We start from the raw sequence: 144,179 nt of genomic DNA on the forward strand, positions 1-144,179 counted from the left end.
TTGATCAGCCGCAGGATGTCACTGCAGTCGGCAGCGGTGGCCGGGCGGATCACGAATTTAGCCATTTTCGTCTTTTGCTTTTCTTCCCTTTGCGGACCAGGCCCCTGTACTTGAACAGTAGGAGGAGGTGGTTCCTCATTCGTCTCCCGGGAGCGTCCTCTTCCCAGTCAGGATGGCACCATGACCTGGCGAACCTCGGCGAACAACGTAAGACAAGCAGCTCACTGCAACTGGAGCCGCGCGCGTTCCTGCTGCCGGGCTCTCTGCTTTTTAGCCTGAAGAAGCCCCTCCCTGGGACGTGAGGCGGAGGCGCCTCGTCCAATGAGGTCGCGACCGCCCCCTCTTCCGGGCGCCTCCCTCTTTTCCGGGCCCCTGTGTGAACCTGGCCGGCGCGGGCGGGGTGCGGGCGGCGAGGCGCTAGGCTGAGCTCTCTAACGGCGCCCTCTCGTGGCACGTGGTGGAGGCTTCCCGAAAGTCCGACCGCCCAGCCTAGGCGTCCCCTAAGTGACCTTTGCAAAAGGAAGAGAGGTTCCCCTTTGGGCCCTGGACCAATAACTTGACAATTTCTTCTCTGGAGACACCTGGCTTTGAGCGGCGAGGGGATGAGAGGTTTAGAGTAGCGGCTCGCATAGGGTGGTCTGGGGGGCCCTGTGGGTTCCAAGATCATTTCAGAACTAGCTAGCTTCATAGTAATAATAGGGTTTCATTTGCCTTTCTTAGTTTCGCTGGAATTTTCCAGAGAACTGATGTATGATGACGTCATTGCTCTCATGACTAAAGGAATGTGTGCTTGCATGTTCTTGTGTTTTCTAGAATTTCCCAAGGTAAGCTATTTGGCTTCCTCAATAATTGTTTCCCCCTCTGCTGGCAATTTTTCGAGTTAACAGAATATTTTCTTTCTTACTTTTTTCGTTTTCATTTTTTTCTTAAAATCTCTGGCTTTCCTATGAAAACACTTTCCTTTTGCCTGAGGTACACTCCTTCTGACTTGCATTTAGTGAGGGTTCCCTCTTATAACATTTTGTTTTGCTTGTCTAAATATGTCTTTCAGTTATCCTAAAGTTCTTGGAGGATTTATTTCACTGTGAACGAATTTGAGGTTGGAAGTTCTTTTCTCTCAGCATATTGATGACATCTATCTTCTGGCTTCCATTGCTGTTTAAAGTTGTTATATTCCCTCCTTGTTCATTCCCTTCGCTTCTTCTCCCCTCCTTTAAAACTTTTTATTTTGAAGTAATTACAGATTTACAGGATGTATGATGACATCCTTGCTTTGGTGACTAAAGGAAGGTGTGTTTGTATGTTCTCATGTTTTCTAGAATTTTCAAAGGTTAGCTTTTAGAATTTTTCAATAATTTTTAAATGTCTTGAGAGGAGAATGTCTGAGAACAGTTGGATTAGATTATAGCTCTTCCTGGGTTATACCCAATGGAGCAAGTACTCCATCCTTTTGCAGATACAGGTTTTTATTTACAAACCACCTTCCCAGACAGGCCTTCTGAGGGCCCTGCTTTGACTAACCAGCCTGGGTTCCTGACTGAGTCAGAGTGAAAGCATAAAAGGAGCCTGCAGTGTTTTCAGTCTGTAGGTTGGATTATCACCAAGTGACCCCTCCCCCAACATTCAACATAACTCTCTGCCTCTGCTCGCTATCCCCGTAGGTAGAAAAGAAAGCAAAAGTAGCTCCCCTTCCCACCCTCTGGGGCTATCATGCCTAGTGAGTCATTGTGAGAGTTTATGGAATGTTTCTCAAACATCTTTAAAAATAGCATTGATTCTCATCTGCCTAAGCCACTTTAGGTAGTGTTTCCTGACACTATTGCACTTGGGATGACCATACATAAACCCTTCCTTCCTCTGCTTTGTTTTGTGTTGTGGGAAGACCCAGGAGAGCTTGTTACGGAATTAGTACTAACAGTAAGTTAGAACTCTGTGACTAAGCATTAATAATAACTGCCTCTTTGAAGCAAAAACAAGGCTGTTTTCAGTGTGGTCTGCTTAGTCTTTTAGAATAATGGTTGTTTGTCATTAAAACACACAATATATGTTTTTCTATTTATTCTGCTTTTCTGGTTTCAGTTTCGTGTTTTTATGCTTCACTTTGCCATTATGACAATAAGAGCCCATTCAGAAAAACAGGTGGCTAGAAAAAGCTCATTTATTGTGTTTTTTGCACGAGCTTAGAACCCTAAAAAATGTGGATTTTCTTTATGAATCAAGTTAGGTTTTGAAGAATCTAAGCTACTCCATTTTGTTAACAGAAAAACTCCATTTTGTAAGGTTCCGGGAAAAGAGCCTTTGGAAATCCAAGAGCCTTTGGAAATCCCCTGACCTCACCCCACCGCCCACAAGCCAATCGGACCCCAGACCAAAATCTCCTGACTTAACGCTCAGGAACTTGTGGTCAACCTAGACAATAGGGATCAATCAAGAACCAACACACAACCCTTCGAAAGAAAGTGACCAATCAGATGTTCCCCTACCTAGAAATCCTTTTTTCCATGTATCCTCCCTATATAAGCAACGTAATCCAAGACCCGGGGCTCCTCCCTATAGTCGCTGCGTCGGTATCGGTGGGAGCCCCAGCTCGAGCTTGGTAATAAAAACTCTCTTGCTTTTGCATCGGATATCGGCTCCCTGGTGGTCATTGGGAGATTTCACGACTTGGGCATAACAGTTTCTCCATTGTCAGGAATAGATAGATGCCATGAGTGACCAACACTACCTGCTCCTGATAGTGGAATTTAAATTTAAAACTGCATAGAAAGAGGTTAACTTCCTAGCATTTGGAAAACTTTTATTTGGTTAGTCAACAAATCAACAACTATTTATTGACTCTTATGCTAGGTACTTGGGGGTTTATAATAAAGTAGGTCTAAGTTTTGAAAGAACCCCTCAGGACATACAGTTTACTTTAGAGATATATTTGTAGTTTACTACAATCAGACTCCCTGATGGCTCAGAGGTTAAACTGTCTGCCTCCAATGCGGGAGACCTGGGTCGGGAAGGTCCCCTGGAGAAGGAAATGGCAACCCACTCCAGTATTCTTGCCTGGAGAATCCCATGGACGGAGGAGCCTGGTGGGCTACAGTCCACAGGGTTGCAAAAAGTCAGGCAAGACTGAGAGACTTCACTTTCACTTTAGGCTCAGAGGGTAAAGCGTCTGCCTACAATGTGGGAGACCCAGGTTCAATCTCTGGGTCGGGAAGATACCCTGGAGAAGGAAATGGCAACCCACTCCAGTACTCTTGCCTGGAAAATCCCATGGACTGAGAAGCCTGGTAGGCTACAGTCCACGGGGTTGCAAAGAGTTGGACACGACTGAGGGACTTCACTTACTTACTTACTTACAACCAGATTTAATCTTTATCAGAAATATAATTCCTATAACTGAAGAGGTCTGAGCAGGAGAAGAGTTGCAGGAAAGGAAATGGCCAGGGACATCATGGATGTTTTACAGTCATTGTCTCATTTGATATCAGCTGTCTTGTGAAATAGCTAATGTTAGCTCCATCTTTGCAACAAAGGAAACCAGAAGCTCAGAGGGCTACAAAACTGCCACAGCTAGGAAATGGTAGAACTAGGAAAGAAGGAATTCTGTTGATTTCCATGCCAAAGTGAAGCTGTCCAATTTGCTCTATTAAACTATTATGGAAGGTGTCATAGTTTTTTTTCTGTTTATAAAAATAATGCATATTGATTAGGAAAATTGGAGAAGTGCAGAAATAGAAAAAGTTAATAACAATTCCAATTAGTAGGCTGACTTCCTTCTAGTCTTTTCTATGTACATACACAGGTAGGGCTGATACTAAGTTGGTATGTACAGTGTAATGAATTAAAATGGCCACAAACTCATCGAAGCTCTTCCCATCAAGAAGTGGAGTCTGTTTCCCCACTCCTTGAATTTGGACTGGCTTTGTGACTTGCCTTGACCAATAAAATACAGTAAAAGTGGTAGTGTACAACTTCTAAGCAAGACCTCAAGAAATCATAAAGCTTCTGCTCATGCTCTCTTGGATTGCTGCTGCTGCCATATGAGGAAGCTTGAGCTAGCCTCCTTGGGGATGAAAGATCTCATGCATATGTAAGGCCAGATACATAAGTGACACCATCTTGGACCATTTAGTCCCAGTCGAGCTGTCAAATGATTGTAGCTACACAAGTGACCCTAGGTAAGATCAGTAGAAAAACCTCCTCGCTGCTCCCAGCCCATGTTATCAACCCACAGAATCATGAGTCAATAGAATGCTTGTTTTAAGCCACTACGCTTCAGGGTTTTTTGTTACACAGCAAAAGCTTACTGAACTCAGATGGCCATTTGGATTGTTTACTTCTGACTTCCATTCTGATTGGTTGCAGCGTCCATTCTGACAGGTCTGTGCTTGCTTGTATTCACTTAAAAATATTTAAAAAATAACCTGTGTGGGTTATGCCTATGTAATAGAAAGTTGGAATCATGTATCTATAATGCCTCTCCTGCCGAATAGTGTAGTAGCTTCTTATCTACTGGGCTTCCCTGGTGGCTCAGACAGTAAAAGTGTCTGCCTGCAATGTGGGAGACCTGGGTTCAATCCCTGGGTCGGGAAGATCCCTTGGAGAAGGAAATGGCAACCCACTTCAGTACTCTTGCCTGGAAAATTCCATGGATTGAGAAACCTGGTTGGCTGCAGTCCATGGGGTTGCAAAGAGTCAGACACGACTGAGCGACTTCACTTTCACTTTCTTATCTACTACAGGTTTGTCCTTACACACTCCCCATCTGTGTGATTACGTCACTACATAACCTTGTTAAGTCACTGTTTCTTCATCTGTAATGAGAAAATATTAATAGTATCCTTCGTATGGTAATTGTTGTAAGGATTAAGCAAAGTAATACATATAAAGTACCCAGTGGGAATTCCCTGGTGGTCCAGTGGTTAGGACTCTGCACTCTCACTGCCAAGGACCTGGTGTTCAGTCCTTGGTTGGGGGACTAAGATGCCACAAATAGTGTGGTGTGCGTGCCCCCCCACACGAAAAAGAAGTACCCAGCATCGCACCTGGTATAATTGTTAGCATTATTACTATTAATAGTATAAAGTATTTTTCTGTGTCAGTGAGTGTATTTAAATTAAATATATACAATGACTGCCTAGAGTTGCATTGTGTGCAATTTATTATACCATTCTATTTTTGAAGACTCAGGTGTTTTTCCAGTGATAAATAATATTTTGATAAACATCTTTTATCCAAGTTTTAGCCCAGCTTTCTGATTGTTTTCTTACGTAGGTTCCCAAAAGTGAAATTACTAGGTAAGCAGAGATGTAATTTTGTTGGTCTGGAGCCAGAGAAACACTCTAAAACTTCAGGTCCTCAGTACCTGAAAGTGTAATTTGAGATGACTCTCCAGATGTGCTCATTCTAGATTGAATTATCTAAATTTTGGTAACTTGTCTGTGTTCCACAGGTTGTAATAGATGTTTCTCAGAGGATGTTTTTCTTGCTACATAACACAGGTGGGTGATAATCTGAGAATGATCAATGAATAAATACAACCACCTGTAAGAAAGCATCTTGTTTGGGGCCAGAATTTTCTTTTTTTTTTTTTCAGATTTATTTTTTATTGATATGTAGTTGAATTACTGGCCAAGATACCTTCCTTTCTTTTCTTTACCTTGCCTTTCATTTTGAGAAATTACAATTTAGGACATGGAAAGCTCTTCCATCTTTGGGAGTAAACCATGAAAAGTGTAAGACTTCTCTTTGTAAACATAAAGTATTATATGACTTTAGGCCGCAGTTGAAAGAGCCTGGTCAGTAATAAGCGAGGTATTAACCAGGCCTCTTGTTTGCAAGTGAACTTACCCCATTCTAACTGGCTTAGGCAAAAGGAGAATTCACTGCTCATTGCAAGAAGCACAGATATGACAGGAACCAGGACCTTGTGATACCACCTGAAATGTATATTGAGTGAGAGAGAAGATCACAGCTTGTGATGGGCAGATATTTATTTCCCAGAACAGCATTTCCTGCTTTTGAAAAATTATTTCCCCCTACTCCCAGGTAGCATTAGTGGTAAACAACCCTCCTGCCAGTGCAGGAGATGTAAGAGACACAGATTTGATCCCTGGGTCTGGAAGATCCCCTGGAGAAGAAAATGGCGACCATTCTCCAATATTCTTGCCTGGAGAATTCCATGGGCAGAGGAGCATGGTGGGCTACAGTCTATGGGGTCACAAAGAGTTGGACACAACTGAAGCAACTTAGTGCACACATACACACACACACACACACACACACACACAGAGCTAGATGCTTTTTCTTGGTTATGCGTGTGTGCTCTTTTTGACCCTATGGACTGTAGCCCCCAGGCTCCTCCATCCATGGGATTCTTCAGGCAAGAATACTGGAGTGAGGTAGCTATTTCCTTCTCCAGAGGATCTTCCCAACCCAGGGAATGAACCCCTGTCTTTTCTGTCTCCTGCAGGCAGATTCTTTACCACTAGCGCCACCTGGGAAGCCCTTTTCTTGGTCAGGGAGCTGCTAATCAGAACATGCCACGCCCTTGGTCAATATTGTGATCCAAGCCATACCAATCAGAGTCTTTTCTCATTGGCACCAAGAAAGTGCTTTCCTTTCTGCTGGCACACCTGGGAAGATATGGAGGTATGAGACAATGACTTTGACTTGCGGGAAAGACTGACCACCTTAGGGTTTTTGGCTCTCCATAGCCACAGCTCAGATGGCCTATATCCTCTCAATCACTGCTGTTGCCTACCTCTGATGATGTCATCTCTCCTGCCACTACTACACACACATGGAAGGAGGAGAGAGCCAGATGGTCACAAAGTGTCCATTGCTTTCACTGCAGAAAGAAGTGGGGTTAAGATGTTCCTTGACCAGAGATGGAGATTGGAGGTGGTAAATGCTGTTTGGGAATATGCAGAAATAGGGGTGATTATATTTTAATTCCCAGGAACATGCCCAGCTGTGCTCATTTCTGACCTTCACCACAAGGAATATCTATAGCAAGGCTGGGAATGGAAAGCTGTATCAGAAGACTGGAGCAGAGATACTGTCCTACTGCAAGAAGCCATCCCAAGCTACCCCTGTCCGTTTATAAGATGGAATGTGTTTGCCATCCTAGCCTAAATCCATCCCAGGCTGTCACTCTTGCCCGCCATGGGGCTCTTGCTGAGGATCATAAAAAATTGTGTTGGAGAGAGACCATTGAGACCCTTTGGTTGAAGTTCAAGGGAGATGATCATGCCTCCTTTCTTCCTTTCTAATTAATGCTCCTTGTCAGGAGGCTGGAACATTGGCAATTGTGGTAAATCCACAGGGATTGCCCCCTGGAAACCAGGCATAGAGGCTGAGAGACTTTTAGGCAAAGACATGGACATATTCCAAAGCTAAGACTGGTCTTGCTGTCCCAATGGCTTTTGCTCTCTATCCTGGACACTTTGTTTCATGGTTCCACAACAGAAAGGTAGTTATTTGAAAGCAAGTTGTGTTATACCATTGCTTTTGTGGTAGTTAGCTATTGCCACATAACACATTACCACAAACTTGGTGGCTTAAATTACATGCATTTATCATCACGGTTTCTGTCGTTTGGAAGTTGAGGCATGGCTTAGCTAGGTCCTTTGCTCAGGGTGTCAGCCAGACTGTATTTTCATGTGGCAGCATGGCCGAGGAAGAATCCACTTGCAAGTTCAAGTTATTAGCATCAGCAGAATTTATTCATTTCTTTGACCGAGGGTCTTAGCTTCTTAATGCCTGTCAGTTGATGCCACTCATGATTTCTAGAAGTTGCCTGCAGTTCCTTGTAATGAGGGCTTACCCAATATGGCTATTTACTTCATCAGGCCAGCATGGAGAGTGTCTAGAGCAGTCTGCTAGCAAAACAGAGTCATTTTTTTATTGTGAAAAAAACCACAAAGCAAAATTTACTGCCTTAGCCATTTTTGTGTGTATGATGCAGTAATGTTAACTACTGATGCATAATATTGTGTAATAGATCTCTAGGACTTCTTTGTCTTGCAAAACTGAAACTCTGTACCTATTGAACAGCTCCCTTTCCCCTTCCTCTGTGCTTTGTGCTGTGCTTAGTCTCTCAGTTGTGTCCGATTCTTTGCAACCCCGTGGACTGTAGCCCACCTGGCTCCTCTGTCCATGGGATTCTCCAGGCAAGAATACTGGAGTGGGTTGCCATGCCCTCCTCCAGGAGATCTTCCCAGCTCAGGTCTCCTGCACTGTAGGTAGATTCTTTACTGTCTGAGCTCCCAGGGAAGCCCCCCTTCCTCTGCCGCTGCTGCTGCTAAATCGCTTCAGTCGTCTCCGACTCTGTGCGACTCCATAGATGGCAGCCCACTAGGCTCCCCCGTCCCTGAGATTCTCCAGGCAAGAATACTGGAGTGGGTTGCCATTTCCTTCTCCAATACATGAAAGTGAAAAGTGAAAGTGAAGTCGCTCAGTCGTGTCCGACCCTCAGCGACCCCATGGACTGCAGCCTACAAGGCTCCTCTGTCCATGGGATTTTCCAGGCAAGAGTACTGGAGTGGGGTGCCATTGCCTTCTCTGCCCCTTCCTCTAGCCTGCTGGTAACCACCATTCTACTTACTGTCTCTGAGTTTGACTACTCTAGGTTCCTCTTATAAGTGGAATCATACTGTATCATTTTGTGACTTGTCTCATTTAATATAATGTCCTCAAGGTTTATCCATGTTGTAGCCTATGACAAAATGTCCTTCTTTTCAAAGACTGAACAATATTCCATTTTATGTATATACCACATTTCTTTATCCATTCATCCATCAGTGGACATTTAGGTTGCGTCCACCTTTTTGCTATTATGAGTAATGGTGTAGTGAACACAGGTGTGCAAATATTTCTTCAAGATACTCTTTTAAATGATTTTGGATATGTGCCCTGAAGTAGGATTGCTGGGTTATATGGTAGTTCTGTGTTTAATTTTTTGATTCCCATCAACAGTACACAAGGATTCCCTTTCCTCCACATCTGTACCAGCATTTGTTATTTTCTGTTTTTTAAAAATTTATAGTGGTCATCCTAACAGGTGTGAGGTGATACTTCATTGTGATTTTGATTTTCGATTCTCCTGTTATTAGTAATGTTGAGTGTCTTTTCATATGCTTATTGGCCACTTGTATATCTTCTTTGGAAAAATGTCTATTCAAGTCCTTTGCCCATTTAAAAATCAGGTTATTTGTTGTTGTTATTGTTGAGCTGTGGGAATTCTTTCTATATTCTGGATGTTAACCTCTCAACAGATATGTGGTTCGCAAATGTTTTCTCCCTTTTAGTAGGTTGCTTTTTTACTCTGTTGTTTTGTTTGATATGCAGAAGTTTATAAACATTTTTTTGGTTGTTTTTAAGTTTGATATAGTCCCATTTGTTATTTTTGCTTTTGTTGCCTGGCAAGAGAGAGGTTTTTGTTTGACTGATTGTTTAATTTTGGCTGCACCAGGTCTTAGTTGTGGCACGTGGGATCTTTAGTTGCAGCAAAGACCCTGATGCTGGGAAGGATTGAGGGCAGGAGAAGAAGGGGACCACAGAGGATGAGATGGTTGGATGGCATCACCGACTCAATGGACATGGGTTTGGGTAGACTCCAGGAGTTGGTGATGGACAGGGAGGCCTGGCGTGCTGCGGTTCATGGGGTCACAAAGAGTCGGGGATCTAGTTCCCTGAGCTGGGATGGAACTCTGCCCCCTGCATTGGGAGCATGGAATCTTAGCTATTGGACCACTAGGGAAGGCCCAAGAGAGTTTTACATAATGTAGCATAATCCTAGGAATGACACCCTATCACCCTTACCATATTCTGTTGGTTAAAAGCAAGAAACAGATCCTGAATGCACTCAACCAGAGGATCACAAGAGGTGTAAACACCAGGAGGCAGATTCCTGAGGGTCACCCTGGAGTTTGTCTGCATTTAAAGGGCAGTAATTGCCTGCTTCTTGTTCAGCATTTACCAAGCATTTATTAAGGTCTGTTTCCTGCCAAACATTTTGCTTGGGAAATGCTGAAACCAATACGGTGTGGTCCATGCCCTCCAGGGACTTACAGTTCAGCATCCCAGGCCCTTACAGTTCTAGTTATGGTTGGAGGGATCCAGCCTTCTGGAGAAAAAGGACAGGAACAGTCAGAACCTGTGTGACCTACCTCCTCCAGGCAGGCCTCCCTCTCTCCCCTTGTGAAATCAAATCCAAAGGGAAGACTACTGCCCAACATTCAGCTCAGGGATCAAGGCTCTAACTCTTCATAAATGACTAGGCGATCTGAAAGTGTGATTAGTCATTCCTAGGCCTCCTAAAGTATCAGCTCAGCTCTTTGAATCTGGGTGTGGCAGTTACTTAGTAAGAAGATCATAGGAAATAATTGCCTGTTAGGGCACAAAGTATAAGACACCCCCTCTTTTCCCTATGCCCCCTGGGTACACGCAATAGATTTTAAAGGTCAGAATCTAGTTTACCAATTTCTGTACCATTCATAAATGGGCAATTAAATGTTAACAGTGAATTCAGGAAAATAGAGGATACTTCAAAGAAGGAAATGCAAGGGAGTGAACTCCAGGCAAGCAGTATGTGTCCTGTGCAGCAAGGAATAGACCCATGTTCTGGCCCTGGTATGAGTGGATGTTGGGCATATTCTGCTGGAGACCACAGAAATTATTACCTGAGAATCATTCAGGAGGTGGAGGATATGGAGATGAGTCATTTCTTTTAGGGGGATAATGGAGGTAGGAGAAGGGTGCAAGAAGATCAAAAGAGGACCTAGACCATAGAATTGGGAAAACTGTGATACATTTTAAGTTCTCTTTAAAAGATTAGTTATAAGAGGGTACTATAGGAGAGGAAGAACCAAGAAAGATATGCAACTAGCATCTCCTAGCATCTACTATGAGCGATATGCCTTGTTTGGCATTTTACAGATATGATTTCATTTAGTCTTAATTACCTTGTATTATTACTATTTTTATATATGTTCCACTTTGTCATCTAAATTCTGATGAATTAAAAAGATATTTGGTGCCAGGACCTATTGTACAGCACATGGAACTCTGCTCAGTTTTATGTGACAACCTGGATGGGAGGGGAGTTTGGGGGAATGTATACATGTACATGTATGGCTGAGTCCCTTTGCTGTTCATCTAAAATTATCACAACATTGTTAACCGGCTATACCCCAGTACAAAATAAAGAGTTTTAAAAAATAATAAAATAATTAAAAAAAAAAACTAAAATAAAAATTTCAGAAACCACCCCTCACCCCAAAATGGGCAAAGGATTTGAATAGACATTTCTCCAAAGGCGGGAAAAAAGATATCTGTTGCTCTTTTATTTTAAGGTGATTTATACATTTCCATTCCAGAGCTTCAGGGAAAACAGGGAATGAAACCAAACAATTTTTTAAAAATAATTTAATTAATTTCTTTATTTTTGGCTGTGCTGGGTTTTTATTGCTGCATGTGGGCTTTGTCTAGTTGCAGTGAGTGGGGGCTACTCTTAGTTGCTGGCGCGGGCTTCTCCTTGCACTGGCTTCTCTTGCTGCAGGGCACAGGCTCTAGGGCATGTGGGCTTCAGTAGGTGTGGTGCACGGGCTTTGTTGCCCCGAGACATGTGGGATCTTCCTGGACCAGGGATCAAACCTGTGTCCCATACATTGGAAGGCAGTCTCTTAATCACTGGACTACAGGGAAGTCCCTAAAATAATTTAAATAAAGCTGGCTTGGATGAATATAATCTGGGAGAATAGGTTTTTTCCCCCCTGAAGCCCTCCAACCTGTGTTGTTGAGATTTCTGTTATCATAGAAGCATAGAATGTTAGCGATTCTCTAGTCCAAATTCCTTACCTAATAGCTAAGAAACTGAAGCCCAGAGAGGGTTAAGTGCTTGTCCAAGGTACTTTCCACACAGCTAGAAAGTGGCAAAGTCAGAAATATAACAGGAGTCTCTTAACCCTTGGTCAAGAGATCTTTTACTACACCACTGTGGAATTATAGTCCTCATAGATTTTCTGGGGAAAATGGAAAATTTAAAAACAAACATTGTCTTAAGGCTGGAGCTCAGGTGAAAAATTGTAAACATTCAACACATTTGATCCACTTCTTACAAATTAAGTTTTACTAGCACATGCCTTGTTTTATTTATTTACTTTTTCCCAAACTTTAAACTTTTTATTTTGTATCGGTGTATAGCCAATAAGCAATGTTGTGGTAGTTTCAGGTGAATGCTGAAGGGACTTAGCCATACATATACATGTATCCATTCTCCCCCAAACTCCCCTCCCATCCAGGCTGGCACATATACAATAGGTCCGTGTTGGGTATCCATTTTGAATATAGCAGTGGGTATAAGATATGACCTTCCCAATCTCCCTTACTATCCCTTCTCCCTGGCAACCATAAGCTCATTTTCTGAGTTTGTGAGTTTCTTTCTGTTTTGTAGGTAAGTTCATTTGCATCATTTCTTTTTAGATTACACATATAAGTGATGTCATACGATATTTCTCCTCTGTCTGACTTCCTTCACTCAGTATGACAAAGTCTAGGTCCATCCATGTTGCTGCAGATGGCACATGCCTTGTTTTAATTACAAGAAGGAATGTACACTCTTGACAGTTCTAGTCTCCCCAGTGTCTTCCTCTTTGTAAACCTTCTTTCTCTGCCTTGTACCCATGTCCCCATCCCAAGAATGGGACTGACAAGTAAGACCCTGCAGTATGGATCAGGAGTCCCTACTGAGACAACTAGAAACAATTAATTAGCTGGGGAGATCCCTGCCATCATAAGAGGCTGTAGAAAGCTTCCTCTAGCCAGGCTCATTCACAGAAGAATTCCAGAGGCCATAGGACCTTCTCTCATAGAAGAATACTCTGTGAACATCTAGTCATTGAATCTGGGGCACCACAATAGCATTCTTCTTTCTGAGATGAGTGCTGTCCCAGTACTTTTGAAAATGGTCCACAGCTCTTCATTTATGTTCTCCTTTCATAGGTAGAATACATGCTCAATCACCTGACAGGAAGAGTGGTTTTTCTCATCCAAGCAAGTGACTTTGAGAATGCCAACCTGTTGGTGTGAAGCCAAAAGGTAGTTGACTCAGTAAGTACTTATTGGAAGGTGGAGCTGAGTGCACTTGTGTGGCAGAAGAAGCCAGGATCTTTGAGGCCCAGCAGATATGGATGCAAATCCCAGCACTGCCAGTTACCAGCTGTATGATTTTGGACAAGATTGTTATATCTCAGTGTGCTTGTATGTCAAATGGAGTTAATAATAATAGTTCCCTCCTCCTAAGGTTGTGAATATTAAATGCTGCTATAAAGCCCTTTGTGAAGTACTTAGAATACTGTGAAAAGAGCAGCTTCCTTGCATGTGTGGTGTGTGTAGGGTAGGGAGGGATCGGAAGAACTGACCTCTAAATGTTTATTCCTTTCTGTCTATTTAGTAAATAAAGACTGTAACAATTTTTGGATGAGGAAGAATGATTGTGAATGGTCCAATGGGGAGAGAGAAAGATTTGTCCCAAGACAATTTTTATCCTGCCTTACACAGGGATTATTCTCTTATTCATTGACCTTCGTCATGAAGCTTCACCTTCCTCATGAATAATAAATGTGCAATGATTCTGTTAATGTTTGCCAACCAGTGAGGTCTCCTCCAATGGAATCATCACAGAGGCTGGGTAATCAGTAATCAGTATTGTAATGCCTATTGTATTCTGCCTGGAGTTTTTTTTAATCTGCCTAGCCAGACATCATGTGGACAAGGTCCAATCCGGAGCACAGCATCCGGGATAAATTATTTACAATCCTGTCTCTAGAAGTGGACCTCTCTCTGACCTAATTAATATTCCAACTGTAAACCACATGCAGAGGTTTTCTAAAAGAGACAAACTTAGTGGAAATAGGAGAAAAGGTTGAAAAGGCATTATGCAGAACATGTTAATTCACACAACTTTTTTTCCTTCTCCTTTTTACAGATATTTTAATGTTATACCAAATAGAAGGAAATTATGCAGTTATAGTGCTAAGAATATGGGCAGGACAGCAGATAGAACATTGTCCCATTCTTTCTTTCAGTACCTAGTCTGTGAATCCATGGTTAAAAACAAAAAGCTGTTAAAGAGCTGTGAATGGCAGTTAAGTATTCTTCATTTATCTTCAGCAATCTATAACAATGAAACACAATTTACACTGGATATAAAATTCTGGGTTGATGGTGTTTTTCTTCCAGTGGTTTAAGGATGTTGTTCCACTGTCTTTTGGTTTGCACGGTTTTTGATGAAAAACTAGAGATTAGTCTTAACTTAAGATTTTATCTGTATCACTAGTTTTGAGAAATTTGATTCTGCAGTGCCATGATGTGGTTTTCTTTGTGTTTATGCTGCTTGGTATTCACTGGGATTCTTGGATATGTTTGTTTGTAGTTTTCAACAAATTTGGAACAGTCTGGAAATTGAGTAAGTCAATAGAGGGGATAAAATAGATTCATACAAAATAATACAAGGGAAGACAGAAAAAGAGGAAAAAAAGGAATAAAGAACAGATGGGACAAACAGAAGTGTAGAACTACTCTTGTTTCTGATATCTTATACCTATCAGGTAACAAATCACCAAAGCAAATACCCAAAGCATCTTTTATTTACCTCCATATCCAGACTCCCACAAATGGAATTCAGAAGCTTTTCTTGAGGATAACATCAGCTACATTCTGATTCATTCAGTATTGAAATCAGTTATGTTTATCATTATGAAAGAGATTATTTTGGTTCAGAAGTGCCAGTGACCTGGCACAACTTAGAAGGATTTGAAGGAAAGAGCATATCAGGCAGAAGAGTGTGGGAAAGGAGACGTGAGGTGCTTAGCGCTGTCACAGTTGGTGGTTGCATGATTTGTGTAGTGGTATTAGAAATCAGTGAAATTAGCATAGCTTCTAAAAGTGAAATTAAAAATCAAGCAGAGATATTCAAACTGTATCCCAGGCCAGTTAATATTTGACTATAAACTGACTGAATGAATTAACATACCTAAAGTGAAAAAGTATATCTTTTAACAAACTTGATCACTTTATCAGTTAGGAATGCTTTTGACTACAGCTAACAGTTAATTAGAGTAACTTAAGTAAGTCATAAAAACTTAAAAAACAATTCAAAAGACTTGAGGTAGCTAGTTCCAGGGCTAGTTCAGCAATTAACCGTGTTATAGAGAACCTAGGCTTTTAAAATCCTTCCGGTCTGCCAATTATCCTCAATTTATCTCATGAACATAAAAGGGCTGCAATAGCTCCAAGCATCATGTCCTCACATCAGCATCCTAAGCAGGGAGGATAGGTCAGGAGCAAAAATCTTTCTCCAACTGAGGCTCTGTTTTATCTAGAAAGCAGCATCTTTCCTAGAATACTCTAGAAGCCTTCCTTTAATATCTTATTGGACAGTTGTTTTGCCCAAAGTTTTTAATTTGTTAACAAAAGAAACCACTTAATCTCAATATTCAATTATTAAAAGAAAAGAAACAATAGAGAGAAATAACAGCATATATATCAAGAAATTGGGCCAACAACCTACATCCAAACTTGAACAGTGCTGAGAAATTCCTTATTAACAGCAATCTGGAGTCCCCGTTGGGAAAGGGTTCTGGGTGGTACATATACCCCATGAGTGAGACTTCAAATTGCAGTTTCGGAGGCTCTCATTTATAATCCCAGGCCACAAACTGATATTATCATCAGTTTGTATGCAGACATGCAGCTCTGATTTTGCTTTAACTTATACAATGTTGTTTGTTTCACCTTGTGAGTTACAGGATTTCATTAGACCCTTGGGGGCTGGCCAAGCTCTCAGGGGCTTAAGAGATTCCAAGACCCACTCCTATCTTATCTAACTTGCTGGTAACAATTGGTGTGCTTACAGGCAGGCATATAGTCCATACAAGGTCAGAAGTTGGTCAGAGTCTGGCTCCTCTGCTTCTGAAGCCTGAACAAGACTGCTGCTGCTGCTAAGTCACTTCAGTCATGTCCAACTCTGTGTGACCCCATAGACGGCAGCCCACCAGGCTCCCCCATCCCTGGGATTCTCCAGGCAAGAGCACTGGAGTGGGGTGCCATTTCCTTCTCCAATGCATGAAAGTGAAAAGTGAAAGTGAAGTCGCTTCAATCGTGTCCGACTCTGTGCGACCCCATAGATGGCAGCCCACCAGGGTCCTCCGTCCATGGGATTTTCCAGGCAAGAGTACTGGAGTGGGGTGCCATTTCCTTCTCCAATGCATGAAAGTTAAAAGTGAAAGTGAAGTCGCTCAGTCGTGTCCGACTCTTAGCGACCCCATGGACTGCAGCCTTCCAGGCCCCTCCGTCCATGGGATTTTCCAGGCAAGAGTACTGGAGTGGGGTGCCATTGCCTTCATTTAATTTCCCTAATGACAATACTGAATAATGGCTAACCATGGCTACAAAGGAGGCTGGGACAGTGAGTATTTGGCAAAGGAAACAGATGATATGTTTGGGCAAGATGAATGGTGATCTGTTCTTTGAGGATGGGCACATTGCTGCTGAGAACAGAATTGTAATGTTCCTAGCAAGAAATTAGAATGAAATGGCTGTAATGTAGGTAACTAAAGGTGTTTACTGGGATCAGTCCTAGAAGCACAGGTAAAAAATCTCAGACGCCAGAATCGAAATCTCCTACTCTGGCACTCTTAATGTGAGAACTCCAGTAGCTGAATCTTTAGATTGGTTTTTGCATATTGTGGAGATGGATACTTAAGATTCTCCTTATTCATTCATTTATTTAACACATTTTTATTGAATCAGGTGTTGTTATTGTCTCTGGAATTTTAGCATTGGAAAGATCAGACAAAAATGTTTGCCTTCATGGTGCTTACAGTCTAGTGACTGTTTTAGCTTAGTGCAACTGATTCCATAGTCATCAGTAAATTTTCTGTTTATAACTGGGTTTCTCATGTGTCCCAGGCAGTCTTACATCTCATTATAAATTACAAAGTTAATATTGTTATTTCATGGTTATTTCTTGGTTAATATGAGTCCACATAAGGACGTGGATTTACCTTTAGTGAAGTGACAAGTCAGGTTTCTGACTTGCACATCTGAGGGCCAGGACCCAAACTATGGTAAATTCAAGAAGGCATTTCAACCTTCTTGTGAGCCATTGTGGGAGACAGCCAGTTAATACCCCAGCAGTGCATGTTTTCCCCATTTTAATGTTTAGACTTATTCATATGTATGAAAGGGATACAGGAAGGAAATATTAAATTATAAACATTGAAATCTATCAAAAAAAGAAGTCCTCACCTTGAAACTGTGATTCATGCCATAAATTATGAACTAATTGGATTCAAATTCATCTTCAGAGGATTCAAAGTTAAAAAAATTTCCTACTGATGAACATTTAGATTGTGTCCTCCCCGCTTCCACTGCCCTTTCCAGCAATGCTCTTATGAGCATCTTGTATATGTCCTTGAGTATAGGAGCAGTAATTTATAGGGTATTTGCCTAGGACTGGAATGCTGAGTCAAAGGGTAAAATATTTGGGTTCAGCTTTATGAAATAGAGCCAAATTGTTCTCCAAAGTGATTTGGCCAATTTATAGCTTCTCCTAGCAGTGAGTGAGAATTCTTAGCAGTCTCTGTCCTTGCCAACAGTTGGTAATTTCACTTCATGGTTTTTCCTTATATAATGGGTATGAAATGGTATCTTATTGTGGTTTCAATTAGATTAATATGATATTGATCTTTTCATGTGTTTATTGGTCATATTTTTTTCTTCTATTGAATCGCCAATCCCTGACCTTTATCCATTTAAACATTTTATTTATTTTTGGCTGTGCTGGGTCTTCATTGCTGTGTGTGGGCTTTCTCTAGTTGCACTGTGTGGGGGCCACTCTTTGTTGCAGTGCATAAATAGGCTTCTTATTGCAGCAGCTTCTCTTGTTGTGAAGCGCAGGCTCTAGGTGAGTGTGCTTCAGTCATTGTGGCACGTGGGCTCAGTAGTTGTGGTGCATAGGCTTAGTTGCTCTGTGCAATGAGGGATCTTCCCAGACCAGGGGTTGAACCTGTGTCCCCTGCATTAGCAGGCGGATTCTTTACTACTGAGCCACCAGGGAAGCCCCCATTTTTGGTTGGCTTCTTTTTTTCTTATTCATTTGTAGTAACCCTTTTATAGAATTTATTATTCTCTCCACTCTTCTTTTTGGTTACTTTTTCTTGCAGACATGTGCTAGGGTTTTTGTTGTTGTTAATAGTGTCTTTAGTCATATGGGAGTTTTTCAATTTAAAGCAGTCAAATTTAGCAATCCATTTTGAACTAACACTATTATTAGGTGCAAGCAAGTTTGGAATTTTTGTATTCTCATGGTGACTTTTTCCTGTTCACATGTTTGTGCCTTTTTATTTTCATACTGGTTTTTTATTTCAGTACATTTTAATGAAATAAATACAGCTAATACAGGAGGAGAAGGGGATGACAGAAGATGAGATGGTTGGATGGCATCACTGACTCAATAGGCATGAGTTTGAGCAAACTCTGGGAGATGGTGAAGGACAGGGAAGCCTGGTGTGCTGCAGTCCACGGGGTCGCAAAGAGTTGAACATGACTGAGCAACTGAACAATAGCAATACAGCTTTGTTTTCATATGTATTTACCTGATATGTTCTTTCTCCCAATCTTGACTGTTTGTAGACATTTATTTGTCTCTTTATCTTTGGCTGCGCTGGGTCTTCCCTGCTGCTTGAGCCCTCTCTAACTGTGGAGAGCAGGAGCTGCTCTCCAGCTGCAGCATGTGGGCCCCTTGCGGTGGTGGCTTCTCTTGTTGCAGAGCATGGGCTCTAGGCATGTGGGCTTCAGCAGTTGTGTTCCCAGGCTTCAGAGCACAGGCTCAATAGTTGCGACTCATGGACTTAGTTTCTCTGTGGCGTGTGGGATCTTCCCAGACCAGGGATTGAACTTGTATCTCCTGCATTGGCAGGCAGACTCTTTACCACTGAGCCACCAAGGAAGCCTCCAATCTTGACTTTTGACCTTATTGTATCATACCAAGAACAGGCCAGTAGGAATGGTCCATGTCAGTTATAGAAAATAAGGACCTTGCACCCTCAGAACTGGGCTTCCCTGGTGGCTCAGTGGTAAAGAATCCGCCTGTAATGCAGGAGATGCAGGTTTGATCCCTGAGTCGGGAAGATCCCCTGGAGAAGGAAATGGCAGCCCACTCCAGTATTCTTGCCTGGAGAATCCCATGGACAGAGGAGCCTGGAGGGCTGAAGTCCATGGGGTTGAAAAAGAGTTGGACATGACTTAGCTACTAAATAGCAGCAACAAAGGCCCAGCTTGCATCTGGTTTTGAATTTCATGCTTGTTTTTGTCCCCTTATCACTTGCTGCTTCCATGGTGGATAGGACCAAGTGATAGATGAGGTTGATATGTATGTAAGGATCTAGCCAATAAATGAGACAGACTCAGATCCACCTGAAAGGATCAAATTAAATAGTAATAAGTTCTGAATCTATTTTTGCCAAAACATAGTGGAAAGAAGTGGAAATAAAGTTCCCTTATTTACTGGCCTGAGATAGAAAAAGAGTTCTAGATTAGGAAAGTTAACATTCAGATATAGAATTCCGAAAGGACAAATTTCAAAAAGTTTTGTTTGCAGTATGTTGGGCAGCCATTTGATGATAACACATCAAGTTAGAACCATGTGTCCTTACTTTATAATTTATGAACGTAAAAATTAAATGTAGAATACATTTGTCCACATGGGGAAACAAACCAGAAAGAGAGAGATAATTGGCTGAAGGCTTAGAACATGCTGAATATGAACATGAGAGGGGAAACTTGAGGAATATGATTTGAGGCCTTATGGTCATCTAGTTTTCTAGATGCCTTCTCATTTCCTGGTTTGGTTCCTCTGTGAAGGATCCCCCAATTCTAGCAGCGATTGCTATTATATGTGACTGAGGTCATGAGTCTACTTACCCAGATCTACTCATACCATCAGTTTTTCAGGGCAAGTCTGGGGTATAAAACTGTGCCCTCTGGTGGAGAAGGACACTACGCACTGTGCACCTAAACCCTGATTTTCCTTATCTGTAGAATGGGAATAATGGGAATACCGATCTCCTGTGATTGTTGTGAGGGCTTCTCTGGTAGCTCATTGGTAAAGAATCTGCCTGCCAATGCAGGAGACAGAAGAGACATGGGTATGATCCCTGGGTCGGGAGGATCCCCTGGAGAAGGAAATGGCAACCCACTCCAGTATTCTTGCCTGGGAAATCCCATGGACAGAGGAGCTTGAAGGGCTACAGTCCATGGGGGTCACAAAGAGTTGGACACGACTTAGCAACTAATCAGCAACAACATGGTTTTTGTGAGGATTAAATAAGATAATTGACCAATTCATTCTCAATAAATAACACTATCCTTCTTGATATTCCCTCTTCATTCAACAAATATTTTTTATACATTTTCAACATGTTAGGCACTGAGATAAGTACTCAACACATGGTAGTACTCAACACTGCTGTTTTGTCATTTCATCAATCTATTTTATTATATAATTACAGGGTATCAGGCACTGTGCCAAATTTAGGAGCCAGTAAATAAGACTCAGCCATGCCTGACTCTTTGCTACCCTGTGGAGTATAGCTCACCAGGCTCCTCTGTCCATGGGATTTTCCAGGCAAGAATACTGGAGTGGGCTGCCATTTCCTTCTCCAGGGTATCTTCCCAACCCAGGGATCGAACCCAGGTCTCCCACATTGCAGGCAGGTGCTTTAACCTCTGAGCCACCAGGGAAGCCCGACAAATAAGACTTAACCTTCAAGACTCTAGATAAGCTTTTCTGGTTCTACTAATGGGAATACATTTCTCTTTTGTGAGTTCTTTGGAATTCTTCAGTGATATCTTCTCTTCAGTAAAAGAGATCACTGTCAGATGTCTTCCTACAATGTGCCAGGTTCTGGCTGACTATAGGACAGAAGAAGGGTATGAAGGTTGTGCAGACTTTTGCCCCACATAGGCTCATGACAGGACTTTTGCTCCTCCTTTCCTTTCCTTTTCATCTCCTTTCCCTTTCCCAGAACCTAGTTTACTAGGGGAAATGTTCTGCAAAGTACCAGGGGGAAAACACTAGTGTAACAAGAGAAAAGAATATAGACATGAAGCAACCCAGACCCAATGTCCACTCCAGCCTCTCCACAAGAGACCAGAAGGAAGTGCTGGACTTGCCTTTTTTCCAGCCTGTGGGCAAAACCCAGCCCTTCATTCGTCTTCCATTTCATAGCCTTCAGCAAGATGTTCCTCATCTAGTTCCTGGATGAGATAGGCCAGGGATCAGAAAAGGATTAAATTTCCTTGGGCTTGAATCCTACAAGAAGGTAGAAAAGGAGAGAAAACAAAGAGTCCATTAACCATGGTTATGAAAAGTCAGACCTTTCCCATTGCCAACCTTCATGTCCTTTCAGGCATTGTAATGCTACAAAGAGTTGCTGTCTCTTTCCCTACTAAATGCCTACTTCTGTTAATCAGGCTTTCCTAGGTGGTGCCAGACCCTAGGAATAGGTTGGGAGAGGGAGGAAAAAACAGTCCTTTATGGCAATAATAAAAAAGTTATTTTTAACTTAAAAGTGTCTCAAAGTGGGGAATTCCCTGGTGGTCCAATGGCTAGGATCCTCGCTCTCATTGAAAAGGGCCCAATTCAGTCCCTGATTGGGGAACTAAAATCCTAGAAGGCTGTTGGCCTCAAAAAAAAATGTCTCAAACGGTTTAGGTTAATGCATGGATAATAAGTTGGTTAAATTAAATCTAGGATGCTGGGGAGGCTAACTTTTGAGGCTGACATTTACATTGTTGGCTTCCCTGATAGCTCAGTTGGTAAAGAATCTGCCTGCAATGCAGGAGACCCTGGTTCGATTCCTGTGTTGGGAAGATCATCTGGAGAAGGGAAAGGCTACCCACTCCAGCATTCTTGGACTTCCCTTGTGGCTCAGCTGGTAAAGAATACACCTGCAATGCGGGAGACCTGGGTTTGATCCCTGGGTTGGGAAGATCCCCTGGAGAAGGGAAAGGCTACCCACTCCAGTGTTCTGGCCTAGAGAATTCCATGGACTGTTTAGTCTATGGGGTTGCAAAGAGTTGGATATGACTGAGTCACTTTCACTTTCACTTTCCCAGGTGGCCCTGGTGGGAAGGAACCCACCTGCCAGTACAGGAGACAGAAGAGACATGGGTTTGATCCCTGGGTTGGGAAGATCCCCTAGAGTATAACATGGCAACCCATTCCAGTATCCTTGCCTGGAGAATCCCATGTACAGAGGAGCCTGGTGGGCTACAGTCCATGGGGTCGCACAGAGTTGTACACGACTAAAGTGACTTAGCATGTGTGTGCATGGCTATAATAAATCATCTTTTTTTTTTTTCTACTGCAGTGGACCAAATCTTTAATTGGGTAAATTGTGAATATGGTCTATATTGTGGGCCCTTTCATTTTTATGTTATGCTCTTGTGGAAGGTTCTTTAAGCCCAGTGCAGCTGGTTTTTGAAAGCAGTATTAGGACCAAACCAGCCTTTAAAAGGTGGGAGCATTGCTTACCATTCCTCTCCTCCTATTACTGCTCAAGAGCTGGTTTCCATCATCCAATCAGTTAAATCTTGACTAGATGTTGAGAGTTAACTATCTGCCCAGGTTTGAAATTTTAAAGATGACTCCTGCCTTCTAGAAGCTTACAGTATCATTGGAGTACCACGATGGACACTTTACATAATTAAAGAAATAATACAGAGAAAAGTATAATAAGTTGTCAGATACAGACTTAGTGAAATAGAAATGTAGAGAAAGTAAATGATTACAGAGTCAGGAAATCCTCTTAGAAGAAGTAGAACTCCAGCTGGGCTCTGTGAATACAGGGAAGGAGGAAGGTACTCAGAAAAGGGAATACAGCATGAGCAGAGCAGAGAAAGAAACCAGAAAGTTCAGTTTCAGTTTCCTCATCTGTGAGATGAGTCAGGAAGCCAGATATGAGCCCCTCTGCAGCACGGACTGTTGTCTTCAGTCCTGTGGCTCTATCATCAAGCAGGATTTCTCTCATAGAGTAGGCACTTGATAGATGCATCTTGACTTGAGCAAACGTGACATATGGAGGAGATGGCTTGTAAATTTGTCCACCCAGGGACAAAGTTTATGTTAGCAAGCCATAAATCTCCCTCAGCAATCTGGGGCTCAGCTGAGAACCATCCTGACTGAGACAGGCACATTACTTCTCCCTGGGTGTGGGACTAAGTCCTCTGAGAATGTAGCAAAAGGGTTATCTTGCTTGTGCAACTCACTTCCACTGGGGACACAGAGCCCTGGTTGCCTCCAACATAAGTTTTAACTAGGTCGATCGTGATAGTGACACTACTAGGTCACTCAGGGAACTTGCTTGTTGGGAAATGAGCAGGTGGGCTGTGGGTACATTGATAACATTGATACCTGGCCACCCTCCATGGGTACCTTTAATTAAAATGACATATTTTAATTAGCCAGGTATGTGCAATAATGTGAGACAGAAAAACAACAAACATTCCCATTTAACTCCTTGGAAAACATTCTTAACCTCTTTATAAAGTTTACTTATGAAACTGGAAAATTCAATTTGGATAGTTTAGTCTCTTTTTGCCTAAGGGAAGAACTCTCAAATGTCACCTCTTCCTGTGATTCTACGGGCCACTAGTCTATGTCCTCACCAAGACTCCTCCAACTCTCCCTCCCAGCAGAATGCATTATTTATATTGCTTCCTCTGAGATCTTATGGCACAGTATTCATTGGAGCAGTTGTCACAGTGCATTTGATAACGTTTCTACTTTTTCTCTTTGGGTGGTGGATTCCTGGAGGTCAGGAACTCTCTCTGTTTGATTGTTGTAGCCTTAGCACCCAGCAAAGCACCTGGCATATAGTAGGTGCTTAATAAATGGATTAAATTAATATATTGGCTCTATTGATTACTTTTAAGGAACTTAAGATAGAATTTGCTTCCTTGGTGGTTCAGCAGTAAAGAACCCACCTGCAATGCAGGAAATGCGGGTTCGATTCCTGGGTCAGGAAGATCCCCTGGAGGAGGGCATGGAGACCATTCTAGTATTCTTGCCTGGAGAATCCTATGGATGGAGGCGCCTGGTGGGCTACAGTCCATGGGGTTGCAAAGAGTTGGACATGATTGAAGTGACTTATTAGCAGCAGCAGCAAGATAGAATTCATCAGAAAAATTCCTCCTGTTCATTATCTTTGCTTTTTCTGACTGAGACTATAAGAGCCTCTTGGCCAACTAAAAACCATCCACAGAATTGGATTGTAGGGGATTCTGAAATGAATTCTCTCCTAGAACCTCCAGGAAGGAAAACAACCCTGCCAAAACCTTGTCCACTGAGTCCTGTGTCAGATATCTGACATCCAGAACTGTAAGATAATCAATTCGTGTTATTTTAACTCACATAGTTTGTGGTAATTTGTTACAGCAGCAACAGGGAACAAATATAGTAGGTGAGGAAAATACTGTCTACATCACATTGCCCAGGAACAATTCACTCTTTCTGTACCAGGAGTATTTTGCATATTCCTCCATTAGAGTTAATGTCATATTATATTGATTTGTTTCCTGTTTTCTCTCTTTTAGCCTGTTTGCATTTCCTTGTGCAGGACTGTGCTTTTTTCATCTCTGTATTCTTAGTCCCTTAAATGTCACTGACTTTCTATATGTGTCTCTGGTGACGAAGGAGGAAGAGGGGAGGCACGTGGGGAGGAGACGTGATCATGGTGGCGTCAGCACGAGGGAGGGGAAGCTCAGGAACTGGTGAAGACTGGATCTGGCTGACGTTAGTTCTCTGTGGTGTGGGCTGGCGGTGCTGGAATGCAGAGTATCTGCAGGTTCACTGCAGGCAGGAGGAGGCAGCGCCAAAAGCAGCTTGGTTTCTGTGGGTTTCTTGGTCCAGGAATGATTGATGAGCATGTCTCATCAACAGTGAACTCCTCTCTGATTCCCTGTCACCCACGCCCTCACTCAGAGTGTTTCTCAACCCTTGTAGTCCCAGACTGGAAGCCACAGACTTCAGTTAGAATTGGAGCAGCTCCAGTCACTGAAGTATTCAATTTGGGCTTCCTGTGAGTGACACTGTTTCTCTAGTTTCCCAACACTAGACTGCAGTACCTTCAGGGGCCCTGAATGTGCCCTTTATGAGCAAACCCATATTCTGGCAGACTTGGTCCAAGACTTTTATTTCAGTCCATTAACGCAGATTGCTCTTAGTACGTGTGTGTGTGCATGTGCACGTGCATGTGGTTAAAATTATATACAAGATGGAGGCGGGATTTGAGAATTCCCTGAGCAGACAAACCATTTAACCAGTAAGCTCAACTTGCTGCTGCTGCTGCTAAGTCGCTTCAGTCGTGTCCGACTCTGTGCAACCCCAGATTTGGCAGCCCACCAGGCTCCCCCATCCCGGGGATTCTCCAGGCAAGAACACTGGATTGGGTTGCCATTTCCTTCTCCAGTGCATGAAAGTGAAAAGTGAAAGTGAAGTCGCTCAGTCGTGTCCGACTCCTAGTGACCCCATGGACTGCAGCCTACCAGGCTCCTCCGCCTGTGAGATTTTCCAGGCAAGAGTACTGGAGTGGGTTGCCATTAAATCTAGCTTATTTTATGAAAGTAAGTGAAACTTAACCTAGGTCATTTCTTATAAATGCCTGTGACAATCATAAAAGAAACTTGAGTTATCGTCTTTAACCAATCCCCTGCCACCTTGACCTGCCCACCTTGTAATAACCAGTCATTGTAAGCGTTAATAACTTTCTCATTTTCACTTTATAAGCCCTGCTGTAATTTAATGCCCCCAAGCTTCATATCCATCTTTGAATTTAGAAGTCTCCAGTCCCAAACTGTTTTTATTTTATTTAAAAAAATGATTTATTTTTGGCTGTGCTGGGTCTTTGTTGCTGTGCAGGCTTTTCTCTAGTTGCGGGAAGCGGGGGCTACTCTCTAGTTGTGATGCGTGGGCTTCTCATTCTCTATTGTTGCAGAGCACGGGCTCTAAGGCACACAAGCTTCAGTATTTGCAGCACGTGGGCTCTAGAGCGCAGGCTCAATAGTTGTCGAGCATCGGCTTAGTTGCTCCACAGCATGTGGAATCTGTCTGGATCAGGGGTTGAACCTGTGTCCCCTATATTGGCAGGTGGATTTTTTTTTTTTTACAACTGAGCCACCAGGGAAGCCCCCAAACTGTTTTTATGTGCACAACAAACTCTTATTAAATACTATTTGTTGATTTGGTGGTTTTAATTATGTTATGTGTGTACATGTATGCTCAGTCATGTCTGACTCTTTGTGATCCCATGGACTGTAGCCCTCCAGGCTCCTCTCTCCATAGAATTTTCCAGGCAAGAATACTGGAGTGGGTAGCCATTTTCTCCTCCAGGGGATCTTTCTGACCCAGGGATCAAACCCACACCTCCTGCATTGGCAGGTGGATTCTTTACCACTGAGCCACCAGAGAATCTTAATTGTGTTATTTCTGGATTTTTGACAGTTTTCTGGCATCAGAAGTGGGATCCAAATAAGACCTTCAACAACTCTGAAGCCAGCGAGCAACTGCGTGCTGGTACCCACAGGACCCAAGGAGCTCAGTGCTTTCTCACCGACCTTGTAGTCAGCCTGAGTGCTGCTCTCTTTGCGTGTTGAACTCTACAACTTTATCATGCATACCTGTATTCTGTTTGTTCTAGCTTCTTGGTAAGTCACCCTTCTGTCTGTAAGGGGAGAACCTGTGATTCCCTGGAATTTAGGCAGCAGTAGAACTACTGAGCTCCTCATGGATTGTTTCAGGGAATCTAAAGGCAGAGATAGATTCCACTTGGTCTAAATCTCATTCTCCTCCCCGCTTAAAGACTCCCGCTTCTTGTATGTATAACCACTATGGGCCAAAATCTTGTGCATTTCTGGCAAAATGAGTGAACTTTACAAAGAATGATTTGGAATTATCATGGCCACTTTGGGGAAATTTAACTTAGATAACATAGTCTACTTTAAGAGGTGCCCTTGAAAAGAGGATTACAAACTTCTCAGAGTCAATGGAAAATACTCTTTGATCGGTAAAAGTTTCTAAGAGACCAACTGACTCCAAAAATAGCTTTTCTTAAAGAATTTTTATAATGCACATGCACGCACGTGCGTACACACACACACACACACACACACACACACACACAGTCTATAGTTAAAAAAAATTTTTGGCTATCTGAACAGGTAACCTTAACCTTAACTTAGTCTGTTGGCCAGAAACAGTTTGGATTCAGATTCTTTTGCATTTTGTATTATCATACTTGAGACATAGTTAAAATTTAAAAATGAAAACTATAATATCTCTGTATCTGTACCTGTATCTGTATGTGTATAATATCTCTGTACCTACTTGTTTAGGTATATCCATATATGTACGTGTATTATGTATTTATGATTTTTTTTGGCTGTACCATGTGACTAATGGGATCTTAGTTCCCTGACCAGGGATTGAACCTGGGCCCTCAGCAGTGAAAGTGCCAAGTTCTAATCACTGAACCACCAGGGAATTCCCATGTATATATGATATTTTTAAAAGAATTCTATTTAGTTGGCTTAAAGAGAAATAAGTGCTTATATAAATTAAGTATTCCTAAAACTTTTCTGAAATAGTAACTCTAACCCAATTGTTTTCAAGTCCACATGATCAGAAAAATCCTTGATGAAAAAAAGCTAGTTTAAGTTTGTTGGTTTAATAAAAACAAGCATTTTTTGGAATTGTCATTATTAAATGTAACGCAAGCATATAATTTTTTCTACCTTTAGAAAAAAACTTATCAGATAAGCTCATGCTATCTTTATGTTACAAAATAACTTTAGATGATGGCTAGCTGTTTGATGTCTAATCTAAGCATAATTGTTAAAAACAAGTAATTTAAATAAATGTAAATAAGATAAAAGTTTATACTAGGTTAAATAATTAATATTTATATCTAGTTCATTTCCAAATAAGATAGTATACTGAGACATTGATCACTGAACATAAATTTAAATTTATTTACTTTTCTTAATTTTTACAGAGATAAATGATATTTGAGTCTATTAATAAATATGTCTTTTGTCACATTAAAACCACATTAAAATTTTACTATGAAAAACATATTTCTAAAAATAGAAATTTACATAATTATGTTTTTATAAATTTGCTATTTTACTATGAGATGCTAAATATGTGATAAATAGCTTACTACTGCCTGCTTCCTAATTTTTCCCAGGAAGTTAAAGATTCAGTTCAGTTGCTCAGTCGTGTCCTACTCTTTGCGACCCTATGAACCGCAGCACGCCAGGCCTCCCTGTCCATCACCGACTCCCAGAGTTCACTCAGACTTATAGTTAAAATTTATAAACAATGTATAAAATTAGAGCTACTACAAACAACGAAGAATGAAAGAAAACAACTTTGTATACAAAGTAAGGGAAGAAAATCAGATTTTAAAAATCAGTACAGGTTTATTCCATTTCCTCATAGAAAACAACTCCATAAAATATTTGAATAAAAAAAAAGAGCAAACAGTTTTCAGTAAGTGTTTGCATATTTTTTCTACATACTTTTCTTCTCCCTTCAAATTCCAAAACACAGTAGAATTGAGATATTCTTAATTTTGTCACAGTCACATAGCCTTTAATTCTGTCAACACACATTCTATCCATTGTCCATAAAGCCCCTGAATATCTGGCATGAGGAAATTAAACTCATTGTCTAAACTCGAGTATATAAATTCCTTCCAAGTGTCAAATTGCTCATTCATTATGAGACTGGCTCTTCCATTTCCTTGCTAAGGATGTAGAGGTGTGTGTTACATCCTGAAAATAATAAACTATGTTTACATGGCATGGATACAAGCAGTAGTTACTGCACAAGTGGATAGGACACAAAACTACCTGAGCTGGTGGATTAGTGTGTTGCAAGGAAGAAGAGCTGGTGGCTGGTTTTATCTTTCCCTCTAACTCTTTGACAGCCAACAGCACATGAACATTATTTGTTAAACTATTCTGCCTGTGCATTTTTTCACTTTGATTCAAAGAAAGGAAAACTGACATTGCTCTCTCTCACATTGATTGGAAGAAATCAATATGATAGTGAAGATTTTGTTGATTCTAGGAGTAGGAAACATCAAAGTAATCTTTATTATGAGGCATGAACTTGGAATTTTTAAAAACTGAACTATAGTTGATCTATAGTGGGATGTATTTTTATTTGAGGAGTATGTGAGGAATATAGGACGTAGTTTTGTTAATGAGAAAGAATAATGTCTAAAATAAACTTTTTTCAGAATAAAAAAGGAAAAAGAAGACAAAACCTAAATGGATATAGAAAGATGCAAAAGGTTTGTGGAAAAGAAATTTTATGTTGTGAGGTTATAGCTAGCTAAATTGAATAGATTTATACAGGGATTTTTAAAATAAAAAACTAGAGTTTAATTTTCTCTCTGTTAAAATCACAAAATTTCTTAGATTATTGGTCTATTTTTAATAAAATATTATAAAGGTTTTTCTTTACCTTTAATGTAACCTGCCTAGGAAACAGGGATTCTTTGTCATGGGAAATATTTCCCTTATTCCAAACTGTCTTTGTCAGATCTTTGATTAATTAGGAAAACAGAGTCTTTTCAGTTTTAAAAGCTAAGGTTTTTTTTTTGTTGTTGTTGTTTATTTTGGTTTTGTTTTTTACAGCTACTTAACTTTGTATATTTGCCTTTGAAATCTTTCAGTTGTCACTTTGGTGAATGGATAACTAAGTATTATTTCATAGTGACTTATGCTCCTATTTGATGAACTATTTCTAATCTTTTGACTTTTTTTTTTCTTTTGACATTTTTAACAAACTTCCCCAAATCAAATTCTGAATGAAGTCTTTTTGACCGCAAACTAACTTTGGGATTTTCTGGAGGGCCCTTAGAAGATCACAAAAGATTTGCTCTTTCTCCTTATGAAAGAGAAATCTCAGTTTATTTAGGCTTACTTGATATTAACTTCTGTAGGAAACATTGTCAAATAAAAAGTAATGTTCTTCTTAGATTATATTTACATAGTATATAATATTAATATGTGTTCTAGAAATTATATAAATTTCCAAAAAATCTGATATGTCCTGGTATAATATGATCAGTCAAAATTCTAGTCATTATTTTATAACAATGTATGCATAAAATAATAGTTTGCTTCTCAATTGCATCACTTTTTGGTAGCCTCTCACTAGATCGTTAACCATGCTGGTTTTTAAGTCTTCTGTCACTCATAGTTATTGTTTTTCTCTTGATTCCTCTCTGAAAACATTTATAATTAGCTACCAGCAACCCCACTTCCAAGGAGTGGCAGCTGCACAGGCACAGGAGGGGCGAGAGGAGCTACTCCATGTTCAAGGTCAGGAGACGCAACCTCGTCCAAGGTAAGGAGCAGTGGCTGCGCTTTGCTGGTGCAGCGTGAAGAGATACCCCACGTCCAAGGTAAGAGAAACCCAAGTAAGATGGTAGGTGTTGTGAGAGGCATCAGAGGGCAGACACACAAACAATAATCACAGAAAACTAGCCAATCTGATTACACGGATCACAGCCTTGTCTAACTCAATGAAACTAACCCATGCATGTGGGGCCACCCAAGACAGATGGGTCGTGGTGATAGAGGTCTGATGGAATGTGGTCCACTGGAGAAGGAAATGACAAACCACTTCAGTATTCTTGCTTTGAGAACCCCATGAACAGTATGAACAGGCAAAATGATAGGATACCGAGAGAGGAACTCCCCAGGTCGATAAGTGCCCAATATGCTACTGGAGAATAGTGGAGAAATAACTCCAGAAAGAATGAAGGGATGGAGCCAAAGCAAAAACAATACCCAGTTGTGGATGTGACTGGTGATAGAAGCAAGGTCCGATGCTGTAAAGAGCAATACTGCATAGGAACCTGGAATGTTAGGTCCATGAATCAAGGCAAATTGGAAGTGGCCAAACAGGAGATGGCAAGAGTGAACATCGACATTCTAGGAATCAGCAAACTAAAGTGGACTGGAATGGGTGAATTTAACTCAGATGGCCATTATATCTACTACTCCGGGCAGGAATCCCTTAGAAGAAATGGAGTAGCCATCATGGTCAACAAAAGAGTCTGAAATGCAGTACTTGGATGCAATCTCAAAAACGACAGAATGATCTCTGTTCGTTTCCAAGGCAAACCATTCAGTATCATGGTAATCCAAGTCTATGCCCCAACCAGTAATGCTGAAGAAGCTGAAGTTGAACAGTTCTATGAGGACCTACAAGACCTTTTAGAACTAACACCCAAAAAAGATGTCCTTTTCATTATAGGGGACTGGAATGCAAAAGTAGGAAGTCAAGAAACACCTGGAGTAACAGGCAAATTTGGCCTTGGAGTATGGAATGAAGCAGGGCAAAGGCTAATAGACTTTTGCCAAGAGAACGCACTGGTCATAGCAAACACCCTCTTCCAACAACACAAGAGATGACTCTACACATGGACATCACCAGATGGTCAACACCAAAATCAGATTGATTATATTCTTTGCAGCCAAAGATGGAGAAGCTCTATACAGTCAGCAAAAGCAAGACTGGGAGCTGACTGTGGCTCAGATCATGAACTCCTTATTGCCAAATTCAGACTTAAGTTGAAGAAAGTAGGGAAAACCACTAGACCATTCAGGTATGACCTTAATCAAATCCCTTATGATTATACAGTGGAAGTGAGAAATAGATTTAAAGGACTAGATCTGATAGACAGAGTGCCTGATGAACTATGGACGGAAGTTCACAACATTGTACAGGAGACAGGGATCAAGACCATCCCCAAGAAAAAGAAATGCAAATAAAGCAAAATGGCTGTCTGGGGAGGCCTTACAAATAGCTGTGAAAAGAAGAGAAGTGCAAAGCAAAGGAGAAAAGGAAAGATATAAGCATCTGAATGCAAAGATCCAAAGAATAGCAAGAAGAGATAAGAAAGCCTTCCTCTGCGATCAATGGAAAGAAATAGAGGAAAACAACAGAATGGGAAAGACTAGAGATCTCTTCAAGAAAATTAGAGATATCAAGGGAACATTTCATGCAAAGATGGGCTCAATAAAGGACAGAAATGGTATAGACCTAACAGAAGCAGAAGATATTAAGAAGAGGTGGCAAGAATATACAGAAGAACTGTACCAAAAAGATCTTCACAACCCAGATAATCACGATGGTGTGATCACTCACCTAGAGCCAGACATCCTGGAATGTGAAGTCAAGTGGGCCTTAGAAAGCATCACTATGAACAAAGATAGTGGAGGTGATGGAATTCCAGTTGAGCTATTTCAAATCCTGAAAGATGATGCTGTGAAAGGGCTGCACCCAATATGTCAGCAAATTTGGAAAACTCAGCAGTGGCCACAGGGCTGGTAAAGGTCAGTTTTCATTCCAATCCCTAAGAAAGGCAATGCCAAAGAATGCTCAAACTACTGCACAATTGCACTCATCTCACACACTAGTAAAGTAATGCTCAAAATTCTCCAAGCCAGGCTTCAGCAATACGTGAACTGTGAACTCCCTGATGTTCAAGCTGGTTTTAGAAAAGGCAGAGGAACCAGAGATCAAATTGCCAACATCTGCTGGATCATGGAAAAAGCAAGAGAGTTCCAGAAAAACATCTATTTCTGCTTTATTGACTATGCCAAAGCCTTTGACTGTGTGAATCACCAGAAACTGTGGAAAATTCTGAAAGAGATGGGAATACCAGACCACCTGACCTGCCTCTTGAGAAATGTGTATGCAGGTCAGGAAGCAACAGTTAGAACTGGACATGGAACAACAGACTGGTTCCAAATAGGAAAAGGAATACGTCAAGGCTGTATATTGTCACCCTGCTTATCGAACTTATATTCAGAGTACATCATGAGAAACGCTGAGCTGGATGAAGCACAAGCTGGAATCAAGATTGCCAGGAGAAATATCAATAACCTCAGATATGCAGATGACACCACCCTTATGGCAGAAAGTGAAGAGGAACTAAAGAGCCTCTTGATGAAAGTGAAAGAGGAGAGTGAAAAAGTTGGCTTAAAGCTCAACATTCAGAAAACTAAGCTCATGGCATCTGGTCCCATCACTTCATGGCAAATAGATGGGGAAGCAGTGGAAAGAGTGTCAGACTTTATTTTTTTCGGCTCCAAAATCACTGCGGATGGTGATTACAGCCATGAAATTAAAAGACATTTACTCCTTGGAAGGAAAGTTATGACCAACCTAGATGGCATATTAAAAAGCAGAGACATTACTTTGCCAACAAAGATCCGTCTAGTCAAGGTTATGGTTTTTCCTGTGGTCATGTATGGATGTGAGAGTTGGACTGTGGAGAAAGCTGAGCGCCGAAGAATTGATGCTTTTGAACTGTGGTGTTGGAGAAGACTCCTGAAAGTCCCTTGGACTGCAAGGAGATCCAACCAGTCCATCCTAAAGGAGACCAGTCCTGGGTGTTCACTGGAAGGACTGATGCTAAAGCTGAAACTCCAATACTTTGGCCACCTCATACGAAGAGTTGACTCATTAGAAAAGACCCTGATGCTGGGAGGGATTGGGGGCAGGAGGAGAAGGGGACGACAGAGGATGAGATGGCTGGATGGCATCACCGACTCGATGGACGTGAGTCTGAGTAAACTCCAGGAGTTGGTGATGGACAGGGAGGCCTGGCGTGCTGCGATTCATGGGGTCGCAAAGAGTCGGACACGACTGAGCGACTGAACTGGAACTGGAACCTGCAGAAATGCTTCATCTTCAAAGAGAATCTTGGAAAAGACATTAACAAGTACTTAGAATACAGGTTTCTGATAACTTTAAGATAATATCACTGCACTGGATAGGAATTTCTAAGACTCTCCTGGAAAACTGATTGATTCATAAAGCTACTAACCTAAGATGAAGCAAAATAAAAATTAAAAATAGGAGACTGAATGAACTGATTAAGATGATTATAATTTTTATGACTTCATTTGAAATATTGCTGGTTGTTTAATGTTTTGTTTTCCAGATTTAAAAGACCCCTTTTGCTCCTCTCTTTTAAGCTATTCATAACATGACAGCAATTTGATAAACAGTACTTTTGTAAACAAAAATTGAAACATTTTTGTCTTTTTCTTTTTACCTAATTGCTCAGCAATTCAGAAACTCTTATTAAAATACTCATAGTTTGGGGACTTCCCTGGTGGTCTAGTGGTTAAAGAATCTGCCTTGCAATGCAAGGGATGTGGGTTCGATCACTGGTCAGGGAACTACGATCCACATGCTGCAAAGCTACTGAGCCCGGGCACTCTGGAGCAGTGTACCACAACAAGAGAGCAAGTCTGCCCCAATGAAGATCCCACATGCTGCAACTAAGACTGACACAGCCAAATAAATCAATTTAAAAAAAAACACCTCTGATTTTTCTGACAGTATATGTCTTTATATAAAGCCAATAAGAACTTGTTCTTGCCATACATCAACATGAATCTGCCACAGGTATACACGTGTTCCCAATCCTGAACCCCCCTCAAAACCAACACAATATTGTAAAGTAAAAAAAAAAATAAAATAAAATCTGAAAAAAAAAAAAGAACTTGTTCTTGTTGCAGGATGTAATTAGACAAGTCCTTATCTTGGCTTCTTAGCCTAAAGAGACTTTAAAGGCCTAATCTGAAATTCCTTATTATCAGACAATTTTAAAGAAGCAAAGGTGGCTCAGTAGTAAAGAATCTGCCTGCCACACAGGAGACGCAGGTTCAGTCCCTGGGTCAGGAAGGTCCCCTGGAGAAGGAAATGGCACCTCACTCTAGTGTTTTTGCCTGGGAAATTCCAGGGACAGAGGAGCCTGGCGGGCTGAAGTCCATGGGGTTACAAAAGAGTTGAACACAGCCTCTTGGATATTACCAAGGCTTTGACTGAAATGTCATATTTGAGAATCTGCATAGAATTACTATTCTTACTACATTTATGTAAATAATCAATCCAAGTTTAATGAGATGACTTTATTTAAAGTTTTTTCCTGCCCTTGCAGCATGTGGGATCTTAGTTCCCCAACCAGGGATCAAACCTGTGCCCCCTGGAAGCACAGAAGTACTGAGTCTGAATCACTGGACAGCCAGAGAAGTCCCAAGATGACTTATTTTATAAATAAATTAGTTTCACTATAAATATCTTTGATAAAAATGGAATGACTATGGAAAAAATTGTTTCAGTAGAAAACTATGGTTATCATGGTATCTCTATCAGGTAAGTATAGAAAAGTATGTTGTGTTCATGATCAGATTCTAGTCCTGTTAATTGTCTTTGAGGTTTTGTTATTTACTTGTAAGCTTCAGGGAAATCATTACTATAGATCACATATGGACAGCCTTCATGCTTCATGCTGTATGGACCACTCAAGAAAGTTCAATGGAATACCTGATGATATCAAGCACAGTCTGCAAACCAGGAAAACCGACCAAATTGAAAGTACCATCCTTATTTCACCCCCTAATGATGCTTCAGATTCAAATCTAGAAATGTTCTGAACTGACTGCTCCCCAAACAAACTGAATTTATAATTTGCTTGAACTAGTAACCCTTCTTTTTCTCTTATTTCCATAGAAATGCCTCTTATTAAACTACCTTATTGCTCATATCATATAGAGGCCTAATTTAGGTGGAAGTGTACCTACAGCACCACCTCCTGAGGTAAAATACAAAGTACCCTCATGTTCATCCTGTCCTAAGTAATCATGAGGATATATGATTGCTGATACATCATGTTGTGCCTATGTAAAAAAATTTTAGATAGATAGATTGACTCAGAAAGCTAAAGGTTGAAGTTGGTTACAACCCATTTGAATTTAGTTGGTTAAATCTTAGCTTCTGGGAATCTCTGCCCTGGAGAATTTGAAAAATTCTTGGCTGTTATGGGTTTTAAATGCCTTTGGCAGCCTATACCAAATAGGAGAAGTCAGTGGCACCCCACTCCAGTACTCTTGCCTGGAAAATCCCATCGGTGGAGGAGCCTGGTAGGCTGCAGTCCATAGGGTCGCTAAGAGTAGGATATGACTGAGCAACTTCACTTTCATTTTTCACTTTCATGCATTGGAGAAGGAAACGGCAACCCACTCCAGTGTTCTTGCCTGGAGAATCCCAGGGACTTGGGAGCCTGGTGGGCTGCCATCTATGGGGTCGCACAGAGTCGGACACAACTGAAGTGACTTAGCAGCAGCAGCAGCATATACCAAATGATATCCATCAGTATTAGACAACTTGAAGAACTCAGTGATATGACTTCCCTGGTCTGTGATGATGCAGCTGTTGGTAACAGCAACTACATGACTCTCTGTCCTGATGACTCAAATACTGCAGACAATGAATGTGTGATGCTTCAGCCTCGCTGCATCAACAGTGGTCACTAAGAGCAGTGCTAAACTAGTTGGTCACACTCTGCACTTGCTGAGATAAGGACCTAAAAGCGGGGAGCTGCTACACGTAAGTACAGAATGGAGACTAGACTTGTGGACTCCCCGAACAGACAAAACCACAGAAGCCATGGAAGCCAAACTGAGTCTAGCTTTTTTCATGAACATAAGCACAACTTAACTCAGGTTATTTCTTATAAATGCCTCTGACCATTGTAACAAAACTAGTCATCTCCCTAAAAGTGGTATGAAATAAAAACTTCTAAGTAGTCACTACCATCTGTAACCCCAGTGTAATAACCAGTGACTGTAAATGTTAATAACTTTCTCTTTTTCACTTTCCCATGAGCTTCATATCAGTCTTTGAATTTGGAAGCTTCAGTCTTTGAAGTTTGAAAACTGTTTCAAACAGTTTTATTTATATGCTGTGCATATAAATGCACAGCAAAGTCTTACTAAATACTGTTTATCGATTTGGTGGTTTTAGTTGTGCTATTTTTTTTTTAACATTTATTTATTTGGCTGCACCAGGTCTTAGTTGCAGCATGCAGGATCTTCAATCTTCCTTATGGCATGTGAACTCTTAATTGGGGCTTGCAGGATCTAGTTCCCTGACTGGGGTTGGAACCTCGTCCCCCTGCATTGCGAGCATGGAGTCTTAGCCACAGGACCACTAGGGAAGTCCCTGCTGCTGCTGCTGCTAAGTCACTTCGGTCGTGTCCGACTCTGTGTGACCCATAGACGGCAGCCCACCAGGCTCACCCATCCATGGGATTCTCCAGGCAAGAACACTGGAGTGGGTTGCCATTTCCTTCTCCAATGCATGAAGGTGAAAAGTGAAAGGGAAGTCGCTCAGTCGTGTCCGACTCTTTGTGACCCCATGGACCGCAGCCTACCAGGCTCCTCTGTCCATGGGTTTTTCCAGGCAAGAGTACTGGAGTGGGGTGCCATCGCCTTCTCTGAGGAAGTCCCTACATGTACTATATTTGACAGTATCTGTATCTATGTCTTGATCTATAGCTATCTCCTTAGGGAATTTTTAAGGGAACTGCTAGGGACAGGGTGAGGGAGATGGAGGAGCCTGAACAATATACAAGGAGTGAGTAATTGTGGTTTATGGTAGGAACTGGAGTCAAGGAAGAAATGGCCCCATTGAAGAGCCTTTTTAGGAGTAAAATAGGGATATTTCCTCTCTCCAGGCATGGTTTTTGCATCTCCACAGATGAAGCCAAACGCAAGCCATATGTGGTGACCTGTGCAATGTGCTAATGAGTTACTTATATAAACAGACCAAAGCAGGCTAACAATCCCATAAAGATCACACATAAAGATAAACTGCTAGAATAACGTCACTGTTTCTGAAGATAAAGTCAGCTAATACTAATGGCACCATCCTGTGTTTGTGTGGCCCCATCTCCAAATAGCACAAGATACACATTTATACTGGAAAAAATGTTGTGTAAATTCAAACAGCATGATTTTTAGTATCTCTAAAATATACAAATCCTCATTGTAAAGGCAGTTTTGAAAGCTTGCCGGGACTCTGAAGCATGAACTTTTGCAGTGATACTGCAGTATGTTTACAGCTTTGTTCCCTCTATGTTATGCATCTGGTGCAGCTGTAATTGTATCGGAGGTACTTGTTGATTTTCCTTGGGCTGAGGAATGGAAGTGTTGGTACCTCCACTGGCCCAGTTGAATGGACTGCCTTGGGGTCTGAAGGGAGGCTCTATTTCCCAGCTGGAATGGTAGCAGTTGAGGTGATGTGAAAAAATGATGGAAAGTTGGTACACAAGAGAATGGAGATAAATAGGATGCAGAGGGAGAAATGAATGGAAGAGAACTGACTTTGTTGGAGAAAGTGGGTGAAGTGGGTGGGAGGGTGGGCATGACAAGGTGAAAATGATAGAAGATTAGGTATGGGTAAGAGAGATGCCCATTGTAATTTTACCTTTGAAGTTCTATTTTATTGAAAGACATCTTTATTGAAGATGACACTCAGAAATGGAGATGTCCTAGCCTAATGAGACCCTCTGATCCCATGTCACTAATAGTATGCCATGTTTTACATGTTTGCCATTTTTAAGCAAGAGGATACTGTTAGAGGGAAAGAGCATTGTTGAAGACATAAACCTTTCAACACTTGGATTTGATGAACAGTAGTAAAAGTGGAGCTCGGGAAAGGTAAGAAAAGTGATAAAAACTACCACCGCTTTGAAATTGCCTAGCCTGGGTTTTACTTCTGTTGGAGCTGCTGCTGCTGCTGTTCAGTTGCTCAGTTGTGTGCGACTCTTCGTGACCCCATGGACTGTAGCCCGCCAGACTCCTCTGTCCATGGGATTTCCCAGGCAAGAATACTGGAGTGGGTGGTCATTTCCTCCTTCAAGGGATCTTCCCAACCCAGGGATTTAACCCACATCTCCTGCTTGGCAGATGGGTTTTTTACTACTGCGCTACTTGGGAAGCCCAGGTGGAGAATAACAGGAAACAAAAATGTGGGGTAGAACATCTGTTACTTAGGTGATTCTCACCACTACACAACTGTTGCCCATTTCCTGGCCTGGTTTTGTGACCACTTTGCCTTCTATCCCTGCTACCCCAAATCTGGTATGGCATATACCAAATGTACACCCCCCCCCCCCCCGCCACACACACACACAGATATCAGGGTTGCTGAGCTGTTTTAAGAATTTTATGCAGGCTGCCAATTGAGAGAATTGTAGACATGTGGATGAATGCTGGACTGGCTGGGTTTTAACAGGGGTTCCCTGAGGTTAGAACTAAGGTAAGTGGGCTAAGCGATGATGAGATGATTTTTTTGTTCTTTAAATAATATCTGCAGTGAGACATCTATGGGGTTGATTGCTCTGTACTCTTTTTCCAAGGAGAGCTCCATATCCCCATTTGAATGGCTACTTATGAAGATAGCCGTATGAGTAGATTGTGACGTGTCCACGGGCCTGGGTGAGGAGGTTCCTGTTAAGTCAAATGGGCTAGTCATGTGACCTTGCCCTGCTGCCACAGTTGACCAGCTCAGGGGTGTGTACCTGATCCCACCTGGATCTACCTCTTTCAGGACTTTTTGTATTTGGGCTACAGATTTTTGGGATCAGTCTCCAAGCATGTGGATGTGGCTGTGATTGTAAAATGTAAAATTCAGGAGCTGCTTTGACCATGTGGAAGATGCCATTATATAGGGAAAAAAGAAAGAAGCCTGTGCACAAAGTAAAGCAAAGATAAGTGATGGAGAAAAAGCATCTTCATGGCATCAAGTCAGTGAGTCTTGCTGTTCCAGCCCAAAATTACACTATTTATACACTAAATCACTGATGGCTCAGTGGTAAAAAATCCATTTGCTAATGAAGGAGACTTGGGTTTGATCCCTGGTTCAGGAAGATCCCATGGAGAAGGAAATGGCAACCCACTCTAGTATTCTTGCCTGGGAAATCTCATGAACAGAGAAGTCTGGTGGGCTGCAGTCCATGGGGTTGCAAAGACTCAGACACGACTGAACGACTAAACAACAATACACTGATTACAGGCTGATGAGAATGTGTCTGGCTGGAAAGTGACTTGATTGCACAAAATTATAAGCTATGCCTACCTATCATTATACCATCTATGTAACCTAAAAGATTCTCTTGCACTTAATTTTTCTCCCTGAACCTACTGTTGCCTCAACCAAAAGTTCAAGTAAAAACCAACAAGAAAGTGTAATTTGATAAAATATTTATTGCACCATGTTAGGTATGGTAGAGTCCAAAAAATATTGTTACCAAACCAAACCTGAGTCTGCTCACCTGACTGCTGGTAAAGCCAATCTACTGATATCAGGTTGTGGTGAAGGAAAGTATAGTGTTTATTGCAAGGTGCCCAAAGTGGTCTTTAAAGGCCATATTATAGGTGACATTGTAGGTGCCTGATCAGTGTGTGGACATTCTTCTGATTGGTTGGCAGTGAGGTAACAGTGGTATTTTGGGAGTTAACCATCATCAGCCTTCTGGTTCCAACTGATCTGGGGTCTAAGTGCTTGTAATCAACATTCAGGTGGGGGTTTTAGTATCTGCCAAAAAAAAAAAAATCAAGGATATGGCTCAGGATTTTATCTATCACTCTTGTGCTATGTGCTAAGTTGTTTTCAGTTGTGTCTGACTCTCTGTCAGGAGCCCGGCAGGCTCCTCTCTCCATGGGATTCTCTAGGTAAGGATACTGGAGTGGGTTGCCATGCCCTCCTCCAGGGGATCTTCCCAACCAAGGGATCAAGCCCGCATCTCTTACGTCTCCCGCATTGGCGGGCAGGTTCTTTATCACTAGTGCCACCAGGGAAGCCCCAGTAGCTCTTGAGGAGTAACTAAAAGTCCTTGACTTTGCTTTGTGGCTAAATTAATATTATTTTGTCTTGCTTGACTGTTTTCCTTTGCTTCTGTATTTTCTCACTTCTCCAGTTAAATTTGCTCCATGGAACTTGGGGCAGAGCTATGAGGCTAAAGCTTTTCTACAAATGAGAGGCAGGGGACATGGTGAGGGTGGGGGTAATCGGTTCCTGGGAAGGCCCTATAGGGTCCTGCTCTGTTTCAGTTGAACTGTCATAAAGCAAAAAAATACCAAACAAACAAAAAAAAACAAACAAAACCCAACACTGGAAAGGTATGGACAATATGAACAAAAAGAAAGGTGAGATCCCTGCAGGCCAAAAGGAGAGTGGTATTTCAGGAGTTAACCATCATCTGGATGTGGGACTGATAAAAGCAGGGAAAGTTAGGTGGAGAGGAAAGAGGAAGCCAAAGACCATGGTCCATCTGTAATTCTTAAATTGATTTTTTTTTAAAAAGCCACCTTAATTAAAACTGACAATTTTTTAGTAAGCATGGGGTATCAGAAAAAGCATACAATATCGACCTTGCCTTATAGGAAATTATCATCTTCAAGGACAAAGCAAGACGTGCGTATATTTTGGAAAGATCCCTCTCATTTCCTTCTTTTCTTTCCTCCTTTGACCGCTTTATCACGTTTGAAACGATGCAGTTTGCTAACTTGCTTGATGATTATAAGGTAAGCCTCCTAAGGGCAGGGAGTTTTGTCTATTTTGCTGCATCTTCAGAATCTACAGAGTCCTGCACACTGCAAACAGCTGTATAAGAATTCGTTGAATGAACTGGAGAATCACAGCCTAGGGTAACATCGTCTTAACTTTCTGGCCTTGAATCTCTTGGGCGGGCCAAGATCTTCCACTGCCATACGCTAGGGGGCAGATCGAGATTAGAAAAGGAACAATTTTTTCCCCCGGAGGGCAGAGTTCTCAACCTTTGCTAACGTTAGCATCACCTGGGCTGCCTTTAGACATACTGCACCAGGATGCAGTATGATGCAGGATGATGATGTTCAGTCGCCAAGTCGTGTCAACTCTACCTCTGACTAAATCAGCATCTCCAGAGGGTGGGGCCCTGAGTGGGATAACGGAGACAAGCTCCAAGGACGCGGCTGAACCTATCCTCTGCGTCACACTCCGGTGCCGCCCGGTGCATTTTATCCACAGTATTTGTGATAGGCCAGTGTCGTAGTTAGCAACACTTCCGCCGCTGCTGATTGAGCGGGAACCTGAGGGGAGACGGATTCCAGCTTCTCGCCAATGAGGGGGCCTGCAGGCGCAGCGTGGCCCCGCCCCCAGGCAACGAGGCCCCGCCCTTGGACAGCGAGACTCCGCTCCCCGACTGCGTAGCCCCGCCCCCAGCCCCCTTCCGCGGCCGTGGTGCAAGGGTGCGGTTCGGGTGAGGTCGGGTCTGGCGCCCGAGCGCTCTCCGTCTTCGCGCTTTACATTGCTTCGACTTCTCTCCACCGACCGGTGCGTGGGGCCCGGCTCTGTGGTCAGGCGTGCAGCGGCTGCCAAGCGCGATGAGGCGAGCGGCGCTGCGGTAGGTAGCCGGGCGCCTGGCGGGGCGCGGACCGGGGGCGCCCACTCCCTCCCTCGGCGCTGCTAGTGGGCCCGGGCGGAAGGAGCGGGCCGCAGCAGGCGGAACTAATGCCGGGGGCTTATGGGCAGAAAACAGGGTCGGGTAGGGAAGGGCACTAACGTACCGTGACCCCGCCGGCCTCAGGTGGGGCACCGCACCCCCGACTTGCGCGTCTTCTGGCCGGAGTTTGATGATAAAAGTGAAGCGACACTTGAAGGGAGGAAGTTGGGCGTTCCCTGACGTTCCTTTTTCTTTGCTCATCTGGGGTGTAGTGTGGAGTTAGCCTTTTGTCGGAAGGCTGGAGTTTAGGACTGCATATTACTTTTATCGCCCTCTACGCTTCTTTGCAGAGCATGTTTAAGGTGAAGTGCTTGACAGACTTGGACTCTGACTTGAGTGTGTTGTAATGTGGGTAGAGATTGCAGGGTACCTTCTGGCCTCTCAGGACCTCAGAACTGTGTGACTAGGTCCCCTGGTGCTGATTGAACTTTACTTTTACTGAGCAGCAAGACCCGTAAGGCCAGGTGGGGGAGTGGGTTTGATTGGGCCACTTGGACAAGGAGGATGCCTTTTTGTGTAAGTCATCATCCCAGCGTGTCCAGTGACGGTTTAAGGCTTTAGACTCCAGAGCATGTCTGGCTCTCCCCCAACCCGCTGCACCGGAGCCCTCCAGCTGTTCCAAGATCTTTCTGCTTGGTTGTGTCCCAGGGGGCCGACCCTTGTTGCAGCTTCTGAATTCATCCTGCCGCAGGTGTACCAGCCCCCCTGGTATGGCCCGCAGTGGTTCTGAGTGACGGTGATCCCCAGCCGTTCACTTGGGGGCCCTGAATCTCTCTCATTGTTCCTGTGGACCCTGCTGGCAGTTGAAAAAGGTTCTCTGCGTCTGTCTGTCTCTCATTTTCTCATTAACTTTGTTTTACTGCTTGAAGACAGGTTGAAGGTCATTAGGAGAAGAACCACAGTTGCCTTTAGCTTGTATTGACATGATGTGGCAGGCCTTGTACAATCTCCAGGGTTCTGTCCATGTGCCTTTTCCCAGGAAGCCTTCCTTGATCTCCCCTCTCCCCCATTCAGAAGTCCTCTTTTTTTTTGCCGTGAGCTCCTTGTATACCTGCCATTCCTTTCTTCTGATTCTTATAGACCCTCAAGCAGGTACTCTGTTAGTGTCTAGTGAGAGTACATAAATGAATACAGACTGTCTGGCATATTTAGGTTATTTGACTGGTAGGTTGTTTTTGTACTTTCTTTTTTTCCCCTTACTAGTGGAAGAGTCACTTATATTTGTTTAGTCTCTAAACTGAGGCATTTTTCCTAAGTGGAGGGCCTGTGAGTGTCATTGCCTGGTTTTGTACTGAAAACTCTTCCCAGACACCCATCCTAAGCTTGGAACCCAGAACAGCTAAGACTTCTGTTCACACCTGTATGTGACTTTGGTGACTCCCTTCAGTAGCCATGGACAGGTTGGGTTCGTTCGTTTCCTTTCATTGGGAAGGTTCAATAATGGAGTCCTAGGGCCTGACTCTCCTAGAGGCCTCTTGACAGTTTCTTCTAAAGGCCTAGAGGTTTTGCTGTAATTAAGACTCCAGAGGGCTTATTGGGGAATAAACCAATAACTGAGGTACTGAGGTGTTAGGCAGCGGTTGAAGCATTCCACCGCGCCCCTCCTCCCCCCGAATCTCAGTGTCTCGTAGATAAAGAGAAATAGTCTGGAGTTATGAAAAGAGCAGCTTCCCAAATGTCTGGTGTATGTGGGGGGTGAGGAGGGATCAGAAGAACTTGGCTGTATACAGTGTGCTAGTTGACTGGCAGGGGAAAAGTCATCTAATTTCTTTGGGCCTTAGTTTTTCCAGGAGGTTGATCTGAATCACAATATTTTAAGTCTAGGGGCCTGTGGGGGTGTCAAAAGGGAGTGGTCTGTGAACCATCTGAAATAATATATATCATTGTGTGTATCAATAAAATATATCCCCCCACCCCAGCTACTAGGCATGAGGGGCCACAGGTTTCATCAGATTATCAGTAGGGACAACATGAAATTGTAGTGAAAAGTTACAATACACTGAATATTCACAGGATAATAGAAATTTGTTATACTGATACATGATCAGTATAATCAATGATTTTTAAAAAGAGCATTCACATTAGGCCTTCATTGTGCTACAGAGATGTATTTCCACATTTTTTATGGCAGTGTGCAAAGAGCAGGGTTGCAGGACCAGGACCACAGTTTTCCAAATAATTTGACCCAAGTGTTTCTCTGTATTTATCAACTTTTTTTACTATCTCCATTTGATACTCTATTCAGAGATGGTCCATTACAGTGCCTGGCTTATTCCCAAACTTCTGGTCACTTTTGACTTTTAGGGGAGACTCCGAAGAAGCATGCCTTTCTGGAATAGCTCATGTTTTTTTTGAGGACTTGTCAATGTACTAGGCATGCCCCTCACAGGTTAATGTATGTTAACTTCTCTATTTTACATATGAGGAGACTGAAGCTCAGAGAGGTTAGGTAACTTGCTCAGGGTCACTCAGCTAACAAGCAGCATGGTCAGGCTCTTAACCTGTGTATGCTACACCGCTCTTCACTCAGGCAGAATGAGATAGTTTTCCTCAGTCTGCAGAAAATGCTGCTTCTTAAGGAACAAGACAGAATGCTTGTATAAATGTGTATTTACCCAAATATGTGAGATGAGTTGTATAGCTCCTGTTAGTCCGTGATTAGTATTTAACGTTTTTACCCACTCAGAGTCAGATCTCATTTCTTATATTGCGATCATCTACCGCGTCTATTATTATTCCCAGTTAATGTATTGAGGGCATGATTTTTTGCTCTTCCAGCTAATAGTGGCAATGGGAGATTTTTAGCTTTTTCCAGTGTGCTTTTTAAAACCCAATATATTCAGTTGCAGAATAGTAGTTTCTGAGATGGGAGAACTAAGGACCACATGCTCTATTTCCTTCAGTGAGGGATTTGAACCTACAGAGTATACAGAAAGTGAAATAGTGAAAAAGTTCAGCTCATGTTCTCAGAAAATGCAAATTAGAAGGTCAGGAATAAGAAGATTGAAATATTAATCCACATATAAAAATACAGAAAGGGAAAATTTATTGGGAAAAGATAAACCAAAACTGTGTAAGGTAGAGTCTTGTTAGCTGTGTGATTGGAGAATAAACACAAAACCAAAACCTGAACCCTTTAGGAAGCATTCTGGTCTTAGTGGATGAGCAGGGAGCATTTCAGAGACAGTGTGATGTCTGGCTGGCTAAGGAGTTAATTTAGCCATTGAGCATGTGCTCCTTTCTGTATTCTGTGCAGTTAGAGTAGTTGACTTGGTGAAAGGACCAGGATTTGTTCTAGTAGCACATGACTGAAAACTACATGGAGATTTTACCACATATTTTTAGTCAGAGACCCTTTGTGAATGCTGTAATTCAGAAGAGAAATCTATGGTAAATTTGGACTCTAAAGAAAATAAGTTAGTTATTACTGAACCTGGCATTGCTGCTGCTAAGTTGCTTCAGTCGTGTCCGACTGTGCGACCCCATAGACGGCAGCCCACCAGGCTCCCCCGTCCCTGGGATTCTCCAGGCAAGAACACTGGAGTGGGTTGCCATTTCCTTCTCCAATGCATGAAAGTGAAAAGTGAAAGGGAAGTCGCTCAGTCGTGTCCAACTCTTAGCGACCCCATGGATGGCAGCCTCCCAGGCTCCTCTGTCCATGGGATTTTCCAGGCAAGCGTACTGGAGTGGGGTGCCGTTAGGTAGTAAGAATTTACTAGTCACTTGAGCTGGAATGAATAACAATATCTGGGGTTCTTGACGTTTTCAATGCCTTGCCTTAGTCCACTGGGCTCTCAACAGATCACTCTGTCAGTCCCTGATACTATATGTGTGTTATCCCTGATAGCAGAGTGTGTGGTTAGGAATCAAAACTTATGTACTAGCCAAAATCAAGTTAAACAGTTTGTTTTGGGGAACAGGTTAAGAATATTTGGGTGAATACCTTGGATTTTATTCCACTGGGGAGTAGGAAATTTCTGCCTAAGTACAATAAATATTCTCCTTGAGTAACCCTGGAAAGGGTTAATTCTGTTTTCAAAGCTGATTGACTTTTAATTGGGTTTAGTTTATTTATTGAGGAAGTATGGTATGACAATAACAAAATACTTTTTGTTTACTCAGCTGTTTACCAAATAGATTCTGGGCTTCTGAAGGTAATAAGTTAGAACCATGAAACCTGGTTGATATCTTTTATTTATTTATTTTGTAGATTGTTAACCTAATTTACTCTCATTGGAGAGATGGTTTATGCTGTAGCCTCATAAGCAAATATACATACACTTGAAAAACAACTGCAGACACTGTAAAGACAGTATTTACTAAGAGTGTGCAATGGCAAAGTGCTCCAGAGGAGGCACAGGTCTTTGGAATTGCGAGGAAAGAAGCCGTGGAACCTTCTCTAAGTGTGTTTCTTCTTGTTTTATAGGCTTTGTACCCTGAGCAAGGGCCTGCTTGCTCCCAGCAGAGGACTGACTCAAGAACCTCAGAACCCGGAAAATGTCTTCCACATCCGTGAAGGCAAGCATGAGTACTTACCTTTTAGGCCCATATAGGGAAAAAAAAAAACCCTGTTTTATTTGAGAGGCATGTAGATAGACAGTTAGGGCAAATGACGCATAGTAAAGGTTGCTTTTTCATAAGATTCTCATTTAGAAAATGACCAGGATAGCTTTGGATAGAAATCACATTCAGAATTTGACCTTTGGTTCCTTAGGGACCAAGCTTTTAGTTAAGTGATTTTTACATCCTCTGTGTAGGTACTGTGAAGGCATGGAAAAAACATATAATTCATGAGCAAGAGACAGGCCCTTCAGTTGTACCAACTAAAGACTCCTAGTCTGTAGTTTTGTTAGAGGTATCCTATTAATCTATGGTTAATCGAAGTTAGTTTCAGTTACTAACACGATATGCAAACTATGGATGTCTCTGTCAGTGTAGGAATATTCATTATAATGAAAATTATGGCTTCTTTAAAGGATCCAAATATATATATATATGTGTGTATACATATATATATACAAAATTTAAAATTTGCTTTGTTTTCTTGGCCCTCAGCACCTGCCTCTCTTCTTAAACTCATTATAAACTAATAATAATCATTTTTTATCACTGAGCATCAGTAATCTGTGTACTATTTGGGATACTTTCTATCCATTCTTTTATTTAAAGGACTTGGGAGGGAAAAAAAGTCAGAAATAAGACTAATTTACTAATGGATATTTTTGGCACAGTACTCTATGGTTTAATTGTAATTAGAGTTTGGACCTAATTTATGGTATATAATAGTTGGGTTTTTTTTGCCACACTGTGTGGCTTGCGGGATCTTAGTCCCCTGACCAGAGATTGAACTCAGGCCCCAGCAATGAAAGTACAAAGTTCTAACCACTGGACCACCAAGGAATTTGCTATAACAGTTGTTTGATAGAAAAATCAACCACTTTTTAATGAAAAGTAAAATGCATGTTCATCTAACCATATTTGGTTTTGATCACTTAGTTTTTGAAGGAACAAGGATTGCTGTAGGTAATTTTCTGTAACCGGAATGTATATTTTAAAATGCTAGATAACAATGCATGAACTCAAAACATTATTTAAAATCCTATAGATTTATTTTCTAATGTTGACTAACTACTGTTTAATCTTAATTTATTTCCCCTTTATCCATATAGCATGTTCACCTATACATGTGAATCATGGTGTGTGTGTGGTAATTGGTATCAACTCTTTTTTTAAGTGCTTAAATTTTTTTTGCAATAATTTATTCTTGCAATTTGGGGCAGTGGGCATTAACTAAACTTAAATTGCTTTCTTTGCCTTTCCTTTTTTGCTTCATTTTCCTTGCCTCAACTTTTCTAACATTTAGGGTAATATAAATGTATGAGAAATCAATTAGAGTGAGACTCAAATTTTGATATTACTCCCACTGCCTATAAGAGGATAGACTGGGATTCTGTTCATAATGTCTTCATCATAAAGGGACTCCTACTGATGCTGATACACAGCCTCATCTGATGAATAATTGGAGTTACCCTTTTCTGCTTATTTATAAGGAAAAAAGTTTGGGTTTTTCTGTATCATCTTATGGAAAACCTGAACTTTTTGGCCAGCCCAATAAATCCCAGTGATTGACACAGGATATTCTTTTCTGCACTAAGGAAGGAGAAGGAAATGGCAACCCACTCCAGTGTTCTTGCCTAGAGAATCCCGTGGACGGAGGAGCCTGGTGGGCTGCTGTCCATAGGGTCGCACAGAGTCAGACGTGACTGAAGCGACTTAGCAGCGGCAGCAGCACTAAGGAAACAGTAATTGTTTTAAGTTTTGGGGACCCAGAGGCCTGATCCCTTCCCTGAGCTGTTTGTTTATGGCATTAAATGGAAATTCATAGCTCTTTGAATATTTTGAATGCATGACTCACTTTTTGGAGTTCTGGAGCTCATTGCCGTAATCCAGTTCTCACATTCTTAGTTTCATGGAATGACCTCTATTCTCGTTTCAGTTCGAGATAAGTTGCGGGAGATAGTAGGAGCATCCACAAACTGGAGGTATGCACTCTGTTCATTCGTTCTTCTATCCCTGGAGTGGTATGCCAGGCTTATTTAGGCTCAGTTGATGCTCCCATTATAGGAATGGGGGAAACCCATTGTTAAGAAATGGATTGAGAGGTTTTTTCACTTGGGGGAGAAGATCAACATTCCAACATACTCATCAGTTGATGCTTTGTTGTCGTAATATCATGTAATTTACATGTACTCTACATTTTTCAAAGTGCATTCAGGTATATTACCTCACTGATAGTCAGTGAAACTTAGGACACGCTTATGACATATGTTTCTGTTCCTTTTTTGCATATGATGAGACTGAAACTCAGACATTGAACAATCGAGTGCTGGGGTTTGGAACTTCAACCCAAGTTTCCTGGTTTATCTGTTTCATGAAGCATGACTCCTTTATTGCTTCTTATGAGTTCATAATTAACCAGGTCTCCCATATAATCTTTGTCTCTCAGTATTTCCTTATTGTAAAATAGGGTAGAATCCCTCTTGGTGTACAGAATTTTGAGGCTAAAATGAGATAAACAGAAAGCAAAGTAATAATCTATTATTGGTATAAAAATTACCTAGTGACTTCTTTTTATCTCATTTTATGAAAAATTTCAATTTACTGAAAAGTGGAAAAAATGAATACCTTTTGTTCCCACCATCTGAATTGTGTACTTAGGAACATTTTTCCAAATTTGCCAGTTTACATATACTGGCTATATAGGTTCATGACACTTCAGCTCCAGTTATGTTCCAGTACATCTCTAATAAATAAATATATTTTCTTATGTAACAAAATAAGCAGTTGTAAATCTCCAATAAGTAAGATGTTCTCTCCTGTGGTGAAATTAACAGTAATTCCCTAATAATATATTATTCATCTGTATTCAGCATTTCTCCATTGTTCCCCACATTTTTTATAACTTTTAATAAAAATCAAGATCCAGTAAACAATTGCATGCTTATGACTCTCTTGTCTCCCCTAATGTAGAATGATAATTACCCCTGCCTCCTTTTTAATCCCTATGAGTTTAAAGAGGCCAAGCCATTTGTCTTATTGAATGTTCCATATTCTGGATTTATCTGGTTCCATTTGTAGGCTTCACCTTTCTGGCAGTTATACTTCGTAAGTAAGCTTAGAAAGACAACTTAATGAATGATACTGTGAACATTTTAGTTCCCTATCCCCTTGTGTCTCTCTTCTCTTCCACCTTAATTGTCTCTTCTTTTTCTTCCCTGTCTCCTTTTCATATTATTTTCCTCTTTACCTTTTGGTCTGCCTTCCAAACTTCTTTTGGATATACTCCATTTTTCCTCCTCTGTCTCTCTTTCCTGAAATTGAAGGCAGAGAGAGAGAGAGAGAGAGCTGGGGCACAGAAAAAACGAGACTTGTCCAGGTGAGAAATGGGAATGTGGAGTTCAGTGGCCATGTTGTTCTTTAGTGCATTTACATATATTTTAATATATATGTATATATTTATTATGTCCATTTCTGTGTTTTTAGTTTGATTTTTAAGATTCTATTCTTTCAATACACTTTTTGATGAGGGTGAATGTATCATTCATTTGGATATATCCGTATCACTTATATTTTTCTTATCTACTAGGCTGAGAAATTTTAAAAGAAATTTTTAATTTCACCAAGTGGCAGGTGGGAAGGGAGGGAAGGAAGGGAAGGAAAAGGAGATGAGGTAGGTCCAGACCTGCTCTGTCCTCCTTTCATGGTGTCTGACGGGCCCGTAAAGCACTGAAATTGTGGGAGAGCAGGTTCCTGTGTTTTATGAAGCTTGTATCCTTTCTTCTCAGAGACCATGTGAAAGCAATGGAGGAAAGAAAATTACTTCATAGTTTCCTGGCTAAGTCACAAAAAGGACTGCCTCCTAGGACCATGAAAGACAGTTACATTGAAGTTTTCTTGCCTTTGGGCAGTCAGCCTGAATTACGAGAGAAATATTTGACTGTTCAAAACACTGTAAGGTAACACAGCACTATTTTTGCTTGTGCCATTTGTTTTTATTTTATTTCCTTTCTTTGTTATAACTTTGAGATCCGTTCACTTAAATGTGTGATTCTCTGATTTTTAATATATTCAGAGAATTGTACAATTTTAGTAGATATTTATCAGCCCATGATGTGTTATTTTTTTTAAAGGGTGATCATCATGATTTTCATTTCATCACAGTTTTCTTTATTTTACAGGTTTGGCAGGATTCTTGAGGATCTTGACAGCCTAGGAGGTACTGATATTTTCATATTTTTGAATAGGGACTTACATCAATGCATTGATGCCTCTGGCTGGAAAAGGTCTTTTTTTTTTTTTTAACTTGCACAGATGAAGATATTCTAAAAGAGCAGAAAAAGAATGGCATCTGTACTAATTCTGAATTGTCATAATTATTTAAATTTACCGAAAAGTGGCAGAGTACAAGGAGTTGTTCTTCCCTGAATCATGTGAGAGTATGTTGATGACATGATGCACATCCGCCCCAAATATTTTCACATGTGGTTCCTACAAACAAGGACATTCTTCTTCATTAACTACAAGATAACCCTCAAAATCAAGAAATTAACACTGACATTTAGACAGTCTAATCCTCAGACCCCATTCAACTTTGGCCAGAGGTCCTTTATAGCAGGAGGATCCATTTCTGAATCATGTATTGTGTTTAGTTGTTGTATCATAGATAGTTCGTTAGTCTTTCCCTGACTTTCATGACCTTGATACTCCTGAAGGTTATGCGCCAGTTCTTTTGTGGAATTTCTTTTTATTTGGTTTTGTTTGATGCTTCCCCAAGATTAGGTATGGGACATGCATGTTCGACTGGAGTGACATAGAAGGGGTGCTGTGTTTCTGTTGCATCTTAGCAGGTAGTGCATAATTCTAATTTGTCCTATTCCTGTGATGTTATCTTTGATTCCTTGGTGAAGGTGGTGTCTGCCAGGTTTCTTTGCTGTAAAGTTAGTCTTTTCCCCTTTTTAATTAGTAAGTACCTTGTTGGGACTTGTGAAAATCACATTCCTCATCAGACTTTTATCAATTATTTTGAACTCAGTAGGGACTCAGGGATTCCTGTGTTACTGAATGGATTAGAATGTATTTCTGTCGTCTGTTTTGATGTTCAAATTGTCCCAGGACTGTTTCAGTCCCTTTATGCTGACTTCTGTGGTTTTTTCTGTTTTTTTTTTTTTTTCTTTCTTTCTTGGATGTGTCCCCATCATTCCCTGAGCACTTCCTCACTTTTTGGCACAAGATCTTCTAGGCTCATTTCTACTTTTTGTGTTCCAGTCCTGGAATCAGCCAAATCTCTGAGGAGCCCTGGATCTTTTTAATGGAGAAACCAAGATCTGGGTGCTGGAGTGGTAATCGTTGCTGGGGTATCACTATTCCAATGTCCTTTTAGTATGTGAGCTGGGGAATATATGCACATACATGTTCATTTCCGTTTATACCTGCCTGCCAATCTATCTCTTCTCTTCTTCCCATCTGTCTATATCTCTGTCTGTTGGAACCCTGGGTTCATACTGATAGTCCCAATTCTAATCCAGCCACAGGTCCATTCTTTATTCCTCCTTTTTCACATTTGTAATTCTCTTCTCCAGCTGGCTCCATTATCCAGAATATAATTACTTATTTGATCAGTTCCCCTGTATATAGCCAGTTTCACGTGACTGCCACCTCAAAATCCTCCTGGATGCTCCCCTCACCTCGCTGGGGTGCTGCTCTGTACCAGGTCACCCTCTGCAGGTCACCGTCCTCATTGTGTTTGGGCTGCAGCTTGCTGGGCCATGGCTCTCATTGCCTCACAGTGTGTCCTCCTGACCCCACGTGGGCTTCAGCACTCGATTTGGGGCTGTGCTGCTTGCTCCTACTGAATGGCCTTTGGACTGAACTGTTGGGAAAGCATTTAAAGAAAGGCTCTGTTAATCTTTAAAATAGAGACGTAAATCCATTGTTGGGCTTACACCTAGTTACGTTTTTCTTGAAATTAATAAACTTGCTTAAAAATTCATAAGTTAGTTAATGTTAGTCACTCAGTTGTGTCTGACTGTATGTGACACTGTGGACAGTAGCCCGCCAGGCTCCTCTGTCCATGGAATTCTCCAGGCAAGAATACTGGAGTGGATTGCCATTTCCTTCTCTGGGGGATCTTCCCAACCCAGGGATCGAACCCAGGTCTTTCGCATTGCAAGCAGACGCTTTAACCTCTGAGCCAAATAAATGGGCTTCCCTGGTGGCTCAGACGATGAAGAATCTGCCTGCAATGTCTGCCAGTGAAGGAGACACTGGTTTGATACCTGGGTTGGTGAATTCCATGGACAGAGGAATCTGGCAGGCTACAGTCCAGGGGGTCACAAAGAGTTGGACATGACTGAGTGACTAACACTTAGCTTAAATACACAAACACCCCTGCCACTATGCTGTTTTTCTTCATCACCTCATGTAGATGGCTAGTCCCTTTTCCTTGTTCATTTGATACTGTTCCATCCCTTTCTTCAAGAAACTCGCCTTTTATCACATACACTTTCTCCCTCGTATCTCAAGCCTTTGGTCAACTTCACTTTTCCCTCAGTTTCTAAAGATATTCAAGGCTTTTAATGAAAAATAGGTAAAATCCCCTTGCCTTATAGCGCTCTCCAGTTTTCTTTCCCTCTCACTTGAGAGCTAACTTTGTGTTCTGGCTTCTGCTCCTCTGTGTCATTGAGCTGATCATGCCAAGCAGTCTGTTGCTGCCTTACTGCGTGATCTCACAGGTGCTTCTTGGCATACCTGACCCCTTTGCAGCTCCTGACAATGTTGAACTCACCTGTGGGCGTTGGCGATATTTTCTCCCACCTCTCAGGCTGCTGCTTCCCAGTCTCCTTTGTAGCTTCCTCTTTCTCTGTTGATCCTTTAAATGTTGCTGATCCCCAGGGTGTTGTCTTCTGCCCCTTTTTGTTGTTGATAGATGCACTGTCTCTATAAATCTCGAATCCCAGTGCTTCAACTGTTCTCAGTATTGTTGAGTTGTTCAGTCGTGTTCTATCCCGTGGATACCAGGCTTCCCTGTCCTTCACCATCTCGCGGAATTTGCTCAAACTCATGTCCATTGAGTCGGTGATGCCATCCAACCATCTCATCCTCTGTCGTCCCCTTCTCCTCCTATATTAGCTGTATTTATTTCATTAAAATGTACTTAAATAAAAACCAGTATAAAGAGGCACAAATATGAGAACAGGAAAAATTCACCATGAAAATATAAAAAGTCCAAATCTGCTTGCATGTAGTAATAGTCTTAGTTCAAAATGAATTGCTGAATTTGACTGCTTTAAATTGAAAAACTCCCATATGACCAAAGATACTGTTAACAACAACAAAAACCCTAGCACATGTCTGCAAGAAAGAGTAGCCAAAAAGAAGAATGAAGAAAATAATAAACTATATAAAAGGGTTACTACAAATGAATAAGAAAAAGATAAAGAAGCTAACGCAAAATGGGGGCTTCCCTGGTGGCTCAGTGATAAGGAATCCGCCTGCTAATGCAGGGGACACAGGTTTAATCCCGAGTCCAGGATGATCCCACATCCCACAGAGCAACTAAGCACTTGGACCACAACTACTGAGCCCATGTGCCACAGTGACTGAGGCCCACTCGCCTGGAGCCTGTGCTCCACGAGAGAATCTCTGTCGTCCTCTTCTCCTTCGGCCTTCAATCTTTCCCAGCCTCGGGGTCTCTGTATCAGGTGGCCAAGTACTGGAGCTTCAGTATCAGTCCTCCCAATGAATATTCAGGGTTGATTTCCTTTAGGATTGACTGGTTTGATCTTCTTGCTGTCCACGGGACTCTCAAGAGTCTTCTCCAAAACCATGGTTCAAAAGCATCAATTTTAGTATGGGAGCTATATAAGGTACATTTCCTGGCCTGCTCTTGTGAGTTGCAGACCAGTTTGTCCTGCCTTTTGGCCATCTTCATTTGGATCTGCCATGGACTTCCTGAATTCAGTGTGTTGAAAATAGTCCACTCTGCTCTTCCTGTGTATATCCTTTTTCTTAGTGAATGGTACATCATCTTCACTCATGCAAGTTAGATACCTGAGTTAATTTAAGTCTTGTCAAACCTGCTTTCTTCTTAGCTCTTGGATCTTTTCTCTTGTCTTCATTTCCACTAATGTGCCGTAGGTCAGACACTTACAGTTTCCTTTCTGGGTACCATAAAGGTTTGTAAATGGAGTTTCTTGCCTTTTGCTCCTCATCCCCCTCCTAGTACATCCTTTAGCAGGTGCATGGATGGAAGAGTTTATTGTTACTCAACAGATACTGAGCACAGACCCAGTCCTGAGGGTTGATGATACAAATTTGAATGTAGGGTAGGCAGGAATGCTATTGAAGAAGTACAGTACAATTTTAAATGAGTTGATATTTGTAAGGTACATAGAGTCATGCTTAGCACCTGTACATACTTGTTAAAATATGGGAAGTACACAGATCACCATGGGGTAGTGTAGGAGCCGAGGGTATTATGGGGAAGGAGGGAGAGCTCTAAGCCAAATTATAGTTTCATGATTCAGGAAGAGTCAAGAGAGAAAAGGTAGGTGAGTCCTTGTCTTTTATTTCTCTTTTTGAAGAAGTTTGATGTTTTCAGACTCATGTGTTTGGGTCTTTTGCTGCCTTAGGCACCATACCTTGGTTGAGTGATAATAAGCCACCTGGTAGACCTGGGCTTTGGGCTTCAGTTTCCTCATCAGAGCTAAAATTCAACAGTCAGATTAGAGGATTTCTAGATCTCATTAATGTGTCAAAATCTTTGGTTCTAGGATATGATCACTAGTGGGATATGGGGAATTGGGTCTTCAAAACCAGATAAGGCTGTTTATGAATTTCAAGGAGTAAATTGTGAACATTAAAAAATAATTTTGCTTTTTCCTTTATTTGGTTCTCTTCTGTTTTCCTACAGTTCTTATTTGCTACATGCACAACAAAATTCATTCAGCTAAGATGTCTCCTTTATCGATAGTTACAGCCCTGGTGGACAAGATTGGTAAGTGATATTATTTTCTTGGCATACTTAGAATTTTTAGTAATTATAAAATATTGATATTAGAGGAAATATTTTCCTTTTATTGAGGAATTTTTATGTATATATATGTATATGCATATGAAAATGTCAACTATGTATCAACATGTTTTTTATAATTATCTTCGAGTGGAAGGGTTTTGCATGATTCTGGTTTCACTTTTTATATTCTTTGCATTGCCTTATTTTTCAGAAAGACATACATATGTCTTCAGTATGTCAAAAAGGAATCATATTTTTAGTTTTCAAGACAAAAAAGAAATATAGTGGAATTTATGAAAATTTCCAATGAAATACGTCGATTTACAGTACAGAAAAGTTGGAGTATGATTTGTGCTCAGGTTGATTTTCTGTTTTGTAGATATGTGTAAGAAGAATTTGAGCCCAGAACAGGACATCAAGTTCAGTGGCCATGTTAGTTGGGTTGGGAAGACATCCATGGAAGTGAAGATGGATATGTTCCAGGTGTGTCTGTGCCCAAAATCTGCCCCCTTTTTCTAATACAGCCAACTAGCCTGAGTGAAAGAAAAGCTTACTTACCTATCTATCCATAGACAGGTGTATAGTTTTATAAGTTTTCCACTTACAGAAGAGCAATTCAGGTTCACATCTTACAGATGGTGTATTAGTATCCTCCTGGACAAAGACTGACAGATTATTTGGTGTTTATGCTTAGTGTTTATTATTTTCAAATCATATATAGCTCCATGTTAAGGTACTTATTTCTGGTTTTACCCTAGAGAATTTCACAACAGTCTGAGTTCTGTTAAACATAAATGGAATTGATCACTGTTAGTTTCTTAGGGCTGCTGTAGCAAAGTACCACAAACCAGATGGCTTAAAGCAACAGAAATTAATTGTTTTACAATTGGAAGGCTATAAGGTCTCAGCAGGACCATGCTCCCTCTAAAACCTGTATAGGAGAAGCCTTCTTTGCTTCTTCATAGCTTCTAGTGGTTCGCTGGCTTTTTGGTATTCCTTGGCTTGTAGTTGTAATACTCATTGTCTTCCTTCTTTATTACATAGCACTTTCCTCTTGTGTTTCTATGTCTCTTCGATTCTTACAAGGGCATCAATAATACTGGATTAAGGGCCCACCTACTCCAGTGTGACCTCATCTTACCTGATTATATCTGCAACAACCCTATGTCTAAATACAGTCATCTTCACCTGTACTGAGGGTTAGGACATCAACATATCTTGTTGGGGGACACAGTTGAACCCATAACAGTCACTTAGATTACTATAGCATCTAGGAACAGCCTCTCTGATGAGCACAAGTCAGAACAGCTATTTTAAGGTAATGAAGAAGGACTTCCCTGGTGGCCTAGTGGCCAAGACTCTGTGCTCCTCATGCAGGGGGCCCAGGTTTAGTCCCTTCTCAGGGACCTAGATCCTACATGCTGCAACTAAGAGTTTGAATGCTGCTAAGACTCGGCACAGCCAAATAAATTAAAAAATATATTTTTAAAAAGAGATAAAGAAATTTGTCAAGAAAAAGTACCTTGAAGATAATAGTACAGAAATCAAATAATTCAGAGTATGTTCAAGATTTCATTGTGAAAACTTACCTAAGAACAACTTAGTTATATCAGGGTATTAGATCTATCATTCAGATACATTTTTCTTTTCTGTTATGAAATCATGAAGCATTTCACCTTTTGGAAAAAGTCTGAAGGTTGCTCTGCAGTAATTAAAATTATTTTGTCAAAATCAATTCAGTTCAGTTGCTCAGTTGTGTCTGACTCTTTGCAACCCCATGGATTGCAGCCCTGCAGGCTTCCCTGTCCATCACCAACTCCCAAAGCTTACTCAAACTCATGTCCATTGAGTCGGTGATGCCATCCAGCCATCTCATCCTCTTTCGTCTCCTTCTCCTCCCACCTTCAATCTTTCCCAGCATCAGGGTTTTTTCCAATCTCAGTTCTTTGCATCAGGTGGTCAAAGTATTGGAGTTTCAGCTTCAGCATCAGTCCTTCCAATGAATATTCAGGACTGATTTCCTTTAGAATTGACTGGTTGGATCTCCTCGCAATCCAAGAGACTCAAGAGTCTTCTCCAACACCACAGTTCAAAAGCATCAATTCTTTGGTGCTCAGCTTTCTTTATAGTCCAACTCTCACATCCGTATATGACTACTGGAAAAACATAGCTTTGACTAGATGGACCTTTGTTGGTAAAGTAATGTCTCTGCTTTTTAATATGCTGTCTAGGTTGGTCATAGCTTTTCTTCCAAGGAGAAAGCGTCTTTTAATTTCATGGCTGCAATCACCATCTGCAGTGATTTTGAAGCCCAAGAAAATAAAGTCTGTCACTGTTTCCATTGTCTCCCCATCTATTTGCTGTGAAGTGATGAGACTGGATGCCATGATCTTAGTTTTCTGAATGTTGAGTTTTAAGCCAACTTTTTCACTTTCCTCTTTCACTTTCATCAAGAGGCTCTTTTGTTCTTCTTCACTTTCTACCATAAGGGTGGTGTCATGTGCGTATCTGAGGTTATTGATATTTCTCCCGGCAATCTTGATTCCAGCTTGTGCTTCATCCAGCCCAGCATTTCATATGATGTACTCTGCATTTAAGTTAAATAAACAAAATAGGTACTTTTTAAATTTGATACTGTATGTAAACATTGAATTTTTTAAACTCCCTTGTTGCTGCTTTTAAATAATGATAATCATACTGCTTTTAAAACCAAACATGAAGTTTTTGGGGATGGTGCTATGATTTGTTCACTTCCTTTGTTAGTCCTAATGGTTGATTCACAGTGGATCCCTGCCATAAGACCTGCTTTCTAAGAATCTTTTACAAATAGATTGAAAAAGAGATAAAGGAATTATTTGGAAGAGAGCCAGTGAAAAATCAGTGTCAGAAATACACTTTTGTTTTAAATTTGCATTTCTCATTGGCCATTTTGATGAATAACTCATGGCTTAAGTGATCTTTTATTCCAGAGAGGGAGCTTGGCAATAGATACCCTGCCTCTGGTTTGGCTAAAATGTAGGTTCAGATTCCAGCTCTTGGACTTCCCTTGCAGTTCAGTGGCTAAGACTTCACACTTCCACTGCAAGGGGCACGGGTTCGATCCCTGGTCAGAGGACTAGGATCCCACATGCCACATGGTGTGAGCAAAAAAAAAAAATCCTAACTCTGCTGTTTGTTAGCCATGTGACTGTGGGCAGATTTCTTGCCCTCTCTGAGATGCTGTTTTGTTAGCCACAGTAGCCACTAATCAAATGTTGCCAATTATGTTAATTTATCATCATTGCTATGGAGATGGTTCTAGATCTCTTCTAGGCTTGACCTTCAGACCTGCTTTTTGGGGTTCCCATAGATCTCTCTCCCATGTGTACTCTTGCTGTCTCCCAAGTCCAGTGTGTTCCAGACTGTGTCAGCTTCTTTTCCAATCTTGATTCTCCTTCGCTTTCCCCTTTCCCACCCTCTTGTTTCTCCCAGTTCCAAACCTTTGTGAAAGCTTTAATTTTTCCCTGTCCTGTGCAGCCTTTTGCCAAGTCTTGCAGATTCATCACCCACTATTGCTCACCAGAGTCCTTGCTTCCTCTTCCCCCTGGCCTCTGAGTTTCATTCAAGCCCTCACTGCCTCTTGTGTGAGCATCTTAGTTGTCTTTTAATTATTCTGCCTGCTTTTAGTCTGTTCTGTGTTAATTTTACACATATCTACCAGATAGATCTTCCACAACCGATCATCTTCAGTCATATCATTTCCCTTCTCAGAACCCTTCAACGGCCATTATCTGTGGTTCAAAGTCTAAATTCCTTTGACTAGTTAGGATCTAAAGTGTTAGTCGCTCAGTTGTGTCTGACTCTTTGCGACCCCCACAGACTGCAGCCCACCAGGCTCCTCTGTCCATGGAATTCTGCAGGCAAGAATACTGAAGTGGGCTGCCATTTCCTTTTCCAGGGGATCTTCCTGACCCAGGGATCGAACCCGGGTCTCCTGTAGACTGATTCTTTACCATATGAGACACCAGTTAGGATCTAAGATGCTCCATAAATAGCACCAATCTACCTAGTGGCTGGTTCACACACCTTCTTAGAGCACACCACTGGAGACCTTGAGCATCCTAAGAGTAGAGTTGTTTGTTTTGCATCCACGATGCTTAGCACTAGTGCATGTTAATTATAATAAACTGGAACATTACACAGTAGGTGAGTGGATGAGTATCCTGTTGTACATCTTCCTTTTGCCGGGATTTCTTGGGCAGTGGCTCCCCATATCCTCATTCCACCTGTGCTTCCGGGTCACATCATACTCCAATCTGTCCCTGATCCTTTCAGCTCATAGTACCTGTTCCTTCCCCACGTCCCTCTCTTCTGGTTCCTGCTATCCTCTTCTCTACAAGCTCTATACGCACATGTTTTTTCTGTTTGACTATGTGCGCATCCCCAGGGAGATGTGGGAGTGAGTCATCTATCCCACTTCCTGATGGCCAACATTTAACACTGACTTTGCAGTGATTTATGGGGTGTTCCATCTGTGCTCAGTATACAGCAGTGAGCAAAACAGAGAAAGTTCCATTCTCTTGGAGTTCACACTCTAGTAGTGCTCAACAGTCAGTTCATTCATTGAGAATCATTGATTGGGTATCTGCTGTCTGCCAGTCTTTGTGCCAGTTGCTGGGATAAACATGTGAATAAAAATGGTCTTTGTCCTCAAGGAGCTCTCGGTGCAGTAGGAAGACAGACACATAAGTAAATCATTATGGTATAGTCAATTAAGTGGGCTTCCCTGATGGCTCAGTGGTAAAGAATCCACCTGCAATGCGGGAGACGTGGGTTCGATCCCTGGGTCAGGAAGATCCCCCGGAGGAGGAAACAGCAAATGCACTCCAGTGTTCTTGCCTGAAAAATCCCACGGATAGAGGAGCCTGGTAAGCTATAGTCCAAAGGGTCACAAAGATTGGACTGAGCGACTAAGCACAAATTAAGTACTGTGCACTATTTCTCAACAGGGACACTATTAGCATTGTACGTGGGAGAATTCTTTGTTCTGCAGGACCTTCCCCTGTGTTGTGAAGTGTTACCTGCACTGCACTAGTAATGTCCCTCAGCTCATGGCAACCATCACCAGCCCTGCATGTTTCCAGATGCCCCTAGGGGGTGATATCTTCCTAGCTTATGTTGAGAACCACTGTCAGAAGAGGCCTTTGTTTCCACTTAGGTGGCAAAAAAAGAGGGAATGATCAACTCTGCCTGGGGAGTAGGGCTGGGAAGGGGATGGGGAGGAGTATCCTGAGGAATGCCACCCTGAGGAAGGCATCAGGCAAAGATGTGGAGAGGAGGTGCTCAGGTGACAAAATGGGACATTCCAGGACCTCCAAGTTGTTAGGTGTGGCTAGAGAAAAAGGTGCAGGCACGAGGGGTATGTTCGGTGAACAACTGGAGATAAATCTGGGCTCCATGGCAGAGGCTTTCCAGCAGGCTTAGAACAGGTGCTGGGAGAAAGGAGGAACTCTTGAAAGGTTTGAACAGGACAGGGACATAATAAGGTGGGGGAGACTCTTCCCAAAGTTGAAGGGGAGAACTCATAAGGGGTTGAACGGATATTGGTCATGAGGACTAATGATAAGGTTTATTGAGGATGGGATCAACTGTAACCCCAGGTTACGATAGGACTTGAGGATATAACTTTCCTGGAAGTACAGACTCCTAGGGGGTAAAAAAAATACCTTAAAATCTTGATGGACTCTGCATTGTACGTATTTAGCTTAATCCATAGAGTTGTCACCTATCTTATCCATTCTTGGAAGCCCCTGTGCTGGGCTAAGGAAACAGGCACATCCTAGTAGTTGGCACACTCAAGTTTCCAGAAAATTTGAATGTCTAGGTGAGCGATGGGAGGTCTGCCTGGTTGTGTGTGCCTTTGGGAGGACAGCTAGGCCTGAAGAAAGCCAGCCTTCTGCAAGATGGTTACACTTAAGTGATGGTGATGCATAAGGTCCCTCTGTGACCCTTGCCCTGGGTCCCAGTCATGGAGCTCCAAGGCATAGTTTGTGCCCATCCCAGCCCTTCTCACTCTGTGCACTGTTTGGGTTTTGGAGGTGTCTCCATTGTCTGCTAGACCACAGATTGCTTGATCTTGCTGCCACTCCCCGCCAGCTGCCAGAGCCTAGTCATGTTTCTGGCATCTCAGCAGATGGCAATTAATGAATGCACTCGTCCTCTTTTGCTAATTTCAGCCTTTCCTGAAGGCTCTGGTATCTGTTAAGATTGTACTAGGTCTTCCCACTAAACGCATTTCTTACAGCTGCATTTTCTTTTCTTTGTTCTCTAGTTACATGGCAATGACTTTTCTCCTGTTTTGGATGCGACATTTGTAATGGTGGCTCGTGATTCTGAAAATAAAGGGTAATTGCTGTTTTTTTTTTTTTCCTATTTCTTCTTTTTTCCTGTTCTTTGAAAAATATAAAATATATATATTTCAGATATCTGGAGATATCTGAAAACTGGAGAGAAAACTTTAGTAAATCTCTAGATTTATTAGATTTAATTAATTAAATTTCTAGATTTATTCTAGATCTAATAAATTTCACTCAGTTTTGTCCGACTCTTTGCAACCCCATGGACTGTAGCCTGCGAGGCTACTCTGTCCATGGGATCCTCCAGGCAAGAATACTGGAGTGGATTGCCATTCCCTTCTCCAGAGGATCTTCTGAACCCAGGGATTGAGGGGCTCCTGCATTGCAGGAAGAGTCTTTACCATCTGAGCTACAGGGAAGTCCTTAAATATATTTTTCAAATATCTGGAGATATGTGAAAACTGGAGAGAAGACTTTGATAAATTTCTAGATACCATCACCTAAACTTAAGAGTTTTGACCTTTTGCCATATTTGCTTCTTTTTTAAAGGTATATTATTTTCTGTGTCATATTTTAAAGCAATTCCAGATATAATGACATTTCACCTCTAAATACCTTAGTGTAGACATTGCTTTAAAAATGAGGATATTTTCTTAAATAACTACATTACCACTAGCACACCTAACAAATAATAGTAAGTACTTAATGTATTCTAATAGTTCATATTCACTTTTTAATGATTTATTTAAATCAGAATCCGAACAAGGTCCACTTACTGCATTTGATTTTTATGTCTCTTAAGTCTGTTTTTTTTCTTTGCAACTTTATTGAGATACAATTCACATATCATGCAATTCACTGATTGAAAGTGTAGTTTAATGGCTTTTAGCATATTCATAAAATTGTGCAGTCTCTTCAGTCTGTGTTAATCTGGAATGGTTGTGTGCACCCACCTGTCCTTTACCCCTTCTCATGAAGGGGGCAAAAGCCCAGATTCATTGTTGTATACAGCGTCTCACTTTCTGGATTTGTCTCATTGCTTCTTCATGGTATTTTTTTTTTTAACTTGTTTCACTATCTCTCGTATTTTCTGTAAATTGCAGTTAGATCTAAAAGCTTAGTTAGATTTGAATTCAGTGTATTTGGTGAGAGCACTTCCTAGGTGATGCTGTCTCTACTGTATCATGTCAGATTTTCCCACTCATAGTAAAGGTAAGATCAGTGTGTGGGTTCAAGTAGCAACAGACTGATCTTTCCATTATGCACTTCAGTTTATCCTCTTACGATCAACAATAATCCGCAGGTGTAGTACAGTACAAGATGTATCCCATGTACATCTTACAAATAGCTAGTTTCCCATCAGTCTTCCTTCAGCGCTTTTAATCTCCTTTGCTGATTAGCAGTTTAATCATTTTCATTAGAGGATATAAAATGATTCTCAAATTCTGACATTCTTTCTGTATTTGTTAGCCAGAGATCTGTAAAGAAGACTTTTTCTTTACCAGCTAGGGTAGTTTGGTTTGTCAAGGAAGATCAGGATCAATGTTTCATTCTTTGCTTTATTTACACATTTACTAGCTAGTGATGACAGTTTTTCTGCCTTTTAGGAAAGTATCACTGTGAGTTCATGGATTTTAATATAGTAAATATGTTTCAGTAAATTGCAGCCATTGTTCTTCCTGTTCCTTGGAATGAACATCTTTGGTCAGTGGGAATTCCTTTAAGCTGCCTCCTGTGATGAGCTATTTTTACATTTCCTAGTCTTTGATAACTTTCTGTTCTCTGGTACAATGAGATACCTTGAACTTATCCTATAAATTTCCTGCCCTAGGCCTGGTATCAGCTATTTCTCCAAGGAGTCCTCAGGTTCCTGTTAATGGGAAACTGGTAGTTAGACACTGAAATCTGGGCACTAGAATTATATGTTTTTATTAGTTTGTCATTGTTTCTAGGCTTTTTCAGTGGACAGAGCTTGAATGTATGTTAAAAAGAAAACAAAAAACCTCATAAATTTATACTGTCATTTCCAAGTCAAGTTTAGCTATACATACTTTAAAGCTTTCAGTTCAGTTCAGTTCAGTCGCTCAGTCATGTCCTATTCTTTGCGACCTCATGAATCACAGCACGCCAGGCCTCCCTGTCCATCACCAACTCCTGGAGTTCACTCAGACTCACGTCCATCGAGTCAGTGATGCCATCCAGCCATCTCATCCTCGGTCGTCCCCTTCTCCTCCTGCCCCCAATCCCTCCCAGCATCACAGTCTTTTCCAATGAGTCAACTCTTCGCATGAGGTGGCCAAAGTACTGGAGTTTCAGCTTTAGCATCATTCCTTCCAAAGAACGCCCAGGGCTGATCTCCTTCAGAATGGACTGATTGGATCTCCTTGCAGTCCAAGGGACTCTCAAGAGTCTTCTCCAACACCACAGTTCAAAAGCATCAATTCTTCGGCACTCAGCCTTCTTCACAGTCCAACTCTCACATCCATACATGACCACAGGAGAAACCATAGCCTTGACTAGATGGACCTTAGTCGGCAAAGTAATGTCTCTGCTTTTTAATATACTATCTAGGTTGGTCATAACTTTTCTTCCAAGGAGTAAGCATCTTTTAATTTCATGGCTGCAATCACCATCTGCAGTGATTTTGGAGCCCCCCAAAATAAAGTCTGCCACTGTTTCCACTGTTTCCTCATCTGTTTGCCATGAAGTGATGGGACTGGATGCCATGATCTTCGTTTTCTGAATGTTGAGCTTTAAGCCAACTTTTTCACTCTCCTCTTTCACTTTCATCAAGAGGCTTTTTACTTCCTCTTCACTTTCTGTCATAAGGGTTGTGTCATCTGCATATCTGAGGTTATTGATATTTCTCCCAGCAATCTTGATTCCAGCTTGTGTTTCTTCCAGTCCAGCTTTTCTCATGATGTACTTTGCATAAAAGTTAAATAAGCAGGGGGACAATATACAGCCTTGACGTACTCCTTTTCCTATTTGGAACCAGTCTGTTGTTCCATGTCCAGTTCTAACTGTTGCTTCCTGACCTGCATACAGATTTCTCAAGAGGCAGGTCAGGTGCTTATCTTTTCTTTCTTACATTGAATTCTTGGTTCCTAATGCCGGTTATACCCAAGATATTCAAACTGGGAAAAACTGTTTAATTATGTGTGTGGGAGTGGGGTAGCAGGGAATGTTACAGGATTGCTGTTGTACAGCATGGAGTCTGGAGGCCTATGAGAAATCTGATTTGTTTCAAAAATTTGAGTTAGGAGTCTTCAATGAGAAATCTCTTTTGCTGCATGGAAAACTGACTTGGAAACCCAAGTTAAGAGCAAAAAATCCCTTGGTGACTCTTATCTGAGTGAAGTATCCACCTGTCTTCTCTCTCTCCTCCAGCCACTTCCAGCTGACCTGCTGCTCCTAGTGGCCGACCTGGGGCTCCTTTTCCAGCACTGAAGGCATTACTTAAAATTTCTCACCCAGCTGATGCATTCTAATTTTCCAAGCTGCTATTTCAGTACTTTTGTTTCCATTTTTGTTTCATCCAACCTTTGGATTCTACCATAGTGAAGGATTATCCCTTTTCTCCGTGTTTTAGTTTGAAAAATTTGACACCTACAGGAATGTAGAAAGAATAATGCAATGATCACCCATATACCCTTCACCTAAGTTCTCAAATTAACATTTTACCACTTTTACCTTACTCTTGCCCTTTTTCAGTAAATACAAATATATACACTTCTCCTCATGTAATTGTTTCAGAGTAAGGTTGAGACTACTTTACCCATAAATAATTCAACATGTATCTCCTAAGAATAAGACGATTCTCCTGTATAACATTAGCAACTTTATTATACCCAAGAAATTTAAGTTATACAATTATTGTTTCTAATATTTGATCCATATTCAAACGATGCCAGTTGTCCCTAAAATATTCTTTATAACCTTTTCTCTTGAGTCAGGGTATGATTAAGGAGCGTGTATTGTATGCTCTTGGGGCTTCCCTGACGGTTCAGATGGTAAAGAATCTGTCTGCAATGAGGGAGACCTGGGTTTGATCCCTGGGTTGTAAAGATCCCCTGGAGGAGTGTATGGCAACCCAAGCCAGTATTTGTGCCTGGAGAATCCCCATGGACAGAGAGGCCTGATGGGCTACAGTCCATGGGGTCACAAAGAGTCAGACACAACTGAGCGACTAAGCACACATTATATGTTATTATCATGTTTCTTTAAATAATTCCCCTTAAAACAATCCCCCTGGCACTTTCTGTCTTTTAAGACATTGACTTTTTAAACTTTTTACTGAAGTATAGTTGGTGTACAATACTGTGTTAGTTTCAGGTATACAGCAAAGTGATTCAGTTATGTAGCTCTCTGTCTATATATATAGATAGACTTTTTCAGATTCTTTCCCTATATAATTATTATAAAATATTGACTATAATTCTTTGTATTATACAGTAGGTCCTTGCTGTTTATCTATTTTACATATAGTGATGTGTATATGTAAATCCCAAACTCCCAATTTATCTCCCCACTTTCCCCTTTGGTAACCATAAGTTTGTGTTCTGTTTGTGAGTCTGTTTCTGTTTGGTAAATAAGTTTATTTGTATCTTTTTTTTAGATTCCACATATAAGGGATATCATATGATACTTGTCTTTGGCTTATTTCACTTAGTATGATAATCTCTGGGTCTCTCCATGTTGCTTCAGATGGCATTATTTCATTCTTTTTTATGGCTAAGTAATATTTCATTCTGTTGTTTTCCTCTGTTTCTTTGCACATCATCTTTATCCATTCCTCTGTTGATGGATACTTAGGTTGCTTTCATGTCTTGGTTATTGTAAATAGTGCTGCAGTGAACATTGCAGTGAATGTATCTTTTTGGATTATGACTTTCTTTAGGTATATGCCCAGGAGTGGGATCATTGGATCATATGGTAGCTCTGTTTTTAGTTTTTTAAGGAACTTTCATACTGTTTTCCATAGTGGTTGCACCAATTTACCTTCCTCCCAACAGTGTAGGAGGGTTCCTTTTTCTCCATACCCTTTCCAGTATTTACTATTTGTAGACTTTTTGATGATGTCCATTCTGACCTGTGTGAGGTGATGACCTCATTGTAGTTTTGATTTGCATTTCTCTAATAATTAGCAATGTTGAGCATCTTTTCATGTGCCTTTTGGCCATCTGTGTGTCTTCTTTGGAGAAATGTTTATTTATATCTTCTGTCCATGTTTTGTTGGATTGTTTGTTTTGATATTGAGCTGTATGAGCTGTTTGTATATTTGGAGATTAATCCTTTGTCAGTTGTATCATTTGCAAATATCTTCTCCCAGAATGTAGATTGTCTTTTCATTTTGTTCATGGTTTCCTTTGCTGTGAGAAAGCTTTTAAATTTGATTCAGTTCAGTTCAGTTCAGTTGCTCAGTTGTGTCTGACTCCTTGCAACCCCATGAACTGCAGCACACCAGGCCTCTCTGTCCATCACCAACTCCTGGGGTTTACCCAAATGCGTGTCCATTGAGTTGGTGATGCCATCTAACCATATCATCCTCTGTCATCCCCTTCTTCTGCCTTCAATTTTTTCCAACGTCAGGGTCTTTTAAAATAAGTCAGCTCTTCACATCAGGTGGCCAAAATATTGGCGTTTCAGCTTCAACATTAGTCCTTCCAATGAACACCCAGGACTGATCTCCGTTAGGATGGACTGGTTGGAGCTCTTTGTAGTCCAAGGGACTCTCAGGAGTCTTCTCCAACACCACAGTTCAAAAGCATCCATTCTTCAGCACTCAGCTTTCTTTATAGTCCAACTCTCACATCCATACATGACTACTGGAAAAACCATAGCCTTGACTAGATGGACCTTTGTTGACAAAGTAAAGTCTCTGCTTTTTAATATGCTGTCTAGGTTGGTCATAACTTTCCCAAGGAGTAAGCATTTTTTAATTTCATGGCTGCAATCACCATCTGGAGTGATTTTGGAGCCCAAAAAAAATAAAGCCTGACACTGCTTCCACTGTTTCCCCATCTATTGGCCATGAAGTGATGGGACCAGATGCCATGATCTTAGTTTTCTGAATGTTGAGCTTTAAGCCAACTTTTTCACTCTCCTCTTTCACTTTCATCAAGAGGCTATTCAGTCCCTCTTCACTTTGTGCCTTAAGGGTGCTTAGGTCCCATTTGTGTCTTTTTGTTGTTTTTATTTCCGTTACTCTAGGAGACAGATCCAAAAAGATATTGCTTCTGTTTATGTCAAAGAGTATCTTGCCTATATTTTCCTCTAGGAATTCTGTAGTACTTCACCTTACATTTAGGTCTTTAATCCATTTTGAATTTATTTTTATGTATGGTATTAGAGAATGTTCTAATTTCATTTTTTTACATGTAGCTGTCCAGTTTTCCCAGCACCACTTATTGAAGAGACTGTCTTTTCTCCATGGATGATATATTCTTGCCTCCTTTGTGGTAGATTAATTAACCATAAGTGCATGGGTTTATTTCTGGGCTTTGTATACTGATCCATTGATCTATATGTCTGTTTTTGTGCCTGTACCATATGGTTTTGATTACTGTAGCTTTGTAGTATGGTCTGAAGTTGAGGAGCCTGATTCCTCCAGCTCTGTTTTTCTTTCTCAGAATTGCTATGGTTAGTCAGAGTCTTTTGTGTTTGCATACAAGTTTAAAATATTTTTGTTCTGATCCTGTGAAAAATGCCATGGTAATTTGATAGGGATTGAATTTAATATGTTGATTGCCTTGAAAAGACATTAACATTTTTGAAGAGTCCAGGCCAGTTGTCTTACAGAATTTTTACAACCTGTTTTTGGTTATTTCCTCATAATTAGAGTCAGGTGAAACATTTTGACAAGTGGCCATATCCTTTTTTACAATGTGAACTTTCTAGTGTGCAGATCAGTCTGTCCAGAAGGCTCCCCTGATTGTTCCAGAGCTCTTATGTGAAGCTGTCAGTAGCATTACCTAAAATGAAAATCTTCAGTTTTTTTTTTTGGGGGGGTAATGGCATGTCTTAAAATTTTTTTCTTTTTTCTCTTTAGTCCGGCCTTTGTAAATCCACTCATTCTTGAAAGCCCAGAGGAAGAAGAGCTCTTTCAACAGGGAGAATGTATGTTAATTTGTTCATAATAAGATAGAATTTAAAAAACATATTAACTCTGTTGCAGAGGAAATTAAGAGTATGTATGGACTCCTCATACCAGTCAAGTGTCCAAAGAGTCCATTCTTTGAACAATTTATTGATCATACAATATTAAGTAATTTGTTTTTTCACTTTTGATGAAATGCGAGTTGTCTCTTAATGAAACAACTGCTGGTTGGGGCTGTAGGTCAAGGTGATTATAAGTGATCTCACACTGAGTTGATATGATTTCCATCTGAAAGCAAAAAAATCACTGGAAGTTTTATGTAGCTTCAGGAGCCTTCTCTGGGATAAATATACAATTTCCAGTGGGCTTTTCAAAATCTGGAAATACTGTGTTTTTAGGGTCCTAGGCAGCCCTAGACAGGAACCTTGTGCTGTAGTGTGGCCCTTCTGATCATAGCTCTTATTGTCCCCTGTTGCAGTGAACAAGGGGAGAAGGGTTGCCTTCAGCTCCACGTCATTACTGAAAATGGCCCCCACTGCCGAGGAGAGGACAACCATACATGAGATGTTTCTTAACACGCTGGATCCAAAGTAAGTTAGGATGGTGAGATTTTGGGTTGGGAAAGTAGGCCTTCTCCAGAGCTACACTTGCTCGAACATATTGGGTGGTGGTTGGAAATATTTTACTTTTCCGCAGCAGAGCCATGGCATTGACAGGGTTTCCTCCACCTCCATTTGCACAGGACTATAAGTTTTCGAAGTCGGGTTTTGCCTGCTAATGCAGTGTGGATGGAGAATTCAAAACTCAAGAGCTTGGATATTTGCCACCCTCAGGTATTGGAACTTAGTGAAGAATCTTCTGAACAGGATAACTAGGACTCATGACACTCATCTCAGATTTGGCCTGCTTTTCAAGACTGTCCTCTGTTCTGTGGTATTGTTAATTCCTTATTCTGTAGATTTGGATAGTCACAAGCTTGTATTTATTAATATTTATCTTATGTCCTGTAGGAGCGGAACATTTTCAATCGAATCTTTGGTGGTTTCCTTATGAGGAAAGCATATGAACTTGGATGGGCTACTGCTTGTAACTTTGGGTGAGTTAGATTTAAGGTAGTCTTAACTCCTGAGAAGCTGTTTATACTACCACACTCAGGGAAACATTTTGGACCAGTCTAAATGGGTTTGGTAATATATGGTGTTTTTAAATAAATGCTACACTGGTTTCAGATGGGTTTGTTTTTTATTTAAAATATTTTATTGGAATGTAATTGCTTTACAATGTTGCATTGGTTTCTGCTGTACAATGACATCAATTAGCTATAAGTATACATATATTCCCTCCCTCTTAAGCCTCCCACTCCACTCCCCTTCTCCCCCTCTAGGTCATCAAGAGCAGAAAGCTGAGCTCCTTGTGTTATAAGCAGTTTCTTACTAGCTATTATTTTACATGTGGTAGTATATATATTGGAGAAGGAAGTGGCAACCCACTCCAGTGTTCTTGCCTGGAGAATCCCAGGGACAGGGGAGCCTGGTGGCTGCAGTCCATGGGGTCTCACAGAGTCGGGCACGACTGAAGTGACTTAGCAGCAGCAGTATATATATGTCAGTGCTACTCTTCCAGTTTGTCCCAAACTCTCCTTCCCCCGATCTTCATTTTAGAAGGTTCTTGCTCTGATGCTGTCAGTTAGTACATTAAAGACCCTCTGAGAAAAAGGGGTGATGACGTGCAGCAGGGAAACGATGATTTTGGCACTGATCTGATCACAGTGTCATCTCTTACCATTCCTTACTGGTGTGATTATTTCTTCCTCCTCTAGGTTTATTCTTTGATCTTTCAAAGTTTGCTTTAGAGGATTATTAGGGAAAAACTAGAGATCAGCTGAATTTTGCAGTTGACCCCATGTATTATCTTTCCCCGATAGTGGTTCCCGACCGTTTATAGTTGCCGTGGATGATATCATGTTTCAGAAACCTGTTGAGGTGGGATCATTGCTGTTTCTTTCCGCACAGGTAGGTGTGTGATGAGACAGGGAAATATAATCTTTTATTATTTGGGCATAAAAGAGAGGCTTTTGTATTCTAAAGCCACCATTTGTCTTATGACTGCTTTCTTCCCTCTTCCTGATGCAACTAACTATCATGTCCCTAATCACTTAGGTCTGCTTTACTCAAGGGAATTACATTCAAGTCAGAGTTCACAGTGAGGTGGCCTCTCTTCAGGATAAAGAGCATATGACCACCAATGTCTTTCATTTCACGTTCATGTCGGAAAAGGAAGTGCCCTTAGTTTTCCCTAGAACATATGGAGGTAAGTGACGATGACTGCTTGTCCCTAACAAGGGGAACTTTCAAAGATAGTTTTCTCCTTTTAGGTTGTTGTAAGAAGTACTCTGACGCCCATCCGCCCGAGTGCATGTCTTTAAAGGATTGTGCTTTTGAGATTCTGCAGCCCTGAATGTCAGGGTGCCTCATGGCCCTCGGGTGGCCATTGCTGTTCTGCCTGCCTGGCCATTGTCTGAAGGGCCGGTGCCAGTGCAAGCAGCCACTGGTGGTTAGGACTGGTCCTGCCAGGGCTGGAGTTGAGGCCCACTCCCTGGGGTATGCGACCCATTCTCTGGCCTAGCATTGCATGCCTGGTGTCAAGTTTGCATTCCCATTGCTATCCCAGGGTTCCCAGGTGGTCTTGTGTTTGTACAATAATTTTCTTAGGTTTCTCCAGGGCTCGCTCTCTCTTGTGTTCCAGAGTCCATGTTGTATTTAGATGGGCAGCGGCATTTCAAATCTATGAGTGCACCAGTGACCCTGAAAAGGCACTACGTGGTCGAGCCCTAGGAAGACTGCACTTGTTGAAGACCAGCACCCCGCAGTGACACAGTGCCAGATGAAGGCCTAAGCGAGTGTATCGGTTTTAGTGTTTATTCTCATCTTCCATGGAGATGAAGGATATATTCGGCTTTTAGGATGGTCAGAAAAGAGGAACGAGAAATGGCTGGGTGGGGCAGAGGGAGAAAGAATTATTGAATAATAAATACTTTTAAGAATTTAAATTGTGAAGCTACTATGTTGCCTCCTGTCTGTTCAGGAAATGAGGGCAGAATGCCTTTTTATGTGGCTGGACACACTCTTTTTTTTACACATATTGCAACTGTCAGTCTACATGGTTTCCTGCCCAGGCATTTGGAGGGCATTTGTTAAACCTGACCTGAAGTGCAGTTCCCCTATGTTGTTTAAATCCTATGTACCCTATGTGATTCCTTTGTAATTTTACCTCTTTCTATTTCCCAGCTTTTGTTGTTAGCAGAGGACAGATGAAAAGTTGAAGTGAAGGGATTCAACAAAAGACACAGCATTTGTAAGAATCTGTGGGACACTTTAGATCGGAAACCATACCAAGAGGAGGAGTTCACAGATGGTCTAGGTCAGGAGATGCAGGACCAAATGTTCCTTCTTCCACTCACCTGACAGCTCTTCAGTACACTCTGCTAGGGGCTAGGAATCTTCTATCTGATGACAAAATATGAACAGTAATGGTAGCAGCTGCTTGTGCTTCTGGAGCTTGCTCTCTGCTAGATAGGCATTCTGTGAAGTGCGTGATGTGTATCAGCCCATTTGCTGCTTTCACTGACACTGAGGTAGGCTGTGTAACCCGCTCATTGGGTTCGGGCACTCAGGAATCTGAAGCACAGAGAGGTTAATAACCTACTCAGGCTCCTTCAGCTGGTCGATGGTGCTGCTGGGATTCATAACCAGGTAGTGTCGGGCAGGGTACTGGTTTCTGGGAATGTAGCAAGGGAGGTTATGCCCAGTATCACAGAGCCACCTCGGAACCCAAAGGGACGTATTCCTGTGAGTCTGTGGCCAAGACCCAGTTTCTTCTTTGATGTGAAGTTGATCAAGTACAGAAGAGAGAAAACCATGCTGCACAGAGGGGGAAAAAGTCACCTCTGAAAAGATGTTCCCAGGAAATGAAAAGTGTGGGTTCCAGAATGGCTGTCACAAACTTGGCTCTCTGCCTCTGAATCGGCTGTAGTACTTTTTTTTTTTTTTAAATTCTATTAATGTTTATTGAAACCACAGTTACATGAATGAGTACTTCTGGCATAAATAGTCATGGGAACAAACAACTGCTCTGGAGGTGGGCAGTTGGACTCATGGCACCCAGTGTGTGCCACATTGTGAGCTTGCTTGCATCTGCCTTCCTTCCCCTGCCCCTGGCCCCCTGAGCTGTATTATCAGTACTACCATCCTGAGTTTCACCTGGCCCTTCAGTCCTGCATTTTGCAGATCTGCCTATAACCTGGTGGGGTCCCTGAGCTGCCTGGTGGGAAGAAGGGACAGCCCTGCGAAGTTGTCTGAATGTGTTAATAAGCAGAGTTCAGTTGAGAGACCCACTGCATGCTGATATATAGATTGTACATTATGCATTTAACCGCTTATTGCTGTACACGGAAGCTTTTGCAAGAAGTTTTCTTCCTGTTGTGAGAAATGTTGCAGTTAATATCCTAAAGCTAAAACATTTAATTCTTAAGTTGTTTTCTTTGGAAAATTGTTGATAAGTGATCTGTATGTCAAAATAGCATGCACAAGACTTTTAATATGTATTTCAAGTAATTCTCGAGCAGTTGTACACATTCATTTAACTTATTAGCAATTTTCCTGAATTTGGCTGAATTTTAACCTTTACTTTTATTTTTTTTAAAGATTTTTTTTTGATGGGGACCATTTTTAAAGTCTTTATTAAATTTGTTACAATATTGCTTCTGTTGTTTTTTATGTTTTGTTTTTTTGGCTACTTGGCATGTGGGAATCTTAGCTCCCCAACTAGGGATCAAACATGCACGCCTGTTTTGGAAGGTGAAGTTTCAACCACTAGACCACCAGGGAAGTCCCTATCCTTTAGTTTTAAAAACATCTTTCCATTTCTATAGGTGAAAAATGACATTTGTTAATTGCTTTCTTTGAATTCTACTGAGATTGAACTTTTAAGTATCGTTTTTTTTTTCAGTTAAATAACTTGAGTAATTTTGGATATCAGATTTTAAGTCAAATTATGTTGTCTACCAATAACAGTTTTAATATAAGAGCTAGAGATTTTTATTTTTAATACAGGACTTTAAGAAGATGAGATGAAGCAAACTCTGAAGGATACACCATAGGTTCTTGGTGTTCAGTGTTTTGTCCCTCTTCTGTAAGGAATGGCGGACTTTCAGCCAGGACCAGCCCTGCTGCTGGTCTAGCGCAGAACTTCCTAAAATGGGTGGGGCATAGTTTTATATCGACTAGTCCATGTGCCCCATTTTACATCAGGCATTATTACCATGTTCTTACTTTTTGCTCAGGTAGTTCTTCACTGGGAAGTCGTCAAGGATGATGTCTTTATTTTTAGTTTTCTTAAGAGTTCACTTTACATTAGTGTGCTCTGCACTGGGTTGTGTGTGTCCACATGAGGCTGTGGCTCCATTTCTCGTGGTAACCAGACTGTTCTATGTGGCTATGTGTTCCCTTTGCTACCTGCATTCTCTGTATCTTCTGCTCTTTCTCCTCTCTGGGAATAGAGTCAGTAACTTGATTCCTGAAGAACTGAAGGTTGCCCTCCACCCAGGAAATTCACCATTTTATTTTTCGTTTCTGAGTTTGGGCAGAGAAAAAGATTTGTCATCTTTCAAAAGACACATTTGATTTTGTGGCATGGCTGGACTCATCTGGGAGGTTCTTTTGCTCTTTGTGGTGTTGGCTGGCATCACTTAGGCAGCTGTGTTCAATCAGGAGCTCATCTGAGGCTAGAACAGCTGGCCCATCAGCTGGGGCTGTTGGAATGGGTGGGGGCCAGTCAGGCCTCTCTGAACAGACTAGTTGAATTTCTTATATGGTGTCTTATGGGCTCCATGAGCAACCAACCAGATTGCTAGCTCCTAACTGTGTCATCATCCTGCCTCTCAAAGTTATTTCTGTGAAGAGTGATCATGGTGTTACGGAAGTTCCGAAAGTGAGCACTGGAAAGAAGCCACCAGTTGAATGATTGAGAGGTCGCTGGTAAGAAGAAAAATGGTTTCAAAAAGCAGTGGTGTCTAGGGCTGGGTGGAATGAGGCTGAGTAATTCCAAGCATCCAACTCTCTTTTCTGGGTGAAGTCCTTGAACTCTGGTGAGATGCTCTTTGATAAACATTTTATGTGTTTATATTATAGACAGTTTAGTACAATTTATGAGATTTTATAAAATTTCCTAGAAATATTTTATTTACAAGAAACATTGGGAGGCACTGCATCAGATACCCCTCCTCTGGTAGTTTATAATGCGTATTAACTTGAATAAGACTTTGAAAAATAGGGCCATTAGAACAGCTCTTTAACTTTTTAAATCAGCTTTTGTGAAACTTATTTGATTGAAGACTTTGTTGTCATTGTTAATACCTATGACTAAATGGAACATACTAGGTGTTTTAATAGCTTTTACAAAGCCATGATTATACTCTGTATTTTGTAACCTGAAAAGGCGTATGTATATTGTCCAAGGGGGAAAATATGCCCTATTTTGCTATGGAGAATCAAGTATTAGTATTATGTTTCTTAACAAATTTATTTATTTTTATAATTTTTGTTTTTTTTTTAACACCAAAAACATTTTGTATTGGGATATAGCCAATTAACAGTGTTTTGGTACTTTCAGGTGAACAGCAAAGGGACTCAGCCATACATACACATGTATCTTAAAAACAAATTTAGAGCAGCATTTTAGATCTGACTGACTTTATCACTTTCCAGTGTTGGCAGTATTGCTTTTTTTTTTTATGTTTACTTATTTAGTCTGTTTTGATTTTTGGCCTCGCCACATGACTAGCAGGATCTTAGTTCCCTAACCAGGGATTGAATCCATGCCCTCGGCAATGAAAACAGGGAGTCCTAACCATTGGACCCACAGGGAATTCCCAGTCTTGGTTATAAGTTTTTTATCTTGAAAGTGAAAGTCAGTCATGTCTGACTCTTTGTGACCCCATGGACTAAACAGTCCATGGAATTCTCTAGGCCAGAATACTGGAGTGGATAGGCTTTCCCTTCTCCAGGGGATCTTCCCAACCCAGGGGTTGAACCTAGGTCTCCCTCATTGCAGGCAGATTCTTTACCAGCTGAGCAGGAGTGTAATTTCTTGCTGTCACTGCTGATATTTTATAAAACATTAACACATAACTGCATTTAACTTAAAATTCTGAGTAGCTCAGCTGGTAAAGAACCCTGGTTCGATTCCTGGGTTGGGATGATCTTTCGGAGAAGGGATAGGCTACCCACTCCAGTATTCTTGGACTTCCCTGGTGGCTCAGACAGTGAAGAATCCATCTGCAATGCGGGAGACCTGGGTTCGATCCCTGGGTTGGGAAGATCCTGTGGAGGAGGGCATGACCACCCACTCCAGTATTCTTGCCTGAAGAATTCCCATGGACAGAGGAGCCTGGTGGACTACTGTCCATGGGGTCACAGAGTCAGACATTACTGAGAGACTAAGCATGCATACACACAATCTTCTAGCATTATGCCCCATTTATAGATGTGAAGAGGAAGGCAGAAGGAAATACATTAGGAAGCTGGTGAAGGTTAGTTTATAAGATATTTGCGTCCATTCTGATACAGAGAATACAAGTTTGTTATTCAATTTCTGTACAAGAGCCTCAGGCTCAAATTTAATGATGTATGCTTTAATGTGAAAACATTTGGAAATAGTTGCCAGTTGTTTACGGGCCTCTGCAGTGGCTGAGTGGAGAAGGCAATGGCACCCCACTCCAGTACTCTTGCATGGAAAATCACATGGACGGAGGAGCCTGGTAGGCTGCAGTCCATGGGGTCGCGAAGAGTTGGACATGACTTAAGCATCTTCACTTTTCACTTTTCATTTTCATGCATTGGAGAAGGAAATGGCAACCCACTCCAGTGTTCTTGCCTGGAGAATCCAAGGGACGGGGGAGCCTGGTGGGCTGCCGTCTTATGGGGTCACACAGAGTCGGACATGACTGAAGTGACTTAGCAGCAGCATCAGCAGCAGTGGCTGAGTGGTGAAGAAGCTGCCTGCTAAGCTGGAGACATGGGTTTGATCCCTGGGGCAGGAACATGCCCTGGAGGAGGAACTAACAACCCACTCCAGTATTCTTGCCTGGGAAATCCCATGGACAGAGGAGCCTGGTGGGCTACTGTCCATGGGGTCACAATGAGTCAGACACGACTAAGCATGCATGCATGGATTCTTTATTTGGTTATATAGAATCCCATGGCAACTTGTATTAACATATTAATACTAATATGCAGTGTGGCAAAATATCAGTCACAAGATGTAATCATCATAAAATTTTTATATACGGCTAACACATATTGGATTCTTAGCACTGTGCTGCTGCTGCTACTGCTGCTAAGTCACTTCAGTCATGTCCGACTCTTTGTGACCCCATGGACTGCAGCCTACCAGGCTCCTCTGTCTGTGGGATTTTCCAGGCAAGAGTACTGGAGTGGGTTGCCATCGCCTTCTCCATAGCACTGTGCTAATGACATCAAAATGTATTTTCTCACTTAATTCTTACAATCAGCTTTTGAGGCCAACACCATTATTACCCACTTTTTCAGATGAGGAAAGCGAGACATAGAGAGGAAACTAACTTGCCACAGCTTATCTTCTAACTGTATAGAGGTAGGAGTAGGTGCTGTAGACCCACACTACGTCTAGAAGCTTTACCACATAACATTTCTCAGCTAGTGTGATAAGAGTTAACTTGTGATTTATATATATGTAAATATGCATTGGAATATAATTGGGCCTCAACCATAAGTACTCTTGCCTAGAAAATCCCAAGGGCAGAGGAGCCTGGTAGGTTGCAGTCCATGGGATCGCGAAGAGTCGGACACGACTGAGTGACTTCCCTTTCACTTTTCACTTTCATGCATTGGAGAAGGAAATGGCAACCCACTCTACTGTTCCCAGGGACGGGGTAGCCTGGTGGGCTGCCTGTCTATGGGGTCGCACAGAGTCGGACACGACTGAAGCGACTTAGCAGCAGCAGCAGCAACCATAAGAGACGAGGATGGTTGACTTATTTGGGACATTTTTGACTTATTTGGGACATTTACAAGAAGTATTTAATTTTGGCTGTGCTGGGTCTTCATTGCTGAGCAGGCTTTTCTCTAGTTGCAGCAAGCCGAGGCTACTCTCTAGTTGGAGTGCACGGGCTTCTCTTGTTGAGGAGAATGGGCTCTAGGATGTGTGGGCTTCAGTAGTTGTGGTTCCTGTTCTCTAGAGTACAGGCTGAGTAGTTGTGGTGCATGGAATTAGTTGCTTTGTGGCATGAGAGATCTTGGATCAGCGATCAGACCCATGTCCTCTGCATTGGCAGGTGGATTCTTTATAACCGAGCCCCCGGGCATTTAACTTGCTCTTAGAGAGAAACTTCTGGTACAGTTGTGATTGACTCTCCAAAGTGACTTGTGAATGTTTTCTCTCCCTCCCTTGGCAATAAATAATGAACTATTTTAAAATGAAGTGAAGTTGCTCAGTCATGTCCAACTCTTTGCGACCCCATGGACTGTAGCCTAGCAGGCTCCTCAATCCATCTCCAGGCAAGAATACTGGAGTGGGTTGCCATTTCCTTCTCCAGGGAATAGTAAAGAGAGATTAAAAATAGGGATTTGGCAAGTTCAAAAATGGATTTAAGGACCCTTGAAGAGTCACTGCTTCTAGATAAAACTGTTGTATCATGGGATTATTTTGGTCTAAGGGGATCAATCTGAGGTGGATTTTGCGTCCTTTGGTCCAGTGGGGGGTTTCAGGCAGGCAGTGTGATGTGGGAGGAGAGGTTCTGGCCCAAGTGTCCATACCTATGCATTCTTGCCTGTGTCTGCAACCAGTCTGTTCAGAGGATAGGGTGGGGGCTGGTTCATCTTTTTGGGTTCTGTTTCCTTCTCCATAAAAGGAGAGGCAGTTTTCTCATCCACAGTTTCCTGATTTAGGCCTATTTTTCCCCACTTGGTTAATGCCTGTACTGCACATAATGTAAAAATTCAAGTTCCATTTAAGATGTGTAAGCTAAAAAAAATGGAGCTTCAGAATAAACCAAGACCTTCTCAAAACCATTCAGTAAGCCAGAGGCATTGATAAAGTAATACCTCAGAGAAAGGATTATAGTAAATGAAAGAAAGGATAGGATATTTTTATTTCTGTGTCACGGAAATTATGTACCTTTAATAGAGGGAATAGTATGACTAAAACAAATGAACAAAACCATAATGGAAGGAAAATTACATAAGACAAAGTATTGCTATGCCAGGCCTTTATTGTATCCTGATTTTATTTGTATATACACACATATTTCAGTTCAGTTCAGTCACTCAGTTGTGTCCAACTCTTTGCAACCCCATGGACTGCAGCACACCAGGTTTCCCTGTCCATCACCAACTTCTGGAACTTGCTCAAACTCACATCCATCAAGTCGGTGATGCCATCCAAACATCTTATCTTCTGTCGTCCCCTTCTCCTGCTTTCAGTCTTTCCCAGCATCAGGGTCTTTTCCAATGAGTCAATTCTTTGCATCAGGTGGCCAAAGTATTGGAGTTTCAGCTTCAGCATCAGCCCTTCCAATGAATATCCAGGACTGATTTCCTTTAGGATTGACTGGTTTGATCTATATTATATATATATATGCATTTGTTAAAAAAGTGACCCATTAATAGGTCATGTAATTTAGTGGGTTGTAGCCAACATTACAAAAGTAAAAGGCTGCGTCACACATAGTAACAGTTCATATGAAACTTGCTATATATGTGCATGGTGCACACACACACATGGTTGTGCTGTCATGGTGTAAAATGTACTTCTAACTGGGTCATGGTCATTGATGGGAGGGATACTCAGTACAGATTAAGATGCTTCCTTGAGTTGTCCTTAGTTTGGAATTGGTCTGAATTTTAAGGTTTTTTTTTTCCTTTTTTTTTTCTTGTGTGTGCTAGTCACTTAGTCATGTCCAACTGTTTGCGATCCCATGGACTGTAGCCCGCTAGGCTCCTCTGTCCATGGAATTCTCCAGGCAAGAATACTGGCTGCTGCTGCTGGTGCTAAGTTGCTTCAGTCGTGTCCGACTGTGTGAGACCCCATAGATGGCAGCCCACCAGGCTCCCCCGTCCTGGGGATTCTCCAGGCAAGAACACTGGAGTGGGTTGCCATTTCCTTCTCCAATGCATGAAAGAGAAAAGTGAAAGTGAAGTCGCTCAGTCATGTCTGACTCTTAGTGACCCCATGGACTGCAGCCTACCAGGCTCCTCCATCCATGGGATTTTCCAGGCAAGAGTACTGGAGTAGGGTGCCATTCCGTTCTCCAGGGGATCTTCCTGACCCAGGGATCAAACCTCTGTCTCCTGCATTGGAGGCGGATTCTTTACTGTCTGAGCCACAGGGATACTCTTTTTTTCCTTAGACTGGTGAAAAAACAAAAATCGAGGACTTCCCTGGTGGTCCAGTGGTTCAGACTTCACACTTTCAGTGTAGGGGGTGCTTTGATCCCTGTTAGGAAACGATCCCACATGCTGTGCTGCGGGCCAAGTAAGACAAAAGTCTTCCGAAAACCGAAAATCGTTCGGGTTAGTTGTTGCTCTGAATAGTTTATCCCGAAAGGGGGTGGGGTGGGGAGCTTGGGCGGAAACCTCGGGACAGGGGGGCTTTTGGTGTGCTGGGCGCCATCTCGTGGCCTTTGGGTTACAGTGCAACGTAACTCCCTTTGATAGAGAACTTGCGAATCGTTTTTCTGATGTCCTGGCTGAGCTGTACAAATGGCCAGAGCTTGAAGTTAAACCCAAGTCTGAAGATTCAGTTCTTACCTTCGTTTATCCTTGTCCACACACTCGACCCGTAATTCTAGCCAGTCATGAGAGGATGATCATGAGACCAGCCACTGCTTAGTCTCCCGAGGTTGGGTCACATGTACTGCCTTTTAAAATAAGGACAGTATACTGGCAGTGGATTCCGCTTTCAGTGGAGGAAGAGGAAACGGGCTTACACTTCCCCTCCTCTGTGATGCCTTCTCTCATCCCTATCTTCCCTTGTTGTTGTTCATGTTGGCCTTGGAGCCAACACAAGTGTCAGCATTTTTAGCATTTATTCTGCTTTTTCACTGATTTATTCACTGATTGATTTTTTACATGCTTATTTGGGAAACGGCTTCTTGAGGGAAGGAATTGTGCCATATCTTTTTATTCATATTACGTAGCAAAGTACCTTGTGCGTATGCAGGTCATAAATAATTTCCATGTGAATGGATGCATGATTTAGGTGAATTTGGATATTTGACTTGGCTTTTTAACTTGTTAATTTAAAAAATTATAGGCTTAAGCCTCAGTATGGTGAATCTTTAAAAGAGTTTTTTAAGGAATTTACCTAAGTGTACAATATTATGCACAAATTATGTTAACAGTGGAACTCTTAAAAGTTGGTTTGCAGCACTTTTAAAGACAATATTCAAAAGCAAGTTAGAAAATATCTGATCTTTCTATAGAAAGTTGGGTACAGTATGTAACTGCAGGAAACCCACTGCCCCTTTGTAAGTTGTAGAACCCAAAATGTATAGAAATATTTGATGTTTTCAGCAAAAGAAAATATGGTCCAAATTAAAATTTCCAGAGATACGTTAAAAAAAAAGGTTGCTTTGCTATCTTGGACTAAATACATAGTATTTTACTATACTACTATGATAAAATTTTTATTTCTTTTTAAAGGCTAAGTAAAAAATTTAATGATTTTATAGAAGTGTGTATGTATATATATGCATATGTGTATGCATATGTATGTATATGTATATGTATGTATACATACAAACATATTAGTATTTATACACCCCCACCACGACTGGCATGGAGACCTTTATGGAGCTATTTGTGTGCAGTATATGTTTTTACATTCACGTTGATACCTGTATTCAGAGATATTTTAGTGACATAATTCATAGGTAACAAAGTACAAGAATGCATTCCATAACATCACATGGGGAGGGTAAGGTACAAAAATATCATTAATAAAAGTGGTTAATATATTTAAGAACAAAATATAGAACCTGGAAGTCTACTGACAGATGCCACGTTTTATTATGTTGGATTAGATGTATCCTTGGATATGGAAGAAATGATGGGAATGAGGAATGATTCCTTGCATGAGCTTCTGGGGACTAAGAAACTGCTGAAAGGGCAGGCCACCATGAGCACTTCAGAGGTCAGAACACTGGCTAGGCTCAACTGGGGAATAGCCAACAGAAGATCAGAGATTTGAGGGAGAAGCAGGGAATTACAGATGTTATTCATAAATATATATATATGTTGTTCATATAAGTGGTGTATGAAAAAAGTGAAAGTGTTAATTGCTCAGTTGTGTCTGACTCTTTTGAGACCTCCATGGACTGTAGCCTGCCAGGTTCCTCGGTCCATGGAATCCTCCAGGCAAGAATACTGGAGTGGGTAGCCATTTCCTTCTTCAGGGGATCTTTCCAACCCAGGGATCAAACCTGGGTCTCCCGCATTACAGGTGGATTCTTGACCACTGTGCCACCTGGGAAGCCCTAGATGACGTATGTGCTTGCATGTGTGCTAAGTTGCTTCAGTCATATCTGACTTTGTGACTCCATGGACTGTGAACCACCAGGTTCCTTGGTCTGTGGGATTCTACAGGCAAGAATACTGGAGTGGGTTGCCATGCCCTTTCCCAGGGGATCTTTCTGACTCAGGGATTGAACCTGCATCTCCTGCATTGGCAGGTGGGTTCTTTACCACTAGCGCAACCTGGGAAGCCCATATGGTGTATGTATGTGTGTGTGTCTATACACACACATACACAGAAAAGACTTTGCCTAGTGTTTCATAGAAACTTTGGGCTACCTCTTGACCTATTATTTTGGATAATCTTCTACTGTCGTGGCATGGTCTATTCTCCTGCTGCATAGGTAGCTAAACTTACTGGTCTCCTTTCCTTAATCTGTTGGCAACCGTCCCTAGAGAATGGTTTCTCGGCTACTATTGACATCTTGGACCAGATAATGTCGTGTGCATTGTGGGATGTGTAGCAGCATCCTTGAATCTACCCACTAGATGCCAGTAGCACTCTCATAGTTGACAACTAAATACATCTCCAGACATCAATCTGTGCTCTGGGAAGACTGTGCCCAGTTGAGAACCACTGGCTGTAGATTATGAAGTTGCATGTTTGGGAATAGGTCTCCTGTGCTTCCCTTATTGTAATAGTAAATTGTCCATCCAAGAGAAATGATGGATTGCCCTGCCTTTTCCATCTCTACACAAACCGCAGGCCCAATGACACATCTGGGCTTTGTGAATGGTGTTTAACATGTATTAGGGGTTATGTTTTCTAAAAAGTTGTGACACTTGTAAATCAACCATAGTTCAAATTACATACTTAACATGTAGATCAATTCCTTATGATAGGCTAAATATAGAAAATAATTTCCAGTTTCTATTAAAAAAAAACAAATAGTCAGTGTACACATATATCCTTTAGGTATAGAAACAGCTTCATTCTTGTTTAATTTTGATTTGAAGACCCAGATACAATATTCTTTAAATGACAATGGCCCCTAAAACTTAAACTTACTATAAAAAAGTAAACAAGTGAAGAAATATAATTTTAAACTCTGCTCCTTGCTTGAGAGCCTGGAGGAACCCCCCCCAAAAAGCTACAAAAAAAGTCATTGCTATATTCAGGGGATGAAGTAGCACTGGCGGAGTTCAGCTTTATATATTTCTTACTTATAATTTTGGTACAAGCTGAAAATGTAAATTTAGATAAAAGAGAGAACCAAAGGGCATTATGCTGGGTACAGAGTAGAGTCTGGAGTCCACTGTTTCTACCAGATGCAGTGGAAGGTGACTGTGTTCACAACCTATTCTTTCCTGCTGCCCCCAGAGGTGAGCCACAGAGGAACGTAAAGAGCCCAGAAACTAGAATTAGCCTATCTGGGTTCAAAGACTGATTCTGCAAGCTGCTTCCTCATCTGTGAAATAAAGAACTCAAAGAGTTACTATGAGAGTTGAGTGAAAAAAAATGCACCTATACTCCTAACAATGCCTGGCACATGGCGTGTACTCCATAAATGTCAGTTAGTATTCCTGTTACTAGTTTGAGTCAATCTGACATTTCATGTTTTGGAAAGATAGAGAATTTGGCATCAGTGTCTAATGACACTAAGTATCTTTGGCTCCTGACATGGATTTTTCTATTATTCGAGAAACGACTACTGTAACACAATGTGGTAACACACAGTTGAGTTTTATTGAGAAGTTTCAAGCACTGTGACCTGAGGAAGTATTTTCAGTTCAGTTTATCGAAATACTTCAGTTTTCCGGCTGGATCTGGGATTATCTGTTGAAGAAGACAACATGCATCATCAGTAGTCTGATAATAGTTGTCCATCTCTTGACTAAAGAAGGTAAAGATTATTTTCCTGTACCAAATTATATATATTTAGGAAAAACTGGATTTGTCCTACCTGCTAATTTTAATCTCAGCTATTTTAGAAGGCAAGTGATCTGCTACTGAATTAACATCTGTACTCAAGCACTCCCAAACTTACTTATAACTCTTCTCTTGGCCACCAAACTTTCACGGCATCTTCAGGTTTGATCTAATTAAATCAAACACATTAAGGGAGCATGGCTACAGATGTTAATGCATTAGTAAAACAATCTGCTGATGAAGTGATGATATGCTACAACCTGAAAAGGGGGCAGAGAACTCAAATGCATTTTTTGGCAGTCTAGGGTGTAACCTTTTAATTTCAAACTGCAAAGTAAAACAAACACTCTATATAGCCTCCTAAATGAAAGAATGTGTTTCAGTCTTGTCTTCCTTCATATGACAAGGAGAGAATCATTAGCTTCATTGTCAGTTAAGCCAGATTTTCTCTAAAGCTTTTAATATATACACTGAAAAAATTTTCTTGTGACCATTCTCTTTGCCCTGAATTTAACAAGTCTCCACTGCTTCCTTCCTTCCTTCTGCTTTTTAAATGATATAATTCTCTGAATACTTGGATTTAAAATCCAGAGCATCAAGTCCCATATTCTGCTTTCCCAGTTTCAGGTACTCTCCCTACAGTCCAAAGAATGCCTGTAATTCTTTTAGGAGTTCTGCCTAGCAATGTTTACTTCATTTACAAAATCAAGGCAGGTCTGTTACAAACAGAGATTATCCCAGGGTTGGCTTCTTCTTTTCAGCCCCAGCCATCCCCTTAACAGAAAAATGAACTTGACTTACTGTTTCACTACCAGGTTTCCAACCAGCAGGGCAGACTGAAAGGAACAAAAATTGGCAAAAGACAGTTTAAAAACTGTTCAATTCTCTCTAGCAACTCTCAGCTTTTCCTTTTCCAAATGATACCGAAAATAGAACCTATATTAATGAGAACATTTCTAGGCCACTGAACACTTGACTTCTGTTAGCTTACTGGCTTGCAACAAGAAATTTTAGTCCTGGAGCTTATCAGCAGACAGCTATTTTTCAGTTTTCTCAGTCATGTTTAGTTACATTTATAACAGAAGAAATCAAATTGAGTGTTCCTCTAGTAAAGCTGGAAAGTTTGGGAATCTGGTGAATCGAAAGGTGTGGGTACAGCAAAATTCCTCAAATGTACATCCCCTTAAGCTTACCTTCTGTGCCCTGCAGTATTTGGTTCTGATGCCATGGTTCACTGCTTCAGCACCCTGACCCAGGCACTGAGTTATACTTTTGAAAGGAATATGTAACATACGTTCTATTTTAAGAAGAATCTGATGTTTACCATTTGGCTACTGCAAAAACTTGGAGTGAAAGGGTGAACTAATAGATTACTAACGTGTTAGTGAATAACCTCAAAGATTTCTGAATTACCTTGAAGAAAAAAAGCTAAATAATGTAAAACATGCAAATAAAACCTGCATTACTAGATATGGCCAGATTGGCTGGCACATTTTAAGTTAACAGAAACATAATAGGAAAAATTACAGTAGCAGAAACTTTTCTGAGATTATCCAAAAGGACTATGAAAATAATATTTTTTCTATCCTATTCAGTAGGTAGAATATATTAGTGATATTTTGTTAAAAGCACTTTCATATTAATAATTAAAATTTGATTTGCTTAAAAGATCTAATAATTTGAAAACAATTGGAAGACTCTGGAACCATCAAAATTACTTTTAAGGTCAGAAACCATATTATGCTACTATCTCTCAAACTAAAAGATCCAAAGGCTATGACAGAAGGAAAGGGCACCTTCTCCGTGTTTGTCAGTGTACTGGAATGCCTGAACCAAACGTAGTGTCTCATCCACGGATCTACCCACGGGAAGGTCATTCAGAGTAATCTGTCTTAGGATTCCCTTGTCATCAATAATGAAGAGACCTCTGTAAAAAAGAAGAATGGGAAAGATGAGGACATTTGTTCTCAGTTAAAACAAATATTAGTTAATGTGAATCCCTGTACCGCTCAAACAGAAGGATGTTATACAGAACCAAAAACACACTACCTACCTACTTGACTGGTATGTACATGCACACACCCCTATACCCACACCTATCTACTATGTATTTTGGGATTATCACTGTTAAACGGTAGCATTAAAATTTTGTTTTTTGTCTTTGAAATGTACTGTAGTATTATCAGTTGAATCTTCACGTGTACTAGATTTAGGACTGTACTGTAAATGATGAAACTGTATAGCAAAGCCTTATTCTACAATACTTTAAATTTTTTTTGAATGAGTAATGCAACCTCTGAACCTACTAGGGCTCAGTCTCTTTAGACCAAATCAACTTGGTCAAACTTAGATAAAATTGTTAATTACTATTCATATTTGTGTTCTTTCACGTACTACTTTCACAACTGAAGATCCTCATAATAGGTGATCAAGTCTGTTTTGAAGTAAGCGAGGCTGATTGGAAATTTTGACCTTGCCTCCATAACACTCATCATAGCCACACACTCCACATAAAAAGAAAGTCTGTCTGTTCTTTGGTAGCAAACTGTTGCTTCTGTTTTCTCTTTTGATTTTGTATGCTGCTTCTTTGATAGACTGAGACTAAGACATTTGCTGTGCTTGCTGATATTAGATAATTTACTTAGTTTGTTCGGAGAAGGCAATGGCACCCCACTCCAGTACTCGTGCCTGGAAAATCCCACGGGCGAAGGAGCCTGGTAGGCGGCAGTCCATGGGGTCGCTCAGTCGGCGACTTCCCTTTTACTTTTCACTTTCATGCATTGGAGAAGGAAATGGCAACCCACTCCAGTGTTCTTGCCTGGAGAATCCCAGGGACGGGGGAGCCTGGTGGGCTGCCGTCTATGGGGTCGCACAGAGTCGGACACGACTGAAGCGACTTAGCAGCAGCAACAGCAAATGTTCAAATAATTGTCAATTTGAAAAGTGCCTCAGTCTTTAGTGGCATATTTATTCTTTGGGAGTTAATAATAATCGCTAGGCAGAAACCCTTATAGACTTGACAAATACAAAACAAAAAGAAACTTGGCAGGGATAAATTGATTCAATATGGATGAACCTTGAAAATATTACGGTAAGTGAAAGAGGCTAGTCATAAAAGAGCAGATACCGTAGGATTCCATCTATATGAAATGTCCAGAATAGGCAACTATTAAGACATAAAGTAGATTAGTGGTTGCATAGGGCTAGGGGAGGGGGACTGGGTAAAATCGGGAGTAACTGCTAATGGGTATGGGATTTCTTTTTGGAGCAATAAAAATGTTGTAACATTGATTGTGGTGATGGTTGTACAACTGTGAAATACTAAAAATTACTAAATTGTATACTTTAGATGGGTGAGTTGTATGGTATGTAAATTATATCTCAATAAAGCGGTTCTAAAAAAACACAAGATTATAAAATACTGACACCTTTACATAAAACATTAAAAGAACTATTAGCACTGCAAAGTAAATCAATATGATTATAAGAAAATTACAAGTACTTCAAGCTGAAGCTGCCCTTTTTTCTAAGAATTACATCAGCAATTGTTAGCTCAAGTAACTCAATGAGAGCTGTTAAGTAAAATATATCCTTAATTTTTCCTACTCCAGAGGCACAGGTTGGCTAAATACTATGATACTTGTATTTAGAAAAACTATTACTCAAGTCAGTTTGGAAAAGAGAAAGAAATGGACAGAAAGTTTGGGGACCTAGGTTCATGTCTGGGTTCTGCAATTAACTATTGTCACTTTGGCTAAGTTCTTGGAATGCTGAATCTGTTTTTATGTAAAATGACAGGGCTGAAGACCTCTAGAATTTTCCAGTTCTAAAAGTCTTTGACACTCACATAGTTTGTCAGGCACTCACCAATTATTTTTAATGTTATCTACAACATTTTTGCAAGTAGAACAAATATTTCTTGATCAAACCTTGTATCTTCTAATTCCATTTCAAGTAGGATTACAAATATATTTGTATTTGTCATCATGTACAACTACTGAAAGGTACCTGAGAGTGTGGCCTGAGTCTTCCAGATATACGCCATAGTCCTTTGAGATCTGATGGTTCAAATCCGCAAGAAGTGGAATACTTATTGACCCAAGTCCTCCTTGTCTTCGAGGAGTATTAATCCTGTTAACAGAAAATGTACCTTTCAGGGTTAAGTAAACAGCATACATTAAAATAGTCCACACTCTTGCATATGTACACAAACATGTGCATGGCATCTCTTGTCATTTCACTGTCAAATTTTTTGCAATTAGGTGGAACATCTTTTCATGTTTAATGAATTAAAAATTATTTAATCATTGCTTCTTATAAAGTAAATATAAAAAAAATTATTTCTCCAGATTAAGGTTATCCAATTTATCATAATAATCATAGAATTCAGTGGTTTTTGCTATAGATATTACATCTTCTAAAACATAATTATTTGGTACTGGCCATTTTAAAAATCTTTATTGAATTTGTTACAATATCGTTTCTGTTGTTTATGTTTTGGGTTTTTGGCTGTGAGGCATGTGGAGTCTTAGCTCTCTGGCCAGCGAATGAACTGGCACCCTCTGCACTGGAGGGTGAATTTTTCACCACTGGACTGCCAGGGAAGTCCCTATATCTATCTTTTGAATTTAACTTTTTCCAAAATTTGAAATGTTCTATAAAATCTTTAAACATTTTTACTGTACTTTCATTGAACTAGCAGCTCTCAGATAAATTTATTCCTGAACTGTCTGATAAATAACTATATTCCTGTCATGTTAAGAGTTGTCTGCCCATAATTTAAGAGTATGTCTGTTCTTTCCCTATAAATGTTAAGTTTAAGATACTGACCAGGCCAAATGGGTGAACTGTGAATCAACAGAGCATGCTACCACTTCAGTGTTGATTGATCTGAATTCGTCAATTCTATCACCAAAGGCGATGATTTCAGTTGGACACACAAAAGTGCTGAAATTAAAAAAAAAATCATTATTCTCAAAATACACATATACTTAGTTTCAAATGATTTTGTTTTTATAGATACTTTGGTATATAAAAATGCACATTAAGAACAATTTTATATATGAATCTTCTCAAAATGGAGTAGTCTAAGAAATGGTCATTGGATCAAATATTATTTAATTAAAAAATATAGAGTTCTCAATTATGTCTTGATAAACTTTATATTGGTGCATACAGACTGACTGTTACCTTGTATGTATGTGTAAGTGTATAGGGCAGCAATGAAAAATGGACTCCGTGCTGTGTGTCATGGTCAAGAAAGTTTGAAAAACATCGACTTAGGGGACAGGTTCCTACCACAGTCCAATACAGGCTTTTCAAATGTTTCAGTTGTTTGAGTAGAGGACTGCCATATGCAAGAAGACAGTTCTAATCCAGATTATGTCTTTGGAAATCTGACCTATAGAATGAACTTTTAATATTTTCCAAAAGGTAAGAATGATTGGCCCTTGTCCTCCTTTCTGTTATCCCAAGAAATGTTACCTAGAGATATACTGTGTGTGTGTTAGTTGCTCAGTTATGTCCGATTCTTTGCGACCCCATGGATTGTAGCCCACCAGGCTCTTCTGTGTGTGGGATTCTCTAGGCAAGAATACTGGAGTGGGTTGCCATTTCCTTCTCTTACTGGCCCAACATAAAAATTTTGGCAGAAATCCGAAGGGTTACAATTCTGATTTTCTTCCTTGCAGACTGTGGCAAATGTCCCAGGATTCTTCTTTCTCTAACCAGGTCCAGTTTGGCTGGCATTACATGCATACAGCAGAAGCTCTCTTAGCTCCTTGCTCCAGAAGACCATTGCTAACATCATGCTCTAATTAGATATGTCTTGTTCATTAGGGAGTTTCAAGTAATACTGGAGAAATAGCTTATTTGTCTGCTATGTTAGGCTAATTTCAAAATTCACGATTAGCATCATATATATTTAATATGTGTGCTGCTTTTTGGTTTTACAGCAACATGAATTTAGAAGGCCTATCATTTTATATACATTAAAATGTCTACTTCGGGTTTCTATTAGAAGTTATAGTACACATTTTAGTTAGTCAAGCCATAGTACAAATTGATTAGAAAGAAGGAAGTTCTTACTAATTTAAAAGATTACATATTATGCAGAGTCATGGTTTGTTTCAGTCTCAATGTGCACGTTTTTATTGGAATTCTATTTGGATTAGAGTAGGAGTCAGCAAACTTCAGCCCACAGGCCAAAATCTAGCGTATCTTGTTTTTGCAAATAAACTTTCAAGGGAGTACAAGACCCCTTTATTATTGTCTGTGGCTATTTTGTGCTATAATGGCAAAGTTGAGTAGTTGCAATGAAGATCACTTCAAGACTAAAATTTTTACTATCTGGCCCTGTACAGAAGAAGTTTGCTGCCCCTGGTCTATAGGAATAAAGATACAAGCTTAAGTATATCCTCCCTACAAAGTTAAAATATATTTACATAGTTCTAGATTACGCCTAATGGAGAATGGAACTTAGTATACAGTGGCACAGACAGAATAATCTGTTTACTTTTTGTAACCAAAAAACATATTCAAACAGAAAAGATCAAAGTTTTGCTAACTCTCTTTGGTATTCTTTTCATTTTCATGGAATTTGAAAAATTCAAAATTAAATCCTCAGTGTGACTAAAACTCGAAGAATCTTTACTTTGAGTCAACTTTCTACCTATAAAAGTGCGGTCAGAGTTAGAGAGAACCCCCTCCATAATCATATTTATGTTAATAGGTGTTATTCCTTAAACATATCCAATATTTTCAGGAAAATGTTCAAATCACAGGAAAGTAACATGCAACAAAGAACAAAAATAATAAAGCCAAAGTTAAATGGTATCACCAGATAAAAAGCCTTATAAATATTCATATTAACAGAGAAACAGATTTGTGGCCTAAGTCTTGCTATTTAAATGCTTTCTAAAATATTCTCAGTCCATTTTCTTGCCTTAGTGAGTTTAATGAATATAACTGTGGCTTTTGTCTAATGATTACATTACGTTAACACAATCACACATATATAAGTTTACAACATTGGGGTCAATGGGTTATGATTCTGAAATATATTCAAGATGTTACCTTCTTGAAAAAAACTCATCTCAGGTTGCCCTTTACGAACAAGTGCTAAGAAATTTCTAACTATATGATGCTCCTGAGCAAAGATTAATAATGACTGAGGTATTACTAGCTGCTATGATATGGATTACTTACAAATCAAGTGGGTAGAAGAAAAAAACCAGGTACTTCCCACGATAATCAGTTAACTTGAGCTCCTTAAATTCACCATTTATCACAGCTGTTCCTTCCCAATAAGGTGCTGGCTTGGAAACTAAGAAAGAAAAACATATGATGTTCTTAAACGACGGGAAGGTTGGTGGGATGACAGGACATCTTTAGGACATCACTAAAAACCAAGGCTTCGGAGGGAATCTTTGGACCTCTTTTAGCAGTCTGGTGATGCAGATGGACTTCTGCAGTGTTACTAAATGCGTAAAATATTTAGCATATTTAGAATTTCAAAGGAAATAAATTACATTGAAATGTAATCATCAAACTATAAAAAAAACTGGTGATATATTAATATTTGTGTCCTTTTTCTTAACACTTTAAACCTCCAAGACCTGGCAGTGATCTAGTAACAACTCAAGATTGTGATGAGTGTAAATGATGTTTCAGGATACCTGCAGCATCCATAATAATGGTATGAAATATATGTGATTCTTCTTGGCGACAACTACAAATGAGTACGGCTGAGGCTAAGGTGGTTTGTTGCTGATGTTCATAATGGAAAGAACTGCTATATTCCAGCTGGAGATTAGTGAAAATAAAGATTCTTTTTCCTATTCATGCTCACAGAGCCCCTACATTCTATCCCTTCACTAAACCCTACGGGATACTTCACTATAGTTCCTCCAGGTTAATCAGCTTGCCACATTTCAGATAATTAGATTTTCCGTTCTCTAATGGCAGTCTTCCAGATGTATTAATTTAAGTGTTTGTCCAGTTTCTTGAATATACATGGAGGACCTGCTGCTACATTCAAGGAATAGAAAATCTGCAAATATGTCAGGACAGAAGTGTAAAATCCTAGACCATAGGATTATTTTCCAGGCTTTGAAAGAGACCCTCTTGCACAAGTGACCTAATGGAAATTGAATAGTTCATGCTGCTGTCTTGTCAGGGTATGACTGGAAGTCTAGCACATGCTTTGATAATAATATACCTTGATATTCTGTTAACACATTTAGATAGCACTTAAACTTTCAGAACCATTACATACATTAACGTCAATACTTGCTTCCAAGTTTTACTAAGGTTCCTAGAAAGTAAGGCTTATAATAGCATTTATTATATTTTGTATAGTAGCCAGCATTTTTGATAACTCTGAAAACAGAGACACACTTAATTTCTCTGTGAATTTAATGTATAACAGGTGATTACTTATCTTGAGCCAGCAGCCTACCTCACAAAAACATCCTGATCTGATTAGGTAAAGGGTAGGAGGGAGAATTAGGTAGCAGGATATGGAACTATATATGCTTTATATATATTATTTAAAAATACTACTCAAGTGTGAGGTTATAGTTGTAATAATGTGTTACAATCATAGTCCATAGTGATTTTAGCATATTGGGAAAACCAATAAAACTGAAAAATTTTGCTCTGAAAATCTTGATTTTTGAGTTCTTTTTCATAGACATTGATGGAATGCTTTATTATCATTATTAGGCTTAACAAATTGGTAAAATTTTGTTAAATGGTAACAATCTTGGCAAGGTGGTGGAAAGGCATGCCTTCATATCCTTGACTCTACCTAGATATGGCTTTCTTTTTCTTTTTTTGGGAGGGAAATTTTGGGTTCTTGATTTATGAACTGCAGTGTTAGTTAAAAAAACTGTTATCAGTTTATAGAGCAGAGAATGCAGTTTGTTAAGATCTATAAATGGAATTCCCAAAGCAACCACTCGCATGTTAGGATGGGGAACACATGTACACCCATGGCTGATTCATGTGAATGTATGGCAAAACTACCACAATATTGTAATTAGCCTCCAATTAAAAGAAAAAGAAAAAAAATAAAGAACGTTCTTACTAAAAAACCCCAAAAAAACAAAAACCAAAAACTGTCCCAAATACAAATCATAATTAACAAAGCAAAAGGAGAGGAGTATAAAGTATATTTAAATTCCCTTTGCCCATAACCCATCTGTTTAACTACTGTTAACATTTTGATGTCCTTCCTCCTAGTCTTTTTAAACACAAATTTGGATCTTGTTGCATCCCACTTGTGAAAAAAGGAAGCATTAGATCATGAATAATTTTTCATGTTACTAAAAATTATCTGAAAGTATGAACTTAATAGCTCCATAATATTCTGTTTTGAGTGAAGGTCCTTGCTCCTGTAATTCTAGATGAGCCTACACATGAGAGAAATGTAGCAAATACCTAAAATTTGAAAAGGTCTGCTGGTAGAGGGAAATCTTATTACTACCATTAGCTTCCATGAGCAGACTTGGATGGCATGTTATGGGAAATATATGTAATGCCAGTAAACACTTAACTGGCTGCCATATTTCAAAATATCTTCCGAGGCAAGTAAAAGCAATGAGACTTGGAAATATGATCTTGAAAGTGCAACACTAGCTTTTTAAAAAACAAAAACCTAAAGATAACTTGCCGTAGGAAAGAACTGCAGATGTTTGAGGAGGCAAAACAGTTTTTCTCATTTATCACTCCCACTCCATCCTAAGGTATATCAACATTCCATTTAACACTGGGGATTCATAACTGTGAAGCATTGCTTTTTTTCACTGAACATGGGCAAGGAACATGCTGTAACTGGACCACAAAAGCCAAATACACATCTTCAGAATGCCAGATGGTCAGTAGGAAAAGCAGGTTATTTAAAACCAAGCAAGGGACACTCTTTATCCTTTAGCCCCTACCCACTTTTTGGCTGATCTTAACATCCAGATGCAGCAGGCCACAATTTTCTCAGTATCCACTTAGTCTGACGTGTCTTTTCTGAAAGTGGCCATTAGTTGTGTACACTGGACAGAAATGCAAATAATCAAAAGCCAAACTGGCAGGACACAAATTTGCCACGAGGTTTATCATCAACCCAAATGCATTACTTCTAACCTGCTTTTCCGCATTTCCCTACAAAGAGCCTCCAAAATACACCCTGTAACAAGCTCTTCATTTCTGAGAAACACAAAGGATGCCCATTAATGCTAAAGGTCTCTGGGAAGGTGGCTTTTAACAGTTTTCTTTGTAAGATGCAACAACAACAAAATGAAACGTTTGCTCTCCTGAGCTAAACGTTGTTTAGCCACTTTTCTGTTTATCCAAACTTTCTGTGAATCGTTATTCAACTTATCAGCGCATTATTCTCCGAAATCGTACTTGAAAACAGACGCGATGCGCTGCAGGCACTTCGCGATGTTTGAGGAAGTGTTCTACTTTGCCCAACATCCTCGTCGCCTGCAAGCCCAGGACCAGGGCCACCCTCTCCTTCATCTGCGGCTTTTGGGGTAACCACTACTTCCTCCAAAATCTGATCAGTGGAACCCACCCCTTTCTTTACAACTCTGGAACCCCCTCCATCCCCCCACCCCCCAGGAGAACCAAGCTCCCCCTTAGGGACCGGAGGTAGCCCAGGAGGTGCCGCCCAAGCCAGGCCCCCGGGTAGCCACCGTAACCAGGGTACACGTGTCCCCTGGCCCTCCCCACCTCCGGGTGCCACCGGTGACCCCGCCATGGTGGGGCACCACCTACTTTTGGCTTTGCTGAGGTGCAGGGAGTGTTCGGCGACCGAAACCCGGGACACCTCTCCCGGGTACACTTGGCCACCCGCGTAGAAGTGGCACTCCTCTTCGCGGGTTCGGGGCCTCTCCTCCTTCTCCAAGCCCCGCACAGCTTCGGCCCGCAGCAAGACCAGCAGCAGAGGCAGCAGCAGGAGCTTTCGGCTCCGGCCAGGGGCCAGAGTCGTCGCGGGTAGCGGCGGCGGCGGCGGCGCCTCCATGACCACGCGAGCGTAGTCGCACGTTCCTTAGCTCGAACGCTACTTCTCCCGCCGCCAGGCAGCTACAACCGCGCGCTCAACGCCCGCTGGAGCCCAAGCGCGGCCTCGCGAGACCAGCCCCGCCTCCTCACTCCCCTGCCCCTCCGCTCCCCCTGTCGCCCGCTTCCCCGGCTCTCCGGGAGCCGGCCTGGCCACGTGGTCGCCAGCCCCGCCCACTCATCCCCCTTGCGGGCGTTTGCGCATGCGCCCTGGGGCGGGCCCAGGCAGGGCGCTTTGCCTAACTCTGAGAAGCGACAGCGGCCGTGACTGGTCTCACGCGCTCTCTCTCTCACACGTCTTTAGACATCCTTTTACGCTCGTCTCTTCCACAAAGCCTCACCACTGCACACCATTCCCCACGCCCCCCAAAAGTGAAACGAACTTATCTCTGAATGGCTTGCACTTTATACTTCTAACAGGTACTGTTTTTTTCCTTGAAGTGATCTGCCAACAACCCCACGACTCCCCTCACCTCCATCCCTAGTTGAAGCCCTTGTAAGTTTGTAAATCCTGGGAAAACTTGGAGAAGAAAGGCCTAACCATTTACTCTTCTCCAGCAGGCAAGGCAAACAGGCAGTTTGGTGACTTAAGCCTGCCTCAAAGGTGTCTTATTTTTTAACTTGAAAAGTTCCCAGAAAACCAAACTTTCTTCCAGCGCAGTATAGTTCCATCGTCTTGACAATTACCCCATCATTTTACAGGAGTCTTCTGCACTCTATGCTCTCCCCCGCCCCCCCGGGGTCCCTTCTAGCCTCCTGCGAGCTCTTGTCATCTTTCTGAATCTCACAGAAGCCATCCGACAGTTTCTCTTTCTTCTGTTAGATTGTCAGCTCCCTGGGATCAAAATCGATGTGGAATTCAGCTTTGTTTCCCAAGGCACCTGGCACAAGGTGGGCATTTGCCATTGTAAGCTTTGATTTTGTGAATAACACCTAATGTTCCCAACTGCCAGTCAGTTTGAAGTTGCTTTCACATTTTATATCCTTACTCCCTGTGACAACCCTTTCCAAACTAGTTCTGCCCATTATAGGACCTTGAAAGAGCAATGGGCTAGGTGCTGAAGGCCCTTGGCCCCTACAGTCTGTCAGCCCCTCCTGCGACTCTCCACCCTCTCCTGGAGGCATTTGCGCCTGCGCCCTGTGGGCAAGCCCAGGGTGCTCAGCGAAGCCGCACAGCGAAGCCCAACGGCCACAGCGGGTCTCCTGCCCTACTAGACCACCCTCCCTTCTCCCAGTCACTCCTGTTCGCCCTCAGCAGTGTTTTAGGTGCTCCTCATCTTTCCAGGCCCATCTCTTCCACAAAGCTTTGAGGGAGACTGTGCTCCCGCCATTGCAGGTGACTGGTCAGCACTGTTTTAGATCCTCTTATTCTTCCGCTCACATCTCTCCTACAGGAGCCTCACTACCATCCGTCCCCCCTCCCCAAAGTAACCTTTCTGCCTCTGAAATTTTATGCTTCTGTGTGTGTGTGTGTGGGGGGGGGGGTGTGTGTGTGTGTGCGTGTGCGCCCATGCGCTCAGTTGCACTGTCGTGTCAGACTCTTTGTGACCCTATGGGCTGTCGCCTGCTAGGCTCCTCTGTCCATGGACAGAATTCTTGTCCCAGGCAAGAATATTGGAATGGGCTGCCATTTCCTCCTCCAGGGAATATTCCCGACCTAGGGATAGGACCCATGTCTCCTGCATTGGCAGGCGGATTCTTTATCACTGAGCCAACTGGGAAGCTGATTTTATACCTCTAACAGATACTTAGGGCTTCCCTGGTGGCTCAGCTGGTATAGAATCCGCCTGCAAGGTGGCAGACCTGAGTTCGATCCCTGGGTTGGGAAGATCCCCTGGAGAAGGGAAAGGCTACCCACTCCAGTATTCTGGCCTGGAGAATTCCATGGACTGTATAGTCCATGGGGTCGCAAAGAGTCAGACACAACTGAGCAACTTTCATATCACAACAGATACGTATTCTCCTTTTCCCGCAGTGAGCTGGGTGAACTGGCACCATGACTCCAGTTGTAAGCCCTTTTAAGTCCTGGCAGAATTTGGAGAAGAAAGGTCTAACCTGAAAAGCAGTATCTTGAGTTCAATTATTATCTTTCAGTGGGAAAGAAGAAGCTCAAGCAGAAAAGTCACATTTTGGTGATTTGAGACTGTCTCAAGGTGTGTATTACTCTTTTAAAATCAAGACTTGCTAAGTTCCCACAAAACTCTTTCTCCCAGGCATGGTATTGTTCCATCTTCTGACAAGTAACCCCATCACTCACCTGTTAGCTAAGATGGCAGATGAGAACTGAGGGGAGACACACAGTGCGCACACTAGAAAGAGGTAAGCCATCGGTAGCTTTTATGTCTCCCTTCTATTTTCCTGTGAGCTCTTGTCATCTTTCTGAATCCCACAAAAGCCATCCAGCAGTTTCTGTTTCCCCAGACTGTCAGCTTCCTGGGGTCAAAATCTACGTGGATTCCCAAGGCACCTGGCGCAGCTGAGCATTTGCTATTGTATACATTTGATTTTGTAAAGAGCATCTCATGTTCCTGATAGCCTGTCATAGTTTAAGGTTGCTTTCACATATTGTATCCCTCCAGACAACCTTTTGAGGCAAATAGGAAACAAACTCATCCCTCTCCCCAGTCCCACCCATTATATGCTCTGCTTTTTGTTTCCTGACCTGTTTCCTGTGGGGAAAGGAGGAAGTCTCCTCTCTTTTTCTGAGGGTGGTAGAGGGAGTTATGGGGGAACATGTCCTTACCCATAACGTAGTCTGTCATTTCTTCACTTTGCAGTAGCCTGTTGATAGGAGTAGGCGTTCTCGGACGAGGTAGCTCTCGAACCTCCCATTCATCTTCTCCTCTGGCCTCCTGTTCCACATGGAAGGGGACTGAGGCCCGGGGAATTCGGGGCTGAGTTCCAGGGACTCGGCTCAGACCAATGCCCCGAGGTCGGCTTCGGTGATCCATGCTGACTGTTGGACAAACAGCCACACAGCCTTAGTGAATTCTAGGCCTTGAGCTGACTCTCTTAATTTAGGAACTGGGAGAGAAAGCTTGGGGATAGTGTTATTTCCTGACACCTCTGTTATGGCCTGAGCTGAGGTGCCCAAGTTGGCAACAAGGGCTACCCACCAAAGGGGGCCCCAGTGAACCTCCTGGCCACTGGCAAGAGTGGCCAGGTAGGCCAGCTCCCAGCCACAAACTGTGCTCCCCTCACCGGAACCCCCTGGTAGCTGACATTCTGGGTGGCAGTTGCTCTGAATCCTTCTGTCCAATGATGACCTGCCACCTGCGGGTAGGCATTGTGCTGTCAGAGTGGCAGTCACAAGGAGGCTTGGGGTGGGGCCTTGGGGTGGGGCCTTGGGGTGGGGCCCTGCCCCAAGGTGCTCACCATCCAGCTGACATCAGCTGCCCGTGTTAATAATACAAAACCATCAGACAATGAGGTGGGTCTGTGTATAGAGAAACACCTGGTGAGCTTAAAGACATTTGAGTGTACAGACCAAGCCCCAGAAATGACCATTTAAATCAGGGGTCCCGAACCTTGGGAATCTAATGCCTGATAATCTGAGGTGGAGCTGATGTAATAGTAATAGAAATAAAGTGAACAATAAATGTAATGTGCTTGAATCATTTTGAAACCATCCCCCAACACCTGGTCTATGGAAAAATTATCTTCCACAAAACTGGTCCCTGGTGCCAAAAAGGTTGAGGACTGCTGCTTTAAGTGATGTTGAGGGGGCTGGTTTTCAACCGTGTATGGTTTCACAAATGATGTGTCTGGTTAAGAACCACCACTGATGGAGGTTAAGAGCACAAGTTGTGGACTTAGCTGTATTTAGGTTCCAATCTGAGCTTTGCCTGATGGCCTTGTGGTCTGGGGAAATGAACTTAACCTTGGGGAGCCTGAGTTTCATCTGTAGATGGGAGTTGTTAATACCTTCCCCATGTTGTGAAACTGAAATGATATGAGTTTCATGATATAAGTGTAAAACCTGACTTGGAACATCAGTCAGACTTAAGGGCTCATTTCTTTCTTTCTTTTTTTTAATCTCAGAAACATTTGTTTTTAATTGGAGGATAATTGCTTTACAATGTTGTGTTGGTTTCTGCTGCACAACACTGTGAATCAGCTGTGAGTATACCTATGTCCCCTCCCTCTTGAGCATCCCACCCCATTCCCCCCGTCCCACACTTCTAGGTCATCACAGAGCACTGAGCTGAGCGCCCCATATCACACAGCAGCTTCCCACTATCTAGCTAGCTATTTTACACGTGGTAGTGTATATGTGTCAATGTTACACTCTCAGTTCATCCCACCCTCTCCTCCCTCACCCCCGCCCCCCCGCCTATGTCCACAAGTTTGTTCTGTCTGTGTCTACTGCACTGCAGATAGGTTTGGATAGATTCATCAGTACCATTTTTCTAGATTCCATATACATGCATTACTATATGATATTTGTTTAGTGACTCACTTTGTTTTTTAAGGGACTCACTTCTAATGCATACAACAGGAGGAATGCTTTATGACTTCTGAGTCAAGGTCATAAAAAGGATAGTTCTGTCTTGGATTTACATTCCTCAGCCTGGGGGAAGACTTACTGTCCAAAAATTGTTTTGAGATAAAATTCAGTAAACATATAATTTATCCTTTAAAAATGCAAAATAAATTCAGTGGTTGTTAGTATTGTCACAGTGTTGTACTTTGTGCTCACCACTATTTAATTCGAAAACATTTCCATTGAAGAAGGAATTCATAGGGCCTGGACTCCATCTTAGGCCTGTTCATGCTGATCATGCTCGGCCACCTTTCCAATGGACTCTGAACTCTGTGTTTAGTGATTATGGGAAAAAACAACAGAAGGATAAGACCCCCTCCAGACAGGGGAACCTTGAAGATCATATCTAGGTTACTCATCGCTTAAAGGAAACATACACTAATCACCCCTTCCTTCAGACAGGCCATAAATTTTTCTGTATCTATTGGAGTGTAACCTTGGGCTTATTGATTATTGGCTAATTGAGCACATGAGCACATAGCACGTGAATGATGGGGTTACTGGGATTGTGTTTTCCTTGGTTTATGTAAGTCTCAAGGAATTTGGAGTGGTGGGTTCAGACATGTGCACATGGGATATAAAAGATTTTCACAAATACTGGTCGGGGTCCTTGGCTAAGAGGAGACTCTGCCTTGGGCCTGCCGGTGTAATAAACTGCACTTCACTGTCTGCATTGTCCTTCTGAGTGAGTTTGTTTCCCTGAATGCGTGGCTACAACACCATCACCCTGAAAAAGAAACCTCATTCCTGTTAGTGGTTAATTTCTCCCTTCCCCCTAGGTCCTGGCTATGACTAATCTATTTTCTCTCTGTGTGGATTTGCCTATTCTGGACATTTCATATAAATGGAATCTTGCATGTGTTCTTTTGTGTCTGGCTTCTTTCATTTAAGTATGTTTGTAGGGTTCATCTCTGTTGTAGCATGTATTGATACTTCATTCTTTTTTTCTTGTGATGAAATATACATAGCATAATACTGTTTTAACCTTTTTAAGTGTATATGTAGTTCAGTTGTTGTAGCCACGCGTTCCAGGAAACAAACTCACTCAGAAGGACAATGCAGATAGTGGAGTGCAGTTTATTATTACACTGGTGGGTCCAAGGCAGAGTCTTGTCTTAGCCAAGGACCCTGACAGTTTTTGTGAAAACCTTATGTACTCTAAGTGTATAAGTTTCCCTGAAAGTAGTCTGAACAAAGGAAAAAGAAAGATACAATCAAAGTTAACCCATGATTCATATGCCTTAAGCCTAGGTAGTTAACAGTGGACAATTATCAATAGGTCATCCCCCAATAAGCATAATAGAATGTATGATTCTATTCGGTTACTCAGATAATTAGAGTATTCTTTTAGGCTGTGGAGAGTCTAGGTGTGGGCCTGGTTTTCCAGTTGGTTTGTCATTTCCATAGAGACTGGGCGTATAGCTCAAAGTCCACAGTCTGGCCCAAGATGGAGTCCTGCTTTCAAGACAGGGCCTGTTCTGTTTCCTCCTTCACAGTGACATTAAGTACAGTTACACTGGTGTGTACTCATCACCACCATCTTCTCCAGGATTTTCATCTTCCTGAACTGAAACTGTACCCATTAAGCAGTAACTCCTCATTCTACCCTCCCCTCAGCTCCTGGAAACCACCATTCTATTTTCTATCTCTGAATGGGACTACTCTGGATACCTCATATAAGTAGAATGATACAATATTTGTCCTTTTGTATCTGGCTTCTTTCACTTCAGCTTAGTAGTTTCTAGGTTCATCCATGTTTTAGCATGTATTATACTCTGTTCCTTTTTATGGCTGAATAATATTACATTGTATGGTTATACCTATTTTGTTTGCCCATTCACAAATTGATATTCAGATTGTTGGTACTTTTAGACTAAAATGAATAATGATGCTATGAACATTCATGTACAAGTTTTTATGTGAACTTATGTTTTCAGTTCTCTTGGGAATCTATCTAAGACTGGAGTTGCTGGGCGATATAACTTTATGTTTAACATTTTGAGGACCTGCCAAAGTGTTTTCCACAGCAGCCATCCTATTTTACATTTACACCAGCAGTGTATGAAGGGTCCAATTTTCCCACATCTTCTTCAATACTCTGGTTCCTTTTTTGGTCATAGTCATCTTAGTCAATGTGAAGTGGTATTGTACCATGGTTTTGATTAATGATGTTGAACATCTTTTCATGTATATCACCTTTGGAGAAATGTCTATTTAAATCTCTTGTTCATTTTATAATTGGGTTGTATTTTCTTTCTCTTGTTGACTTGTAAGGATTCTTTATATAACCTGGATACTGAACCCTTATCAGATGTATGATTTACAAATATTTTCTCCCATTCTCTGGATTTTCTTCTCACTTACTTGATAGTGTCTTTTGATGCAAAAGGTTTTACTTTTGATGAAATCTACTTTATATTTTTTCCTTGCTTTTATTTTGGCATCATATTTAAGAAGCTGTTGCCTAATTCAAGGTCGTAAAGATATAAATCCATGTTTTTTCCTGTTTTATTATAGTTACAGCTTTTACATTTATGTATTTGATCCTCTTTGAGTTAATTTTTGTATATGGTGTGAAATAGGGATCAGGAATTCTTTTTGAGCGCCCACTTTGTGCCAGACACTGTTGTTAGGAGAAGGCAGTAACAAAGGAGACATGTCCTGCTATTCAGTTCAGTTCAGTCGCTCAGTCATGTCCGACTCTTTGCGACCTCATGGACTGCAGCATGCCAGGCTTCCCTGTCCATCACCAACTCTCAGAGCTTGTTCAAACTTATGTCCATTGAATTGGTGATGCTATCCAACCATCTCATCCTCTGTTGTCCCCTTCTCCTCCCACCTTCAATCTTTCTCAGCCTCAGGGTCTTTTCAGATGAGTCAGTTCTTTGCATCAGGTGGCCAAAGTATTGGAGTTTCAGCTTCAGCATCAGTCCTTCCAATGAGTAGTCAGGACTGATTTCCTTTAGGATGAACTGGTTTGATCTCCTTGCAGTCCAAAGGACTCTCAAGAGTCTTCTCCAACACCACAGTTCAAAAGCATCAATTCTTCGGCACTCAGCTTTCTTTATAGTCCAACTCTCACATCCATACATGACTCCTGGAAAAACCACAGCTTTGACTAGATGGACCTTTGTTGGCAAAGTAATGTCTCTACTTTATAATGCTGTCTAGATTGGTCATAGCTTTTCTTCCAAGGAGCAAGCATCTTTTAATTTCATGGCTACAGTCACCATCTCCAGTGATTTTGGAGTCCAAGAAAATAAAGTCCTGCTATTATCAAGCTGAAAGTCCAAGGGCACTCAGATACTAGTCCTTGGTAACATAAATGTCTACATGTAAATTTGACCACATACTGTTTTAGATATATAATGGGGCTTAGTGTCAGGATTGTGGGGGAAGGGTGCACCCTCTCATGGTTGACAAATTTACAGTCTGATCTGGGGCCCTGATATGGAGAAAATCCCTGTGTGACTGTCCCAGGGACATTGGCAGGTTCCTTAAGGGACCTCAGATTTCAGTCTCTGCCACATCCAGTGTTTTCCCTCTGAATAGCTACTTAGACTCTCAGTCAGTCCCTTGGCTTTTGTGACCCACCCCTGTGTTGGGATCCTTCTTTTCCCCTGGGTGCCCCTCCCCTGCTGCTTTTCCTTTTATGATAGTTTCCAGCCACTGTCTTTTGTGGGATCCACGTATATTCCCTGGAAACACAAATTTCTCTGCATTTGTGGGCAGTGTAGTTTCATCTCAGGCTACCATTTTATTGTTCTTTCTGCCAGGGACAGTTTAGTCCCAGCCTCTAGAATTTACTTATGTGAGGCAGACATTAGTTCCTGTGATCCTCAGCCTATAGGAGACACAACTTTTCTGCAACATTTTGTCATTTGCTTGAGGTAGCAACATTGTCCCTCTCTCATTCTAGGAAAGTCATTCACAGTCATGAGGACATTCCAGTGACCTCTGAAGAGGCTCATGTGGGAAGAAACTGAGGCCTTCCAGGACCTCCCAGCACCATCTTGCCAGCCTGTGACAGCACCAGCTTGGAAGCAGATCTTCCAGCTCCAGTCACTTCTAATGACTGTAGCTCTCGTGGCATCTCAGCTGCAGCCTCATGGGATGTCCTGGGCTAGAAGAACCTAGCTTAGCAGTTCCTGGATTCATGACCCACACAAACAGTGAGTCTGATAACTTTTCTTTGTCATTATTTTTGCAGATTTTGTTGGAAATAAAATTCACATATGTAAACATCAGCATTTTAAAGTATACTGTTTAGTGGTTTTTAGTACATTTATTGTTACGCAACCATTGCCACTATCTCATTCCAGAATATTTCCATCACCTCCAAATGATACCCCACACCTCTTGGCAGTCACTCTTTGTTCCCCCTACTCCCCATCACCTGACAACCACTAATCTACTGTTTGACTCTAAGGATTTGCTTGTTGTAGACATTTGCTATAAAAGGAATCATATGATATTTGGTCTTTTGTGAATGACTTATTTCATGTATCATAATGTTTTCAAGGTTTATCCATATTGGAGCACAAGTTAGTTATTTATTCCTTATTTTTAAAAAACTTAATTTTTTTTTAGAGCATTTAGGTTTACAAAAAAATTGGGAGTTAAGTACAGAGATTTCCCATATACTCCCTTTCCCCCATGTACATAGCATCCCCTATTATCAACGTCACTCACCAGAGTGGTACTTTTTAAATTTTTTTTTTTAACCAAAGATGAACCTACATTGACACATCATAGTCTCTCAAGGTCCATAATTTATCTTAGGGTTCACTCTTGGTGTCATACATTCTATGGCTTTTGAGAGACGTGTAATGACATATATTCATTGTTAAGATACCAGTTAGATATTTTTACTACTCTAAAAATTCTCTGTGTTCTGCCTTCACTCTTTTTAATGGGTGAATAATATTTCATTGCAAATATATACTGTGTTTTGTTTATCTTTTCATCAGCTGATGCATATTAGGGATATTTCCACTTTTTGGCTATTATGAATAATGCTACTTTGACATTTGAGGATAAATTTTTGTGTAAACATATGTTTTCAATTCTCTTGGATATGTACCTATACTAGACTTGCTGGTTATACATGGCAACTGTATATTTGACTGAGGACTGGTCAGAATGTGTTTCCACAGTGGCTGAACCACTGCATGCCAGTACCTTCAAGGGCCTCTTGTCTCCATGTTGATTTTAACCCGAGCTCTCATGTGGACTAAGTGATTAGGACCCCATATGCTTTTGACATTTTACTTTTTGAAAATTTTGACTCCCTTTCCTGGATCATGATAACGTCACAGTGTTGTATCGGGAAAATATAGATGAGATCCTGTAGGTCAAGGTGGGACAAGTTGATTCTGAACAGGGAGAAAATTCTGGCTGTACTAGATGTTCAGTGGTGGACAAATCTAACTTAGAAAACCATTCATATAGAATAAGCATGTGGGAATGGACTCTATTGTAATTCTCCTTGCCCAACTACCCCTAGGAAGGTCTCCTTGAATTATTGGGGGCTTGTCTTCAGTTAGAGAATTGCTGCATTCTTTGTAGCTATTACTCGCATAATGAAGGGGGACATGGGAGACTTGGGGAGAAGTAGAGAAAGCAGACAAAGGGGAAAGAAGTGAGAAAAGAGGGATAACTTGGGAGTAATTAAGGAGTATAACATGGGGTGTAACGTGCATGTAATCCAGTATCCTTTCATCCTTCTCTGGATGGCCAGGGTGCATACAGACCCTGCCACTGATGTGATGGCTTTCAGCTATGTCTTCTTTAGTAACCTTCTTGTTATTCTTGCAGAATCATCTCCCCTGTGAATTTCTTTACCACCCTTTAAGCAGGGTTCTTTGCATTAGTAGGTTTTCTCAGGGGGCCTCTTTTTCTCTCATATCTTCAAATCACTTCTGCCTTTTTATCTTCCATCTATTCCCAGTTGACCAACTGCTCACTGTTACCATCCCTGGCCACCACCAGTGCAGTCCCCAGATAGAGAAGAGCTTAAGGAGAAGAGCAAGTCAAAGATCTTTCCTCTGTGAATGATAGAAATTCTGCTCACTCCCAGGGGCATGCTTATTGTCTTTTCTCCCAGAGACATCCAGACCTGCCCACGTGGTTTTACTCCTGTAAGCCAGATGCGAGTTCCTGTGTTTCTCAACCCCCATGGGCATCAGTTAGCTTTTCTGTAGCCTTTGTCACCAGTTTGCAGCTAGGGGAAAATAGTATTTGTCCTCCCCTCAGGAGTATGGCAGTGTGCCGCAGTCCATGGGGTCACAGAGAGTTGGACGCAGCTTAGCGACTGAACGACAACAGAAGTGTCGACATAAACATTTGCTCTAGTGACAGTTCTGTAACATTTCTCCCTCTTCCACCTCAACTCTTATATCTCTGTGTTGGGTAGTGGGCTAGTGGTGACAGAACCCATTTGAGTCCATTATTTGGCAAGCTGGCCAGTACCTCACTTTAGAACATGGCAGTGTTTGTTGTTTATTGTCTTGGTCTTTGGAGTCTGTGGGCTCCCGTTGTGGCTCAGCTGGTAAAGAATCCACCTGCAATGAGGGAGACGTGGGTTCTATCCCTGGGTTGGGAAGATCCCCTGGAGAAGGGAAAGGCTACCCACTCCAGTGTTCTGGCCTAGAGAATTCCATGGACTACAGTCCATGGGGTCGCAAAGAGTCGGACATGACTGAGTGACTTTCATTTTCATTTTGGAGTCTGTAATTGTTTGTAGGACCACCATAATAAAGTGCTACAACTGAGTGGCTTAAACAACAGCAGTGTACTGTATCATTTGAAGGCTGGAAGTCAAGTCCAAGGTTTTGGCAAAGTTCATTCCTTCTGAGAGATGTGAGGGGAAGGCGTTTTCCAGGACCAAGCCCTTAGCTTGCAGATGGCTGTCTTCACGTTCATGTGGTGTTCTCCCTGGACTTGTGCCCGTGTCTACATTTCTTCTTCTTAGGACACATTGGATTAGAGCCAGTCTACTGGCCTCATTTTCACTGGGTTATCTCACTAATGACCCTATCTCAGGGTTATCTCACTAATGACCCTATCTCACCCAAATCAGGCCTTACGTTGAGGTACTGGGGGGCTTAGTCCTTTAACATGTGAGTTTTGAGAACACAGTTTAATGCATAAGTGAGCCTCTGTCAAATGTCTTATCTGAGGGGGCATGTGTTCAACATCCTGTTCAGTACAGGCCTTCAGGAATGTACCTGTCCTCTGACTGGGCACTAGACTCGTGCCTGACCCATGAATTTTGTGACTCACCCCTTGTTGTGCTCCCTTGATTCCCCCCAAAGGCTCCTCTTTGGTGCTTTCATTTTAATGCATGCTCAAACCACTCACTGCTCTAGAACCTACATGTGGACAGGAAAAAACATGGGCCTTTCTTGTGCATGTGGTGGAAGTGCAGGGCATGCCGCACAGCTACAGCACACACACACACACACGTACATTATTGTAACCAGTACTGCTTGGATGAGGAGAGTTGTGTTAAGTATGTGTAATTCTTTTCTTCATTGTAGAGGTGTTCCCACTGGGAAAGTGCCATAGTAGAGCAGTAATAATGGGACAGGTGGACAACTTGGGGCCCCCACAGGCTGCCCCAGCCCGGCCATGAGGTTTCCGTAAAGCAAGTTAGGCTTCTGATTTGAGAGGTGTGTCAAAGGAGGTCTCTATATTGGCCAAGGAACTAATGTAGACGTGCTTAAAGAGGCTGTACTACCTACAGTTTCCCTAAGTAGCCAGAGAAAGCAGTGAAGGGTACTTGATGCCTCATGTTTCAATAGGTGACCACAAGTTCTGTGGCAGCAGTCTCCTTGTCTCTGTAGTTCTGATATCGTTACATTCTAGGACTCCATTGCGCATACCAAAGGCTCTGTGTGCAGTGATGGAGATGCTAATGATTTTTTCAAATACCACTGAACCTATGTGATTGGAGTCTGCTTCATGGGTCAGACTACATTATACATGAATGTGGTAATGTGATGAGGCCTGAAGGTTTTCATTATTAGATAGATCTAAAAGCACTGAAGGCTGAAACCTCATCACAGGTGTCCTGGTACCATTACATGGATGACATTATTTAGATTAGAAGGGACAAGAGCGGCAGATGGTCTGCCTTAGAGAGCTGGTCCAACTTCTTAGTAATTGGCTCTAGATTAGCCAGTTACATATTAAGAAGCAGCCTCTCAGGTAAGGAAATGATGCATTTGTCTTCCCTTCTTAGTATGTCACTGTTCACATTCATCCATCTGTGAAGTAATAGCTTATGGTCTATTAATGCCACCAGCAGCACTCAGAAGTATTCCTGAAATTGTCACAAATATATAATCTAATATTGGCATCTCAGTCTCTTTGAGGAGGTCAAGGTGATGTTGCCACTGGGGCTTTTGTTTTTGTGGCTAGTCTGACACTGCAACTGGACATGCTGCATTTGAAAGACCAACTAGCTTATTAGTGAGTAATGATGGACATCAAGAGAGCAACAAAGCAATAGCAGGGGTTTTTACATGCCCATATCCCTGTCAAGGGATTGGTGAGGTGAGAATCTCACGGAACCCAATGAGCCTTCACGTTTATGTGGAAGTGTCACATCAAGGAAAGAAGTTACCTGTGGGCTTTGGTGGCATCTCATAGTTGCAGGACAATGTATCCAGTCACCGTCCAGGTATGGCCCTCTTAGATGGATGGATTTAGGTCATCACTCAGGCTACTTGGTGGCTTTGGGATACCAAGTTTCTTATGGATGCTTGGGTCTAGTTGATGGGCTTATCCACTAAATTAAAGTCTAGTGGGTATTGTGAGCCCTTGTAGCTGCACAGTACCAAAGAAAACCATTTACAGCTATAACTGCAATGAGAATTCTGCTCAATTAGTAGAGTTTGGAGGTGCAGTGCTTTTCCTGGACAATAAACTCCCAAATACATCTTGCTACATTTTTCCTGACTGTGGTAGAAATTAATATCCTGGTAATGTCCAGCCCACCACCTGGGCTGGTGGCTGGCAGCTGAAAGACTGGATAATCAATTTTTAGCTTTTGTTGGAGTGAACATTATAAGCAGAATGCTAAAGATGCCTACCATCTGTTCATGTGTTATATGCATACCCGTGGACAAGGAACCTTTGAGGGAAAGTCAGTGGAATCAACAAGCTCATCAGACATGTCCTGCGCAGGTTGGGACCAGTGCCCACTGCACGGTAATCCATGTACAATTTGGGACCTGGCCCCGAACAAGATTTCATTACATGAATCCATGGAATCCTAGAAATGTGCAGGGTGCCAACTGCACAGTTAAGTAAAAGGGATCTCTGGATCCCATAGCCGGAAATGCTAGAGCTGGTGTTCCTATTCTCTTTTCAAGTGTATCATTGGTCACGGGTCATAGTAGGTATCTTTTCTGAGTATGGCATTGTCAAACCCATTTTCAGAGCAGACTGGGGAATTTCTGTAATAGGCTTTGCTTCATTTTGGGATTCATTGGCTGCATACAGTCAGACAAGGATGCCTGATTTAAAGGAAGAAATTCTCAGCATTTTGAGTTATCTTGGAATGTTTGCTGGATTGCTGATGCTCTGTTGAATAGCCAGGTAGTAGGTTCCACTGAAGGATGGCTTGGATTATCATAGAAGAAACTGAAGAAGCGAAAGAGATGACTGCTGGTCAGTTTTCAGTGGAATGCATGCTTAAGAAACTCAGTTTGAGTTCTAAACGTTGCAGTTCCCCAGGAGGGAACACTCCATTTACATAGAATGTTGAATTATGTCTTTTAGAAGCAGAGTAAGGAGGCCCGGAGTCATGATGGTGCAAAATATGCCTACCACATTGACAACTCATTGAAAATTTTATAATTCTTCCAACTAAACTATTTTATATCTTTTCATTTGGTGATGGCATAATGCCAGCAGAACCAGTTTTGATTATTTTGGGGCACGATGCCCAGCACTTCACTTTAAAGGTTATATTAGACATTAAATGTTTTGTCCTTTGGAGTCTCTTCTCTATCTCTTATAGTAGAGGACATGTTGCTTTCTTTTTTCTTTTGGCTGTGCTGGCTCATCATTTTTATGTGCAGGCTGTTCTCTCTAGTTGTGGCAGGCAGGTTTCTCTTGCAGAACACAGGCTCTAGAGCATGCGCTCAGTAGTTGTGGTGCGTGGGCTCAGTTTCTGCGAGGCATGTGAGATCTTCCCAGATCAGGGATCGAACCTGTGTCCCCTGTATTGGAGGGTGGGTTCTTTACCGCTCAGCCACCAGGGAAGCCCTGAGGGCATGTTGCTTTCTACATCTTGTTCAGTATACACTTAGGAACATGGCTGCCTCACACCTCCTTCCCTTGCTACACCATTAATTGTACGCACAATGAGTGCATTTCCTTTTGCACTTTACTTTCTTTTAGGTAAAGTGGTAGTTCCTGTGTATTGCTGTATTCTCAGAATAACTGGGAAAGGGGAGTTTTATCTGCTTAGGACATGGGATGGCAACTCCATCTGATGTGAGACCTTCTCTTCCTCTTGCTTTTGGGGTCAGATGTTTTAGGTTCTGCTTGGTTTCCTGGTGGCCTTGGGAGAGACGTTAAATCTCTCTGTGCCTCAGTTGCTTTACTTTTATATGGGAGGTATTTTAATAACTTCTCTGCACAAAAGTGAAAGTGAACTCACTCAGTCGTGTCTAACTCTTTGCGATCCCATGGACTGTAGCCTGCCACACTCCTCTGTCCATGGGATTTTCCAGACAAGAGTACTGGAGTGGGTTGCCATTTCCTTCTCCAAGGGATCTTCCTAACCCAGGGATAAAACCTGGGTCTCCTGCATTGCACGTAGACACTTTACCATCTGAACCACCAGGGAAGCCTCTAAGTTCTTTGCATATTGAAGGTGAAATAAATGGTAAATATAAAATCTTAATACAGTTCTGAGACTCTGTTAATAATAGAAATCAAGTGTTAGATTCAGTAAAAATGTAGGAGTTCAAAAGAATGTGGGGTAAGGTGCATGAAGCTGGGATTCACAAGTGTTTGTCTTAAACTTGTGTGTTGTGGGGCCATTTGAACTCTGAAAGTAGCCTTTAGTTGAATATGGACAACTTCTGATGGTCTGTTGTTTTTATCTGTGGTCAAGATTGGGAGGGGTGGAACAAAGGGCAAAGGCAGATTCCAAAGAAAGTTTTCATTTACATTTAGGGGAAAGAGCAAGAGTGAAAGCTCCCACTTGTGAGAATCTACTGTCTAGTGTTCCTTATTCAGGCACATGTGTTTTTCTATGACATTCTTAAAAAAATCAAAGTTGGAATATGACTTGTGGAGCAGACCTTAATCCCTGTGAAGACAGACACTTAGGGAATATGATTCTGTGAACTCCATATGTCTCTAAACCTTTCTCTATGACCTGGTCCACAGTGGGCTATTTTGTTACTTATCCATTTATTCTTTTTTTTGGCCATGGTCACTCGCCTTGCAGGAACTTAGTTCCCTGACCAAGAATTGAACCTAAGCCCCAGCAGTGAGTGCACTGAGTCATAACCACTGGACCACCAGGAATTCCTGAACCATTTGTTCTTTATATTGTGTCTTTATATTTTATTGTTCTGTCCTGGTCACAATCACACATTAATCTACCAAGACTCAATCTTATATTCAGTATGCCATTTCCAGAATACTTTTTGGTACTTATTTTGTACCAGGCACTATTATTAGGAGGCAGCACTAACAAAAGAGATATGTTTCTTTTAAAGAGCAAATTTTGGGGGTATTGTTAATAATTTATGGGAATATTATATAATTATAAAACTAAAATGCTTTTTATGAAAGAAAACTATGGACTACTATGAGGGTCCATAGCAAGAATATAGGATTTATTCTCCAGTGGGTTCAGAGTGGGTGAGTAAATCATCAGGGAACACTTGCCTAAGAGGGTAATTTTGAAGCCTTGAAGATTGTGTTGGTGTCATGCCTTCCAATATAGGAGACACGAGTTTGATCCCTGGTCCAGGAAGACCCCATATGCCATGGGGCAACTGAGTCCTCTGGGTAGAGGGAAGAGTCAAAGGTCAGGAATGAGCATCCCAGAGGTCCAGAAGACAATGATGTGGAAGGTCTCAATGCTGGAATGGCTGATGTGAACCCCAGGACCTGAGAGAGACCCAGAAAGGATGTAGTTTAACTTACCCACCTAGTTTAGAGATCAGGGGATTCAGCTTAGGGAAGAACACTGTGCTAGAAAGTGTCAGAGCCAGCTCCCCAGTGTGGGTCTTCTGGGTTCAGAGCCTTTGTTCTTATCAGCTTGCCCAGTGCCTCTTAACCTATATGAATATTAGTCAGTCTCTTGGAAGCACTCTGTCAATGGCCTTGCGGCAAGCAGTAAACGTTGCTCGTTCTTCCCGCATGAGTGTGGAGGAAACTTCCAGCATACTGACAACTCTTTCTAAAATTTCTTTCCTCTTCCCAATCAGACCATTCATATACCTGACTTGAGTGATAGGTAATTCATGTGGCAGAAAGCGAAGAAGAACAAAAGAGCCTCTTGATGAAAGTGAAAGAGGAGAGTGAAAAAGTTGGCTTAAAACTCAACATTCAGGGAGAAAATAATAGCAAATGAAGCAACTGACAAACAACTAATCTCAAAAATATACAAGCAACTTATGCAGCTCAATTCCAGAAAAATAAACGACCCAATCAAAAAATGGGCCAAAGATCTAAATAGACATTTCTCCAAAGAAGACATACGGATGGCTAACAAACACATGAAAAGATGCTCAACATCACTCATTATCAGAGAAATGCAAATCAAAACCACAATGAGGTACCACTTCACACCAGTCAAATGGCTGCGATCCAAAAATCTGCAAGCAATAAATGCTGGAGAGGGTGTGGAGAAAAGGGAACCCTCCTACACTGTTGGTGGGAATGCAAACTAGTACAGCCACTATGGAGAACAGTGTGGAGATTCCTTAAAAAATTGCAAATAGAACTACCTTATGACCCAGCAATCCCACTGCTGGGCATACACACCGAGGAAACCAGAATTGAAAGAGACACATGTACCCCAATGTTCATCGCAGCACTGTTTATAATAGCCAGGACATGGAAACAACCTAGATGTCCATCAGCAGATGAATGGATAAGAAAGCTTTGGTACATGTACACAATGGAGTATTACTCAGCCGTTAAAAAGAATTCATTTGAATCAGTTCTGATGAGATGGATGAAACTGGAGCCGATTATACAGAGTGAAGTAAGCCAGAAAGAAAAACACCAATACAGTATACTAACACATATATATGGAATTTAGAAAGATGGCAATGACGACCCTGTATGCAAGACAGGAAAAAAGACACAGCTGTGTATAACGGACTTTTGGACTCAGAGGGAGAGGGAGAGGGTGGGATGATTTGGGAGAATGGCATTCTATCATGTATACTATCATGTAAGAATTGAATCGCCAGTCTATGTCTGACGCAGGATACAGCATGCTTGGGGCTGGTGCATGGGGATGACCCACAGAGATGTTATGGGGAGGGAGGTGGGAGGGGGGTTCATGTTTGGGAACACATGTAAGAATTAAAGATTTTAAAATTAAAAATAAACAAAACAAAAACTCAACATTCAGAAAACTAAGATCATGGCATCTGCTCCCATCACTTCATGGCAAATAGATGGGGAAACAGTGGCAGAATTTATTTTCTTGGGCTCCAAAATCACTGCAGATGGTGACTGCAGCCATTAAGTTAAAAGACGCTTGTTTCTTGGAAGAAAAGTTATGACCAATCTAGACAGCATATTAAAAAGCAGAGACATTACTTTGCCAACAAAGGTCCATCTAGTCAAAGCTGTGGTTTTTCAAGTAGTCATTTATGGATATGAGAGTTGGACTATTAAGAGAGCTGAGCGCCGAAGAATTGATGCTTTTGAACTGTGGTGTTGGAGAAGACTCTTGAGAGTCCTTTGGACTGCATGGAGATCCAACCAGTCCATCCTAAAGGAAATCAGTCCTGAATATTCATTGGAAGGACTGATGTTGAAGCTGAAACGCCAATACTTTGGCCACATGATGCAAAGAACTGACTCATTTGAAAGGACCCTGATGCTGGGAAAGATTGAAGGTGGGAGGAGAAGGGAATGACAGAGGATGAGATGGTTGGATGGCATCACCGACTCAATGGACATGAGTTTGAGTAAACTCTGGGAATTGGTGATGGACAGGGAGGCCTGGTGTGCTGCAGTCCATGGGGTTGCAAAGAGTTGGACACGACTGAGCGACTAAACTGAACTGAATTCATGTGGACTTATTTTCTTACAAGGTGGCCTAATACTCATTTTAGGTTCTGGGACTGTGTCTTTTTTTTGTCTTGGCCTTAAGAGCCTTTTCTGAGGTCTTCCCTGAGAAGGATGTACATTCAGTGTCTTACTCAATACAGGCTTTCAGGAATGTGGCTGACCCCAGCACCTTCACTTATTGTGGCCCTAATTTTTGCCCAGTGGGTGCATATCCAGATGTTGTTTATGTATTTGAATCATTCACCCTGGTCTCGTCAGATATCTGATGATCTCCCCTGCTGATGGAGCCTGTATACTGCTAGAAATCACAGATACCCTCACAGAAGAGGTTGGCCTGCCTAAGGGCTTGTGGGAGCACATGCGAGACCTTCTGCAGGGAGCCCCAGGAACCACATTCCTCCCCAAGGGTCTTCCTCTGTCTCATGTCCCACAGTCCAGAATTGTGGCACTATTGCATTTATTTTTTATATGTTTCTAGGTTTTCATGCTGTGTCTTATTCATGATCATAGAATTTAAGACATTGAAAAAGCATATTATGTTAACTACTTAATTTTGGGAACACTTTCGAATGCCCATTATATCTCAGGTACTATTAGTTGGAAGGCCACATTGATCAAAGAGACATAATTCTGCCTTTCAGTAGCTTAAAATTCTAGTTGCGTCATTCGAGACTTCAGGAATGCTCATTGAAGTAGGTAACTGTGTAGTGATATGGAGTCTGTATTTTCTGAAGGATACATGGAGACTGCTTAAGGGTTTCTAGTACAGGACACAGGACTTGGCCCAGTGCAGTGTGGGTCAAGGAAGGCTTTCCTGGGGATGTGATGTGTGAGCTCCTGAAGATGAGGTGGGTGTCATTTGCTTCAGATGGAGCAAAAGCTCACCACTCTCCTCTCTCCCTCAGAGCCCACATGTCCTCCATGGAGCATGTAGAATTCTACACAGAAGGTAGAATTGCAGTTCACTGGCTAGTCAGCTAACCTCTAAACCTTCTCACAGGGGCACCTCCAGCCCTAACTTCTCTTCCTCCATAAGTCAGATCCTAGTCACCGTATTCCTCTCACTGTAGTGACATGAACAAATGAAGGCTTATTATGAAGCATTCATAAACAAGTGAAGCTTATTGAATGAAGCTCTTGCTTTTTTGTCAGTCGTCCAACCCCTCATGTCCACTGTGAGTGTCTAGTTATGTAAGTCAGAGTTCTATACAGAAACACGTTTTGGGTGAAGGCTGGAACCAGCTTCCTTGCAGAATGGGGAGATCTTAGGACTTAGGGGTGTCCCAGGAGAATGAGCCCTGCAGCATTCTCCATGTGTAGGGCATCAGCTCTGAATTTGCCCTTGTGACTGTGCACATATCCATATGGGCCATACAAGGGCAAACTTAAAGTACAGCTCATCTGAGTACAACAAAATCCCTGGAGATAATCCTGGGATGCAAAAGGTTGGGAGGCCTGTGAGAAATTCCTCTGAGGCGGTGTCCCACTCGCCTTCCTATCTCCCTTGAAAGGTTGTTAATGGGGCATTTTCTCTTCTGCTCTACAATCTTTTTAGATCTGGCCCTTTCTGCTGCCTGTCCCCTGCCATGTGGCTGATTATAGCTACAGAATAGAAAACACTGAAGTGTCCACAATACAGGTTTGCTATTGTGGACCATATTGTTCAGTCCTTTGGTGATAAGGAGGCATGTGATCCTTGACTTTTGTCTCTGGGATCTCTGCTGACTTGCGTAGATGCTTTAAAGGGAGGGAAGCCCGTGAGTCTAAGAAAAGCATTTCATAGTTGTTGCCTACATATCTGTGTCACCAGTAAATTGAGCCTGCTTCCATCTGATGGGTGGCCATGACCAGAGATAAAATACTCCCTCCTGATCAGAGATGGCCAATTATGCAGAGATGAAGGGAGGTCTGCTCCTCCAGGACCAGGAAAGAAGGATATTAAAGGATAGATTTGGGCACTGGCCAAATAAGACTAGAGCAGGCAGTGGCTGCTCCAGACCCAGGTTTTTGACTTGTGTAGTTCAGACACTATCCCTGAGTAAAACTCCACAGGATGTAAGAAAAGCTTTCTGGTGATCTGCATTATATGCCATCCCTCCTTTATGAGGGTAGAGAAAAATCCTATCATATTTCCTGTCTCAGGGTCCACATGTCTGCCATGGAGAACAAAAACCTCTCTTCTGTAGGAGGTGGAGATAAACGAGTGTACCAAAGTCAGCCTTCTTATTGAACCTCCTGGCAAGGGCAGCCCCAGCTCCAGCTTATTTCCTTTGTGAGTCACACGTTTGTCCCTTTGTCCCTCGAACCCCAGGATCATGAGTGAAGCCTCCTGAAGCTGCTCCACTAAGATCATCTATCTATTCGTCTTAGTTGGCTTGGGCTGCTATAACGAAATACCATAGAATGGGTGGCTTCAACAACAAAATGTAGTTCTTATGCTTATAGAGGCTGGGAAGTTCAGAATCAAGGTTCTGGCAGGTTTGGTTCCTGGCGAGGCTCCTCTGCCTTCTCACTGTGTCCTCACGTGGTGCAGAGTGAGCTGTGGTATCTCTTCCTCTTTTTCAGAGGGCACAAATCCCATGAGGCAGCTCCCTCCTGATCTCATCTAAACCTAATTTCTTTCTAAAACCTCCATTTCCAAATACCATCACATCAGAGGTTAGAGTTTCAACTTACAGATTTGGGGAGAGGGTAGAGTTACACATACATTCATTCCATTGCATCATCTCTCACCTTGTAACCCATTGTGGGTCTCCAGTCATTCAAGTCTGAGTATTAGAAACATGTGGTGGGTGAAGAATAGTCCAGGCTTCCTCCAAGAATTTGTGATCTTATGACTCACAGGTGTGCCAGGTGGAGAAGCTCCTTGGTGTTATCTGTGTGTAGGGCACTGGCTCTGCATTTTTGCCCTGGTGACTTTGTACACACTCCTGAGATCACACAGGGAAAAACGTGAAGCATAGCTCACTTGAATGTACAGGTCACCTTGCTGTGTCCCACTCGCTTTCCTGTCTCCCTTTCAAGGTTGTCGTGAGGCAAATTCTAATCCATTCCACAGTCTTTTGAGATGTGGGACTTTTTGGCCCACCCACTACACTTTCAAAATAGGTCAACAGAATAACTAACATCACAGTGTCCACAGCATTAGTGTGCAGTCAAAGATCGTTTTGCTAAATTCTTTAGTGACTGAGGGTCGTGTGATTCTTCACCTGTGTCCTGAGACCTCTGCTGTATCATGTAAGTGATTTGAGTTAGATGTAAAACATGGAGAACCCCATAAATCTAAGAAAAACATTCCTTAGTTATTGTCCACTCACTTGTGTTCCTGGGAAATTGAAACTGCTTCTGTATGGCTATGACTACAGATAAAATCCTCCCCATTGTTCAAGGGTGGTCAGTTATATGGTACTGAGCTCTCTCCTACACAGAGCAGAAGGCAGGGACATGAAGGATTGGTTTGGGAAAATTCCCAATGAGATGGTAGAGACTTCCTCCTCAGGTAATAGATGAGGGAGCCCCACCAGCTGTGCTGGAGGGAAAGGAGCGGAAATCAGCCGTTCACCTAACAACCAACTCCGCGTGCCAGGCCTGTCCAATCACGGGCCTCTGCGTATTGACAGGAAGAGCAGTTGAAAACCTCGCCTAGATTTGTCTTGTTCACATGGTTGTTTAACAATCTCAGCACCAACTTTCTACCTAGACCCTTCTTCTTTCAAGAACAAGCAGGTCTAGAGTAAGGATCGAAACCCCAGACTTTCTCCAACTGGAACCAGAGGCTTTATCCACAAGTCAGAGTGTGTTGGAGACTTGACTGTACTCATGTTTTTCAGTTTGCTTTCAGTCATTATGCACACAGGGGCACAAACCACTGTGGTGCCTTGAAGCTCCCATGGACGCTGTCAAAATTTACTTTGAGGAAATAACTCTCAGATTAGACATGGACTGATATGAGTTTAAGGGTGGGCCCTTACAGACCAATGCACACACAAGATATTATAGCTGTTACTGCTGAGTGTATTGTGGGAAGATGTATGTTAAATATATGTAGTTCTCTTGATTGCAAGGGATGTTCCTAATAGGGAAAATGCCACGATTAGGACAATGGTAGTGGGATGAATGTACAGTGTGGAGCCCACCAGGTTTCCCCAGTTCAGCCACGAGATATCAGTAAAGCCTTGGGGGGAAAATAGTGAAAAGAGGTCTCTACCCACTGATCAAGAAACTAATGGATAGAGAGGTGCTTAAAGAGAACATACCACATGATAATAACCCTGTGTGACCCATGAGAAAAGCCAGTGGTATCTCATGCCACAATGTGGATCACTACAAGTGCAATTCCGCAGCAGTTCTTGCTCCTGTAGTTCCAGTTATTATGATGATCACAGAGTTCACTGTGCCAATCGTATATAGCAGTAGCCGTTTTCATGCTTTTTCCAAATTACATTGCAATTGGATGATCAGGGGAAACTTGCCTTTACGGAGCTCAGAATGTAATATATGTTTTCCAGTCTGTCACAAGGTACCCTGAGGCACTTCATGATTTTTTACTGTTGATTGGTTGAGACCTACAAAAAACTGAATTCTTACCAGAGCAGTCCTGGTATGGTTAAATGATGATATTTATTCTGATAGAAGGGCTAAAGCCAATGTATTAGCTTCATTATATGGACAATCTAGTATCTGGGTAACCAGTGTGAGAAGTTTAACTCTGAGATGAATCAGTGGCTAGTCACCTAGATATAGTTCTGGGGAACCATGTACACTAGTACCCAGATAATATTCTCTCTGAGCTTATTCAAGAAAAACTGATGGCCTGAAAACCTCTAGAATACCAAGTTTGGTAGAGCATATGATAAACTGACCAATATTAGATGAACTTCATGCCCCATATGAGTTTCTCTGATGGCTCAAATGGTAAAGAATCTGCCTGCAATGCAGGAGATGTATGTTCTATCCCTGGATTGGGATGATCCCTTGGAGAAGGAAATGGCAACCCACCCTAGTATTCTTTCCTGGAAAATTTCATGTACAGAGGAGCCTGGCAGGCTATAGTCCATGGGGTTGCAAAGAGTTGGACACAAATGAGTGACTAAGCATACACGCATATCCCATATAGGGATCCTGTTCCTTCCATTATAAAAAGTTAATTGAAAGGAAGCCATTTTGAACAAGTTTGTTGTAGAAACTCTTAAATGATATACAGACCAACCTTTGTAATCTGGGCAAATCACTTGCGCAATGTGTTTTGAGAGAAGGTGTCAGAGACTGACATTTATGTGGACTGGAACCTGTGGCAAAAGATGTGGCTACTAGGGAATGGCCCCCCCTGGGATTTGTTTGTGGTACTTCCCTGACACTATCACTAGGTATACCCCATTTGAGAGACTTGTTAGTACATTCTGATGGACACAGAGAGTGACACTGCATGAGCAGGAGTTGATATGCCATAGCTCACCTCTCATGAAGAAATGAGTCCCAAGTGAGAACTCCAACAGAGTGGGTATTGCTCAAGAAATACCTGTTTTTATGGGAAAGTGGTCTATCTGTAGAAGTAAACCCACACATTCATGGTACCTCAGAGGGTCAGGAAAAAGTGTCCAGAAATCTCTTCAAATGTGAGTGACTGAGATGCAGAGCTGGTACCAGCACCCCCCTTTTCTGATGGCTTCTGTACACCCAAGCTCCTGAGGCTGCCTGGTCTGATATATGGACATATCCACTAAACTAAAGGCAGGTAGACCACGGTGGGCTGTGGAAACTGTACAGCCCCAAAGAAAACCACTTGAGCCTGGGAAAGGGCAGTCTGCTCAACTGGTAGAGCTTGCCTGCATGGCCTGCAGGCTGTGGGGCTCGCCCAGGAAAACAGCTCCCCCAATGTACCTTGTTACATGTGACTGACTTCTGGGCAGGAGCCCGAGGGCTGACAGTGTGGACATGCACCTGACAGCATGGTGACTGGATGATCAAATCTTAGTTTCTGTGGCAGCAGATAACATCAGCCAGTCGCACAGGATGTTTATCTCCTATTTGTGCCCTATGTGATGTGCATGAATCAATTTGAGAATGAAATTGGTTGGAGTAAGCAAGCTGATTAGATGCTTCCCACCCGGGTTGGCACCCTGGTCACCTGGATAGAGTATGCACTAGAAATGGTAATCCATCTACAAATTGAGACCTGGCCCCAAAACGTGACCCTGCAATTCCAGCACATGAGGCCAAGTAAGTCTGGAAGTATGCCAGAGTAGCAGCTGTGTGGTCAAGTGGAAAGAGTGTCTCCAGGTCCCATACACAGAGGTACTGGACCTGAATTTTTATACTCTCCTTTCAAGATTACCACTGGGCACAGACTGCAGTCAGCCCCTTTACTGACAATATTTTTGCCAACTTTTTGTACCTGCACAGCAGATGGGGGAATTTTATGCAGGGATTTATGGTTGAATTGTGGTTTTATTTGGATTCATTGACCATATGCAGTCAGACATTGGGGTCTCTTTTATAGTAAAACATACTCAACAGTGGACTATATCATGTGACATTTGATGGAGCATTTATTTTCTGTGTCATTACTAGGCAGCAGATGTCATTGAAAGATGGCTTGAATTCTTAAGGAAAAAAAAAGAATGGACAACAGATGCTCAGCTCCCAGTGGATCACACACTTAACAAAGTCAGTTTGAGGTCTCAGTGTGGCATTCCTCCAGGAGGTACTCCCATTTAAATTGAATGTTTAATGGGATTGGGAAGTGGAGAGGAGGCCCAGATTCTGGTTGGGGAAGAAAAGGCCTACTACATGGATAACTCCCTCAAAGTTTTTCCCCCCTTCCTCCACTTCAGCTTTTCATAATTCTTTTTTAAAAATGTTTTTTGGCTACATCATGAGGCATGTAGGATTTTAGTTCCCAGACCAGGAATTGAAACCGTGTCCATTGCACTGTAAGCACAGAGTCTTAACCAGTGGACTGCAAAGATATCTCCTTTTCATAATTCTGGTAGGAAATGGACTAATGCCAGCTGGCATCAGGTGAGGAATCCCCATCCCAAGTTTGCAGGTGAGGGGGTGCCAGATACAGTTCCTGTCTCAGTGCTGGCTCTGGGTCCAACCTCCCTTGGACAGGACAGTGTGGTCCCAGCTTCTTAGACAAATTGTTCCCATGATACTGTTGCCTTCTTCTTTTGAAGTCAGCTAAGTTAGAATGTCCCTTTGAAAAACACTTGTGAGACCTTGTCTTTCTTTTTTTCTTTTTTTTGAGACCTTGCCTTTCTTATAGGACAAGTTGATGCTGGAAGGGGATGGCTGAGCTTCTAGAAGTGTTCCATGGTCATTGCTCTCAGAACTGATTTAGGAAGAAAGCATATGTGTAGGGGATGAGTATGTGGAAATGGATTCCATTAGTATTCTCCCTGTCCAGCTTCCCTAAAAATGTCCTTAAATGGTTGAGATCTTATCTTGGTTACTAGAGCTCTTGCATCCTTTATAGATATCAGTAAATCTAATGAGTGAGAACAGGGCGATTCTGGGAATATTTGATGAAAACAGAAAAGGAGGAAGATGGGAGAAAGGGGGTGAATTGAGAGAGAGCCAGGGAGATAGGGCACGTTATTTTGGGTATAATCAAGTATACCTTCATCTCAGCATCCTCTGAAGATAGGTTTTCCAGATTTGATAGTGTAGGCAACCTGTTGAAAATCTTTGTAGCTTTAGGCAGCAAATGTTATAATTAAAATCTCCTGACAGCTTGGACTTCTGTTAAGCTGAAGCTTTCAAAACTACCTTTCTAGACATACCTTCTTCCATCCAAGAGCAAAGGAGCAAAGGTTGAAATTAAGGCCCCCCTCTCTCTAAAAAGACCTGGCAAGTTCATGTACTGGTTAAAGCATAATAAAAGACTTGCCACAGCCCAGATTGCCAAACCAGTGTGGGCTAGCACTTTATTGTGGTGAATACCAGTTCTTCCCAACATGCTCCTTCTGTCTTCTGTGTAGTGACATGTCAGTCCTCCACACGTGCAGCCTCACTACCAAGCTGGGAAACCCCAGGCCACGCCTCTGCAGTTGTCAGTGGCTAATCCTTGAGTGACCTGTCTTCATGTTGGCCCTTGGCTGGAGCTCTTGAACTCTCACAAGCACAGGCTACTCACAGCTCCACCTACTTAGGATATATTGACTCCATGAGATTTTGACCCACTCTCCTAGAGGCTGCTAAGGCGACAGTGTTCTCTTAACGATACTGAAGAGACACTGTAGGTCTCCACAGAATGCTGTCAACTGAGCACCATAGCTGTGACGTGGGACACTCTCATCTCCAGTTCATTCCCATGCCAGCCCGCTTTGTCCCTACTGGTGGAGCAGCCCCAGTTTTTCTCTCTCCATGATCAGATTCCAAACCTGTATCACCAGAGAACACCAGTGAAGCCTTCTGAAGCTCTTGCACTTGGATCAGCGGTTCTAGCTCTTACCCTCATGTGGCAGTTTTCTCATCTTCCCTTGACATTCCCACAGGAATGTCTGCCCTGCCCTCATTTGAGTACAGAGCGGTAGAGAGGAAAGCCACCTAGCTGCAGTCTATAAGGAAGCCCTCCACAAGTGGGTGTGCTACAACTTGTACTAAGGTCCTTCTGTTCATTTTCTTACCATGTGTTTTTTTCATTGTGGTTGTGTGGCTTAAGGTTTACAGGGAGTTGGAATTTTGCCTCATTCTCTTTTGTTGTGTTTGTGAATATTAAAGTGTCAGAATATAAAAGGGCCTTTAAAAATGTTTTTAGTGGAGTAAGTGTGACTCTTCTGTGGCTTTGCATGTCTCTGTGAGTGAGATCCTGAATGTGGCACTGATTGTGTGTCTGATAAAGTTATGATGCTCTTTCTTGTATTAGACAGGAGGCCATGCTGGTCAGGTCAATGGCTAAGATAGATTCCCCAGAATCTGGGATCACATCCTCTCACTTAAGTGGCTCTGAGAGGGATAAGAGGGTCCATACACTAGTAGAAGGTTTGCTCCATGTTAGAATAGACAAGGGATCGGGCATTGGTGGTCCCTGTGATGATCCTGGCTGAGACTGTGGATGACATGAGGCTCCGCTGAGCTAACAGCACAGCAAAAGCAGATTAGGAGAGCTCAGGGCTCCTCTGGATCTGATAGAACAGTAAAGGCCAAGTTATGGAGAGTGTGGCTCCCAGGAGCTGGCAGCACATTCCTATCTACATGGTGCATAAGGTGTGATCATAATGGTCCTCCCCTTGTTCAACCATGGTCAGGATGTGTGGGCCAGGATAGGGTTAAAATAGATTTCTCTGGGACCCAATAGTGGATGCTGTCTGTTGGGAAAAATTTTGGAGATTTAGGCAACAGGCTGTAAGTTGGAATCACCTGTTCAGTTGGTGCTTAGCTATTAAAAGTCCATCTGTTATGGCCAAAGAGTAGCTGATAGTATGTGCAAGCCAGTGTTTACCAGTGCCAGTTGCACTCCCTACTTTCCCTACCCTACCTCCTGGACCTCTGTCCAAGGAGAGTAGATGCTCTTCTATAAGCTGGTATGTTATATGTATGTAAAATGTATACATGATTTGTTTTTCTGTGAAAAGTGTCTGAATGGAGCTATAGTGAAGAGCTTTTCACTACTAGTGAAAAGATAGAAAGTTAAAAGTGATTTTGTTCTTGAGAAGCCTGCCAGTTGATTCATTGTATGCAACATGTACTAATGTGTAATTGAATTGTGTTGCATGTTAAACTGTGAGTGTTCATGTGGTATCAGAGGATGGTTCCTCAGATGTCCAAAATTTTCAGTGTATAATGATGTCTTGTTGATTGGCAGGTTACCAGTGTCATTCTCAATGTCCTTGAATGCCTACCAGAGGGAAGACTTACAGGTCACAACAGATTTGAGGGCATACTTGTCAGATATAATACTGGAAATTATTTAAATGGATTCACACACAGAATCCCATGTGTAATCAAAAACAAAACAAAACAATTGCTGTCCTTCACACACTCCAAGATCCTATATTCCTGAGAGAACAGTTGTTGCTTCTTCAAAACTGCTGTAAAAATTGCCTGTTTGTCTCTCTAGGGACAAATGCTGCACTAGGGGTTTATACCACCTTCTTTTGGCAGATTGACTCCATGGATTTTAAACTTCTTCTGGTGGATGCTTATCTTTTTGGAAAAGCATAGGTGAGACCCAGCATGTTCGTTGTTCAGTTGTTAAGTTGTGTCTGACTCTTTGCGACCCCATGGACTGCAGCGTGCCAGGCTTCCCTGTCTTTCACTATCTCCCAGAGTTTGCTCAAACTCATGTCCATCAAGTTGGTGATGCCATCCAACCATCTCATCCTCTATTGCCCCTTCTCCTCCTGCCTTCAATCTTTCCCAGCATCAGAGTCTTTTCCAATGAGTCGGCTGTTCGCATCAGGTGATCGAAACACTGGAACTTCAGCTTCAGCATCACTCCTTCCAGTGAATATTCAGGGTTGATTTCCATTAAGATTGACTGGTTTGATCTCCTTGCTGTCCAAGGGCCTCTCAGGAGTCTTTTCTAGCACCACATTTTGAAGGTATCAATTCTTTGGCGTTCTGCCTTCTTTATAGTCCAGCTCTTACAACTGTATGTGACCGCGGGAAGACTATAGCCTTGACTATCTGGACCTTTGTTGTCAGAGTAATGTCTCTCTTTTCACACACTGTCTAGGTTTGTCATAGCTTGCCTGCCAAGAAGCGACTGTCTTCTGATTTCATGGCTGCAGTCACCATCTGCAGTGATTTTACAGCCCAAGAAGAGGAAATCTGTTACTACTTCCACCTTTCCCCCTTCTATTTGCCATGAAGTAATGGGGCTGGATGCCATGATCTTAGTTTTTTTTAATATTTAGCTTTAAGCCGGCCCTTTCACTCTCATTCTTCATCCTCATCAAGAGGCTCTTTAGTTCCTCTTCAATTTCTGCATTAGAGTGGTATCATCTGCATATCTGAGGTTGTTGATGTTTCTCCCACCTATCTTGATTCCAGCTTGTAACTCATCCAGCCCGGCATTTCTTATGATGTGCTCAGGGTATAGATTAAACAAACAGGGTGACAGCAGACAGCCCTGTTGTACTCCTTTTCCAATCTTGAACCAATCAGTTGTTCCATACAGGGTTCTAACTGTTGCTTTTTGACCTGCATATAGTAGGTTTCTCAGGAGACAGGTAACATGGTCTAGTATATCTCTTTAAGAGCTTTCTATAGTTTATTATGATCCACACGGTCAAAGGCTTTGATGTGGTCAAAGAAACAGAGGTGGATGTTTTTCTGGAATTTCCTAGCTTTCTCTGCTGCTGCTGCTGCTGCTGCTAAGTTGCTTCAGTCATGTCTGACTTTGTGCAACCCCATAGATGGCAGCCCACCAGGCTCCCCCATCCCTGGGATTCTCTAGGCAAGAATACTGGAGTGGGTTGCCATTTCCTTGATCTAGCAAATATAGTAGTATGATCTCTGTTTCCTCTTCCTTTTCTAAACCCAGCTTGGACATCTGGAGGTTCTCGGTTCACATTATCCTGAAGCCTAGCATGCAAGATTTTAAGCATGACCTTACTAGCATGGGAGATGAGGAGCACATTCTTTAGTACTACCCTTCTTGGGAATTGGGATGAGGATTGGCCTTTTCCAGTCCTGTGGCCACTGCTGGGTCTTCCAGATTTGCTACCATATTGAATGTAACACCTTGATGGCATCTTCCTTTAGGGTTTTGAATAGTTCTACTGGAATTCCATCGTATCCACTAGTTTTATTAACAGCAGTGCTTCCTAAGGCCCACTTGACTTCGCTCTCCAGAATGTCTGGCTCTGGGTGGCTGATTACACCATTGTAGTAATCCAGTTAATTTAAATCTTTTTTGTACAGTTCTTTGTGTATTCTATCTCTTCCAGGCTGAAGGTACGTCTAATCCTTCAGCATGGCACATATCAGGTCCCTGCATTTATTTTCTGTCTACCATGGATCACATGTTGGCTCACTAGGCACCCTGCCTGGAAGCATGTGGAGTGGTAGCATTTAGGGATCCTGTCTCCATGTTGGCCTGGGTTGCGCTCCCCATGACCTGGGCCATTTGGATCGCAGCTTCTTAGGAAAATTTACTCTATGGTGTTTTTAGCCACCTTACTAGAGGCTGCCAAGTTGCCAATGCTCTTTTGGAAAATTACTGTGAGACCCTGTAGATCAATATAGATCAAGTCTCTTGTGAAAAGGGAGGGAAGAGATTCTGCAAATTCTCCATGGCCATTCATAGGCAGATCTAATTTCAGAAACCAGACAGATGGAAGACGAATATGTGGAAATGGGATGAGGATTCTCTTTGCCCAGCTCTCCTTCGTCTCCTTCAATGATTGGGGTCCTTCCTCAGTTCAAGAGCCACTGTATTATTTATAGATATCACTCAGCATAATGAGTGAAAACAGAAGATCCAAAGAAAACTAGACACAATCAGAACGGGGGAAGCAAGGAGTAAAGAGAATGAGTTCTGAGCTATCCAGGAAGACAAGATGCATGTCATGTGGGTGTGACCTTGTAGGACTTCATCCTGGCATCGTGTGAAGGTAGATATTACAGAGCTGGTAGCGTCTGCTGCTTGTTGAAAAATGTTTACAGAATTAGGCAGCAGGTGTTTTGATTAAAATCTCCTGAAATCTCATCTGTTTAGACTTTTGTTGATCTAAATCTTTCAGCACCACCTTTCTAGCTAGACCTTTGTTCTTTTGAAAACAAAGTGGCCTCTGATAAAGTCAAGGCCCCTCTCTCACTGGAATCAGAGTGCTGGTTAAAATGTATAAAATGAGGGCACCCAGGTTACCAAACCTTTACAGCCCTGTTGGACAGTTGGTCACAAGTCACTGTGCTTTGTCCCAAAGTGAAGTCAAAATTTTATTTTGACTGGATTTAGAAATACTCCTCACCCTGGATAATAGACTGATATGTGTTTTTAGTTGCACCCTTTCAGGTCAGTACACACATAAGATGTTATAACTGATAATGCTGAGGGTACTGCAGGAAGAGCTGTGTAAGGGACGTTCCCAGTGGGAACATGCCACAATAGAACCGTGGCAGTGGGACAAGTAGACAACTTGGAGTCCCTCAGGATTTCTTGGTGCAACCGAGGAAGTATAATAAGCAAAGTAGGGATACCAGGTTATGGGGTATCGTGGTGAAAGGAAGTTCCTACGCTGATCAAAGAACTAATATAGGCAGAGGTGCTTGAAAGACGATCCCACCCTTCAGTAGCCTTGAATGACCAGTGAAACAAGCCAATGGTACGTGACATCTCGCTGTGTTATACCACAAGAGCAGAGAGGCAGCCATCCTCCTTGTACCCGCCCTGCTCTTCCAGATGTCATAACAGTCATGGAGTCCACTGTCGAGACTGAAGGACCTGGTGTGCAGTGGTAGATGTATTAATGCTTTCTTCAGATCCTACCATGGTCAGAGATTCAAAGCATATTTGCCATCATGAGACTTACATACATCCACTGTGCCTCTCAGGGGGCAGTAATCCTCCTTGAACCTGAATTTCCAGAAATCATAACAATCACAGGGTTCATTCTGTAGACTGGAGAACATGTACATGGTGGTGTACATGCCACTGCTTTCCTGAGAGCCCTCTTCCTCCTTGGGATCAGAGCCAGCTTACCTCACTGGACTCAGATTAAAACCCATGTCCATCGTTTGCCCTAAGATGACATAAATATTGCCATTCATTTCTCACATATGTCTAACTCTAGCAAAACATGTGGGTTTATACCCAGAGAATAGTCCTTGGTTTCTTTCAAATGAGGCAGATGTCCTTAATATATCTAGAAATTAAGTCTGATAGTGCACATGATAACCTTGTTTCCTCCTGCATGCATTTCATATTCCATATGGGGATGTTTCTTGGCACTGACATAAGATTATCCTAAAGGCAGGCATGTTGGCCAACAACATGCCTGAGAAACTCTCCAGGCAACTGTATGGGCCACCTTCCCACACAGCAGAGTCACCTGTGCAGAGCATTTTTTGAGAACATATGCATTTTTAGTCACTTTTTTCTAGTCTGACTTTTACACAGACTAGAACCTGTGTCAGGCAATGGCACCCTGTGGAATTGGTTCCTGGTGGTGCCTTCACACTACCTACCCACTTGATGCATCCTATTTGACAGACTAGTGCTGCCTTTTTAGTGCAAGTGGGGAGACACTGAGAGAGGCACAAAGCAAGAGCAAGCTGTTACAATTTAAATTTGTGACAATGTGATATGATGCAAACAATATAAGGATTGCCCAAGAAACATTCATTTTAAAGTGAAAGTAGTACATCCATAAAGAAATAAAGCAGGCAGTGATGGTGTCTAAGAGGTACTGAGAAAAAGTGCCCATCCACACTCCAGATGGGGCTGGGTTAGATGCCGTGTGTGTGTCACCTTGTCTGCCTCCATGGGCTTCCTGGTCACATCCACTGAGTTACTGGCAAGTGGGGTGTGGTTGGAAGTGGAAGTCACATGACCCCAGAGAATACTGCTTGCGCGTGTTCATGAACAAGAGTGAATGCTGCTCAGGGGGTGGGCCTGGGCTGTGGTGCTTGTCTGAGCGCATTCTCCTCCCCCAAATGTACATCATCCATTTGTGACTGGTTCTTGGGTATGTGCCCATGTGTGGACAGTGGCACTGGTGCCTGGTAGAGGGATGCCCAGTTCCAGTCTCAGCCTCTGTCATAGTGAACACTATCAGCCGACTGCACAAGATGCATGCCTCCTTCTCATGCCCCATGCACATAGATAAGGACAACTTGAAGATCAAAATCAGTGGAATCAACAAGCTCATCAAATCTGCACTGCCCGGGTTAAGACCATGCCCGCCCAGATAAACTTTGCACAAAAAATGGTAATTCATATACAAATTAGGCCCTGTCCCCAAAACAATTCCTTGTGATTCCAGCACATGAGGCCAAGGAAGCCTGGTAAATGTGCCCAGAGCGCCAGCTGCACAGTTGAGTAGAGGGTGATCTCCACTTCCCATGGAGAGTGTGCCCGCCAGGACCCTGCACTCCTGCAGGATTTCCATGGGCATGAACTGTGGTGGATACCTTCAATGACTATTGCCCGACAACCCATGCACACCAGATGGGGCATCTATACAAGGAGTGCTAAGTGGACTGTACGTGTTTTTCCTTTTTCTTTCATTTGCCAGTGAGATCTCATCAAACAAGTGGTGCCACTTTTATGACAAAAACTACTCAGTAATGGGGACCTCCATGGGACAGTTTTTTGGCTATTCATACCCCATGTCATTTCCAGACAGCAAGTATCATTGAAAGATGATTTGGATTGTTAAAGAAAAAACATGAAGTGGAAAAGCCATGCTCAGCTCCCAGTGGAGCACACACTCAAGAAAGTCAGACTGGGCTCTAAATGTGGCAGTTCCCTTGCAGATAGCTCTCATTAAAATAGAAAGTAAAATTATAAGGTTGAATAAAAAGGAAGGAAACATGGATTATAGGCAGGTAGGAAATGCTTACCATTCTGTCAGTTCTGTCCAAAATATCTTTCTTCCTTCTTCCACTTCACTTTTCATTTCCTGAGGATGTCAGCGAGTCTGTGCCAGCCAAACCAGTTTGCTAACAACTTGGTAAGATGTTGAAGTACTCACCTGAGAATATGGGGTCCTTGGTATTTATCATATTGGCCTTTGGAGCTTCTCCAAACACTTCTACTGACATCTTTTTGCTTTTAAAATCTTTTATAAGGCATGCTGGCAGGGCCATGTTTGATCTGGAGCACCTTCCCTCACTGCACCCTTAACTGGAGGAACAGTGACTATGTTTCTTATCCACTCTAAACATTTCAGGATGAGGAAAAGCCAGTGTCCCTTCATCCCATTGTTCTGTGACTTGTCAGAGTTCATGCAGTATGTTGACCCCCTTGTGCTCTATCCTGGGTTGTTCTCAGAAGGGATTTTTATATCACATTATCAGCTCCAGTGCAAATCTGTCCCTTAGCATCCACACCTGGGTGTATAGAGGCGTGTGGCTTTCCTGGTGTATTTATAGGCCCCTTAAAAAGACTTGGCATTCATTGCCTTTTGAACACCCCGTAGCTCAGGAGGCTGGTTAGGCCCAGCTTGCCAGCGTGGGTGGTCCTCTATTTTGGCAAACAAAAGTTTCCCATTTCTCACTCAGTTTTTTTGTTCTGATGTGACATGACGGGCTTACAGCTGCCCCATTCTTGGCCACAGGCCTGGTTGGTGTCTAGGTTTGCATGTTGGGCACCGTGAGGCCGTGTCTGTCTGCTCTCCCAGACCTGCTCCTCTGTGTGCTCTCGGGGCAGCTCCAGCCCCAGGTGTGGCATTCTCTTGCCCGAGTCAGACACTTCTTCCTAGGTTTCCCAGCACCAGGGGCAATAAGACCAGCTTTCTGAAGCTGCTCGTCATTTGCTTGGATCAGAACTCAGGTAGCCTTCCTGTGTCTCTCACAAGAGTGGAGGGGTGCCTGCATACACTTTTCTGCAGGTCTCTGTGTCGACTGTGGAGAACACAGCCTTTTGCTTATGGGGTGCAGTTTGCCACCAACTGAACAGTGCTGAACCTGAGGGGCCGCACTCATGGGCACATTCTGAACTTCTTCCAGGCACCTTGGGCTGCGGGATGCTGCCCTGTGCCTTTCTTCTGAACTGCTGCTCGTGTTCCCTTGAGCCCCTCAATTGTTTAGGCTCACACGTTGGTGGTGGTTCCACCCCATCCTGTGCCTCTCCTCTGTGCTTTTTCTTCTAAGAAAATCTCAATACTCTCACTTTCTTTGGGTTCTCATGTTGGTCATGGAAACCACAGAACTTTTCTACATGTGGCAGAAGCACAGTTCACTTGCAAGCCATGCATTCACGTATCTGCTGCTGCAGTCTGGAGGTACCTCCTCCCCAATTTGGTGTCCTGCGACCTGCATTGAGGTCATTCGTCCACTTTGGTTACCCTGTTAGTCGTTTCTTTGTGAGTAGGGCGTGGATCATGGAGAGCTGGAATTTTTGCTTCCTTCTTATTTTTGCTATCCTTTTAAGTATTGAAGTGTCAAAATAGAAAAGAAAGCTTTTTGTATTTTTGTGTATTAAATAAGTTGGGCCTTTTCTGTGGTCTTGGTGCTTTCAGTGACAACTTTGGCACTGAACGTGTGGTTAATAAAATTACAAAGCCCCCCTCCCCCCGCCCCACCTTTAGATAAGAGACCACACTGACCTGGTTAGTATCTAATTAGATTCCCCAGCATCTATTAGCACATAGTGTCACCTGCGTGGTGAATGAAACAGAGTCCCCCTACTAGGGGACTGTATGTATATTCCATGTTAGGATGGATAAGGCCTCTGTGTATCTGTGGCACCTGGGAATACCCTGGCTGAGTCAATGGTTGAGATGAAACTCTCCTGACTTGGTGTCAGAGCAGCAGTGGCTTAGGAGGAATAATGACCTCCCTGGCTCATAAAGCAGTGCAGGCCAGGTTCTGAGAGGCCCAGCTCTCCTGGAGCTGGCAGCACACCCTTGTCTACAGGGTGGCTGAGGGCAGAGCATCAGGGTCCTCCCACCATCCAACCTTTTCCAAGGTGTGTGGGCTAGGTTGGCAGTAAGATAGATTCTCTTGTGTCTATGTATGGTGCTTCTTGAATAAAGCTGGGAGGGTTTGATTGAGCAAGAGTTAGGATTGAAATAACCTGGCTAAGTGGTGCCTGATTCTTGAGAAAAGTGTCTTTGTACCATGGAGTGAACTAAAGTATGAGCAACCTGGCCTTCTGGGTGTCAGTTGTTCCCCCTCTGTTTCTTCCTCTTTCCCTTGGGCTTCTAACTGAGGAAAGTAGACGTCCTATTGGGAGCTTGTGTTGTAGTGTCTGTGTGACGATAGCTATGATCTCTGTTTCTGAAAAATGTGTCTGAATGCAGCTGAGAGAAGTTACAGTGAAAAGGTAAAAAATTAAAAGTTACTATCTCACTAAGATGTCTGCAAGCTATTTACCATTTCTACTCTGTAATAATGTGTCACTGGCATTGAAATTTATCATATTTTTGAATTTTGAATGTTTGTAGTATATCAGAAAAAATTCCTCTGATGTCCAGAGTTTTCACTGTTCATGATGTCTAGTTGATTAGCAAGTGGAAGGTGTCATTCTCTATGGCCTTCACTGCCTACCAGAAGGGAGACTTACAATTTCTAACCAAATTGAGGGGCACATGATTTCACACACAGAATTTCCCAGGTATTCAGAGAACAGCTTCTGTTTTCTATGCACTTGAATGTTCTGTGCTCCTGAGACAAGAGTTGTGTCTACTACATAAAAAGTTGTGTCCACTATGTAAAATTCTCTCTCTACAAGAGGCAGCACAACATGGGCTTTTGATTTTGCCAAATTGACTTTGTCAATTTTAAACTCCCTCCTCCTGGAGGCTGCTAAGGACACAAAATCCTTTTGCAAAAATACAGGTGAGACTCAGAAGGCTACCTGTCCAAGAATGGAACAGGATCTGAGGGACAGTAGCCAGCCTCATTGATAATGTATTTGGTGACGGTGGGTAGTTGGTTGTGTCAAAATGTGCTAAGGTCTGTTCCTAAAGTGAGTTGGAAAGAAGTAATGTTAAGGATGGATTTGGGTAAAAGCCCAGTGAGATTATAGAGATTTCCTTCTTGACTAGCAGATGAGGGACCTTGCTAATTATCTGGAGGACAGTGGGTGATCATCTCATTCTCTATGACCGACCCCACGTTGCACGCCAGTTTGGCCCTGACCGCGTTGCTCTTAATAGGAGAAGGGTTGCAAGGACTTAAGCCTTATTCTGATATCTCTGCTATTCTGCCTGACTGTCATCTAACACATTCAGTACCACCTTTCTACTTAGACTGCTCCGTTTTCAAGGACAAACAGGTCTAATGCAAGGTTTGGGGTTCTCCTTCTCTAATTGAAACTGAAAGCATAAAGCACTGGTCAAGGTGTTTTGGGAACTTGATGGCACTTGAAGTTGTCACATTTTTCAGCCCTAATGGACACTGGGGCACAAGTCACTGCGGTGCCTAGGTGCCTACAGTCCTCCAGAGGCTCAGTCAAAAGTTTACTTTGGATGTGTAATTAAGTCTAAGATTGCACTGTGAACTGATGTGAGTTTACGGGAAGGCTGTTTTGGGCCAGTGTACACAAGATGCTATAACTGATACTGCTAAATGGATTCTAGAAAGAACTGTGTTAAGAATGTATAACTCTTCTCTTGAATTGTAAGGGATGCTCCCAATGGATAATTGCCACAATTAGAACAGTGGGATTGGGGGCTGATTAAACGAGGTTCTTAATAGTTTTAAGGAACTATTAGAAATGAAGGTGCTTAAATAATCTAGACTGTTCAATAATCATCCTGTGTCTAGCCAGTGGTTCTTGACTCTTCACTGTGGATTACTCTAAGCACACTGTAGTGGTAGTCTTCCTTATCCTTGCAGATATCATGATGTCAGAGAGTCTAGTGCCTAGGCTGAAGGGTCCAATATGCAGTGGTGGACATGCCAGTGCTTTCTTCAGATGCCGCTGCAAGCTGAAGACTGAAGCTTTTTTGCCTGATGAGAGGGAAAATGCTTGTTTACTCTGCAGCTCCATGACAACCTTAGTCTTCTAATGATTTCTTATCAGAGGATAGACTGAGATCTTGGAAAGACTGAAACCTCATCAGGGATCTTAGTGCCCTTAACTGATGACATTATTCTGATTTAAAGGACTAAGGGTAGCATACCATCTGCCTCAGAGAGATGGAGCAACATCCCAGTAACCAGGAGTGGATTGTTAATCTGGCAAGTATTATTGGCAAGCCACCAATAACTTCATGGAAAGCATGTGATTGGTGTCTAGAAGGACTCCCCAAGTCTATTCTTGAAAAACAAATGGCCTTAAAATCTTTAGGAAACCAAAAGGGGGCAGGCCATATGATAACCTCATTCAATATTGGGTAGACATCATGTTTTACATGAGGATCCAGCTCAGCCTATTACATACCTAACAAGCACTGGAGTTGATCAACATCCTGCATTAGAAACTACCCATCAGGCTGTACAGACCACCTTTCCACTCGGGCTTGTCATCCATGGAGCATATTGTTACGGAAATTGTCAGTACCTGACATTTATGCAGAATGGAACTTGTGGCAAACATCTGGGTCCATTAGGCAGTGGCAGTTTTCGGGGTTTGTTTATGGTCCTGGTCTGAATTTGCCACATGATAAACCCTATTTGCGAGGTGGTGGCTGGCTTGTTAGTGGGTGCTAGTGGACATCTAGAAAGTAACAAAACAAGAACAAAGATTGTTACACTGTGTCTCCCATATCATGGCATTGGTGTCAAATGAGAAGACCAATGCAATGGGTATTGCACTGGAATGTCCATGTTATGTGAAAGTGGTCTGTTTAGGAAAGAAGCCAACTGGGCTCTAATAGTGTCTCAGACATGCAGGAAAAGCTACCCAGTCACTCTCCAGAGGAAGCTGCCTCAGATGCAGATACTGTGGCAGCACCTTAGCCTTTGGTGGCTTTGTTGCACTGAGGTCCCTGGGGATGCTTGGTCTGATTCACTGACTTATCAGCTAAGTTTAAGGCAGATGGGCTGTAGTGAGGAAGCTGTCTAACCCCAAAGAAAAGTGGAGATGCAGGCCGTTGTGCTTGCCCTGGAAAAGTATCCCTCCAAATGCACCTTTTTATATTTTGAATCACTCATGGGCAGTCTCCTATGAGTTTTCAGTTTGGTCTCAGCCCCTCTGGAGATGAAAGTAATTTGCACATGACCCAAGATGCATATCTTAGAAAACACCCTGATGCTTGGAACGATTGAGGGCAGGAGGAGAAGGGGACCACAGAGGACGAGATGGTTGGATGGCATCACCGACTCAATGAACATGAGTTTGAGCAAGCTCTGTGAGATGGTGAAAGACAGGGAAGCCTGGTATGCTGCAGTCCATGGGGTTGCAAAGAGTCAGACATGACTGAGCGACTAAACAACAAGATGCACACCTGTTTTTGTGCTCCATGTGGAAGTACATGGATAAGGACCTTTCCAAGATGAAAATCAGTAAGATCCTCAAGCTCAACAGACCTGACCTGCCAAGGCACCATGGTCACCCGGATAGACCACCACACAGGGCATGGTCATTCATTTTCAATTCAGAATCTGGCCCCAAAATAAGATGTAGTAATTCCAGAATGTAAGATCAGGGTAGCTGGCTAAATGTTCCCAGAGTGACAGCCACACACAAATACAAAAGAGATTTCCTTCTTACACTGTTGGTGGGAATGCAAACTAGTACAGCCACTATGGAGAACAGTGTGGAGATTCCTTAAAAAACTGGAAATAGAACTGCCTTATGACCCAGCAATCCCACTGCTGGGCATACACACCGAGGAAACCAGAATTGAAAGAGATGCATGTACCCCAATGTTCATCGCAGCACCATTTATAATAGCCAGGACATGGAAGCAACCTAAATGTCCATCAGCAGATGAATGGATAAGAAAGCTGTGGTACATATACACAATGGAGTATCAGTCAGCCATTAAAAAGAATACATTTGAATCAGTTCTAATAAGGTGGATGAAACTGGAGCCGATTATACAGAGTGAAGGAAGCCAGAAAGAGAAACACCAATACAGTATACTAACACATATATATATGGAATTTAGAAAGATGGTAACGATAACCCTGTATGCGAGACAGCAAAAGAGACACAGATGTATAGAACAGACTTTTGGACTGTGTGGGAGAGGGAGAGGGTGGGATGATTGGGGAGAATGGCATTGAAACATGTATACTGTCATGTAAGAAACGAATCACCAGTCCAGCTTCAATGCAGGATACAGGATGCTTGGGGCTGGTGCACTGGGATGACCCAGAGAGATGGTATGGGGAGGGAGGTGGGAGGGGGGTTCAGGATTGGGAACTCATGTATACCCATGGCGGATTCATGTTGATGTATGGCAAAACCAATACAGTATTGTAAAGTAAAATAAAGTAAAAAAAATAAAATAAAATAAAGAGATTTTCATGTCTCATAGCCAGGAAAACTAGACCTGACACCCTAACCTCTTCTCAAGGGTCCCTCTGTGCATAGATACTTTTACAAAGAGTGGTACTGACATCCCCACCTGCATTACAAATAGAGCAATGTGCAAGGACATCTACTAGGACTGTAGTTTATACGTGCAAGCAGACAATGGTGTCCCCTTCAAAGGAAAACAAAATCAGTAGTTGGCAGCTTCTTGAGACTTTTTCTGGATTATTCACACATATCATTCACACATATCACACATATCATTCCATATTGCACAGATTCTCAGAGATGACTTAATAAGGTAAATAGACAACCAGTATTTCAGACCCAGCGGAGCACACAATTTAGAAAATAAATCTGGGCTCTAAACGTGGCATTTCCCCAGCTTGTTTGTTGTTTAGTTGCTAAGTCGTGTCCAACTATTTGCAAGCCCATGGACTGTAGCACGCCAGGCTTCCCTGTCCTTTACTATCTCCCAGAGTTTGCTCAAACTTATGTCTATTGAGTTGGTGATGTCATCCAACCATCTCATCCTCTGTTGCCCACTTCTCTTCAGCTGGTACCTCTAATTTATTAAATAAATAGAGTGTTTAATTGCAAGTTTAGGCAAAGGGAGGAGGCCTAGAGTCAGGATTTGGAAGAAAATGTCTACTACACTGACAACTCCCTCCAAACACTTTTCCTCCTTCCAGCTCAAGTCTTTATATCCAAGAAGTATGTTCAGTGGGCTAATGGCAGTTGAACCATTTGTGGTTAAATTTTGGGTAAGGTACCTTAGAACCTTGCTGTAGAGTATCAGATACTTGGTGTTTCTTGTTTTGACTTCATGTTTGTGGACATGTCACTTAGATCATCCTAGGAAGAGAGGCTTTCAGAGACATATCAGACCTGGGGTACCTTCACCCACTAGAACCTTCATTGCAGACACTCAAGTGTACTTCTTCACCCAGTTTACTTACCTCAAAAGTGGGGGGAAGCCAGTATCCCTTCATTTCCCCCTCATTCTTTTATGGTCAGGGTGTATGAAGACTCTGCTGCATATGTGAATATTTTGGTTCTCTCTGGAATCAGTGTTTCCTTGTTACTCTCAAAGAGAATTTCATATGGATAATCTCCTGTCCAAACTTATCCCGCACCTGTCATGTGGGGAGTACGTAGATTCTCTTGGTGTTCTCTGGGAGCCTCTTTTGTATTTTCAAAGGCCCCCCAAGAGACTTAATTGTTTGTTGGCTTTTGAATTTTTTTAAACTGTTTGTTTATTTGGCTGCATTGAGTCTCCTCAGTTGCAGCACATGGGCTTAGTTGCCTGGTGGCATGTGGGTTCTCAGTTGCCTGACCAGGAATCAAACCCATGTCCCCTGCCCTGGAAGGGAGATTCTTAACCACTGGACCACCAGGGAAGTCCTCTTGGCTATTGATTTTAATAGCCAAGGATATTAATTCAATCCTGGTGACCAATGAGTGGAGCTTTTCAGTTTAGGAAATCTGAGTTCCCTGCCTTTGTACTGCTTCTGCCATTTGGATTGTGATATTAGGTCTCCAGACACCAAAGCAGGAAGCGTGATCACAACTCTAGTGTATGCTGGTGGTGGTACCTCAGGCAGCCCCATCCCCTTGTTTTACCCATATGGTGTGAGCTATTAGCAACTTAGTTTCCTTTGACAAACTTATTCCATGTGACTTTTGATCTCCTTTACTTGGAAACTGATAAGATTACACTGCCCTTTTAGAGAAACATAGGTGAGAACCTGAAGGTCAAATTAGGCCAAGTAGCCAGTGAAGGGAGGGAGGAGATGCTGGATGTGCTCCAAGGTCATTCTTGGGAGATGTTATCATCATGGACTTGTCACAAGAGTTGGACAGTGAACAATATCATTCTAAAACTAAGATCATGGCATCTTGGTAGCATCACTTCATGACAAATAGATGGGGAAACAATGGAAACAGTGAGAAACTTTATCTTCTTGGGCTCCAGAATCACTGCAGATGGTGACTACAGTGAAATTGAAAGATGCTTGCTCCTTGAAAGAAAAACTATGACAAAACTAGACAGCATATTAAAAAGCAGAGACATTACTTTGCCAACAAAGTCCATCTAGTCAAAGCTGTGTTTTTTCCAGTAGTCATGTATGGATGTGAGAGTTGAACCATAAAGAAAGCTATGGTGGATTCATGTCAATGTATGGCAAAACCAATACAGTATTGTAAAGTAAAAAAACACACACACACACACAAAAGCATCAAAAAAAAAATAAAAGAAAAGAAAGCTGAGCACTGAAGAATTGATGCTTTTGAACTGTGGCGTTGGAGAAGACTCTTGAGAGTCCCTTGGACTGCAAGGATATCAAACCAGTCCATCCTAAAGGAGATCAGTCCTGAATATTCATTGGAAGGAGTAGTGCTGAAGCTGAAGCTCCAATACTTTGGCCAACTGAGGCAAAGAACTAACTCAATGGAAAAGAACCTGATGCTGGGGAAGATTGAAGGCATGAGGAGAAGGGGATGACAGAGGATGAGATGGTTGGCATCACCGATTTGATAGACATGAGTCTGAGCAAGCGAGTTGGTAAAGGACAGGGAAGCCTGGCGTGCCACAGTCCATGGTGTCACAAAGAGCTGGACACAACTGAGCGACTGAACTGAACTGATTGTTATTCTTGACTCTCATTTGAACATCAGAACTCTGAATTCAGCATTATCATCTCCTGTATCACAGATAAGGTGACCTCCTAAGCTATCTGTCCTTGTTTACACATCCTGTTCCAAGAAAGCCGTCTTTTAGTAATTTTTTTTGATATTGTCACTTGGCAACATTTAGAGGTAAATGGAAGCCAGTCACTTTCTATAATATCCAAAAAAGAAGACTTCTTTTTGGAATAGGTCATAACCCACACTTTGTGCAGCTTCCTTTGATAAGAGTAAAGAGAAAGTTACTTTCTTCTTCTCCTTATACTGAGAACTGTCTTGGAGGTCTGTGCTTACTGTCTCTGGTGGGAAACCTCTAGAGAGTGACTATAACTGGGTGGTTATTCTTCAGTCACCAAACATCTTGTGGTTGCTTCCAAAGTCTTAGAGGTGAAGTGTAGTATAATTACACTCCTGAATACTGTGAAGTTCTGCCTCCTTCAAGCTGATGTCTGCTTGAGTTTTTTTTTTTTTGCTTGAGTTTTTAAAATGGTGTATACATGCAAGATTGACATAGTTTATCTCTTTTGCCTTTCCTGTCTTCATCTACACATCCTCCTGGTAAATGCCCTCGATGGAGTCTCTAGAGAGAGAGGGGAAAGTGGGGAACAGCGTATGCTCAGATCATATGTCATGTTGTAATGAGACTTTAGATCTCTGCGATATGGAAGAAATCCTTAACTAATGTGCTTACAGGCACCTTAGAGTTTTTTTTTTTTAATAACCTCAGATTGCATATTGGAGTCATCTGCCTCTCTGGGTGCTCTTACTGCTTTCTTTTTAAGGGGATCTGAGTACACTCACTTTCATGGGGTTCTCATGTCAACCATGAAAGATACAGACCTTTTTTTCTGTTTATGGTGAAAGTGCAGTTCAGTTTCAAGTCACCTCTCTGTATATTCTGGCCTGTCATTTTCAACGTTAGATTCTTGACTTCATTTGCATGAGTCAGACATTACTTCCTGTATCTCAATAACTGCAGAAGACACAAGTCAAGCTTGTGTTAGTCTTGGAAAACACAGTTGATGCTTCTGCAGGACAACTGTATCCCCAGCTTCTCTTCCCACTTGAGTGGATTTTTTCTGTGAAGAAAATCCAAAATAATTGGCAAAAAAGCTCCTGGTATAGCAAGATTATAGCAATGTCAAAAACCTGATACAACCTGACTTCAACACTTGCTATAAAGCTATAATAATCAAAATAGTGTGATTTGGTCAAAGTGTGTATTGGTCAAAGAATAGGCAGATAGATCAATGCAATGTAGCAGAGAACTCAGATAAGCCACATAAATATTTGTGAACTGTTCTTTGACAGAGGAGCAAAGAATGGAGAAGAGATGGTCTTTTCCATAAATGGTGCTGGTAAAACTGGACATTCACATGAAAAAAATGAATCTAGACACAGGCTTTATATACCATAGAAAAATTAACTTAAAATGGATCACAGGCCTAAATGTAAAACTCCTAGAATATATAATACAATATAGAAGAAAACCTAAATGACCTTAGATATGATGGTGTCTTTTTAGATATAACACTAAAGGCATGATTCATGAAAGAAATAATAAGCTGGATGTCATTAAAATTAGAAACGTCTGCTCTGTGAAAGACAATGTCAAGAGAATAAGAAGATAACTCACAGAGTGGGAGAAAATATTTGTGAAAGATACATTGGATTAAAGATTATTATCATCAACAGATAAATGGATGAAGAAGATGTGGTACATATACACAATGGAATATTAGTCATAAGAATGAACAAAATCAGGTCATTTGTAGTGATGTGGATGTACCTAGAGTCTGTCATACAGAGTGAAGTAAGTAAGAAAGAAAAACAAATATCATATATTAACACATATATATGGAATCTAGACAAATGTTACATATGAACCCATTTGCAGAGCAGGAATAGAAATGCAAACATAGGGAATGTACTTGTGGACATGGTGCGGGAAGGGGGAGGGTGAGAGAAACTGAGAGAGTAGCGTTGACATATTATACACTACCATATGTAAAATAGCTAGCTAGTGGGAAGCTTCTGTATAGCACAGAGAGGCTCAGTGCTCTGTGATGACCTGGAGGGATGGGATGGGAATGGGTGGGAGGGAGGCTCAAAAGGTGGGGGAGATATATGTATGTATACATATAGTTGATCCATGTTGTACACCAGAAACTAATACAACATTGTAAAGCAGTTATATTCCAATCAAAAATAAATTTAAAAAATTTAAGAAATACATACAAAAATTCTTAAACCTCATTGATAGGAAAATAAACAACCCTATTAAAAAGTTGGTAAAGGATCTGAAAAGATACTTCACCAAGAAAGATTTACAAACAGCAAGTAAGCATTGTAAAGATGTTCAACATCATGTATTGTAATACTGCACATCTATTAGAATGGCCAAAATCTTAAATACTAACAGCACCAAATGCTGATGAGGATATGGAGCAATAGGAACTCTGATTCACTAATGGTGGGAATGTAAAATGGTATAGCCACTTTCAAAGACAGGTTGGTAGTTTCTTACAAAACTAAATATATTCTTATCTTATAGGCACTCTGTCTGTTAGATCTAATCCCTTGAATCTTATTTGTCACTTCCACTGTATAATCATAAGGCATTTGATTTAGGTCATCAGGAAGATCCTCTGGAGGAGGAAATGGCAACCTACTCCAGTATTCTTGCCTGAACCTGGTGGGCTATATCCTGTAGGGTTGCAAAGAGCCGGATGTGACTGAAGCGACTTAACATAACACAGCACGTAACTGAATGACCTAATACTTTTCCCTACTTTCTGCAATTTAAGCCTCAATTTTGCAGTAAGGAGCTCATGATCTGATCAGACATACTTGTCATGCTCTACATGCATAGACACAACTTGAGGAAAAGTCTGGCAATAAAATTACATTTTATGTAGAATAGGAGCAAGCTGGGACTGAAGATACAATACTGATTTGCATGAAAACCAAGTCTTTTGAGTGTAAATTTAGGTGGAGTATGATCCTTGACCCATCCCTCTGATCACTTTATGAATGATTATCAAAATAGTTTATTTTTATTTTAAATGAGAAGTGCAGGACGTGTTTTCAGAAGACATTCCGTCTCTTTCTATATTGTCCCTTACACTTGTTCCTTGTATGTTAAGAATTTTGGATCAAATATCAAGAAGTTATTCATTACAAATTCATGTAACCAATAATCAGAGGAAAGTACCGAATGAAGTAGAACAGAATGACTGTTAAAGTGAAAAATATTCCGTGCAAAACTTAGTATTTCCACTAGATGGTAGCAAATGGTTACAGTTTATACCTCCACACTGCTTGTGTTATTTATAAAATGCTCAATTTTCTAAAATTAGAGAGACAATTCTCAAAAAGGAAAACTGTCTGAAATACTACTTCCTTTGGAAATGGTAGGACACAGTTGAGTTCAAATCTATAAAAGAAAGTTCCAATAAAATTTGTGTTTCCTAATAAAGCAGTCTTTGTTCAAGTGGCAAGAAAACACCAGTTCTGGGTCTGGTTCTTGGTGATTTCGACTCACAGTTGATAAAATTTTGCAGAAAAGTATGAATCCTTTATTGACTGTTTTCCTAATGTTATGCAAAGTGTACGCTTTAAATGACTTCCCTAGATTTCCATGGTGGACTATGAAGATGTTTATGTTGAATAAAATTTGAAATTACAGAGAATGCTTAGAGAAGGTAAATTTGACAATGGAATAAAAATATAAATAAATATTTGAAAACAAGATTTTATCTGTTTTTGACCTATTTCCTACAAACTCTTTTTTAAAAAAATTTAAATTTATTTTAATTGGAGGCTAATTACTTCACAATATTGTATTGGTTTTGCCATACATCAACATGAATCCACCACGGATGTACACGTGTTCCCCATCCTGAACCCCCCTCCCTTCTCCCCTCCTCTACCATCCCTCTGGGTCATCCCAGTGCACCAGCCCCAAGCATCCTGTATCCTGCATTGAACCTGGACTGGCGATTCATTTCTTATATGATATTATACATGTTTCAATGCCATTCTCCCAAATCATCCCACCCTCTCCTTCTCCCACAGAGTCCAAAAGACTGTTCTATACATCTGTGTCTCTTTTGCTGTCTCGCATACAGGGTTATCGTTACCATCTTTCTAAATTCCATATATATGTGTGAATATACTGTATTGGTGTTTTTCTTCTTTCTGGCTTACTTCACTCTGTATAATCGGCTCCAGTTTCATCCACCTCATTAGAACTGATTCAAATGTATTCTTTTTAATGGCTGAGTAATATTCCATTGTGTATATGTACCACAGCTTTTTTTTTTAATTCAAGGATATTTGCTTTACAATACTGTGTTGGTGTCTGCCATCCATTGACATGAATCAGCCATAGGTGTACATATGTCCCTTCCCTCCTGAATCCCTCTCTCATCTCCCACTCCATCCCACCCCTCTAGGTTGTTACAGAGCGCTAGGTTGAACTCCCTGTGTCACACAGCAAATTCCCACTTGCTATCTATTTTACATATGATAATGTTTATGTTTCCATACTATTCTCTCAATTTGTCCCACTTCTTTTCCCACTGT

At 41.8% G+C, this 144,179-nt stretch overlaps 3 protein-coding genes and 1 non-coding gene across 6 annotated transcripts in view; 1 reads left to right on the forward strand and 3 right to left on the reverse strand.

The window, feature by feature from the left end:
• The window catches only part of SAT1 (spermidine/spermine N1-acetyltransferase 1), a 3,033-nt gene extending 2,811 nt beyond the window's left edge, over positions 1-222 (reverse strand). Inside the window, exon 1 of the mRNA XM_068962174.1 lies at positions 1-222. This exon is cut by the window's left edge and continues 1 nt beyond it. Within this exon, the coding sequence (XP_068818275.1) occupies positions 1-65 (65 nt within the window). The 5' untranslated portion in view covers positions 66-222.
• A 27,306-nt stretch (positions 223-27,528) lies between these two features.
• Positions 27,529-27,601, reverse strand: TRNAE-UUC (transfer RNA glutamic acid (anticodon UUC)). The gene has a single exon. It is a non-coding gene; the product is annotated as a tRNA-Glu (tRNA).
• A 14,658-nt stretch (positions 27,602-42,259) lies between these two features.
• Positions 42,260-73,634, forward strand: ACOT9 (acyl-CoA thioesterase 9). 2 transcript variants are annotated; one of them, XM_068962407.1, is made up of 16 exons: positions 42,260-42,389; positions 46,915-47,006; positions 48,158-48,184; positions 48,985-49,030; positions 50,834-51,004; positions 51,227-51,264; positions 55,960-56,043; positions 56,441-56,544; positions 62,372-62,445; positions 69,448-69,515; positions 69,974-70,085; positions 70,238-70,328; positions 70,506-70,591; positions 71,420-71,507; positions 71,655-71,805; positions 72,241-73,634. In XM_068962407.1, the coding sequence occupies exons 1-16, from the start codon at positions 42,370-42,372 to the stop codon at positions 72,327-72,329; spliced, it is 1,341 nt and encodes a 446-aa protein (XP_068818508.1). In that variant the 5' UTR covers positions 42,260-42,369; the 3' UTR covers positions 72,330-73,634. The 2 variants fall into 2 exon arrangements, with proteins under 2 accessions (XP_068818508.1, XP_068818509.1); XM_068962408.1 differs by lacking the exon at positions 48,158-48,184.
• An 11,138-nt stretch (positions 73,635-84,772) lies between these two features.
• PRDX4 (peroxiredoxin 4) lies at positions 84,773-96,117 on the reverse strand. 2 transcript variants are annotated; one of them, XM_068962406.1, is made up of 8 exons: positions 95,746-96,117; positions 92,179-92,296; positions 89,803-89,919; positions 88,981-89,103; positions 86,769-86,899; positions 85,774-85,808; positions 85,091-85,141; positions 84,819-84,879 (listed from the first exon to the last, which is right to left on the reverse strand). In XM_068962406.1, exons 1-7 carry the CDS (start codon positions 95,990-95,992, stop codon positions 85,091-85,093), a joined length of 822 nt encoding a protein of 273 aa, XP_068818507.1. In that variant the 5' UTR covers positions 95,993-96,117; the 3' UTR covers positions 84,819-84,879. The 2 variants fall into 2 exon arrangements, with proteins under 2 accessions (XP_068818506.1, XP_068818507.1); XM_068962405.1 differs by lacking the exon at positions 85,091-85,141 and having other exon boundaries at positions 84,773-84,879; positions 95,746-96,116.
• Between the last annotated feature and the right edge of the window lie 48,062 nt (positions 96,118-144,179).

The sequence above is a fragment of the Capricornis sumatraensis genome, chromosome X (genome assembly GCF_032405125.1).
Source record: "Capricornis sumatraensis isolate serow.1 chromosome X, serow.2, whole genome shotgun sequence".
Taxonomy (NCBI): Eukaryota; Metazoa; Chordata; class Mammalia; order Artiodactyla; family Bovidae; genus Capricornis; species Capricornis sumatraensis.

Coding starts and splice junctions, on each gene's coding strand:
- ACOT9 (XM_068962407.1), top strand. CDS start 42,370: ATGAGGCGAGCGGCGCTGCG. Junction 42,390..46,914: donor ATGAGGCGAGCGGCGCTGCG/GTAGGTAGCCGG, acceptor CTTGTTTTATAG/GCTTTGTACCCTGAGCAAGG. Junction 56,044..56,440: donor AGCCCTGGTGGACAAGATTG/GTAAGTGATATT, acceptor TCTGTTTTGTAG/ATATGTGTAAGAAGAATTTG.
- PRDX4 (XM_068962405.1), bottom strand. CDS start 95,992: ATGGAGGCGCCGCCGCCGCCGCCGCTACCCGCGACGACTCTGGCCCCT. Junction 92,297..95,745: donor GCACCTCAGCAAAGCCAAAA/GTAGGTGGTGCC, acceptor TTTCTTTCTTAG/TTTCCAAGCCAGCACCTTAT. Junction 86,900..88,980: donor GACTCAGGCCACACTCTCAG/GTACCTTTCAGT, acceptor TCTTTTTTACAG/AGGTCTCTTCATTATTGATG.